Source organism: Musa acuminata, chromosome BXJ1-5, assembly GCF_036884655.1.
Source record: "Musa acuminata AAA Group cultivar baxijiao chromosome BXJ1-5, Cavendish_Baxijiao_AAA, whole genome shotgun sequence".
Lineage (NCBI taxonomy): Eukaryota > Viridiplantae > Streptophyta > Magnoliopsida > Zingiberales > Musaceae > Musa > Musa acuminata.
Window position 1 is genome coordinate 9,566,788 of NC_088331.1, and position 142,507 is coordinate 9,709,294.

General features: G+C 39.2%; 12 protein-coding genes, 2 long non-coding RNA genes and 1 pseudogene across 22 annotated transcripts; 4 read left to right on the top strand and 11 right to left on the bottom strand.

Moving 5' to 3' along the window:
• Positions 1-10,684: 10,684 nt before the first annotated feature.
• LOC135674971 (telomere-binding protein 1-like) lies at positions 10,685-13,113 on the bottom strand. Its single transcript, XM_065185235.1, has 3 exons — positions 12,913-13,113; positions 12,761-12,817; positions 10,685-11,073 (listed from the first exon to the last, which is right to left on the bottom strand). The coding sequence occupies exons 1-3, from the start codon at positions 13,015-13,017 to the stop codon at positions 10,876-10,878; spliced, it is 360 nt and encodes a 119-aa protein (XP_065041307.1). The 5' UTR covers positions 13,018-13,113; the 3' UTR covers positions 10,685-10,875.
• Positions 13,114-13,543: 430 nt separating this feature from the next.
• Positions 13,544-14,762, bottom strand: LOC135674972 (uncharacterized). Its single transcript, XR_010513782.1, has 3 exons — positions 14,429-14,762; positions 13,685-14,334; positions 13,544-13,601 (listed from the first exon to the last, which is right to left on the bottom strand). It is a non-coding gene; the product is annotated as an uncharacterized LOC135674972 (long non-coding RNA).
• A 12,573-nt stretch (positions 14,763-27,335) lies between these two features.
• On the bottom strand, positions 27,336-37,263 carry LOC135673689 (uncharacterized). 4 transcript variants are annotated; one of them, XM_065182892.1, is made up of 10 exons: positions 37,086-37,263; positions 35,536-35,697; positions 31,921-32,116; positions 31,389-31,429; positions 31,091-31,178; positions 30,352-30,996; positions 30,199-30,269; positions 29,564-29,854; positions 29,412-29,468; positions 27,336-27,724 (listed from the first exon to the last, which is right to left on the bottom strand). In XM_065182892.1, exons 2-10 carry the CDS (start codon positions 35,653-35,655, stop codon positions 27,527-27,529), a joined length of 1,707 nt encoding a protein of 568 aa, XP_065038964.1. In that variant the 5' UTR covers positions 35,656-35,697; positions 37,086-37,263; the 3' UTR covers positions 27,336-27,526. The 4 variants fall into 4 exon arrangements, with proteins under 4 accessions (XP_065038964.1, XP_065038963.1, XP_065038966.1 ...); XM_065182891.1 differs by having other exon boundaries at positions 30,175-30,269; XM_065182893.1 differs by lacking the exon at positions 27,336-27,724 and adding an exon at positions 27,740-27,873 and having other exon boundaries at positions 30,175-30,269.
• Positions 37,264-38,167: 904 nt separating this feature from the next.
• LOC135673690 (cell division control protein 48 homolog E-like) lies at positions 38,168-47,279 on the bottom strand (annotated as a pseudogene). The gene is made up of 9 exons (XR_010513418.1): positions 47,138-47,279; positions 46,846-46,992; positions 46,228-46,477; positions 45,245-45,963; positions 44,921-45,142; positions 44,504-44,575; positions 44,136-44,418; positions 43,691-44,050; positions 38,168-43,091 (listed from the first exon to the last, which is right to left on the bottom strand). The product of XR_010513418.1 is annotated as a cell division control protein 48 homolog E-like (transcript).
• Positions 47,280-47,618: 339 nt separating this feature from the next.
• LOC135673879 (putative ripening-related protein 4) lies at positions 47,619-48,356 on the bottom strand. Its single transcript, XM_065183279.1, has one exon. The coding sequence runs from the start codon at positions 48,354-48,356 to the stop codon at positions 47,799-47,801; it is 558 nt and encodes a 185-aa protein (XP_065039351.1). The 3' UTR covers positions 47,619-47,798.
• Positions 48,357-57,536: 9,180 nt separating this feature from the next.
• On the top strand, positions 57,537-59,451 carry LOC103984841 (UDP-glycosyltransferase 86A2). Its single transcript, XM_009402401.3, has 2 exons — positions 57,537-58,266; positions 58,338-59,451. Exons 1-2 carry the CDS (start codon positions 57,552-57,554, stop codon positions 59,273-59,275), a joined length of 1,653 nt encoding a protein of 550 aa, XP_009400676.2. The 5' UTR covers positions 57,537-57,551; the 3' UTR covers positions 59,276-59,451.
• Positions 58,733-60,504, bottom strand: LOC135673692 (uncharacterized). Its single transcript, XR_010513419.1, has 2 exons — positions 59,588-60,504; positions 58,733-59,249 (listed from the first exon to the last, which is right to left on the bottom strand). It is a non-coding gene; the product is annotated as an uncharacterized LOC135673692 (long non-coding RNA).
• A 1,308-nt stretch (positions 60,505-61,812) lies between these two features.
• LOC135673691 (NADH dehydrogenase [ubiquinone] 1 beta subcomplex subunit 8, mitochondrial-like) lies at positions 61,813-65,571 on the bottom strand. Its single transcript, XM_065182896.1, has 4 exons — positions 65,347-65,571; positions 65,169-65,255; positions 64,967-65,062; positions 61,813-62,081 (listed from the first exon to the last, which is right to left on the bottom strand). Exons 1-4 carry the CDS (start codon positions 65,482-65,484, stop codon positions 62,025-62,027), a joined length of 378 nt encoding a protein of 125 aa, XP_065038968.1. The 5' UTR covers positions 65,485-65,571; the 3' UTR covers positions 61,813-62,024.
• Positions 65,572-66,301: 730 nt separating this feature from the next.
• On the bottom strand, positions 66,302-70,638 carry LOC135673693 (delta(24)-sterol reductase-like). Its single transcript, XM_065182897.1, has 3 exons — positions 70,500-70,638; positions 67,265-68,512; positions 66,302-66,970 (listed from the first exon to the last, which is right to left on the bottom strand). The coding sequence occupies exons 2-3, from the start codon at positions 68,501-68,503 to the stop codon at positions 66,527-66,529; spliced, it is 1,683 nt and encodes a 560-aa protein (XP_065038969.1). The 5' UTR covers positions 68,504-68,512; positions 70,500-70,638; the 3' UTR covers positions 66,302-66,526.
• Positions 70,639-77,407: 6,769 nt separating this feature from the next.
• LOC103984844 (putative glucuronosyltransferase PGSIP8) lies at positions 77,408-79,611 on the top strand. The gene is made up of 4 exons (XM_065182898.1): positions 77,408-77,762; positions 78,199-78,457; positions 78,550-78,751; positions 78,828-79,611. The coding sequence occupies exons 1-4, from the start codon at positions 77,482-77,484 to the stop codon at positions 79,526-79,528; spliced, it is 1,443 nt and encodes a 480-aa protein (XP_065038970.1). The 5' UTR covers positions 77,408-77,481; the 3' UTR covers positions 79,529-79,611.
• A 141-nt stretch (positions 79,612-79,752) lies between these two features.
• Positions 79,753-82,555, bottom strand: LOC103985059 (uncharacterized). Its single transcript, XM_009402674.3, has 2 exons — positions 81,877-82,555; positions 79,753-81,380 (listed from the first exon to the last, which is right to left on the bottom strand). Exons 1-2 carry the CDS (start codon positions 82,528-82,530, stop codon positions 79,962-79,964), a joined length of 2,073 nt encoding a protein of 690 aa, XP_009400949.3. The 5' UTR covers positions 82,531-82,555; the 3' UTR covers positions 79,753-79,961.
• A 7,540-nt stretch (positions 82,556-90,095) lies between these two features.
• On the bottom strand, positions 90,096-92,382 carry LOC103984845 (zinc finger protein ZAT9-like). Its single transcript, XM_009402405.3, has one exon. It carries the CDS (start codon positions 92,117-92,119, stop codon positions 91,055-91,057), a length of 1,065 nt encoding a protein of 354 aa, XP_009400680.3. The 5' UTR covers positions 92,120-92,382; the 3' UTR covers positions 90,096-91,054.
• Positions 92,383-96,253: 3,871 nt separating this feature from the next.
• On the top strand, positions 96,254-126,615 carry LOC135673694 (structural maintenance of chromosomes protein 6B-like). Of its 2 annotated transcripts, none has more exons than XM_065182899.1 (28): positions 96,254-96,552; positions 96,636-96,741; positions 101,784-101,917; positions 104,753-104,808; positions 108,134-108,220; positions 108,482-108,802; positions 111,006-111,125; positions 112,337-112,471; positions 115,964-116,040; positions 116,153-116,228; positions 117,570-117,644; positions 117,722-117,826; positions 117,961-118,130; positions 118,245-118,347; positions 119,569-119,681; positions 119,857-120,061; positions 120,126-120,260; positions 120,365-120,479; positions 121,793-121,878; positions 121,953-122,048; positions 122,503-122,639; positions 122,723-122,825; positions 124,650-124,729; positions 125,044-125,122; positions 125,271-125,328; positions 125,645-125,742; positions 125,824-125,918; positions 126,201-126,615. In XM_065182899.1, exons 1-28 carry the CDS (start codon positions 96,396-96,398, stop codon positions 126,256-126,258), a joined length of 3,180 nt encoding a protein of 1,059 aa, XP_065038971.1. In that variant the 5' UTR covers positions 96,254-96,395; the 3' UTR covers positions 126,259-126,615. The 2 variants fall into 2 exon arrangements, with proteins under 2 accessions (XP_065038971.1, XP_065038972.1); XM_065182900.1 differs by lacking the exon at positions 96,254-96,552 and adding an exon at positions 100,346-100,422.
• A 581-nt stretch (positions 126,616-127,196) lies between these two features.
• On the top strand, positions 127,197-131,385 carry LOC103984848 (F-box protein At5g51380-like). Its single transcript, XM_009402407.3, has 4 exons — positions 127,197-128,513; positions 130,632-130,893; positions 130,979-131,128; positions 131,214-131,385. Exons 1-3 carry the CDS (start codon positions 127,366-127,368, stop codon positions 131,063-131,065), a joined length of 1,497 nt encoding a protein of 498 aa, XP_009400682.2. The 5' UTR covers positions 127,197-127,365; the 3' UTR covers positions 131,066-131,128; positions 131,214-131,385.
• A 3,713-nt stretch (positions 131,386-135,098) lies between these two features.
• LOC135673695 (GATA transcription factor 4-like) lies at positions 135,099-138,235 on the bottom strand. 4 transcript variants are annotated; one of them, XM_065182904.1, is made up of 3 exons: positions 137,262-138,235; positions 135,986-137,177; positions 135,099-135,894 (listed from the first exon to the last, which is right to left on the bottom strand). In XM_065182904.1, exons 2-3 carry the CDS (start codon positions 136,316-136,318, stop codon positions 135,229-135,231), a joined length of 999 nt encoding a protein of 332 aa, XP_065038976.1. In that variant the 5' UTR covers positions 136,319-137,177; positions 137,262-138,235; the 3' UTR covers positions 135,099-135,228. The 4 variants fall into 4 exon arrangements, with proteins under 4 accessions (XP_065038976.1, XP_065038975.1, XP_065038974.1 ...); XM_065182903.1 differs by having other exon boundaries at positions 135,986-137,195; XM_065182902.1 differs by having other exon boundaries at positions 135,986-136,789; positions 136,878-138,235.
• Between the last annotated feature and the right edge of the window lie 4,272 nt (positions 138,236-142,507).

Consider the following 142,507-nt stretch of genomic DNA (forward strand, 5'->3'; position numbering starts at 1 on the left):
AAATGGACAATTTTTATGTTCTTACACTTAAAAATGAATGCCATTACATCTATTTTCAGAATGTCCTTAAATTGACACAAAAATAAAAAATATCGATTCATTATTTCATTGTTGTTTCCCTCTATGATGAAAGTACGTACGAGGTAAATAGGTTATGCTACATTTGTCCTAATATATCAATAAATTATAAATAATTATTTTATTTAAATTAGGAATATAGTTATTTAGAAATATAATTATATAGAAATATAACTATATTCTAATTCTAAATACAACCTATATATAGGATTACAACTTCCATATTCTACCAACACTACTCAAAGGGCACTCGTTCGAGATTCTCGAAAAGGTTGTACTCTCAGGTGAAATCCAAAAACCTAAGGCTATATATCTCCCCAAACTTTGGTCTTCGGATCATATTTCATGTTTCTACATGGATGAAAAACTTCGAAAGGATGGAAACAAACATAGAGCTGATGGCAAAGAAGAAGAAGAAGAAGAAGAAGAAGAAGAAGGGGAGAAAGTTGATTGGTTGAATCTTCATGTTGATATGCAGGAACTCATCGCTGATCGACTCACCATTGACATCATCGACTATATCCGTTTTCGTTGTGTATGTAAGGCATGGCGCTCTACCAACCACTGTAGTCGCACATACCCTCCCCAACTCCCATGGCTCCTTTTGAGATATGACGATGACATCGATCGTCTCTTCTTCTACTCCTTATCAAGGGCAAAAGTCCACTCAATTCAACTTCCAGTAATCGATGGAGAAAAAATCAGCGGCTCATTTGACGGATGGTTAGTTCTTGAGAATAAACTTTCTTGCACCATATCAATCTTAAATCCTCTCACGGGTGTCCATATCCATCTTCCGATGCTCCCAAGATATCTCTGGAACAATAAGAATTGCCCATCGCTTTGGAGGATGGCAATATCTTCGAACCCATCGACGTCCTACAAAGGTTGCATCATCGTTGTTATCCCCACCCAGTTCAATTTTCTCCTAGCTATCAACGAGGACCATAAATGGACAAAGTTGGACAACATGAGCGACTATACAGATGTTATCTACTTCAAAGAAAGCTTTTATGTTATAGATAGATTTGCACGAGTTTCCATTTTTGACTCATGCCTCAGGAAAGTGACTGTCATTAGTACTCGAGGGAATTTGAGATACGGGGCTTGTCAATTGGCAAAGTTATCTGAAGAGCTTATAGTCTTTAAAACCAAATATGTTAAGAACTCTGCTAGTCAATTAGTTTTGAAAAGGATCTATATCTTGAAGATGAACTATCGACTTCTATCATTTGAGGAGGTAAAGAGCTTAGGCGAGCACATGCTTTTCATAGGCAATACTTCTCGCTCAATCTCATGCTCAACTACTCGATACCCTCTTGGAAAACATGACACTATCTATATGTATGCTCAGCCTACTTGGAGGTACATCGAAAGTAAACCTATTTACATTAAGTCGGGTGTATATAACTTAGAGGATGGCTCTTTGAAGCCCCTACCATTCGACATCGGTGATAAAAGATGTAATGGCTATTTACCTTTGTGGCACGTACCATATCTATCTTAATATATTTCTTTTGACTATTTTTTGTGTAAACATTATTTACTCGTAATGAAGGGATTTAATAAAGGTAATCATTTGTGTTTTTATATTAAAATATTGCATGTGTTGAACATAGCTTCATGAGATTGAAACCCTTCAGACTCGGAATCTAATTTCTCCATTGTTGGCATCCCAAGCATCGCCTTGCAAACCCCAAAAGCTGCTGCAGCTGCAGTTGCAGTAACACCGCATGTTGTAAGCTAAAGCCCAAAGAGCTATCGAACTACAATTGCATTAACACTGCATCTTGTCAGCATGATCCACCGATGGATTTGTTTGCGAGTCACAGCATGCTGTGGAGGACATGGTTGTTATAAGCACTATAAGAAACTTTATGGGATCGAGTCGTAGAAGGATGCCGGAACTCATGATCCCACCGATCAATTTGGGATGATACCTTCGAACTAAAAAAATACCAAAACTCTTGATCTCCGTGACCTATTTTGAGAATTATTTTTATTCGAGCTAATTATATGTTATATGTTATAGTTATACCTTTTTAGCATCTCGATTTTTAATTTAAAAAATTTATATTAGAATCTTTATACGTATAAAATTGAAACACTTAACTTCATTTATCATAGTGTTATTGATTTTATCGATGGTAATATGAAAACAATAAGCAAAAATATAATTTTAACGTCTCATGTATGTTTTTGGTAGTAGTGGATGATAGTATTGCTGGGGGCTATGACAATTTCATCGGTGTCAATACAAAATGTAGAGCGACTAAAGGGAGATGGTCTACTACGAGTTGGACATGACCTTCCTTTATTCGTCTTGTGATATGTTTGTCTACGATGTCAACTTCCTCATCACTTGCCATGTCCACTAGGTCACTTGTGTTGCCTGCCATTCTCTTGAAGTTGCCTTCGCATCTCTGGCACAAGTCCGTGATGGATCCACCTTCTATGGGCTTCCTATAATCCCGATCCTCTTGCCACCCCTTCGCATTTTTTTGGCCTTCTTGTTGTCTCGCTCTTGCCTCTCCATCTCTGAATCCATGACAATGTCTTGGGTGAAGAAGCCCTAGGATCCTTGGTGGACGACCACAAAGCGATAATGCACAGTAGTTATAGAGAGGGTGGAGGCTACCATACTAGGATAGAGTCAAATGGTGGGGTTGCAGAGTGAACGATGGTGCGTGGAAGCAACGGCCCACGTGGTTGGCCCGCAGTAAAAAATGACAACGACCCTATCACTACGGGTGGCCCTTGTGGTTGGCCTGCAACAAAAAATGACAACGACCCTACCACTACAGGTGGCCCTCGTGGCCACATTGTGGTTCAACATCAAGCTCTAAGAGCATGATGTGACAACAAAAAGAGGTGGGTGCGCTTCGGCGATTGGAGGCGTGCTCTGGAGTGTCTGTGAGGCTAATCACCATCACCGCGTCATGGGTCACCGAGCACAAAGCCTGAGTCACCAACGTAGTTATCGATTGACGCTGACATAGATACAAAGCGTCGGCATTTGCATCATCCTCTTCTTATCTCAACTCTCATCGTCAATCTCCCTCCTCATCCACAATAGTCACCCATGACCCCCCAACGACATCGTCATCTGTCACCACTAAAAAAAAATATATATAATTAAAATTATCTTTTTACTCATCATTTTTATGTTTCTGTCAATAAAATCGATCAAGTTAGGGGAAATATAGCTAGATGTTTCACTTTTATAATTATTAGGAATTTCAATATAAATTTTTTAAATCTAAATATCGAAATGCTAAAGAAGTCTAACTAATATATAATTAGCCGTTTCTATTTTTATGCACACAAAATCATATTATAATACTTAAGACAAATTCTACATATAAGAAACAAACCAAACTAAATAGACAATATAATTAGCCCTTTCTATTCTAATAAATGGATGTCTTTATACTCATTTACAATCATACTTGAAATATGATAAATTTGAATGTAAATAATTCTAGATTCATACAAAAATAAAAAAATAAATTAAAGATATTATTATCCTGTATGCGGAAATTTTTAAGGAAAATGGACAGTATTTACATCATTTTACAAACAATCGTACTCTCATTCTCGCGGTCATACCGATAATTTATAAATTTAAATTTAGATAAACCCTAGATTCACACTAAATAAAATAAAAACTATGGATTCACTATTTAAATAAAATTATTTGAAATGTGAGTTTGTGCAGTTTAGATTTTAATGTACTTAAATAACTATTGATTCACCATATGGATAGTTTTTCCACTATAGTAAGAGGCAACATGGATGTAATTTTGTGTTATCCTCACAAATGAATGTCGTTATATATGTTTTTAGAATCATGATAAAAGCATATCAAATTTGAATTTAAGTATCTCAAAATTTATATTAAAATGAAAATATTATCGATTCACTATTTAGATGTGTCCTTTTAAGGTGAAAGTATCAGTAAATACATAATATTTATATTGTTACATTCATTTTCAAATAAATAACTGAAGTATAGAATTTCTATCCAAGGTTCGCTATACCATATCGCATCGACGTTTCGACCAGGGCTCGATACGATACGGTACCGGTGTATCGGGCGGTACATCAGAGCGTACCAAGCGGTATGCCCTAGTGTACCGAATAATTTTTTATTTTTTTTCATGATGTAATATACTATAGCATTGTAGTGGTACTGGACGGTCCGCGTACCGGTAACCTGTCGGATCGGTACGTACCGCCCGATACAGGCACTACGCTTCGGTACGACAAATCTTGTTTCTATCATATTTGTTGTTTGTTTGCCAAGGCTTTTTTTCTTTATGCACACAAGTGTCTGATTGGAATATACTTCTTATAGAATAACTTGTTTCCTTCGTTACTTCATCATGAATGAGTATTCTAATTTATAGGAGGTATGTAAATCCAAAAAAACAAAGAAACAACTACCAATGTTAGGTATAATGCCACACACGTTCTAATATAATAGTAATACAACTATATTATAGTTATCCTAATATATAGTAAATCCTAAATAATTAAATAATTTAATTTTAGAATATAGTTATTTAGAAATATAACTATATAGAAATACAACTATATTCTAATTATGAATACAAAAAAAGATGCTTTTTAGTAGTTTCTTTAAAAGGAGGGCACTCTCACGTAAAATCTCATAACTTAGGGCTATATGTATCATTGGATTTGGGTCTTACAACCATGTTTTATGTTTTAACATGGGTGGAAAACTTTCGAAGGATGGAAGCAAACAAAGTGTTGAAAGCAAAGAAGAAGAAGAAGAAGAAGAAAAAGAAGAAAAAGAAGAAGAAAAAGGGGAGGCGGTTGATTGGTCAAATCTCCAAGTCGACATGCTTGAACTCATCGCTGATCGACTCACCATCGATATCTTTGACTACACTCGCTTTCGTGGCGTCTGTAAGAAATGGAACTCTAGCATCCCTCGTGATCGTGCGTACCCTCCCCAACTCCCATGGCTCCTTCTCAGACATGACGACGACATCAATCGTCTCTTCTTCTACTCCTTATCAAGTGCAAGAGTCCACTCAATTCAACTTCCAGCGATGAATGGCGAAAAAATCATTGGCTCATTTGACGGATGGCTAGTCCTCGAGAACAAATTTTGTTGGACCATGTCTATCTTAAATCCTCTCACGGGTGTTCATATCCATCTTCCGATGCTCCCAACGTATCTTAGGAACAATAGAGAACACCCATCCCTCTGGAAGATTGCAACATCTTCGAACTCATCAAAGTCGTACAATAATTGCATTATTATTGTTATCCCCATCCAGTTCAGTCCTCTCCTATCTATCCGTTTTGGCGAGGATGATAATTGGACCAAGTTGGATGACAAGAGCATCTACACAGATGTCATCTACTTCAAAGAAAGATTTTATGTTCTAGACAGATATGCCCGAGTCTCCATTTTTGACTCATACTTTAAGAAAGTGATTGTTATCGGTCCTCAAGGGGATTTGAGACATGGGCCTAATTGTTTTGCAGAGTTATCCGGAGAACTTGTAGTCTTTACAAGCAAATATATAAGGAGTTCTATCAATATATTTCAGTATGATCTAAAAAGGATCGATATCTCTAAGTTGAATCATCGACTTATGTTGTTAGAGGAGGCGAAGAGCTTAGGTGAGCACATACTTTTCATAGGTAATACTTGTCGCTCCATCTCGTGCACAACTACCCTATACCCTCGTGGAAAACATGACACTGTCTATATCTATCCTCAGTATGCTTGGAATGGATATATTAGATCGGGGGTATATGATTTAGAGGATGGCTCTTTGAAGCCCCTACCATTCGACATCAACGTCGAGACTTGTAATGGGCATTTACCCATGTGGCATGTACCACATCTATCTTAATCTTCTGAGTCTGTTAATGTGTATATCTTTTAAGAGTAGTAATAATGAAGGGATATTAAATCTTGAATGTGTTTGCAAGTCATCGAAGCCTCTCATGATATTGAAACCTTTTAGACTTGTAATAGAATTACTCCGTTGTTGGCATCGCCTTGCGAACCCCAAAAGCTGCTGCGTTGCAATTGCATTAACACTGCATGTTGTAAACAACAAAAACACCGAAAGCTAATGTACCACGATTGCATTAACATTGCATGTTGGCAGCAGGATCGGTCAATCGATTTGTTTGCGAGTCACAGCATGCTGTGGAGGACATGGTTATTGTAAGCACCAAAAGAAAACCGAAACCCTCGGTCTCCTCCACCAATTTTGAGGAGCATTTCTATTCCCATTGCACTCCGATCGATTGAAGAACATTACTTGTACAAAGTTGGCAATATGTATTATGTTGAAAGTGAAGGTAAATTTTCGGTAAGCAAGAAACAAAAAAGAGACAGCCACTTGTGTCTCTGCTATGTGAGACTATGTTTCTTCTGTGAGTTCATCGTCGCCGCCGCTACTGGAATTGTCATTGCTGCGGCTGAAGACTGGATTGCTTGAAATCAGCTGTGCTCTTGGCTTTCGCTCCCTTGGGTACGGATGAATGGCAGATAACTCCCTAATGCGTCGCATAACATATTGTGGTATGGGGAGTGTCACATGTTTCTTGTGTGGCCCAACCTAGAAAGATACTGTGTTAAGGATATCTCTAATGATATCAAAACCTCCACAAAACTGTAGCAAATTGATCACATTCTCGAACCAATTCAGAAAAATGATCTACTTCACCAGTAATTACGTTCATGAAAATTTTCCACCTGATTCAAATGCTTAACAATGACAGCATACATAATAGTGTCAGACGACATATAATTTATTAACACCGAAGCGCAAAATGATTATAAACAAATTGATGCCCAGAACGTAAAGAATAAATTTAAGAACTCGCAAGAAATTTTGCAATGCTTTGACGAATATAGACAGACAAGTTTCCATCAACAAATATCGGACACCTCCAAAGTGACGAGTCATTGGGGATAAAATGCAACTGGACAGTGTTACACTAGGAGATAAAATGCAACTGGGGTAAAAAATGACCCACGTGGTTGGCCCGCAGCAAAAAATGACAACGATCCTACCACTACGGGTGGCCCTCGTGGCCACATTGTGGTTTAACATCAAGCTCTAAGAGCATGATGTGACAACAAAAATAGGAAGTTGGGTGGCGCTCTAGCGATTCGAGGGATGCTCTGAAGTGTTTGTGAGGCTAATCACCATCATCGCGTCGTGGGTCACCGAGCACAAAACCTGAGTCACCAACGTAGTTATTGATTGACGCTGACATAGATACAAAGCGTTGGCATTTGCATCATCCTCTTCTTACCTCAACTCTCATCATCACTCTCTCTCCTCATCCACAACAGTCACTCGTGGCCTCCTAGCGACATCGTCATCCGTCACCACTAAAAACATATCTAAGACATTGAAAGTACCTTTTTACCTATCATTTTTATGTTTTTGTCAATAAAACTAACAAAGATAGGAGAAATAGAGCCGGATGTTTCACTTTTATAATTATAGGGATTGCAATATAAATTTTTTAAATCTAAAGATAGGAAAAGTCTAACTACATGGGAAGAATATATAATTAGCCATTTCTATTCTTATGCACACAAAACCATATTATTATACTTAAGACAAATTCTACATATAAGAAACAAACCAAACTAAATAGACAATATAATTAGCCCTTTCTATTCTAATAAATGGATGTCCTTATACTCATTTACAATCATACTTGAAATATGATAAATTTGAATGTAAATAATTTTAGATTCATACAAAAATAAATTAAAGATATTATTATCCTGTATGCGGAAATCTTTAAGGAAAATGGACAGTATTTGCATCATTTTACAAACAATTGTACGCTCATTTTCTAGGTCATGCCGATAATTTATAAATTTAAATTTAGATAAACCCTAGATTCACACTAAATAAAATAAAAACAATTGATTCACTATTTAAATAAAATTATTTGAAATGTGTGTTTGGGCAGTTTAGATTTTAATGTACTTCAATTGACACAAAAATAAAAGAACTATTGATTCACCATATGGATAGTTTTTTCACTATAGTAAGAGGCAACATGGATGAAATTTTGTGTTATCCTCACAAATGAATGTTGTTATATATGTTTTTAGAATCATGATAAAAGTATATCAAATTTGAATTGAAGTATCTCAAAATTTATATTAAAATGAAAATATTATCGATTCACTATTTAGATGTATCCTTTTAAGGTGAAGGTATCAGTAAATACATAATATTTATGTTGTTACATTCGTTTTCAGATAAATAATTAAAGTATCAGCAAAGGCTTTTTTCTTTCTTTCTTTTTTTCTTTATTATGCACACAAGTGTCTGATTGGAATATACTTCTTGTAGAATGACTTGTTTCCTTCGTTACTTCATCATGAATGAGTATTCTAATTTATAGGAGGTATGTAAATCCAAAAAAACAAAGAAACAACTACGAATGTTAGGAATAATGCCACACACGTTCTAATATAATAGTAATACAACTATATTATAGTTATCCTAATATATAGTAAATACTAAATAATTAAATAATTTAAATTTAGAATATAGTTATTTAGAAATATAACTATATAGAAATACAACTATATTCTAATTATGAATAAAAGATGCTTTTTAGTAGTTTCTGTTGATCTTGATAGGAAGAGGGGATAGAGATATCAAACAAACAGAGGAAGAGTAGGACAAGTTTCAATCTTCTATATTTTTCTCAAAAAACTACTTTACAATTTTAGAAATTCTCTCTATTTCATGACCCAACATATGAGGTTTATATAGTCCCCAAAAATACATTACATTAATTGTATTCAAGATGAATAATTCTCTTTCAAGAAACCTTTTTAAGAATCAATAACCAATTTGACTTATCCATCCATAAATTTTTAATATATTTTTTCTTCTTGATGTAATGAATCTCCCTCTTGATGCAATGAACATTTCTTCTGATGAAACGAATCTCTTTATGATACTTGAATAACTTTAATTCCAATAGTTTCTTTAAATGGGGGGTACTCTCATGTAAAATCTCATAACTTAGGGCTCTATATATCATTGGATTTGGTCTTACAACCATGTTTTATGTTTTAACATGGGTGGAAAACTTTCAAAGGATGGAAGCAAACAAAGTGTTGAAAGCAAAGAAGAAGAAGAAGAAGAAGAAGAAAAAGGGGAGGCGGTTGATTGGTCAAATCTCCAAGTCGACATGCTTGAACTCATCGCTGATCGACTCACCATCGATATCTTTGACTACACTCGCTTTCGTGGCGTCTGTAAGAAATGGAACTCTAGCATCCCTCGTGATCGTGCGTACCCTCCCCAACTCCCATGGCTCCTTCTCAGACATGACGACGACATCAATCGTCTCTTCTTCTTCTCCTTATCAAGTGCAAGAGTCCACTCAATTCAACTTCCAGTGACGAGTGGCGAAAAAATCATTGGCTCATTTGACGGATGGCTAATCCTCGAGAACAAATTTTGTTGGACCATGTCTATCTTAAATCCTCTCACGGGTGTTCATATCCATCTTCCGATGCTCCCAACATATCTCAGGAACAATAGTGACCACTCATCGCTATGGAAGATTGCAACATCTTCGAACTCATCAAAGTCGTACAATAATTGCATTATTATTATTATCCCCATCCAGTTCAGTACTCTCCTATCTATCCGTTTCGGCGAGGATGATAATTGGACCAAGTTGGATGACAAGAGCATCTACACAGATGTCATCTACTTCAAAGAAAGATTTTATGTTCTAGACAGATATGCCCGAGTCTCCATTTTTGACTCAAACCTTAAGAAAGTGATTGTTATCGGTCCTCAAGGGGATTTGAGACATGGGCCTCATTATTTTGCAGAGTTATCTGGAGAACTTGTAGTCTTTACAGGCAAATATTTAAGGAGTTCTATCAATATATTTCAGTATTCTCTAAAAAGGATCGATATCTCTAAGTTGAATCATCGACTTATGTTGTTAGAGGAGGCAAAGAGCTTAGGTGAGCACATACTTTTCATAGGTAATACTTGTCGCTCCATCTCGTGCACAACTACCCTATACCCTCGTGGAAAACATGACACTGTCTATATCTATCCTCAGTATACTTGGAATGGATATACTTGGAATGGATATATTAGATCGGGGGTATATGATTTAGAGGATGGCTCTTTGAAGCCCCTACCATTCGACATCAACGTCGACGAGACTTGTAATGGGCATTTACCCATGTGGCATGTACCACATCTATCTTAATTTTCTGAGTCTGTTAATGTGTATATCTTTTAAGAGTAGTAATAATGAAGGGATATTAAATCTTGAATGTGTTTGCAAGTCTTCGAAGCCTCTCATGATATTGAAACCTTTTAGACTCGTAATAGAATTACTCCGTTGTTGGCATCGCCTTGCGAACCCCAAAAGCTGCTGCGTTGCAATTGCATTAACACTGCATGTTGTAAACAACAAAAACACCGAAAGCTAATGTACCACGATTGCATTAACATTGCATGTTGGCAGCAGGATCGGTCAATCGATTCGTTTGCGAGTCACAGCATGCTGTGGAGGACATGGTTATTGTAAGCACTAAAAGAAAACCGAAACCCTCGGTCTCCTCCACCAATTTTGAGGAGCATTTCTATTCCCATTGCACTCCGATCGATTGAAGAACATTACTTGTACAAAGTTGGCAATATGTATTATGTTGAAAGTGAAGGTAAATTTTCGGTAAGCAAGAAACAAAAAAGAGACAGCCACTTGTGTCTCTGCTATGTGAGACTATGTTTCTTCTGTGAGTTCATCGTCGCCGCCGCTACTGGAATTGTCATTGCTGCAGCTGAAGACTGGATTGCTTGAAATCAGCTGTGCTCTTGGCTTTCGCTCCCTTGGGTACGGATGAATGGCAGATAACTCCCTAATGCGTCGCATAACATATTGTGGTATGGGGAGTGTCACATGTTTCTTGTGTGGCCCAACCTAGAAAGATACTGTGTTAAGGATATCTCTAATGATATCAAAACCTCCACAAAACTGTAGCAAATTGATCACATTCTCGAACCAATTCAGAATAATGATCTACTTCACCAGTAATTACGTTCATGAAAAATTTCCACCTGATTCAAATGCTTAACAATGACAGCATACATAATAGTGTCAGACGACATATAATTTATTAACACCAAAGCGCAAAATGATTATAAACAAATTGATGCCCAGAACGTAAAGAATAAATTTAAGAACTCGCAAGAAATTTTGCAATGCTTTGACGAATATAGACAGACAAGTTTCCATCAACAAATATCGGACACCTCCAAAGTGACGAGTCATTGGGGATAAAATGCAACTGGACAGTGTTACACTGACAAATGATTGAACAAAACATGAGCAAACAAGTGTCTGCATCAACACTTTTGGGGTTCGTATTATAGATCATGAATGTATGCCTTACATATATGCAATGACAAATAATTGTGAATTCAGGATCTATGCAAATAGGACCATCTCAGAAAGAAACTTATACACAGTATTGAAATATAGAGACAGATACAGATACTCAGCTGTAAGCATAATAAAGCTCAGGTTATCAATATAAGCTCAATGTTAAGATACAGGCCTTCTACTCGAACCACCAATAGGTGCTTAGTGCAAGAATATTATTCCTTCTACCTAAAGCAACTATAAAAGTGAAAATAATGCTTAGACAATAAACTGAATGAAGCAAGAAAGTTCGAGGAACATGTACAACAATCATCTTCCTCAAGAGTATAAATGAAAATAACAAACAGAATCTACCCATCTCTTTAGGATTGGCCACATGGGAGCAAGATGCGATTGTAAAAGAACAGCTTTCAATATGCATACACTGTTATGATTTTACAATTGCAATATACCAGGTTATAATTCTTATAGAGTGAGTGCCTCCAGAATTACACTTAACATGTTACAGTTGTTATGATCTAATAATATCTTTGTATGATACATTTAACATTTTTCTACTACATCTATCAAAGGTTTTTTTAATGAACTGTTCCAACTATTCTAACTGTTACTTGTACATAAATCATATCTTTTACATTTTAGTATCATAATTCTCTGTGAAAAGTTTAACATCTTAACATGAAAGTAAAAGTATTTTTTACAATATAATACTGTCATTTTTTTCTTAAATTCTGTTCTTTTTTTTATTTTTCCAAGTGTTTTACTTCTATGATAATTTATATCTTAAAATTTTCAAATTATTTTTTCATTGACCTGATACTGTCAATCTCAATCCCAACCATATTAATCCCTAGGTGATCTTTTATCCCAATCTTGCAGATTCTGAACTTGCATCAATGTACATAATCTAACTGCAAAACATGCTTTTAGCAAGCCATGCTATCATCCTCTCTCCAAGAACACAAGTACAATTAACTAATAGATGTTCATAATTACCCTTTTAGTACTTAATTCAGTTTACTAACTGCTTATTTATTTCCAACCAGATAGTTCACAGAGACCAAACAACTTTGATCCCTCGTCTATGTAAATCATAAGTCTCTATAGTTGCAGAAGACACGCAAAGAGAGAAGTTAAGCACCTCTTATAAGCAAGGAACATTTATGTCATAAAGCATAGTTTTAGATCTCTTCTCAGACATTGGAATAAAAAACACAACTCTTACCTGCTTTCTGTCATGTAACTGAGCAGCACTAGCTCTCAAAAGGTTTCTCCATTTATCCTGTAAAGTGAAGCAATTCTAAAATCAACAAAGATTTTCTTTTAATCAACAAAAACTTTTCATTAAGAAGAATTGATCATATGATTCATAAGGACCTTGAGATCCACAGATGTGCGGAAAGCAGATGTTGCGAATAAGAGCCTCTTGATATCAGTCCATCTGCCAACTCCATAATGGGAGACACCTTCAATGAGCTTCATCACTTCTGGAAGTGTCCAAAGTCTATGATGTTTCCTTCTAATCCCACTTTTCTCATTTCTAACTGTTCTGGTCCAGTCTTCTGATGCATTATTTCGTAACTCAAGACTTTGGAAACCTTAAAGCATATGTTGCTCTAGATTCATCGGCAGTTAAGGTTGATTTTATGGAAGGTTCTGATTAGTGGCCATAAAATAAAAAGCTAGAAATAACAAAGGTACTTGACAAACAAATGTTTTGATTTCTGAGACCCCAAATATATGACATTGCGTATCTTCCAGTGGATATATATATATGCAATTCAAAAAAGGTTGGGGTCTTGGGATCTTCAAATGCTACATGGTAATTAATATATATTGGATATAATGATTAGTAAATTTTGTGCTTACTAAAAGCTTCAGAAAATAACTGCAATGAAATGAAGCATACTGCAAACCATGAGAGTTCAAGAGAATCACTAGTAATGCAGGAAGACTCGGCAGAGAATTTACCACTTCATGGAAAGGATATCTCACCATAACTGCAGCATTTTTCCGACGCTGAACTCTGGAGGCATGCAGACCTCTTTGTTTCTGAATAACTAAACCTGCATCGGACTCTTTGGTCAAACCATTGTCCTACCAGTTTCTACCAATAAATGATCAACTGTTCTAGCACAAGAAATTTTACCTCTAGTTTCTCTGCAGCATCTGGATTTCAAATCTGATGTTTCTTCAATATATCTTCGAGTGGGTTTGCGTAATCTCTTATTTGTTATAACTGCACTGTCTTCATCTCCCAAATGAGTCTTGTGTGCCTCAGAAAAATTTCCCACTCGAACATCCCTACCACACTGCACTGGCTTCTCAGCACCTATTCCAACCACCAGTTTGGTGGTATCAAATATACTTCCGAATGGACTAGACACTTCTTCAAAAAGATATTTTTGGTATCCATATTGTTTCATCATCAATCTCATTTGGCATAGAGCTGCATTGCGAGGGACTGGAAAATTTGTTAATTTCAGTCAGGTTCTGAAATTGAAAAAGTATATGATGCTCCAGAGACTGCTTGCCCTCCACTGATGTATCCCATCCCAAAGAGCTTCTGAACACATCAGGAAGTTGATTGGTGTTTACATCATCGAACAAATATGCATCTCGATCAGGTGTAGCAGCATCATATGGAGAATTAAGAGCATTTGACAAGTCTGAGAATTCTCCAGCATCACTATGTATTCATTCCAATGCTTTTGGTTTGCAAATCTGATCTGAAATTTCTAATACATGATGTGTTCTGGGAAGCACATTTAACCTCAAGGCTTTCTGCACAGTCATTATCTGAATAAACAAAAAAAGATAAGGGGGAAAATTATAAGCAGCAGCCTAATTTAAGAGCTCCAATATAACAAGAAATGTACCAAAAGAGAGGTACCCCAAAAAAGTTCAGGACAGATGCTGCAGAAATTGCTTTGTCCATGAAGATTCCCTTCATTAACTCCCTGGAGCATGCTATCAACAAACTGCAAAAAACACACTACCATGTATCACAAAATTTAAAATGTACAAGTGCAAAGATTCCTGGAACAATTAAAGTAGAGCAAAACCCAAGATTGCAAACTAATACAAACAAAAGGTATTTGCACTTCATCTCCCACAATTCTTAATCTTTATTCAAGAAAATAGTCTCAAGTGTAAACATCTTGAGCTAGGATGAACACTGAACACTTCACCTCATGTTTCTGAATCAGTGCAGCATCAGAATAATTTTTTCCTGCAAGGAAATTGCATATAAGTACACTGTACACATACATCAATACACATATAACGGAACTAGAGAAGAGAATAAACAGCAGAAGGGACTTTATTCGAGTGTTTCATCCTTAAAGCATTGATAACTAAAACCGTGAAGTTGGAGGAGGCACAGATTCTTGTTGCAAATTGTCACTGTGCAATGAAGAGATTGCCGACATCATGTAAAAAAGAAACAAAATTAAAAGGAAAAGGCAATTTAGAGCAGAATATAAGATGAAAAGTTACTTGCATCTACGCAGCAACTCAAAGCTAAGAAACCACATATAAAAACCACATGAAGTCACATGATTACAGGAAAACATAATAATTTACAAACACACAAAAATATAGAACAAACTGAAAAAAAGACTACTATTTAATAAAAATTTTAGCAATCACAAAAAAAAATTCACTCCATCAAAACATAAACTAGGAGATAAATAAACTTTTAACACATCTAGCAATAATCATACCAAAATCTGCTTTTAACACATCAGCATTTCAGAATATATATATATATATATATATATATATATATATATATATATAGTTGGATACCTCTGTCAGGAATTTTCCTTGAAATCTTTGAAGAAGTAATCGAGTTTGCACAGAATCAACACCTAAATTTGACAGGGCACTTTCAGCCATTATATACGAGAGAGAAAAAAAGGATTCGAAATGTTTGTAAATATGGACAATTAATAATTGCATGGAAATATTTCGATTTGATCCAAAGATAATATTTTAAGGAAATTAAGCTTAAATCCATTAATTTCCCAACAAAGTGGCCATGGAAATTATGTGTTAAATGCAAGATCTATCATACCGTAACGTACCGGAGTTTCGACCCGGGCTCGGTACGGTATGGTACTGGTGTACCGGGTGGTACATCAGGGTGTACCAAGCGTGTACCGAGCGATACACCCTGGTGTACCGAGCGATACACCCTGGTGTACCGAGCGATACACCCTAGTGTATCGATAATTTTATATTATTTTATATTATAGCAGTGCTATAGTATAGTATTATAGTACTGTAACACTATAGCGATACCGAACGGTCCGCGTATCGATAATCTATCAGACCGGTACGTACCGCTCGATACGGGCGTTTCGCTTGGCAAACCTTGACTAAATGAGTTATCTAATGGGTCCTGATATTTATTGTTTTACTAAAAGTAAAAAACTAATATTATGTTAGAAAATCTAGTACAATATTCTCCTTCGATATTATAGCAGATTAACTTAAAAATAATCTGAGTCATTCTTTCCTCAAAAAAAAAAAGAAGAAGAGGATTTTGATATTATAAACCTGATTATTTTCCCTATAAACCTATGTAATTTTTTTTATATGAAAAAAATTACCTGATATTTCAAAGATAAAATGTTTCTTCAAGTAGTAAAGTCCATGATATTTTAAATATATATTTTTAAAAATAAACGATGAAGACAGGTCTAATCATATGATCTTACTATATTATGATGAGTCAAGATTTTTACCAGATAAACTGGTTAATATTTTTAAAAATTTATTAGCTGAAATTTTAGATTCTCAATCTTTACTACATTAAGACTAATATTTTGAGTGTTAAAATTTGTAATATAAGATTTGGAACTTTCATCTTGAGACAATGGAGCACATTAAATAACTATTAGATGAAGTTTTTGAAATGATGTTGCTGTTCTTAAAATTTTGATTTCTTCTCCTACTATTTTATTATTCTTCAAATTTTTTTATTTCCTCTTTATATTTTATTTCATGATAAAGCCAACTGAACATGATGGATGGATGAATTATGCCTTGTCCTTGTAATATTAAATGGGAAAAACCAACAACAGGTCAGTTCAAACTAAATTATACTATTGATCATAGTTATCAAGATGCTAAACAACAATTACTGTAAAGACAAGACTATTCAAAGCATTTTATTTGACTCTTGACAATAATTTTCAATGTGTCCATATCAAATTAGACTAAAATAATGATTGATAACATTAATAGACAATCACCTCCCCAATAGTTAATTTAAACATGCTTTTCACCTGTTGCCTAATATTAGCAAATTCACTCGATATCTAAAATAATGCATGCATTCTCATAAGAAAATCATATGATATCTACTACTAATATACTTTTGGTTATCTTTAATATCTCAATTCTTATATTTTAAAAAATTATATTGAGATATCTATATTTTAAGAAAGTGAAACATTAATATCTCTGAGTTAAAAAGATAATTTTATAGAATTAAAAATCAAGAAAGAAAAAGAAAGTTGGAACGACGAATTAAATGTTTCTAAATATAAAGATGTAAATTTTAAAAATATAATGATGGGATGTTAAAGATAATTAATTAAATAAAAAAATATGTAATTAATATTAGCAAATCGTACGGAAGATCGAGATATAAACTTCGTCACGGAAGACGCAAACCCTATTCTAGGAAATTACGTAAGTGCATGCACGCATCGCTTACTTTATGCTGTGCCAAATGCTGACATAGCTGTGGTATTATATATGGGTAGCTAAATATGACCAACATCCGTCTGCGTGTAGCGCTTCACCAATGTCATCGCCACCGCAACTCCATCTGCTTCAGACATCTCAAGCCTCTCCCCCGCCCGGGACAGTATCCGAGTCCATTTTGCCCCTCACCTTCTTCGACATACTATGGTTGCGAGGTGGAGCCGTGGAGCGAGTCTTCTTCTACCGTCTCCCCTACTCCACCTCCTATTTCTGCGCCTCCGTCATCCCCGACCTCAATTCCTCCCTCTCTCTCGCTCTGCAGCAGTTCTACCCTCTCGCCGGCAAGATCCGAAGGTCCCCCGGGCCCGATGACGACAAGTACTAGATCCGTTACGTCGCCGGCGACTCCGTGTCGTTCACTGTGGCCGAGTACGACGCCGACTTCGATGAGGTCTCCGGTGACCACGCACGTGATGTGGGCTCGCTGCTACCGTTGCTTCCCCGGCTATCGGGGTCCGACGACGACGGCGTGCCGGTGCTGGCCTTGCAGACGATCCTTTACGAGGTGTAGAGACATGGCCGGAGAGAATCAAGTCTATCGTGCCTCGACAACCATTAAGCGTGGCGGGATCACCCAGGTTTCGGGTGTACGATCTGGACTTTGGATGGGGAAGGCCGAAGAAGGTGGTGATAACCTCCATCATGAGGTCAGGAGCCATGTCTATGGCGGAGAGCAGAGAAGAAGAGGGTGGGGTGGAGATTGGTTTGGTGCTACCCAAGCATGAGATGGACCAGTTTGGGACTTGCTTCTCCGATGGCCTTGAGCAATTGCACTAAACCTTGTTCTAAATAGCAAATAAAGAACAGCATACAGAGTATAATGAGAGTTCTTGCCAGCCTTTTTTGCTGGGAAAAGAAAATTGCAGCTGAGAATAAATTAAAAGGCAAAATCGTGTAGGAATTAATATGAGTCTATGTTATGCTTGTTTGCATCAATGAATTTATCCTGCTTTAATAACAGATGAATTTTACTTTCTTTTTTGTTCTCTACTGACCGAACTTGATATTCTTTTTGGTTTTTTAAGTTAAATATTATATATTAAGATGAAAAATTCTATGCTCGACGAAGTAGCGCTTTGGTCAAATTGCAACTCTCGATCGAATCCAATGACATTCTTACATAAATTCAAACTTGCGACCTATCAACTATCAACTAATCGCTAAGTTGACTTAGAAGAAAAAGACAATGATACGATCATAAAAATAGAATCCTACAGGCGATGCTTGTGGCCACCATACTATTCCCAATACCTCTTTGATACGCAACTGACCAAGTCAAAGGTGTGCTGGACTAGTAGATATCTCATTGATTTTTTATTGGAGGATTCCATTCCCACTGATATTTCTAAGCTCTAGAACTTTGGACAGTGCCTATCATTTTGATTGGATGCTTGTTGATGAGCATGTCGACTTCTTGATCAATCTAAGCACTACAACTTTGTCGAGGAGACCGTATGTTTCAGCCAAAGTCACACCCGTCCATGAAGGGCGACGTGACAAAAAGGAAATTATTTGCCCAGAAGTCACCGATTCTTCCAGCTCCGATTGAAGATTTCAAGGTAGCTTTCAGAGAGATATGGAAACGCAATATTTCTTGATCCTCGCACCTCAAATTATGCATCGTTCCCAACTCATCCTACGATAATACTGGTGCATACCTGCAGGGACGTGGCCGAGGCAAGGATGAGGTTGCAGCGGCGCCCACAGTCAGTAGCAAAGCTTTGGACGGATTCTGAGATGATCCATCCATCGCAGGCCGGGAAGAGATGTCACACCAACCATATATAGATGGGGGGAAGCCAAACAAAGGTTAGAAAAACGTCGGGCTTCAATATCTGAAGAGTTTGACAGGTTGACTATGCCAACTCTTCGGAAGCCGTTCTCTCGGTCAGTGACTGAGACGGATGATAAGAAATCAACGACGCAAACACCTCTCTCAGTGCAGTGTGAGGCTTTGGTTGCCTTCGAAGACAATGATGCTCGTAGAAAAGGAAGATTCATTTAGTTTTCAGGACAGAAGGGTCGTTTGACTTGACAACACAAAGTATGCGAAGGAAAGTACTTACAATCGGTATTGTCATCTCAACCAAATAATTATTTAAACAACTTTGATTTTTTTTTGTTTGACGAATTCTTAAAAAAAATTATTCTTTTTAGATTATTTCAATAAATATTATTCGTTTAACAAGTTAAAAGGATCGATCGAAGAGCCGAATGATTGATCAAGACCTTTGTTAAGTAATTAGGCTATAATTAAGTTACAATTCGGCTAAAGAAGACCTTTAGTAGGTTAACAAAAGTGTAAGATAGTAGGCTATTTTGGACTCTTACTACTTTACATGTAACCTAGATGATGGTGCTACTTTGCATGTTTTAGGTGGCACTATTTCGATGATCGTACTAGTACTATTTGGAGCGATAATTGTACTGTCAATATCCATATTCTCAAATATTTTTGGTTTGATTTACTTTATGTTTTAAGTTGTTTAAGGCATTTTTATCATTACCTTACTGAGTTGGTGAGTTGAGGACAAAAACACTTAAAATGTTTTTGAGCTAAAATGAGAAGTTTATTTTATAAGAAGTCTTCTCTTAAGTTATAACGATTATAGTTTGTAAAGATATGAGTATTTAAAGTATATGGTTTAGTTTTAATCATTGAAACAAATCAAAGGTGTAAAGATAGTTGATCTTTACTCGTTGAAAATCAATGAGCTTAAGGAAAGAAGGATCGAGAGAGTAGATATTATTAGATTATGTGATCCTATTTAATTAGATAAGATATATATTTCAAATCGGATATCATCATGGTGTATTTATAAATCAAATAAAGGTATAATATCATGATCTTAATATATCATTATTTGATTTCAAGTTTGGTATTAAATTTTTTTTCTTGCATAACAGTAGCACCATTATAGTTTTATATTTAGCAATAGCAAATGGATAAAAATTTATATTTTTATACATAAATTAATATCATTACACTTATTTTCAAAATAATATTAAAAACATGTCAAATTTGAATAAAAATATTTTTAAAATTCGAAATTCACACAAAAATTAGAAAATTTATGGATGCATTACTTGAATGTTGTCGCCATGTTGTAGTGAAAATCTACGGTAAAATACATGATATTTATATTATTGCACTCATAATTTTATTTTTAGAATAATCCTAAAAATATGATAAATCTGAATATAAATATTTCTAAACTCACACAAAAGTAATAGAAAAATAAGGATTCACTATTTGAATGTTGTTGCCCCTAACGACAAAAATATTCTATGATGAAAGTCTAAGGTAAATGGATAATATTCAGGTCATTGCTCATAAATGAATTTTATTACATGCTTGTATGATCATAATGAAAAATATGGCAAATTTGAATGTGAATATCTCTAAATTCACACAAATATACTATTTGGATGGTGTTGTTAGTTGTTACTATATAGTAAAATTCTAAGGTAAAATGAGTAAATTTGTCCTTAACACTAATATATAAATGTTGTTATACTCATTAAGAATCATATTGAAAATATGACAAATTTGAATATAAATATTCCTAAATTCATTGAAAAAATTTATAAATTTAAGGATGTTTTTATCCTTGTTTGAAGAAAGATTTAAGGAAAATTGACAATATTTTTATCATTTCACAAACAAATGAGTGTCTTTACACTCATTTTCAAGATCATTTCGATAATTCAACTATGAAAGTGAGGTTAAATGAATAATTTTTATGTTCTTACACTTAAAAATGAATGACATTACATCTATTTTCAGAATGGTTTTGTAAATATATAAAATTTCAATTTTAATGTCCTTAAATTGACACAAAAAATAAAAATTATCCATTCATTATTCCAATGTTGTTTCCCTCTACGATGAAAGTGCGAGGTAAATAGACTATGCTACATTTGTCATAATATATCAATAAATTATAAATAATTATTTTATTTAAATTAGGAATATAGTTATTTAGAAATATAATTATATAGAAATATAACTATATTCTAATTCTAAATACAACCTATATACAGGATTACGACTTCCATATTCTACTAACACAACTCGAAGGGCATTCGGAGATTCTCGAAAAGGGTGTACTCTCAGGTGAAATCCAAAAACCTAAGGCTATATATCTCCCCAAACTTTGGTCTTAGGATCATATTTCATGTTTCTACATGGATGAAAAACTTCCAAAGGATGGAAGCAAACATAGCGCTGATGGCAAAGAAGAAGGAAAAAGAAGAAGAAGAAGAAGAAGAAGAAGGGGAGAGAGTTGATTGGTTGAATCTTCATGTTGATATGCAGGAACTCATCGCTGATCGACTCACCATTGACATCATCGACTATATCCGCTTTCGTTGTGTATGTAAGGCATGGCGCTCTACCAACCACTGTAGTCGCACATACCCTCCCCAACTCCCATGGCTCCTTTTGAGATATGACGATGACATCGATCGTCTCTTCTTCTACTCCTTATCAAGTGCAAAAGTCCACTCAATTAAACTTCCAGTAATCGATGGAGAAAAAATCAGCGGCTCATTTGACGGATGGTTAGTTCTTGAGAATAAACTTTCTTGCACCATATCTATCTTAAATCCTCTCACGGGTGTTCATATCCATCTTCCGATGCTCCCAAGATATCTTTGGAACAATAAAAATTGCCCATCGCTTTGGAGGATGGCAACATCTTCGAACTCATCGACGTCCTACAAAGGTTGCATCATCGTTGTTATCCCCACCCAGTTCAATTTTCTCCTAGCTATCAACGAGGACCATAAATGGACAAAGTTGGACAACATGAGCGACTATACTGATGTTATCTACTTCAAAGAAAGCTTTTATGTTATAGATAGATTTGCACGAGTTTCCATTTTTGACTCATGCCTCAGGAAAGTGACTGTCATTAGTACTCGAGGGAATTTGAGATACGGGGCTTGTCAATTGGCAAAGTTATCTGAAGAGCTTATAGTCTTTAAAACCAAATATGTTAAGAACTCTGCTAATCAATTAGTTTTGAAAAGGATCTATATCTTGAAGATGAACCATCGACTTCTATCATTTGAGGAGGTAAAGAGCTTAGGCGAGCACATGCTTTTCATAGGCAACACTTCTCGGTCGATCTCATGCTCAACTACTCGATACTCCCCTGGAAAACACGACACTATCTATATGCATGTTCAGCCTACTTGGAGGTATATCGAAAGTAAACCTATTTACATTAAGTCGGGTGTATATAACTTAGAGGATGGCTCTTTGAAGCCCCTACCATTCGACATCGGTGATAAAAGATGTAATGGCTATTTACCTTTGTGGCACGTACCATATCTATCTTAATATGTTTCTTTTGACTATTTTTTATGTAAACATTGTTTACTCGTAACGAAGTGATTTAATAAAGGTAATCATTTGTGTTTTTATATTAAAATATTGCATGTGATGAAAATAGCTTCATGAGATCGAAACCCAAAAGCTGCTGAAATCGCAGTAACACCGCATGTTGTAAGCTAAAGCCCAAAGAGCTATCGAACTACGATTGCATTAACACTGCATCTTGTCAGCATGATCCACCGATGGATTTGTTTGCGAGCCACAGTATGCTGTGGAGGACATGGTTGTTATAAGCACTAAAAGAAACTTTATGGGCTCGAGTTGTAGAAGGATGCCGGAACTCATGATCCCGCCGATCAATTTGGGATGATACCTTCGAACTAAAAAAATACCAAAACCCTTGATCTCGGTGACCTATTTTGAGAATTATTTTTATTCGAGCTAATTATATGTTATCTGTTGTAGTTATACCTTTTTAGCATCTCGATTTTTAGATTTAAAAAATTTATATTAGAATCTCTATACTTATAAAATTGAAACACTTAACTTCATTTATCATAGCGTTATTGATTTTATCGATGGTAATATGAAAACAATAAGCAAAAATATAATTTTAACGTCTCATGTATGTTTTTGGTGGTAGCGGATGATAGTATTGCTGGGGGCTATGACAATTTCATCGGTGTCGATACAAAATGTAGAGCGACTAAAGGGAGATGGTCTACTACGAGTTGGACATGACTTTCCTTTATTCGTCTTGTGATATGTTTGTCTACGATGTCAACTTCCTCATGACTTGCCATGTCCACTAGGTCACTTGTGTTGCCTGCCATTCCCTCGAAGTTGCCTTCGCATCTCTGGCACAAGTCCGTGATGGATCCACCTTCTATGGGCTTCCTATAATCCCGATCCTCTTGCCACCCCTTGGCATTTTTTTGGCCTTCTTGTTGTCTCGCTCTTGCCTCTCCATCTCTGAATCCATGACAATGTCTTGGGTGAAGGCTACCATACTAGGATAGAGTCAAATGGTGGGGTTGCAGAGTGAACGATGGTGCGTGGAAGCAACGACCCACGTGGTTGGCCTGCAGTAAAAAATGACAACGACCCTATCACTACGGGTGGCCCTTGTGGTTGGCCTGCAGCAAAAAATGACAACGACCCTACCACTACAGGTGGCCCTCATGGCCACATTGTGGTTCAACATCAAGCTCTAAGAGCATGATGTGACAACAAAAAGAGGTAGTTGGGTGCGCTCCGACGATTGGAGGCGTGCTCTGGAGTGTCTGTGAGGCTAATCACCATCACCGCGTCGTGGGTCACCGATCACAAAGCCTGAGTCACCAACGTAGTTATCGATTGACGCTGACATAGATACAAAGCGTCGCATTTGCATCATCTTCTTCTTATCTCAACTCTCATCATCAATCTCCCTCCTCATCCACAATAGTCACCCGTGACCCCCTAACGACGTCGTCATCTGTCACCACTATATATATATATATATATATATATATATATATATATATATATATATATATATATATATATATATATATATATATATATATAATTAAAATTATCTTTTTACTCATCAATTTTTATGTTTCTGTCAATAAAATCGATCAAGTTAGGGGAAATATAGCTAGATGTTTCACTTTTATAATTATTAGGAATTTCAATATAAATTTTTTAAATCTAAAGGTCGAAATGGTAAAGAAGTCTAACTAATATATAATTAGCCGTTTCTATTTTTATGCACACAATATCATATTATTATACTTAAGACAAATTCTACATATAAGAAACAAACCAAACTAAATAGACAATATAATTAGCCCTTTCTATTCTAATAAATGGATGTCTTTATACTCATTTACAATCATACTTGAAATATGATAAATTTGAATGTAAATAATTCTAGATTCATACAAAAATAAAAAATAAATTAAAGATATTATTATCTTGTATGCGGAAATTTTTAAGGAAAATGGACAGTATTTACATCATTTTACAAACAATCGTACTCTCATTCTCGCGGTCATACCGATAATTTATAAATTTAAATTTAGATAAACCCTAGATTCACACTAAATAAAATAAAAACTATGGATTCACTATTTAAATAAAATTATTTGAAATGTGAGTTTGTGCAGTTTAGATTTTAATGTACTTAAATAACTATCGATTCACCATATGGATAGTTTTTCCACTATAGTAAGAGGCAACATGGATGGAATTTTGTGTTATCCTCACAAATGAATGTCGTTATATATGTTTTTAGAATCATGATAAAAGCATATCAAATTTGAATTTACGTATCTCAAAATTTATATTAAAATGAAAATATTATCGATTCACTATTTAGGTGTATCCTTTTTAAGGTGAAGGTATCAGTAAATACATAATATTTATGTTGTTACATTCGTTTTCAGATAAATAATTAAAGTATCAGCAAAGGCTTTTTTCTTTATTATGCACACAAGTGTCTGATTGGAATATACTTCTTGTAGAATGACTTGTTTCCTTCGTTACTTCATCATGAATGAGTATTCTAATTTATAGGAGGTATGTAAATCCAAAAAAACAAAGAAACAACTACGAATGTTAGGAATAATGCCACACACGTTCTAATATAATAGTAATACAACTATATTATAGTTATCCTAATATATAGTAAATACTAAATAATTAAATAATTTAAATTTAAAATATAACTATATAGAAATACAACTATATTCTAATTATGAATAAAAGATGCTTTTTAGTAGTTTGAGTTGATCTTGATAGGAAGAGGGGATAGAGATATCAAACGGAGGAAGAGTAGGACAAGTTTCAATCTTCTATATTTTTCTCAAAAAAATACTTTACATTTTTAGAAATTCTCTTTATTTCATGACCCAACATATGAGGTTTATATAGTCCCCAAAAATATATTACATTAATTGTATTCAAAATGAATAATTGTCTTTCAAGAAACCTTTTTAAGAACCAATAACCAATTTGACTTATCCTTCCATAAACTTTTAATCTATTTTTTTCTTCTTAATATAATGAATCTTCCTCTTGATGCAATGAACATTTCTTTTGATGAACAAGTTTAATTCCAACAGTTTCTTTAAAAGGGAGGCACTCTAACATAAAATCTCATAACTTAGGGCTCTATATATCATTGGATTTGGGTCTTACAACCATGTTTTATGTTTTAACATGGGTGGAAAACTTTCGAAGGATGAAAGCAAACAAAGTGTTGAAAGCAAAGAAGAAGAAGAAGAAGAAGAAGAAGAAGGGGAGGCGATTGATTGGTCAAATCTCCAAGTCAACATGCTTGAACTCATCGCTGATCGACTCACCGTCGATATCTTTGACTACACTCGCTTTCGTAACGTCTGTAAGAAATGGAACTCTAGCATCCCTCGTGATCGTGCGTATCCTCCCCAACTCCCATGGCTCCTTCTCAGACAAGACGACGATATCAATCGTCTCTTCTTCTTCTCCTTATCAAGTGCAAGAGTCCACTCAATTCAACTTCCAGTGACGAGTGGCGAAAAAATCATTGGCTCATTTGACGGATGGCTAGTCCTCGATAACAAATTTTGTTGGGCCATGTCTATCTTAAATCCTCTCACGGGTGTTCATATCCATCTTCCGATGCTCCCAAGATATCTTTGGAACAATAAAAATTGCCAATCACTTTGGAGGATCGCAACATCTTCGAACTCATCGACGTCCTACAAAGGTTGCATCATCGTTGTTATCCCCACCCAGTTCAATCCTCTCCTATCTATCCGTTTCGGCGAGGATGATAATTGGACCATGTTGGATGACAAGAGCATCTACACAGATGTCATCTACTTCAAAGAAAGATTTTATGTTCTAGACAGATATGCCCGAGTCTCCATTTTTGACTCATACCTTAAGAAAGTGATTGTTATCGGTCCTCAAGGGGATTTGAGACATGGGCCTCATTATTTTGCAGAGTTATCTGGAGAACTTGTAGTCTTTACAGGCAAATATTTAAGGAGTTCTATCAATATATATCAGTATTATCTAAAAAGGATTCATATCTCTAAGTTGAATCATCGACTTATGTTGTTAGAGGAGGCGAAGAGCTTAGGTGAGCACATACTTTTCATAGGTAATACTTGTCGCTCCATCTCGTGCACAACTACCCTATACCCTCGTGGAAAACATGACACTGTCTATATCTATCCTCGGTATACTTTGAATGAATATATTATATCGGGGGTATATGATTTAGAGGATGGCTCTTTGAAGCCCCTACCATTCGACATCAACGTCGACGAGACTTGTAATGGGCATTTACCCATGTGGCATGTACCACATCTATCTTAATCTTCTGAGTCTGTTAATGTGTATATCTTTTAAGAGTAGTAATAATGAAGGGATATTAAATCTTGAATGTGTTTGCAAGTCTTCGAAGCCTCTCATGATATTGAAACCTTTTAGACTCGTAATAGAATTACTCCGTTGTTGGCATCGCCTTGCGAACCCCAAAAGCTGCTGCGTTGCAATTGCATTAACACTGCATGTTGTAAACAACAAAAACACCGAAAGCTAATGTACCACGATTGCATTAACATTGCATGTTGGCAGCAGGATCGGTCAATCGATTCGTTTGCGAGTCACAGCATGCTGTGGAGGACATGGTTATTGTAAGCACTAAAAGAAAACCGAAACCCTCGGTCTCCTCCACCAATTTTGAGGAGCATTTCTATTCCCATTGCACTCCGATCGATTGAAGAACATTACTTGTACAAAGTTGGCAATATGTATTATGTTGAAAGTGAAGGTAAATTTTCGGTAAGCAAGAAACAAAAAAGAGACAGCCACTTGTGTCTCTGCTATGTGAGACTATGTTTCTTCTGTGAGTTCATCGTCGCCGCCGCTACTGGAATTGTCATTGCTGCGGCTGAAGACTGGATTGCTTGAAATCAGCTGTGCTCTTGGCTTTCGCTCCCTTGGGTACGGATGAATGGCAGATAACTCCCTAATGCGTCGCATAACATATTGTGGTATGGGGAGTGTCACATGTTTCTTGTGTGGCCCAACCTAGAAAGATACTGTGTTAAGGATATCTCTAATGATATCAAAACCTCCACAAAACTGTAGCAAATTGATCACATTCTCGAACCAATTCAGAATAATGATCTACTTCACCAGTAATTACGTTCATGAAAATTTTCCACCTGATTCAAATGCTTAACAATGACAGCATACATAATAGTGTCAGACGACATATAATTTATTAACACCAAAGCACAAAATGATTATAAACAAATTGATGCCCAGAACGTAAAGAATAAATTTAAGAACTCGCAAGAAATTTTGCAATGCTTTGACGAATATAGACAAACAAGTTTCCATCAACAAATATCGGACACCTCCAAAGTGACTAGTCATTGGGGATAAAATGCAACTGGACAGTGTAACACTGACAAATGATTGAACAAAACATGAGCAAACAAGTGTCTGCATCAACACTTTTGGGGTTCGTATTATAGATCATGAATGTATCCCTTACATATATGCAATGACAAATAATTGTGAATTCAGGATCTATGCAAATAGGACCATCTCAGAAAGAAACTTATACACAGTATTGAAATATAGAGACAGATACAGATACTCAGCTGTAAGCATAATAAAGCTCAGGTTATCAATATAAGCTCAATGTTAAGATACAGGCCTTCTACTCGAACCACCAATAGGTGCTTAGTGCAAGAATATTATTCCTTCTACCTAAAGCAACTATAAAAGTGAAAATAATGCTTAGACAATAAACTGAATGAAGCAAGAAAGTTCGAGGAACATGTACAACAATCATCTTCCTCAAGAGTATAAATGAAAATAACAAACAGAATCTACCCATCTCTTTAGGATTGGCCACATGGGAGCAAGATGCGATTGTAAAAGAACAGCTTTCAATATGCATACACTGTTATGATTTTACAATTGCAATATACCAGGTTATAATTCTTATAGAGTGAGTGCCTCCAGAATTACACTTAACATGTTACAGTTGTTATGATCTAATAATATCTTTGTATGATACATTTAACATTTTTCTACTACATCTATCAAAGGTTTTTTTAATGAACTGTTCCAACTATTCTAACTGTTACTTGTACATAAATCATATCTTTTACATTTTAGTATCATAATTCTCTGTGAAAAGTTTAACATCTTAACATGAAAGTAAAAGTATTTTTTACAATATAATACTGTCATTTTTTTCTTAAATTCTGTTCTTTTTTTTATTTTTCCAAGTGTTTTACTTCTATGATAATTTATATCTTAAAATTTTCAAATTATTTTTTCATTGACCTGATACTGTCAATCTCAATCCCAACCATATTAATCCCTAGGTGATCTTTTATCCCAATCTTGCAGACTCTGAACTTGCATCAATGTACATAATCTAACTGCAAAACATGCTTTTAGCAAGCCATGCTATCATCCTCTCTCCAAGAACACAAGTACAATTAACTAATAGATGTTCATAATTACCCTTTTAGTACTTAATTCAGTTTACTAACTGCTTATTTATTTCCAACCAGATAGTTCACAGAGACCAAACAACTTTGATCCCTCGTCTATGTAAATCATAAGTCTCTATAGTTGCAGAAGACACGCAAAGAGAGAAGTTAAGCACCTCTTATAAGCAAGGAACATTTATGTCATAAAGCATAGTTTTAGATCTCTTCTCAGACATTGGAATAAAAAACACAACTCTTACCTGCTTTCTGTCATGTAACTGAGCAGCACTAGCTCTCAAAAGGTTTCTCCATTTATCCTGTAAAGTGAAGCAATTCTAAAATCAACAAAGATTTTCTTTTAATCAACAAAAACTTTTCATTAAGAAGAATTGATCATATGATTCATAAGGACCTTGAGATCCACAGACGTGCGGAAAGCAGATGTTGCGAATAAGAGCCTCTTGATATCAGTCCATCTGCCAACTCCATAATGGGAGACACCTTCAATGAGCTTCATCACTTCTGGAAGTGTCCAAAGTCTATGATGTTTCCTTCTAATCCCACTTTTCTCATTTCTAACTGTTCTGGTCCAGTCTTCTGATGCATTATTTCGTAACTCAGACTTTGGAAACCTTAAAGCATATGTTGCTCTAGATTCATCGGCAGTTAAGAATTCATCCTTGCTTATTATAGTCTCATTTCCCTGGATGGAAGGTTCTGATTAGTGGCCATAAAATAAAAAGCTACAAATAACAAAGGTACGTGACAAACAAATGTTTTGATTTCTGAGACCCCAAATATATGACATTGCATATCTTCCAGTGCATATATATGCAATTCAAAAAAGGTTGGGGTCTTGGGATCTTCAAATGCTACATGGTAATATACATTGAATATAATGATTAGTAAATTTTGTGCTTAACTAAAAGCTTCAGAAAATAACTGCAATGAAATGAAGCATACTGCAAACCATGAGTTCAAGAGAATCACTAGTAATGCAGGAAGACTCGGCAGAGAATTTACCACTTCATGGAAAGGATATCTCACCATAACTGCAGCATTTTTCCGACGCTGAACTCTGGAGGCATGCAGACCTCTTTGTTTCTGAATAACTAAACCTGCATCGGACTCTTGGTCAAACCATTGTCCTACCAGTTTCTACCAATAAATGATCAACTGTTCTAGCACAAGAAATTTTACCTCTAGTTTCTCTGCAGCATCTGGATTTCAAATCTGATGTTTCTTCAATATATCTTCGAGTAGGTTTGCGTAATCTCTTATTTGTTATAACTGCACTGTCTTCATCTCCCAAATGAGTCTTGTGTGCCTCAGAAAAATTTCCCACTCGAACATCCCTACCACACTGCACTGGCTTCTCAGCACCTATTCCAACCACCAGTTTGGTGGTATCAAATATACTTCCGAATGGACTAGACACTTCTTCAAAAAGATTTTTTGGAATCCATATTGTTTCATCATCAATCTCATTTGGCATAGAGCTGCATTGCGAGGGACTGGAAAATTTGTTAATTTCAGTCAGGTTCTGCAATTCAAAGAGTATATGATGCTCCAGAGACTGCTTGTCCTCCACTGATGTATCCCATCCCAATGTGCTTCTGAACACATCAGGAAGTTGATCGGTGCTTACATCATCGAACAAAAATGCATCTCGATCAGGTGTAGCAGCATCATATGGAGAATTAAGAGCATTTGACAAGTCTGAGAATTCTCCAGCATCACTATGTATTCCAATGCTTTTGGTTTGCAAATCTGATCTGAAATTTCTAATACATGATGTGTTCTGGGAAGCACATTTAACCTCAAGGCTTTCTGCACAGTCATTATCTGAATAAACAAAAAAAGATAAGGGGGGAAATTATAAGCAGCAGCCTAATTTAAGAGCTCCAATATAACAAGAAATGTACCAAAAGAGAGGTACCCCAAAAAAGTTCAGGACAGATGCTGCAGAAATTGCTTTGTCCATGAAGATTCCCTTCATTAACTCCCTGGAGCATGCTATCAACAAACTGCAAAAAACACACTACCATGTATCACAAAATTTAAAATGTACAAGTGCAAAGATTCCTGGAACAATTAAAGTAGAGCAAAACCCAAGATTGCAAACTAATACAAACAAAAGGTATTTGCACTTCATCTCCCACAATTCTTAATCTTTATTCAAGAAAATAGTCTCAAGTGTAAACATCTTGAGCTAGGATGAACACTGAACACTTCACCTCATGTTTCTGAATCAGTGCAGCATCAGAATAAATTTTTCCTGCAAGGAAATTGCATATAAGTACGTACACATACATCAATACACATATAACGAAACTAGAGAAGAGAATAAACAGCAGAAGGGACTTTATTCGAGTGTTTCATCCTTAAAGCATTGATAATTAAAACCGTGAAGTTGGAGGAGGCACAGATTCTTGTTGCAAATTGTCACTGTGCAATGAAGAGATTGCCGACATCATGTAAAAAAGAAACAAAATTAAAAGGCAAAGGCAATTTAGAGCAGAATATAAGATGAAAAGTTACTTGCATCTACGCAGCAACTCAAAGCTAAGAAACCACATATAAAAACCACATGAAGTCACATGATTACAGGAAAACATAATAATTTACAAACACACACACAAATATAGAACAAACTGAAAAAAAGACTACTATTTAATAAAAATTTTAGCAATCACAAAAAAAAATCACTCCATCAAAACATAAAATAGGAGATAAATAAACTTTTAACACATCTAGCAATAATCATACCAAAATCTGCTTTACAATCTGTGTAATCAACTGCAAATGTAAAATCTTCGATAGCTAGGCACTCTTTAGAATGCTCTGAGCCCATAAGCATGATATTGTTGCTTAAATCTTTTTCAATTTGTGGCTCCAAAAGTAAATGCTCAACCTCCATTGCTTCATCTTCTGAGGCAGGAAAAAGTACACCATGAATTTCATCCTGTAATAGATTCAAGATGGAAAAAATAATTACAACCTGGTTGATTACAAGTTCAGAATTTAAGAAGGACAAAAGATCATACTAAACCTAGTATCAACATATCATTCTTAGCTGTGCTTTCATAAAAATACACGAGAAAATTCTCTAATTTCGAGTAAATGCTAGATATAGATATTGTTGGGATTGGTAAGCACTTGGATTCGTGGAGCCAGTGTCCCAGTGGGATAAGGAATTCCTGTACAAGAAAGAGTTCTCGTGAAGGAAGGGAACCCTACTAATTAGGGTTTGGTTCTTTTATAAATATATCATGTATCTCTATGTTTTAGTTTAAAGGGGGAGTGGGGAGTAGGATACGAATACTTTTAGAATTCTTAGATTTTTCTAGGGCATCTAGAGAGGGTACTCTAGAGTTTCTAGAGAGGACAAGAGAAAAAATATAAATTCTTCAAGGGTTTATGTGAGAGGGTCTGCAAAGAAATATATGCTTGAGTGGAGAAAGACTAAGGTCTTGTAATTGATTTCACATGGTGGATGTAAGCGGGAATTGTTGAACCACGTTAAATCTTGCGCTTGCCTTCTGGTATCTTCTTGATTGTTGATCTATACAATTTGGTTTGGTTTTCAGAATTCTCCACTCCCTCCCCAACAAGTGGTTTTAGAGCCAAAAAGATCCGGTGGTCAGAGATTCAATAAAGATGAACGACAAAGATTGAAAGGGGCATGGAGCAAAAGTATATTCTCTTCACAAGGCACAAAAGTAAACAAAATACTCACCAAGAGAGAGATGGTTGGGATTGACAAGTATTTTATGATTCCCAAAGCCAGTATCCCAATGAGATAAGGAATCCTAGTACAAGAAGGCGTTCCCGTGAAAAAAGAAAACCATTTACTTAGGGTTTGGTTCTTCTATAAATATCTCATGTATCTTTAGGTTTTAGCGGGAGAAGAGCAAGATGTGAGGAATACTTTTAGTACTCTTAGGTTTATCTAGGATATCTAAAGATAGTACTCTCTAGAGTTTTCAGATAAGAGAAAATGTGCAAATTCTTCGAGGTTTTATGCAAGAGGGTCTACAAGGAAATTTGTGCTTGAGCATGGGTAACTCAAGGTTTTGTAATTGATCTCACATGGTGAATAATTTAGTTTTTCTCCATGGATGTAGACAGGAGTTACCAAACCATATTCAATCTTACATCAACTTTCTGGTATATTCTTGATTGTTGATCTCTACAATTTCTTTTAGTTTTTGGAATTCTCCTCTCCCCAACAAATATAAGATTCCAAAATCAATAAGCGCTATCAAGTGTTGGGCTTTTTTGAGAAATAATAAGAGATATCATTCACATGACTACTATTAAATCTCTAGATTTGAAGTTTATTAGCAAAACATATAGCAGTAAAGGCAAGTGTAAGACCAGGTGCAAGGAAGTGGTCATAGAAAGAATCATACACACAAACTCCCAGGATTCCAATTTAGCAATGAGTGTCACCCCGAGTTCTACAGTGGGCAAGCCAACTAGCAATCACAGATACAAGTTCCTATGATCCCAATATAGGAAATGAGATTCAAATCAAGTTCTAAGGGGGGCAAGGCAACTTGAATAAACCAGTCCAGCTACGAAAGGGTTAACAACTATAATTTTATTATTTAGAAATTCTCACAATAATATATAGTGCAGTAATCAAAATATTCCTAGTTGACTCCCAACCAAGACGTCAGCTATTTCTGAAAGCAAGAGAACATTGAAACAAGCAAACAGAATAAATCAAACAAGTGGAAACTTATTGACATAATAATTTTTTTCGGGAGTTCAATTAGGTGTGTATTGGAGATGTCAATTTTCAAGTTGGTCTCAAGTATATGAACTCAATTGGGTAAATTAGAAGTTGCAATTTCAGCCCAGATCTGAAATGCATCAGGTCTTATTTGTTTAACTTTGAGAGGGATGACAGTGAAATCAGAACATAATTTTCCAAAGGTGAGTCTACTCGAGACTGGAACAAAATCATTAAACTCCCCAAACCCAATGTGCCTGATCCTTGCCCTCCCTATCTCACATAAAAAAGCCATCCTAGTAGAATTATATAAACTACTTTTCCTTTTATATTACTATTATAAACAATATATATATACTAAATATATTTCCACATTTGGGCAGGCAAAAAATTAATACTATCAATTTTTGTATGGATCGGAGATGACATCATGTTCATTAACCCAGGTTGGAATCCACAAAGATGGGATGGGATTTACAAGTGGTGAGGCTGGGGCGGTTTTTCACTCAACCTGGCTTGCACCAGCCCTCTGAAATGATTTTTAAAAAAGCAAGCTCAAACTAAGAACTAAAGCACCTTCCTTAGGACAACCAGTCAGTTTTTCACTCAACCTGGCCTGCACCAGCCCTCTGTAATGATTAAAAATAGCAAGCTCAAACTAAGAACTAAAGCACCTACCTTAGGACAACCAGTCAGTTTTTCAGTCAACCTGGCCTGCAACAGCCCTCCACAAGCTCAAACTAAGAAGTAAAGCACCTAGCTTAGGGCAACTAGTCATGCAGAATAGCAATACACCATTTGCCTCTTAGGAAAATGCAAGATATTATTTGTTCACATTGACTCCTTGGTTTTTGCTAATTGTTACACAACAAAAATATTATGCATACAATTCACATTTTTGCATTCGCCATTTCATTCTAAGACTAGATGAATTTTGGAATTATAGTCAATGCCAAAGGTTCCCACTTTACAGCTTAGTTGCCATTGGTGATTCATACACAATCATAGTCATCTCTCAATCCAACCAAGTGTCCCAAAGAGATTTAAGCAAGGTATGCAATTTCGTACCGTACTGGAGTTTCGACGTTCGCTCGATACGGTACGAAACTGTATACCGAGCGGTAAACCGTTCGGTAAATATATATATATATATATAAAGGCGACGTCGCCTTTTCCTTCTCCCACGCGGGGCGACATCGTCGAGGCGACGCGACGTCGCCTCGTATATATATATATATATATATATATATATAATATTTTTATAAAAGACGACGTCGCATCGCCTCGTATATATATATATATATATATATATATATATATATTTTTTTTTTTTTTTTTTTTTTCGTTCCGCTCGGTAACGGGCGGTCTGTGTATCGGTAAGCTGACGAACCGGTATGTACCACCCGTATCGAGTGGTATTATTCGAAATTGCATACATTGGATTTAAGTATACAAACCTTTAACAAAAAGGTTAATAGATCTCCATCTATGCATTTAAAAATCTTGACAAAATATACGAGAAGAATGTCAGATGAGACCTAAGATTAAGATTTAAAATCACAGAAACAATAAGACAAGAGGGAGACAATAAGTAGATAGAAGAAATGAAACATTCCTTATTGGTTTCAAGGACACTTACAAACCTGAACAGGCTTACAAGTGAAGTTATTTTGGCACATGCTTGGCTTCACCCACCCATTTTCTATGGCACATTTCACCATGCCATCCTTGCAATCATCATGCACAACTTCCACAATTTCCATAAATATGGAAGTGCAATTAGTAGTTCCACCAATCCTAATAAACTGCAAAATTAAAAAGAGAAATCACTCTAACAGCTAAACTTTTCATCATAACTACCACATGTAGAAATAGGTAATTTTGCTTATACAACACTCAGAATCATTGTAATGTTTTTAGGACACATATCCCATAAGCAAACATGTCCACATGTAAACCTCGGGAGCTAGTGGCGGCAATGGGTCTAGATTTGGTCAAGTAAACAGACTAAATCAGTTTGAGAGCTAAAATCACAGCAATAAGCTTAAAAGCCTGGATAGATCAAATGTCTTCATGGGTATAATGAGGAGAACATCCCCGTTTAGTCTATCATGACTCAATTTTGATATTCTCATCTATGTCTTAATTCCAACTGAATGAAGTATAAACACCCCTAGTTTAGTTTCATATCGAAAGTGGGAGAAACATGAGTTGGTATATAAGTACTGCATGAGTGTACCATCATTAACACAGACAGATTAAGCATTTTGGATCACATAGTTATAAGACCAAGACAATGTGTCAATTATCCCATTCAATCAAATCATGGCAATTGGTATAAGGAAAGCCTAATATTAGATATGGTGGGTATCGTGATGAGTTTAAGTAGGAAAGGACCGACTAAAGGCACATCATAGTTTAGTAGGAAAGGACCAACTAAAGACACATCATGGACTGTAATACACAAAGTTCAGTTTCACATTAGAAGCAAGAGAAAAGTTGAATCGGTCTTCAAAGGTTGGATAGATGTACTAAATATTTTCTGAGCCACTGGTTCATACTTGTCATGTTAATGCATCAGTTATCTAGATAAATTAAAAAATTAAAATAACTAAGAGAAATTTTGTCATATTAATGCATCAGTTATATGGATGGATGAATTAGAAGAATTACGATAACCAAGAATAAATTTGTAAGTAGTAAAGACATTCCATGATAGCTTCCTGTTGAGCTTGACAGAGCAGTAGCTTATCACACAAAATACGCGAACTGAGTAAATTAATCAAAGATAGACTACTCCAATACCCAGTCACAACAGAGGACTAGTGGACACACCTACATGAGACGACCATATGCACCAGAATTCAACATATTCCACCTTCTAAGCTACCACCCTCTAAGAGCCTAATCAGTATTAGTTCCACTTATATTCCAATAACATATCTGATGAAGAACATCCCCGTTTCTGGAAACGAAAAGAGGTAAGCATTAAAGAATCATCACGACATATTTCATTCTTTCATGTAGAATATCTGAACCACTATTTCCTCCAAATCAATGATCAAACACATTCGACCACGAAAAAGAACGAGCATTACAAAAGCATGACATCCAACCCCACAACATTCTCAAAGAAAAGAACAAAACATGAGCAGGACAAAAATGGAAGAAAGAGGAACCAAGGCCGGCTCACCTCGAGGTACTTGCGATGGAAGCGGAGGACCGACGAGGGAACCGAGCGAAGCGACGGAGGCGAGAGGGAGAGGACGAAGACGCAGAAGGAGCACGCTCGGCGTTCGCCTTTGCTCTGCTCTGCGCTGCGTTTGCTTTGCTTTGCTTAGCTTCGGCAACGGACTCGAGGGGGCTGGGGGAAAGGCGGATTGGAATTATGGGACTGGGGTCCGAGAGGCACAAAGGAAGCATGGTGGCACGTGGACGGCAATCCCTTTTCGGGGGGCCCACGTGGGGTAGACGGTAGTGATACGCTGGCGACGACGGTCGCCGGTTCGATGTCACGTGCGACAGGGGGCGTGAGGCGGCGGTTTTTCTTGAGGGGGGAAAATATTTGCTAATTTTTTTAATGTTTATTTGCCTAATTATCATAACTAAACTATCATCCATTCGACTAAGTTTTGATACATCGAGGCATTAGTTGGTTTGATGAATCAATCGATCGAACAAATTATATAAAACACATAATAACATATTATATCATGTTCTCTCTTTTTCCTCACCTGCTATCTTCTCTCTTGTTTTTCTTCTTTTTATCCCTTTTGTTCTACTTCTGCTCCTCCATGTTTCTCTTCTAACCTGTTTATATCTATTGTCGATTCTTTGGGGTTTTCGTTTGACATCGATGCCATCTTCCTCACATCGAACTATGTGATTGAGAAAGCAAAAGACTGTAAGGATATTTTAATTTTTAATATTCGTCAAGCATATTCTTTTCCGATTAAACGTGATTTCAAAGGTATGTTAATCAGTCTTTTTAATATCTCGAAAATTTTACCCATTGTTTAACCCCATAAATTCTTACACTTCATAAAAGATCAGACCTATCTCGGAACCGATTCATAATTTTCTTCTGGCCAATCCGATCCAGTTCTAGTAGTTATGCTTGCTAATACTCCTAGATTTGATCAATTTAATATGATTTAACCAAACAGGACAGGTATTTGTATAAAAATTCAAATTTATCATCATTTGTAAATGATATGCATCTGTGGCGACCCACCTGCAAGTACAGCTGTGCGAAATCAACCGATTGGCCTCCATTTAAGCAACCTGGGTTTTCAGATACATACCTGTAAGTGACATTCCTAACCAGCTATCTTAGCAAACACCCGAAACAATAGCAACAACCTTGAGACACACAAGTACATCTTGCATTGAAGAATGCAGGAAACCTGTCGCTTTCTAGTATTTTATTTACGTGTGACTGGACTTTAATATCCAGTCAAAAAGGTTTAGCTTGATATATGAAAGCGATAATTTGGAACAGAGCTGAAAAGATTTACCTTGGACATGGTAACTGATAAGGGTAAATATGGCAATCAGTCTAAGGACAGTGTTAGCTGTTCCAAATGACGTCACGCACCTCGGAATTGATCATAACGCTGACCGAGACACATTAATATCCTGCAAAAGTCAAGTCCAACACGCTACGCCATCGCTACTGTCAGGAGTACCAGCCTGCCCCTGCAAGGGGTACATCAAGCAATGGAAGCAGAATACTCCCCTATAAATACCCTCTCATTCGTTTGAAAGGAAGGGGGGGACACCTAAGAGACACACGCCACACTTGTATGGAGGCATCTCTTCCTCCAAAACTCTCTCCACATCGCTAACTTGGCCGTCGGAAAGGTCGGGCCGAGGGCACTCGGCCCGACCTTTGTGCAGGTACCAGAGGGGGCGGACTCTTCCAGGCGCTGCGGCGAACCTTCTTGCCGACCCGACATCCGGACCCCCGAACCGAGCCGCGTCGGCCCCGAGGCCACGGCTTAAATAGATGCCTCCCGCCTCGGCCCCATGTGCGGCCAGCCCGCGTCGACCCCACGGGCGCGACCAACCCGCGCGCCTTAGCTCCTCGGCCCCACGCGCCTCGACCCCTCGGTCCCACGCGCGCGGCCAACCCGCCTCAGTTTCTCGGCTGACAGCGCAGCTTGCTGCCTCGGCCCCATGTGCGGCCAGCCCGCGTCAGCTCCTCGGCTGACGGCGCAACCCGCCCGTGTCGGCCCCACGGGCGCGACCAGCCCGCGCGCCTCGGCTCCTCGGCCCCACGCGCACGGCCAGCCCACGCGCCTCGACCCCTCGGTCCCACGCGCGCGGCCAACCTGCCTCAGTTGCTCGGTTGACAGCGCAGCTTGCTGCCTCAGCCCCAAGCGCGGCCAGCCCGCGTCAGCTCCTCGGCTGACGGCGCAACCCGCCCGCGTCGGCCCCACGGGCGCGACTAGCCCTCGCGCCTCGGCTCCTCGGCCCCACGCGCGCGACCAGCCCACGCGCCTCGACCCCTCGGTCCCACGCGCGCGGCCAACCCGCCTCAGTTGCTCGGTTGACAACGCAGCTTGCTGCCTTGGCCCCATGCGCGGCCAGCCCGCATTAGTTCCTCGGCAACGTGTTGCCCGAGACCACCTCTGATCGGCTTGCCCGACAAAGTTGTGCCCCTCGGTTGCGTGTCAATCGAGACACGCCCACGCGGCCTACCTGCCTATGTCATGCTCCTCAGCTCATAGCCCGAGTCGCTCCAGTTCGACCACCGACTTGCGACTCGTCGGCTTGGCTCATAGCCCGAGTCGCTCCAGTTCGACCTCCGACTTGCGACTCGCCGGCTCGGCCCATTACCCGAGACACGCCTATGCAGCCTGCCCACTTGGTCGTGCTCCTCGCCCGCACGTTGTCCGAGACCACGACCTCTACTCGGCTTCCCGATTGAGATGTGCTCATCGGTCGCACTTTGCCCATGACCCAAGACACCCGCGCGGCCTGCCCGCCTGCGTCGTGCTCCTTGGCGCATAGCCCGAGTCGCTCCAATTCGACCACCGACTTGCGACTCAGCGGCCCAAACCATAGCCCGAGTCGTTCCAGTTCGACCACCGACTTGCGACTCGCCGGCCCAAACCATAGCTCGAGTCGCTCCAGTTCGACCACCGACTTGCGACTCGCCGGCCCAAACCATAGCCCGAGTCGCTCCAGTTCGACCACCGACTTGCGACTCGCCGGCCCAGACCATAGCCCGAGTCGCTCCAGTTCGATCTCCGACTTGCGACTCGCCGGCTCAGACCATAGCCCGAGTCGCTCCAGTTCGATCTTCGACTTGCGACTCGTCGGCCCAACCTGCCCACCTGCCTTATGCTCCTCGGCTCCGTAATACCCGAGACCACGCCTGTGCGGCCTGCCCGCCTGCGTCGTGCTCCTCGGCCCCCGACTCCCGAGACAGACTTGCGCGGCCTGCCCGCCTGCGTCGTGCTACTCGACCGCATGGCCCTCGCGACCACGCCTGCGCGGTCAGCCCGCCTACGTCATGCTACTCAGCCGCATGGCCCTCGCGACCACGCCTACGTGGCTAGCCCGCCTGCGTCGTGCTACTTGTGCTCATCGGTCGCACGTTGCCCATGACCCAAGACACCCGCGCGGCCTGCCCGCCTGCGTCGTGCTACTCGGCTGCATGGCCCTCGCGAACACGCCTGCGCGGTCTGCCCGCCTGCGTCATGCTCCTAGGCTCTTCGGCTTTAAGCCACCCAGGACACACCTGTGCGGTCTGCCCGCCTGCGTCGTGCTCCTCGGCTCTTCGGCTTTACGCCACCCAGGATACACCTGCGCGGCTAGCCCGCCTGCGTCGTGCTCCTCGACCCCTCGACTCCATTCTCCCCGAAATTGCGTCCGCACGACCAGCCCACCTGAAGACAGAAGCCATGCATCGGACTCCCCTTGGGTGACAACCGACGCATAGCTCCTTTCGGGGGGGAATATGATAAGGGTAAATATGGCAATCAATCTCAGGACAGTGTCAGCTGCTCCAAATGACGTCACGCACCTCGGAATTGATCAGAACGCTGACCGAGGCACATTAATATCCTGCAAAAGCCAAGTCCAACACGCTACGCCATCGCTACTGTCAGGAGTACCAGCCTGCCCCCTGCAAGGGGCACATCAAGCACAGGAAGCAGAATACTCCCCTATAAATACCCTCTCATTCGTTTGAAGGGAAGGGGGGGACACCTAAGAGACACACGCCACACTTGTATGGAGGCATCTCTTCCTCCAAAACCCTCTCCACATCGCTAACTCAACCCGACCTTTGTGCAGGTACCAGAGGGGGCGGACTCTTCTAGGCGCTGCGGCGGACCTTCCTGCCGACCCGACATCCGGACCCCGGAACCGAGCCGCGTCGGCCCCGAGGCCACGGCTTAAATAGATGTCTCCCGCATCATTTTTATGATAAGGGTAAATATGGCAATCGGTCTCAGGACAGTGTCAGCTGCTCCAAATGACGTCACGCACCTCGAAATTGATCAGAACGCTGACCGAGGCACATTAATATCCTACAAAAGCCAAGTCCAAAATGTTACGCCATCGCTACTGTCAGGAGTACCAGCCTGCCCCCTGCAAGGGGCACATCAAGCACAGGAAGCAGAATACTCCCCTATAAATACCCTCTCATTCGTTTGAAGGGAAGGAGGGGACACCTAAGAGACACACGCCACACTTGTATGGAGGCATCTCTTCCTCCAAAACCCTCTCCACATCGCTAACTTGGCCGTCGGAGAGGTCGGGCCGAGCGCCTCGGCCCGACCTTTGTGCAGGTACCAGAGGGGGCGGACTCTTCCAGGCGCTGCGACGGACCTTCTTGCCGACCCGACATTCGGACCCCCGAACCGAGCCGCGTCGGCCCCGAGGCCACGGCTTAAATAGATGCCTCCCGCATCATTTTGACGCTAGAAGGAGGGCCCGGAATGACGGTACGTTAGCCTTCTCTTTGGTTGCTCCACTGCAGCCGACCTACACCAGCAGTAGCGACTTCTGAGGCCGGTATCGGCTCCTCGACCCCACGCGCGCGGCCAACCCGCCTTAGTTGCTCGGCTGACAGCGCAGCTTGCTGCCTCGACCCCATGCACGACCAGCCCACCTGAAGACAGAAGCCATGCATCGGACTCCCCTTGCGTGACAACCGACGCATAGCTCCTTTCGGGAGGGAATATGATAAGGGTAAATATGGCAATCAATCTCAAGACAGTGTCAGCTGCTCCAAATGACGTCACGCACCTCGGAATTGATCAGAACGCTGACCGAGGCACATTAATATCCTGCAAAAGCCAAGTCCAACACGCTACGCCATCGCTACTGTCAGGAGTACCAGCCTGCCCCCTGCAAGGGGCACATCAAGCACAGGAAGCAGAATACTCCCCTATAAATACCCTCTCATTCGTTTGAAGGGAAGGGGGGGACACCTAAGAGACACGCCACACTTGTATGGAGGCATCTCTTCCTCCAAAACCCTCTCCACATCGCTAACTTGGCCGTCGGAGAGGTCGGGCCGAGCGCCTCGGCCCAACCTTTGTGCAGGTACCAGAGGGGGCGGACTCTTCCAAGCGCTGCGACGGACCTTCCTGCCGACCCGACATCCGGACCCCCGAACCGAGCCGCGTCGGCCCCGAGGCCACGGCTTAAATAGATGCCTCCCGCATCATTTTGGCGCTAGAAGGAGGGCCCGGAATGACGGTACGTTAGCCTTCTCTTTGGTTGCTCCACTGCAGCCGACCTGCATCAGCAGCAGCGACTTCTAGGGCTGGTATCGGCTCCTCGGCCCCACGCGCGCGGCCAACCCGCCTCAGTTGCTCGGTTGACAGCACAGCTTGCTGCCTCGGCCCCATGCTCGACCAGCCTGCGTCAACTCCTCGGCTGACGGCGCAACCCGCCCGCGTCGGCCCCACGCGCGAGGCCAGCCTTCACCATCAAATTCGTTTCTTGAGTCCCGAATGAGATCTAGTAAACATGAAAGATCTCCATAGTGCCACAGTGTGATGTCTGCTGCAAGGTCTGTGCAATAGCCTGGTACTTCCGGATGTCTGCAACACTGACACCGACGAGCAAACTTCATTGATTCTTCAAAATGAGCAGCTTTGATCTCTGATACTTCATCAGCCTCATCTTCCTCCATTGCGTCTGGATTCTCACTTTTCCGTCTTTCTCTTTCTATATCCTACATAATAAGATAACAAAGAGGTCAATTTCAGTCTAGTAGAAATGGAAATTTTGTACCATCAGCAATTAATGCTACTATAACCAAAATACACTTGGGAGGCAGAAGCTCTTGACCTTGTCAAAAGGTCTGGAAGCAGGCTTTCATGTTCTATCTCCAGTTTTTGAGCAAGGGTTAAGTATATAAAACAGCACAACAATCCACCAACTAATTATCATGTTTCAATCCGCAGACTAATGCTGATGGAAATTAGGCATAACAGATTTAAAATAAGTTGTGATCTCCTTATGTAACATAATATACACAACTCATATTTTGACCAAGCATAAAACACACAATTAAAAATGTATATATATTGCTTAACCAAAAAAGAACTAAGATTAAAATGATGCTGTTTCTCACATGCTTTGCCAAGTGAATGTACACTATCAAGTTGATGTGCAACATATCAGATTCCGGAGCACATAACAGAAGAAAGCTACTGCTGCAGCTGTCATTTTTAATATACAATATCAGAAATATCTATCACACACAAATAATTATATTCCATGGTCAAAACAGAAAGGAAATGACAAATACAAAAAAAAAAAAAAGCCTACCTTTTCAATGTTTTCTCTAATGGCAAAATTGCATGCATGTTGGCAAATATCTGTAATATCTGCACCACTAAATCCTTGAGTGTACTTGGCAAGAGCCCTCAAGTTAACATCTTTAGACACAGAAGACTTCCTCAAGCAAGCTTTAAATATTTGGTATCGAGAGGCCTTATCTGGTAAAGGTATATAAATCAATTGGTCAAGATGGCCTGGCTTAAGCAAAACAGGATCTATAATGTCAGGCATTTTAGTTGCCCCAATAATGAACACTGTTTTCTTGCCATTCATGCCATCCATCTGTGTCAGTAGCTGATTAAGAACCCTATCAGCAGCACCTCCTGCATCGCCAACAGTGCTGCCTCTCTGCAGTGGCAGTGAAAAAATTATGATCAAGAATAGAAAATACAAGTGAATGACACAAGTTAGACAGAAACAATGGATAGATAACCTGGGTTGCAGTGGAGTCAAGCTCATCAGAAAAGAGAACACAGGGCACAGATTGACGAAGCCTTGTCAAAGATTTCACACACATTTGCTTCACTCTCACCAAACCACATAGTCAATAATTCAGGACCTTTGACACTGATGAAATTCACTTGGCATTCATTAGCAATGGCCGTAGCTAACAAGGTCTTTCCACGACCGGGCGGTCCATAAAACAATACTCCCTTGAAGGGGGACATCCCAAACTTTTCAAACTTCTCAGGATGCTCAACCAGATATTGCACAGTCTGTAAGAAAAAGGAGAAGAGTTAGACAAGCAACACCATCAGGCATTTTGCAAAGGCAAAAACCATAACTTATTCACCAAACTACCTCTTGCAGCTCCCTCTTAACATTGTCCAACCCACCAATATCATACCAGGTAACATTTGGCACTTCAACAACCTGATAAAGAAACCATCACATTTCAAGTTAAAATATCTCAAGGACAAACAGATATTCCAGCCCTAATTGCATAAGCCTGTCATGACATAGAGCATGTAGGGCTCTTTTTGGGCTTTGGATACCAGGCCAAATCACACATCTTTATGTACCAATTTGAATGTTTGAATGCGTAGAAGTTAATTGAAAATTTCAACTACAATAAGAATTTCTAAGTGTCAAGGTTTCTCATCCTCAACCCTTCAAACAACCAGCAGCTTAAAAGATATCAACCCTAGAATTAACATACTCAAAGAACAAGAAAAAATATAGTCTTTAAGACTTAAAACAACTAAAAAGTGGCCTTACAGTTTCACGGAGTGCAGATGGATTACTTGATCCAAGAGCAGTCTTAAAATGTTCGTTTGTAACAGCCATTGAGTTGAGAATCTCAGCATCAATCGATTCATCCTCTAAATATATTATGCCCATCTTCTCACGTCTACACTGGAGAGCTGCCTCAGTGCATAAAGTGGCAAGGTCAGCTCCAACATACCCACGAGTGTCCTTAGCTATCCCTTCTAAATCAACCTGCATTACATGAAATACTGTCATCAATGAAAAATTAAGATAAAATGTATTATTATTCAAAAGAATAATGGTCAAAAGAAATAATAAGAAATGGTCAATTACATCTTCAGCTAACTTCATGTTCTTAGTATGGATTCAAAGAACCTCCAAGCGACCTACTTCATCTGGAACTCCAATGTCAATTTCTCAAACAAACCTACCAAATATTCTAAGAGCTGGATCAATACTGTTTTAGCCCATTCATCAGCGTCAGCAATTGAGACACTATACGTCTCTCAACTTATCCATTAGTCTTTTCTCTCTTAGGAGCAATGGAATCGATCTCATCGATAGAAATAATTGATGGTGCATTTTTCTCTGCTTCTTCAAAAGCCTTCTCAAATTGTTCTCATGTTCACCAGCTAGCTTTGCCATGATCTTTGGACCATTAATGCAGAAGAAAAAGGCTCCCATCTCATTTGCAACCACCCTAGCTATCAGCATCTTCCCAGAACCAGGCGGTCCATAAAACAAAATACCTTTCGGTGGCTTGACACCAATTGACTTGAACAATTGAGGGTGTCTAAGAGGTAGCTCTACTAGCTCTCTTATTTGAGCCATTAGTTTCCTAGCTCCTCCAACATCATCATAACCCACCTCATCAAGTCTGTCCTCATACTCCCTTTTTACAGGTTCCCCCTCACAGAAAATCTGTGTCAGCAGCAACAATACAATACTCTGCAGGATCGGTTTCCTTAACTTTAAATTCAATACTCCTCATACCTCCTCAGACAAGGAAAAGATCCCCTTTTCTAACAGGGCGTATGCCTCCAGAAAATATGCTGCAAATAAACAAGTCAATAAGTTAGCTAAAGCAACCACAAATCATGAAAACAGATTATAACCCATTAATAGGGATCGGACAAACTTCACTCCAAGAAACTTCTTTAAGTTGCCAACGACACTCAGGTGGTTCCAATGAATTGCAATTCTAAAACAACCTACAAATTTGCAGTGAAAATATTGTAAAAAAATTAATGTTTAACTACAACATAATGTGGCTGTGATGTGTAATTTATCAAATAATAGAAGGAAAAAAAACTCACACTTCAAATATGCATCAAAGAGGTTTTCTGTAACTCCTTAGATTGTGTCATCAATAGGAAGAATACGAACACACTTCACACACTTACATATTGGCACTGATGGACTGAGATAATATTTCCCAGCCTCACTCTGAGATTCAGTCTAACAACCTTATTCATCTTGATCTTTGGTTCATCACATGTATCATCAGCTAGAGCAATGCAAATTGTATCCCTCCTCTTTTTTCCCTATAGAAAAACATTGAAAAGACTGTCTTAGATTAAAAGCCTAAATTTTCAATTGAACACAACCTAAGTCTAAGATCTCCAAAGAATTCTGGAAATCCCCATTTCCCTCAAGAAAATAAATGAATAACAAATGAAAAAAAGAAAATGAATCCACGAATGAATTTTAGTGATTGCAATTGAAGCTCATATAATTAAGAGCCGGAAATTATAACTAACAAAACAAATTGCCAAAACCAGATGCAACCATAATCAAACATTGCCTATTCGAACCCTAATCTTTTTCAAGGCCGTCAGCCGGGTTGAGTTACAATCATATCCCTTCACAGTAACTCTATCTTAGCAACCACACAAATCCTATATCTATTGAGTAGGACAGCAAGACTACGATACGAAATATCACCACGAAATAGCTGCAACTTCTGCATCCTCTCAAGATTCTTCGATACCACCGAATTATCACCATTGATCGCCTCGCCTACGATCAAACGAATGGGCGACTTCTTCTTCTCCAGGATCGCCGTGTTATTCTTACCCTTGCTGCATCAATTTCCACCCTAAGAAATCCAATCGAAACCCTCGAGAAACGGATGACAGCCTCTCATTCATGCAAAACACCTTCGAGAAATCCAATCGACTACGCCAAGAAATACACGCGGAAAACAAAAAGAAACAATGAACTTACGCATCGGAAGCAGAAGACCCGCCTGGGTTCGCCATTAAGATCGAGGTCCAAGAACGAACGAGATGATAAATGGGAAAGAAGGCGAGATAACGAGGCGGGAGAAGGGAGGCCAATTTTTTAGACGCCGAAGCGGAAGAGCGACGAACCGCTCAGTGAAGAATGATCTGCTTTCTCAAGCGGTTGAGATCCGCCGTTCAACCATGCATCCTGAGCCGTCGGACGCGGACATGGGCGAGGTTTCGCGCATCTTCAAGCAGAAGAGCAGATCGGGTGCAAAAGGGCCCCAAGTCGGGTCGGAGAACGAAGCGCGGATTCTGGCTAGCTCTGGAAACTTCTAGACCGGGAGATGGGTAATTTGATGATAATAATAATAATAACCCATTAATTATGATTAAAATATAATAATAAAACCATTTATAAAAAATATTGAGACTGGAAAACCACTGACTGGGTAAGGAAGGAAATGATGCTTTGGCTTCGATCTTGATTTGTGATCAAAGTTGATCAAACTCGATTTGATAGAGTCGATATAACATAAATATGATATGAAAATTTACGATCCTTAAGTTAGAAAGCAAGTCAAATAAAAGATAAAAATGGAATTGCACACAAGTTTCTTCCGTGTATTCGTCGAGCATTTCGTAGCTGCATGCTCTTCTCTTCATGCATCTGACCAAGTAATATTGTAATCCCCTCTCTGCAGCTCCGGTATGCCCAACGCGTCCCACACCGCCGGAGATGCATTGACAACGTTGTTGGGACACGGTGGTGTGTAGTTCTGCTCGGCTTCGCAGCCTTCGACGGAGCTGCACTCGTCGACGACCTTCGCCAGCAAGGACCGCCCGTTGGCGCTGATTCGAATGCTCCTGTTGCACCGGCTGCCGCCGTCGAACCATCCGGTGGACAAGGCAACGGCCATCTCGGTGTCGTTATGGTACTGACCGTCGCACGCCCCTGGGCCTCCGCCGTCGCCGTTGATTGCGAAACTGACGATCATCATCTGGGCCGGCGTAGAGCTGGTCACCGGCGGCGAGCACTGGTACTGGGGGTACATCTCGCCATCTTTGCAGCATTCTGAGTAGTTATCGGTGTTGCAGCTGTGGGACTTACCACGGAGGTAGCCACTGGCGGTGCATGGAGGCTCGGTGAGCGAGTAGCGAAAGCAGCTGCCGGCGCAAACATTTAAGGTTATGGCCAAGGAAGCTAGAGAAATCGCCATGCTCAAGTGTATACAGTTTGGAGCTATATATAGAGAAATACACCTCAATGGCTAGGGAACATAGAGAGTGAGAGAGAGAGAGAGAGTGGTCGCACACAAAGATGCGATAGAGGGAAACCAACTCAACCATCGGTCGCGTAACCTTTGGTTGCATTCAATGAATCCAAATTAAAGAGATTATTTCCGTGCGTTGTTAATTTGTGATTGGTTTCCTTTTCCCTCATAAACATGGCACAGACATTGACTTTGGTCAATGCCTTTGTCGTTGATTTGGTCAATATATTTGACATTGACTTTGATCAATGCTTTCTGGAAGCTAATTATATATTATCCCTTCTAGTTAATTATCTTTAGTATTTTAGTTTTCATACTTAAAAAAATATACTGACATCTATGTTCATTTAGACATCAGTTTTATCGATGAAAATATGAAATAAAAAATATATATAATTTTAATGTTCAATGGTGTCGACGTCAATACAATTGCTTGATCGCCTCTAATAATGATAAGATCCGCTCTTAGCGTGACACCACCCACCTCCATGAAAAGTGCGTCATCAACCTCATCATTACCCACCCTGTTGTCACGGACAAAGTTCTAAACATGATGTTTGATGTAGTACTTATGTATGTCTGTGTCTTTCTGTTTGTTCATTCTTTACACAGCATGTAGAGGAACGGTCGAAGGCTTAAAATCTCATTTTAGTTGGGTTTGGTGGCCTTCTTAGGCTTGTAAATAAAAGTCATGTCATGTAGACACTTGTAAGAGATATTCGATCTGTAATGGATCATCTTGATCCTTTATTGTGTAACCGTTCAAAGAAGCTTGTATGTAACATCCTCCATTTTTTAAATTTTAATAAATGCATGTTTGTAAATATGATGATTATTTAATAATTTTTTAATTAAATAATATTATATTAAAAGTTTATGGCTAGGGACCTAAGAGTGAATATTAAAATTTTGATATGATTTATGAAAGATTCGGATTTAAATTAAATAAAAAAATGATGAACATATGTCATTACCTAACCTAAAGTTGGTGTCGCTTATGTTTGCTAATACCTAGCCCTTTTCATATATGCATGACACCTTACAACACTTGTACTAGCCAAACCCAAGTAATTAAAGTAATTAGAAGAAGAAGAAGAGGAAGAGGAAGCTTTGCTTGAGGTTTTGCATCAACTCCCCATATTTGGGAATCAAACTCTTCTAAGATAAGTATTCTAATCCCATCCCATAGTAATCCTAATTTCTGTTTTCATTTTAATTCTATATAATTCGAAAGATTTCAGTTTAGCACCAAATCTTTCTTTCGTTTTGATACAAAGTCATGAATCTATAATTTTTCGGTAATCTAACCTCTATGCATTGTTTCAAACCTAACTTTTAGCACTGGACTCTGATTTAGGTAAAGTCTAATTCATTTGAAAGTAAACTTAAAGATCTTTATTTTGATACTAAGATCGAATAATTTAGAGTTTAGATGCCTACTCAGACTTATGTTTTAATTAACTATATAGATTCTATAAAATATGGAATGTAATTTCTGACCTCTTGTTGCTTAATTGTTTATAACTTCCTATTGGGAACTCAGATTTATGTAAAATATGATTTATTAAAAACTAGACTCAAATATCTTTCTATGTATATCTAATTTAAAATTTTTGGAATACAAATGCAAGCTGAAAATATCTATTTTTCTCGACCCTATGGATTCAGTAAAACAGAGCTGATATTTTTAGATATTTCACTACGAAATTATTTGTACCTCCCTATTGTAAACTTCAATTCTAGCAAAACTTAATTTATCTAAAAATAAATTAACACATATTTCGAATGACACCTATTTTATATAAATTAGAGCATAATTGGTTATCTAAATAATTTATGAAATATATCTATTAAATTATGTCGAGCTTTGATCGATTTTGCCTCATCTTCTTTCTTCTTTTTGGAAATCAATTTAAGTAAAAACCCTTACTTAAATTAAGCTTTACATTATTGCCTTGAATTCTTGTATACTTTTGTCCTTCAATTATTTGTATACTTGTATTTATTATATAAAGTTCAAGTTTGTATTGCAATGTTTCGTATAGTCATATGTATTCCGTTGTTTCCGCATGTGTTTCCGATATGTCCCAATTTTATTGTTCACTATCCTTTTGTACTTTGGTATTTGTAGGATAAATATGAACATTTGGCAGAAATGGTAAAGGGAGTTATGCTTGGAGCCCGTGATGTTATGTCGGCCCCCTATGACTTCACTCAGACATGGGTGGATGGAGCTCTCAAATGTGGGAGACTTATGTTTGGTGGTCATTTAGAAATGGATGGACTATATTATGTTATGATCCCACTTTACCTTCTATTATGTGTTTGACATGATATCCAAGACTTTGGTTGTGTTTCTATATATATGCTTTAGATAAGAATGAAATAAATGCAACATCATGTGACATTTGAGCTTTTATTCATGTTTTGTTCTTTGATATGTTTCCAAAATATTTATATGTCTTTGTTATACCTTGAAATATACCATATGTTATGGATATACTCCTTATGCCAATGATATGCTCCAGTTATCTTTTCTCAATTATATGAACAAAACATGCTTCTAACGAAACGACATCGTAATTCTGCATTCAAACAGAATATGCCTCTGTTTTCATCTTGTATCTCTGTCTTATATTTTTGATACCTTATTTGTTTGAAAATCGTCCTCTTTGTTATAGATATGTTAATCACTTACTGAGCTTTATATGCTTATCCCGTTGCTAGATAAAATTTTCAGGATAGCTTATCACTCACTAAAATGTGTAAATTGGATTGAGGTAGAGGAAAGCTAGAAAATTTTGGGGCAAATATTTCGTATTTGATAGGTTGAAGTTGTATATATTCCTTTTGTGTGTAATGAAATATCAATGACAAATCTAGATCGATGTATCTTGTAAATATTTGGAAAGTACCTCTCATGTCGGGATTTTTGGGAATGTTAAGCTTAAGATGTGTAATGATATAAACTTATGATATATTTTAGTCATGTGATTGTATAGATTGCCACACTTTTGGATTTATGATGTGGTTATGGTTTAGTTAAGTTGGCTTTTGATTTTGTGAATCATTAAGTGATACGATGGTATGTTTATAAACTGCACGGGTTTTATGAATTATGGATTATATAAGTAAATTTTGACCCTGGGTGTTTTCTTAGTGACCTCAAATATGTGATTGGATCCTAAATTGTTTGTGGAATTATAATATAATAAATTTAGGGGGGCATGATATTGTAAAGTCTGTTTATAATTTGCATTGTCTATGAAGTATTTCCTGGAATGTTTGCTTGTGGATCCCGAGTGATGCGCTTTCTCTAACCCATTTTCTCTTTTGTAGGTCCTAAGGGACCATGGGAGGTTTCGATGAGGCTGACCATTACGGACGGACACGCAAGGGTGTCGCACGACTTAGGTAAAAGCAACTAAGTCCGCGACAGATGGTATTAGAGCGGGATAAGCATTCATAGAAACACTTGGCATGCAAATGTAGGGGACCAAGCGGGGCTGCGTTGATGGCAGTCAGCACACGCGTGACCGTTTGGGGGAAAACAAGCATGGAGATGTAGGGAAAAGGAGTCGCTCGGAGGAGCGGGCATTTGAGATTGACATTCAGAGGAATGGCCAACCCTTCGCACAAGAGGCACCACGAGAACAAGCAAGCTTGGAAGAATCTGGAACACACAAATGTTAGGATAGCTGAGTCTGAGCTACAGCTCGACGTTGACAACTATACTTGATGATGCTCAAGGCAAGTGAAGTGCTTGGTAAAGGATGAGACCATGCAATGTGGAATGAGTTGCTCAGCGACCGAAAGAGTTGTGCAAAACTCATAGAGGTGAGGTGAATTGCTAACTCAAAGAATTCGGTACTCATACATGAGCTTGTATGCAAATGATGGAATGTTCGCGGCCATCCCAAGGCGACCGAAACTCGGCGCCATGGAGCATTGAAACTTTCTCTTCGGCATGTGAAGGATACGTTCGTAGGAGGCTGAAGTGTGTAGCGAGTTCAACATGTTGCTAGGCCTTGAGTGGTGCAGTGGGGGTTGTATTGACGTGGAGTCACAATCTAGCAACTGTGTTTATAGGAGGCAAAATAATGCATAATTTGTTCAACAAATCGGAGTAGTCCAAGGGGATGGTGGTCTCTGAAACGAACAGAGATGTTGCTCTAGCGGGATAGATATCCAAGAGGGATAAGTCCTTGCTCTCCAGAAGGAGAATCATGTGTAATAGACCGTATATGTTAAGGAGGAGTACCTCAAAAATAACAACTTCACGAAGCTCAATGGACCAAGCGAGCGGCGAGGAGTCATTGCATGATCTCGCTTGAGAGAATGCATTGGTGGATGCATTGCGAGATCAAGTGGGGAAGCAACTCAAAGCAACACAAATGAAGGCACACTTGGAGTCGATATGGAGATGGGACTTAAGGGAGAGTTGACCCGTTGAATGGTAGGCGCGAGAGCCACCATCAACTCAATGTAAAAAAACGAGGAGCGGAGAAACTTGGGTATAACTTGGCGAGGTGCCCATACTGCATAAAGGGAGCCAACATAGAAGATAGAATATGAAGCAGAGGCAGAGTGCTTTCCTTGGGTAGAGGCCAAGGACATGAACTTTTGTAGAGGCAAGAGCAGGATCATGTTGTTCTATGGGTCCTTCATTCTGACGGAGCGGACTCATCTTGCATGGTGCCAAAGACGAAGGGAGCTTCTGGGCACATGCACCTTATCTCGGAGAAGCATTTGATGGAGGAATTAAGGCGGATCAACTTGCGGAGGCGAAGTTGGGTTCAAAAGGCCCTGACATAGGGCAAGAGGACGCAGAGGCGGGTACTCTTGAAGAATATACCACAGTGTTGTCATTCAAGTTGCCACGAAAGAAGCGGTGCGCAGTGGAGATTGTGCTAGTAGGGGCAGAGGCCCAAGATCCAGACAATAGTGCACCATTTCAAGCGAAGTCGGTGGAATTCGGGGGCTATTAGGTGACAGACTATCCTAGGACAGTGCTTCATCTATGTGTGACCCAAGAGCGGGTGGATAAAAGTCGATTGCCAAAGGAGCGAACAAAATTGAAGGTGGAAGAGACCCTATGATGTATTGGCAGAGGCCACACATGGAGGGATTACAATTCCAGTTCAATCTCATTAGAATCAGAATGCAATAAAGATGTCACTAGGAGGCGACATGGTGCAGCGAATCATAGTGGAACAGTTCGTGGCAATGTGATACACATGACAAGTCCCGTGAGGGATTATATCATACGGAGATATGATCGGGAGCTACTGGAAGCTCCACTTTGGTGAACAACATAACGGCAAGAAGAGCTATGGATTCAAAGAGTGAAGGTCGTGGTACCGCAGAGGCGGGTCTTCCATGCGTGCATTGAATTTTACATCGAATGAAAGCCTTGGTCATCAGCATATGGGGGTTGTGTTCCACCAAGAAAAAAGTCCAAATGCAAGTACCAGAGTCTCATGGGAGGGACTTGATCATGCAGAGGTATAATCGAAGCAGCTAGAGAGTTTGACTGCTTCAGAGTCCATATTCGTTTAAGGGAGCCCGACAAATCAAAAGACAAGGTCGAGTAAGCGAACGTTGCTACCAAGGAAGCTAAGGAGAACAGAATTGGTACAAATCCTATAACGTGATGGTAGAGGCCATGCATGAGAGTTGCAGTATATTTTTCCATCGACCAAAGGGAGCTGCTTGGAGAATACAAAGGTGTTGAAGCAGGGGGTTGAAAGGGGCGAGGAAGCGACGACGAGTCCAGAGAGACTTAGCTACCTAAAATCAAGCATTAGTTAGAATGGAGGTGGACTCGGAGGAGTGCCATAGAGACATATCTACTGATCATGAAGAAAAGGGATGCAGATGCGAGGCGACGGATAGTAGGGCCATAGGCATGGCAGCGCCATGGTACCGTAGAGGTAGGACTTCCGTGAAAGTCATTAATCCTTTGCTCTCATGGAGGGAGAGTACATGGTCGTGAAAGGGACCAAGGAGGTGAGGATGCAGAGGCAAACTCCAAGTACCGAGACAAGGCTGAAGGGCAGAGGCCAAGGAACTTCATAAGACCGGTGTCAACGAGCTTCTCATCAAGATAGCCTAAAGTGAAGGACTTCGGGTCATGCAAGAGCACATGACCAAGGAACGAAGCAGATAGTATGTGATGTTGTACCTTTGCTACTCAATGGAGTAGGCGGTCGGGTTGATGGAGAAGACGGTACAATCCCAGAGGCGACCAAATCTATTAGAGAATTACTCCAAGTTGTGGTGAAAACTTCATGAAGTTCGATGACATTGAGAAGGTGAATCACAGTAGCTAACTCAATGCAAGGAGTGCAAACATTTCGAGTGCTTTAGAAGTGTGAGCGAAGAGCAAGCGAAGATCAGTAACTAGCTCGATGCATGGAGTACAACTCTTGAGGAGGTGGGCGAAGTCAAGTAACCATTGTCTTCTCAACTCTTAAGAGAATGGGCGAAACCGAGTACCCCAATGCTCTTATCTATCCAGTAGATGAGCTATGTACAGATTCAAAGATCCTTCAAAGATATTAGAAGACAATAGTTGTCAAATCCTCACCAATGATGATCAGTGCTACTGAGAGTAGATTATCCACTTTATTTCCCAACAGAATGTCAATCAAAAACGGAAGTGATGCGAATCTACTTGAAAGTGTCAACTAAGTGAAAGAAGAGTCAATAAGCAACTTTTGTGGAGGAATGACCCAAAACTTTAGAAGTTTACGAGGCGATGCTCGTTAAAGCTCCAACAAGCATCCACCGAGTTCAAGCAGCATAAGGCATTTAAGAGACTGGCGCATATTAAAGATGGTCTTTTCCTTTATCTGGAGGATTCGTAAGAACCAACAATGATCAACAAAACTCAGCCAACCCCACACTAGAGAGTCATTAGTGAGTTGAAGCAGCATGGCGGATCAAAGGTTCGACTACTTAAAAACAACAACAGAGAGCAGGTAGGAGCCAAGAGGTGCATTGCAGCTGGAGCAGAAGATTGAAAACTCAACAAAGGTGAGGTGTTGCAGTGTCAGCAAAGGCTTCGACGAGAACGTCGAAGGAATAAGTGGGGGAGAATGTCACGGACAAAGTTTCATGATGTTTGATTCAGTACTTATGTATGTCCATGTCTTTTTGTTTGTTCATGCTTTGCACAACATGTAGAGGAACGGTCGAAGGCTCAACAGCCCTATTTTTAGTTGGGTTTGGTGTCCTTCTTAGGCTTGTAAATAAAAGTCATGTTATGTAGACACTTACGAGAGATATTCGATTTATAGCTGACAATTTTAACCCTTTGTTGTGCAATCATTCAGAGCTTATAAAGTCTATTTATAATTTGTATTGTCGATGAAGTATTTCCTGGAATGTTTACTTGTGGATCCCGAGTGAAACGATTTCTCTAACCCGTTTTCTCTTTTATAGGTCTTAAGGGACCATGGGAGGTTTCGGGGAGACTAACATTTACGAACGGACACACAATGATACCACACGACTTAAGCAAAACCAGCTAAGTTTATGATACTGCATCACTCTACATTTATATTAATATTGATACAGTTACCGAGCAACAACTATGTTAACATTAAGATAAATAGTGGTGGTCGTCACAACGTCTAGAAGATGGTCAACCTCAACCTAAAGCTATAATTGTCGAAGCTCCTATTGGTCCCCTTGTTGCTTGCATCTGCATCGACCATGATGCAGATGTCGCTCAACATAAAGGACGTGGGTTGAATTCATCCCACAAAAATAAATTGAATTAAGTTTGATCTAAATATATTATGAAATTTATAAAAATAAATTGAATTCGTTCCACGAAATTTTTTTTTGCTTGGTTGGTACACGTTACTAATTAGTGATATGTGATCAAAATCTTGCTATTAGCAATTTAGGCTTTTAAAATGTAAGCTAACACCTTCTAAATTTGCAGGTTTGGATCATCAAGAAACCAATTACTCATGTGTAAATATTTATTTTTATTATTCAAGATTGTTTATTTTAATTTTTTTGTATTCGAATTCGTTTCGGATAATAGCGCAAATTATAAAACCAATTAAATTCAATGATACCAATTATTTTGTCATCTCCTTTCCCGCAATAATATTTTACATAGATTATATATTTTGCCTGATTGAAATATAATTAATAATTAAGACCTTACGATTAAGGATCCAAGTCTTTATAATCTAAACTAGTTTATGCTTTTTAATCTTGTAGGAGAGGGATTTGGATCCTCAATCTAAAAAAGTGAATATTGTATATTATTACCAGACTAATCTTCTTTTTATGTAACCTATACTTATTTTAGGCGTAAATATGTATTTTTTATTCAACCAAAATTCTATTTGAAACATATATTTTTTTTTCTATTTGAACTCGTTGTTCAGATTATTATCTAAACTTAAGCTTGTTAGATTAGGAGTCAAATCCTATATAGACCAATGTTTGATCATTCTCTTTTACTCGTGAATATTTTCATAGTAATCATAAATTTTTTATGCATAATATATAATGCAATGTTATAGTTAAAAAAAAAACTATTAGGTGATTTAACACATTATAGATGTTGTTTATGACATTAAATGAAAAGCACAAAATATAAAATATAAAATAATATCTTCATCTAGAATTTACCGGCTCAATAAACAAGAAATGTGTACTCTGTTGGAGCAAAATATAATTGGAAAATTCAGAAAACTTGATGCAATCAAAGTCCCTAAGAACAACATGACATGTGTGTTTTCTCACAGCATTAATTTTCCTCTAGCAAAATCCGATGAATTCCAAACGTCCATTTCCAACACTGACACCCTTTCCTTGTGTGGCGATCTTCGCCCGCCATCTATGGCTTGCGATCCAAAAGTCAATCGCTGTGATTGTTGGACCGTGCGTGAGAACATCATCAGGAGAATGGAAAGAACATGGTCGCTCGTTTTGACTTTGACTTCTTTTCGTTTGAATCGTGAAGCATTTCTCCTCCTTATATATATATATATATATATATATATATATATATAAAATTGTTTTTTCCTTTAAACAAGGAAACGATTCTCCCATTAATATTGCTATAATTTGATTCTTGTTTAAGTATATATTCGATCGAACTCGATTCGGATTATGACTCCCGCCGTGTTTGAATGGCGACCTCTCGAATCATCTATTGTGGAGGACTTCTTCCACGTGGACGGGAATAGCTGGTCTTACAAATTTGCGTCGAATGAGGAGGAGTTGCCTCATCGTCTCTTCTTTCCTCTGTGCTCATCCCCCGCTTTGTCTGTCTCCCCATTGCAAAAGATAACGAAAATGACTAGCTCCGGCAGCGCCACCGGGCCCCACGCCCTCTTCGTGACCGCTCCCTACCAAGGTCACTTCGCCCCGGCCGTCGACCTCGCCATCAAGCTGGCCGCCAGGGGCTTCGTCGTCACGTTCGCCTGCACAGAGGCCTTCCAACACCAGCGCACCGCCTCCGGTGCCTCCTCCGCGGACCACCGCGACGTCTTCGCCGGCGCACGCTCCAGGGGCCTCGACATCCGCTACGAGCTCGTCAGCGACGGCCTGCCGGTGTCCTTCGACCGCCATTCGCACCCCGAGCAGTTCTACTCCGCCCTCCTCCACCTCCTCCCCTCCCACGTCGACGAGCTGATCCGGAAGCTCCTCCTCTCTGAGGCCCCCGTCGACTTCATCCTCACCGACACCTTCTTCTCGTGGGCGTCCACCCTGGCCAAGAACCATGGCCTGCCGTGCGTCTCCTTCTGGACCAAGCCGGCGCTCGTCTTCACCCTCTACTACCACATGGACCTCCTCATCGCCAACGGCCACTTCGCTTCTCCCGGTAAGGAACGATCGCCATGGCGTTTGTTTGTCTCGTTATTGACCGTTACGTTGTTCGTGGTGTGCGTTTAGAGAATCGCAAGGACACCATCACCTACATACCGGGCATTCCGGCGATCGAGACGACCGACCTCGCGTCGTACCTTCGGGAGACGGACACCACCACGCCCTTACAGCAGATGATCGCCAGGTCATTCGAGGAGGTCAAGAGGTGCGACATCGTGCTGGCCAACACCGTGCAGGAGCTCGAAGAGGAGACCATCGCCGTGCTGCAGCAGGAGCAGCCGTTCTACGCCGTCGGGCCGGTCTTTCCCGACGGCTTCACCGGGGGCACCGTCATGACCTCCCTCTGGCCCGAGTCGGATTGTTCGTCGTGGCTCGACTCCATGCCGCCGAGCTCCGTGCTCTACGTCTCGTTCGGAAGCATCGCCTCTGTCAGCAAGAAAGATTTTGAGGAGATCGCCTACGGGGTCTTGAACAGTAAGGCCAACTTCGTATGGGTGCTTCGACCGGGGAGCTCGAGCTCCGGCGCCGCCAACCCACTTCCTCAAGGGTTCTTGGAGGCGAGCCGCGAGCGGGGGATGGTGGTGCCGTGGTGCCGCCAGCGAGAGGTTCTGCAGCACCCTGCGGTCGGCGCCTTCTTGACGCACTGCGGGTGGAACTCGGTGGCGGAGAGCATGTGGTGCGGCGTGCCGATGCTGTGCTTCCCGCTGTTCTCGGACCAGCCGCCCAACCGGAAGCTGGTGGTTGAGAATCTGGGAATAGGGATGGATCTCGGGGAAATCGGTGAGGTTAGCAGAGGCAAAGTGTCGAGCAGAATCGACGACCTGATGGGAGGGGAAGGCGGTGCAGAACTGAGGAGGAAGATGAAAGAGGTGAAGAAGGCCGTGCAGGGTGCGGTGGCTCCGCATGGTTCGTCGCAAAAGAACTTGGATCAATTCACCGCCGATCTACTCGGACTTCTCTCACAAAAGAAGGCATCAGCTGTCACAGAGACGAAGAGGAGTTAGGCATACATAGCCAAGTTTTTAGAGCGTAATTTAGAATAACATGTACCCCTTACAGGTACTTTAAATTACAGCTATTTTCTCCAGTAAATGTGATGTATTATTATTCAGCTCACAAAAAATTGCAACTCAATGTAACTTTATGGTCATAATTTTAAGATTATGATAAATAAGTGGCATCATTTGTGTCCAACCTTTAATCTAAATTAATTCATTAATTTCGTTTGATCTAAATTATTGATCAAAATATTTTGATTGAAATTGATAATAATATACTTAATTTTACAGTTTGAGAAATATGACCACTTTACTCACTCTCATATCTTGCGGCATCGAAAGCAACACGAATTACGCAGTAGAACAGAGAAGACACTTCAAACACAGTAGCTGTTTCAGAACCTCAAGAAGATCGCAAAGGATACATGGGTGGCGGAGACGATGGCCGAGTGGTTCAAGGGCACTGGAACTCCTTGGAGACTTTCTTGCCACAGTAGTTGAGGAGCAGGCTGAGGTCGACGAGGACGTTGAGGTTGATGCCGAGGACCTTGGCCTTGAGTGTGGTGCAGAGGCACACCGCCGCCTCGAGGTCGACGAGGCCGTCGATGAGAGTGCAGCACTCGCACGGCTGCTCGGGGAACTTGCCGACGCCGACGGTGATGAGGCCGTTGAGCACGTTGGCGCAGGCGACCAGTTTGAGGGTGTCGACGGGGCACTTGCCGTAGGAAGGCTTCGGGGTGGGCTAGGGTGGCTTGGGGGTCGGGGTGGGGCAGGTGCCGCAGGCACTGGTGCGGGAGAAGAAGAGGAGGTTGAGGGCAAGCAAGAGGCCGAGTGATGCTTAGGCTTTGGACAAAATGAGAAGCATACGGATCATCCGCAGCATACAAAAACAGGGTTGCGAGCTCTACCTAAACCAGCTAGAGAGTGGCTCATCACATTAGCAGATCTACAGAGGTGAGAGACTTCCACCACTCTAAGTCTGTCAAAAAGGTGGAAAATATCGCAAAAAAAAGGACAAAGCGTCTGTCTTGATCCGTAAATGTGTTAATTGGAGGAGTTCAGCAGCCTCGAGTCCTTCCCACAATGCCAACACCTCAGCCATCAGACGGCTTTCTGCCTCGCACGGGCCACCACCGAGCCAAAGGGGTGTGTTCGCCGAGTCCTGAACGGAGAATCCAGTACCGGAACGGTGGTCAATAATAATGAATGAGCCATCAAAAGTTAGACAGTAACACAAACTTACCTGTAGGACTCCTGCCCCATCCCCTCCAGTCTCTACATAGCCCTCGGTACCTGGGAGCTGCATGTGGGGTTCGTCGCACAGTTGTTGCAGAGAAAGATGACGAGGGAAGCCACGTGAACGATGAGTCCGGTGGGCAAAGAGTTTTAGCTGGCATCACATGTCGGCTTGTGTCGTACCTACTCCACGGGATGAATCCGGTGGGCAAAGAGCTTTAGCTGGAATCACATGCGGCTTGTTTCCTTCCTGCTCTGCGTGATGCAGCACGCATCGCGATAACTTGTTCTCATCTGTTTATTTCCTGGCAATCTCATCGCTATAACTTGTTCTCATCTTTTGATTGTGGTCTCTTATGTACTGTTGCTATGAAATAAAGGCTACTGTGTCTCCTGTAAACTTACCATGGAGATCCAGAATTATCGAAGAAGAAGAAGGAGCCCACTGGGTGTGAAGAGCAGAAGAAAATAACTGTTGTTCAGACGAAGCAATTCCCTGCACAAGAACGAAACTCCAGTTATTAAGATGGGTTACGTGAGCCATGTGATACCACCGCAGCTTCTCAAGCACGAAACCAAGTTGTCCTTCCTCAGGCAATGCCCTGCATCGTCATGCGTGGTGACAATTAAGTACGTCAATGCCGATATGGTTGACTGCGCTGCTTGTGGGGTGTTTGATGAATTGTCAACCCTGCAGATGAGACCATGTGGTGAAACGGCTTCGTAGTATGTGCGCAGTTGAAGAAGCTGTGGATGGAATGGACAACGGTATTGTAAATAGTTAGAAAATCCTTTCTTAGCCACACTGGTCTATCAATCACTATTGTAATCGTTACCATCATGATCGTGATCATATTTCTTGTAATATTCAATTGTGAATGGGATGACCGTCCGTCGTGAGGCGCGGCGTACCGAACAGGTTTCCTGGTCAAACAGCGCGCAGCGGCCATATTTGCCTGCCTTTTCCAGAGTTGAAATCACCTGCTCGGCTGACCATCTCAACACTCAAAAACAGCATCCTTGATTTTTCTAAAGGAAAATTGGGTATCAAATACTTTTTATTGTCAGTGTATAACTAACTAATACAACATTTTATGGATCAAACACAATCCCAACTCTCCCCCACTGGATGCTAAAGAGGACGTAAAAGCTACCACTCTGCAAGTAGACCAATTTGTGGGTTCACATAATGAGAGTTCATCAACGGGAAAGGACATATCGCATAAAAAGCAGTGTTTTCCAAAGAGCAATTCCACTGCAAGTGCAATCATGGTGCCGATTCCCACAAGACAAATTCTACGGCCACAGAGAAAAGGTAACTACTGTTCTTCAACATAATTAAGAAAATAGCACGCATATGCATCCATGTCGAGAAGAGAGCATAAAAAAGAAGCATTCAGAATGCGTATATATTATTCCAGTTGCAGGATCACCAAATAAAGTCAAGGAACCGATGTAAAGAAGCATCAGCAGATTGCCCGGTTGCTCTTGAGGCTGTCACAAGACCTCGAACAATGTCTTATGGTTCCCCACCAAGCTCCACCCGCAGATTGTCATATGGATAAACTTTGGGTGCCTATGAATAGCAGCAAAATAACATTAGGAAGACACCACAAGTTAAATAAAGAATCCACTTTGGCTATTGTTAATAAGCTCCTCATTTACAAATCAGCTTACTCTTGTAGCCAAATGAATGTTGTCCTCAAGTCATAAATGCATGATTTGCACTAAACTAAAATGTCAAGAAAGAAAATGAAATATAAACAATGTGCTCATGAGGAACAAGGCTGTAACACCAGATGCTTATCAGACGTAATAATCTGATAAAAGGTTAGTCAGGACAAAATACAAATCTTCACTTAATACATTAGAATCCAGTGCAATAAACTAAAATGTCAAGAAAGAAAATGAAATATAAACAAAGTGCTTCTGAGGAACAATGCTGTAACACCAGATGCTTATCAGATGTAATAATTTACTAAAAGGTTAGCCAGGACAAAATACAAATCTTCACTAAATACATTAGAATCCAGTGCAATATACCCAAAAGTATTTCCAAACCAAATTAAAGGTGTTTAGTTTTCAGAATTTTAAACTCAACCAAGCGGAACTACGGAAAAGGCTGAACCAAAACCAACAGGAAATTATTCTGCTCAGTTTGGTTTCACAATTACTGTTTCCTAGAATACATATGAACACAAGCATAACATGCCAGTTTGGTTGATTTTCTTGGTTTCATCAACTCCTGCACAACCCTACCCAGAACCTTGCTCCAAGAAAATCTGATTATCAATGAAAAAATAACATATATATCGTCTGGGCACAAAATCATTAATTTTGATACCTACTAAAGTTGCAGTCGCACAACATGGTGCCCAATTTGCAAGTATCCATGCTACAGATCCTGTATAGGAAATGAAAGTTAGCTTTGACTATGCCGTAAAAGATGTACTTGGAATTGTCTACTGCTCCTATTGAGCACTGCTGATCCAATCTTAATGAAAAACGACATTATCAATTGCATCATTTGGGAGATTTGGGTACACAGACATATGGTTCTTCTGGTGTACTTGTTTGGTCATTGTAATATTAATTCATTAATAACCAGTGATATAAATGTCAGAGCCTCTTCTTGTTATCTTCAAAGGGAATGAAGAGAGTTGCTAGTCACTAAAATAATTGAACCCTCATCATACATGCATGATCAATTCATCAAGTGAGTTACTTAAGTCAAGGCAATCCTTGGTACCATGTAATGGTTGGACCTTTGTGCGTTGGTGACCAGGGTAAGTCGCACACATTAACTGATCCCAAACCTCGCTGACGGTAGCCTAGTACACTGGACTGTCCTTTCTCACTCCTATTTAGTCATGTCACGATCACAAGCAAGATGGAATTACCATTACTAATAATTGATTGTAATACTATATAGCTCCGATACTATACAGCTCTGTAAACAAAGAGTTGAGTCACTTCTATCAGGACACACCATATACCATTACATTAACAATAATACTGTAATAATGGTGGCACCAAGTAAACAAGGAAAGGATGTTTCTAGCCACTAACACCTGTGGAGACCATATTTGCAATTTATTTAAGTGTATGAATTATCAGTACATACATGTACAATATGTATTAAGGGGACAAGAACATATGAAACTTAAGTGAATATACGCATAAGGTTCACAACCCAATTATAAGCAAGCTTGGGTACAAAACTTGGGCGGGCCCTAAACCAAAAAAATATTAACCCGACTAGATCTTTGGTCATACTCAGGTTAAAGCCTAAGCAACCCAACCAGCCTTTTCCAATCTAACACAGCTATATTGGGAAGAACATGACCATACTTTAGCTTTCGATGTCGAAGAACTCCAATCCCCAAATGTTCTTTTTCTTCTATGGCCTCAAAAGCATTTGATCATCTTTTGCTGCAACTCACGGAATAGCCTGCTCTGAACTTAGGTCAATGGAACTAGGACAACAATAAGGTCAACTCACGGATTCAACCACGGTTAGAGTTGTCAGGATAGTCCTCTGTTTACATCTAACCTGCTCCACCTTTCCCAGATTGCAGCCCTACATTCAATAAGCAGTCTAGAACAAGACATGATATAATGAAAATATAATCATCTATAAACTACTCTATAAACCAACTACAGAAATATAATGATCAACTCATCAACCATCTATAGTCTAGGCATTTAAGGGTGCAGATTCCACCTATGTAGTAAAGCACCACCCAAGCAGCTGTCTCGTACAAAAAACACTCCAACTCCTTGATAAGACTGATACACGAAAAGGAATTACAAGGACAACAACAAAACCTCAGTTTGGCCCTGATGTTGTTTCTATGTGGCATGGTCTGTATGGTACTTTTTTTCCTGTTTGTGAAGATTCAAGCTGAGCCCTCCGCACAAAACCAACTTCAGGTTTTGTGTTTTTACCAAACTTCAAGATGTACTTTCACATTATTGTTAAAACTCAAATTGTACATGAAAAGTTCTAGATACGTGGTTCTTTATTTATTTTTTATCCCTTTGGTCATCTTAGTCCTCCAAACCTTCTTCAAGATTATATGACACGGAGAAGGATAACTGTGGACAGGGACGCTATGCTGCTCATGGAATCTTGAGATGCATGAGGGTAGCAACAATTATCTATTCTTTCAATTCAACAGATACTAGTAGTCTTCTAATGCTTTTATAAGGTTCCACACAATAATAATGTTTGCTTTTAATTCCAAGTCTTCCTAATATAAGTAGGAGTCGTCCTGAAACTCCGGAAGACACAAAGGGATCCCCAAGTTTCCCAATGAACATCAATAAGACTAGTATAATGCCATCGATAGGGTTAAAATTTGACTCTGATGCTCGAGAAAATCTAATTGATGTAAATAATCAATACTCGAAACTGGATGTAGATGCACACTGGAATCCAAGGAAAGCCAAAGGACTCACATAGGGTATCTTGGACGCTTTGTCGTTCCAGACAGCAAGCAAACCGAGCGATGCGAAGAAGCTGAGCCCTCCGCACAGCCATGCCAACGCTTCGTACTAATTAAAGTGTCACAGAATGGCATACACATCCATTTCGCAATAAATCAAGAATCAAATCAACAACAAGAAACAAAAACCCTAATTGTTAGGAGGATGAGCGCACCTTTCCTACGGTGGGGGCGATCCGATCTATACAGGGTTCCGGGAAAGGGGTACCGTTGTCCCAAAGCAGATCGTGGTCAGCCGGCAGCTATCAAGCCAAGATCGAGAATTTGATGGGGAACAAGAGAGAAAAGAGAGAAGGGAAAGGGAAACAAAAAGGATCGGGGGCGAAATTTTACAGGCTTGTCGGGGACGATGTGTTTGCCGAGGGGGAAGCCCATGCCGGAGCGCGACCGGAGGGCGGAGGCGGCGGATCGGGCTGCCACGCCGTTGCCGCCCATGATGCGAGACGCGACGCCGCTCAGTCTCCCGGCCATTTCTCCCTCGCGAGCTTCTCTCCTTGCTAACGACTGGGATTTCGTTTCGATCGCAGAGGCTTGCAAACCATGGGTGTCTCGCGACGGTATTCATACTCGGGTGCCGCAGGTAGGGCTTTACCGGATCCGTTGCACACGTAACACGAACCGATAAAAGACCACGGGGTTTTCTCGACGTGGATCCGGATCTGTAATTTCGGGTCGGGTACCGGACATTTGCCAGCTTAACGGGTCTAGTTATTTTAGCGGGTCCCTTGGCACAGCAAGTGCGACATCGCCGGTATTTAATGGAAGGGAGTACACATAATAGTGTATTATTTTTTTCATATCCAAATTTATTCGACTTCCTTAAAGTAATACTTTTACGATAATTCAAGACAAATTGAAGTAGAAAAAATAGATAATCAAATCGAATGTGAATTTGGATAGAGTTAAATTAATCGATATGCTTACTCATTGATAAATAATAATAACATCTTTGTCTACCTTATTCTTTTTATTTTCACGATTCGATGGGAGGAAATTTAGTCTCAATCTGAGTCGAAAAATCGATATCTTGGTGAAAAAAATTAATATATCCAGTCTTAACTTTATATTTAGAAAAAATATTTTTAATATTTGAAATTTTCTCTTCCTCAAGGAAAAATCTACTTCAAATTTAAAAAAAAAATAATTTCTCTAAAACTTTTGGTATGATTTCTCTAATCAAGTGAATTAAGAAACAAGAGAAACTGGTTAGTGAGAATAAGAGTAGAAAAGCAATTAGATTTTATCACCATGTCTTCATCACAGGTGACCTCTCAACCACGCAAAGTCATGTAGAAAGCACATTATAAACAGCAAGCAAAATCATTGGAAGAAGAGAGACTCTGAAGACAGTACAGACGAACGTGGCCATAACCTAAGAGTTCACCTCAAGTTCAACTCGAAGAAACAGTAGAGCAGCAAACAACCAAGCACTTCAGTGGTCACACACACATGGAAAGTTCAGAGAGAAACATCGGGTCGTACTAACTCTTAACACCTCCAAGTTAGAGTCAGGCTAAGCTTCTTCAGCATATGCCGGTTCAAGGATCTCGGACTCGGCATCCTGCACCTCCTTCTCTGTCTTCTTTCCTTTCTTGGACTTGTAGTACACACTCATAAAAGTCCCAACTGCACCATACTTCTGACGGCAGTGCTCATAGTGTGACCCATCGAACATCCGCCAAAAGTTCTTCTCGGTGAGCTCAGATACGGCATACTGAGGCTGGAAACTATGGTTCTGGATCAGCCACTCTTCAAGATTGCGGACTGCTTCGGCACCATTGAACTCCTCACCCCTAAACACAGGACCCGGGGCATAGTACACACCGATGTCTGTGAACATTTGGGCATAGCTCGTGTCCCCCTGGCGGTGATGATGCTCGAAGCCTGGCTCTGGGTACACCATCGTTTTCACGGGAAGCTTAAACAATCGATGGGGACATAGCCATATTGGATAAACCTGCATAACATCAAAAGAAAGCCAATTTAAGTTGTCTGTATGTACTATGTAGCATGCATCAACAAAAAGAAGCTTGAATTTTTTGTTTTCTATACATAAACCAGTTTCTTAGGATTAAAGATTGAATAGCATGATGTGGAATTCCTTGAACACCTGATCTAGGAGTAACATTTAATATGTGTTTGGGTTCAATCTATTAGCAAGACTAAAAATTTATACTATTTATCAATCATTGGCATTAGTTCTGAGACTAAACAAAATCATATCAATGGTTGCTGAGTCACCAATAGGTACCTCCATTTCATGATGACAATACTCGAGAGCCTCCCCAACTTTGTAGAGAGGAACCAAGAGATCCTGGATCACATGCATCTCATGGTAATAGTTTCTGATTGATTCACCCTGTGTGGCCTTAAGCAAAGAAACCTTTGGTGGCATCATCCAGCCCAAAAGCCATCTGAACCACCATTGATCTCCGAATGGCAGAATCAACTTGCCTTCCCAATACAAGCATCTTGTGTGCCTATGGTAATACTCTCGGGTGGGAATGTACTCCACAAACTCGCCCCTCTTGAGTGCCGTCTGTGCATGCTGATAAAACCAAGGTTTAAACCACCACCCTACATTGTTGATGACATTCCCCTTCTTCTTTGCTTCTTCCTTGGAGGCATACCTACCAGTCATGTGCACAGCCTCGGTTGGAGTGTAGATCATTCCCTCGACAAAATCTGGTACTTTTGATGGATCCCCATCTCTGGGTGCAAAAGAATCAGCGTAAGCCTGTGCAAGTTCCTTCAGGGTTCCCCTGTGCGGGCTATAGGTAAGCCTCATATATTCCTTAATGGGAATTAGTTTTATCTCTGCAGAAACTAGGAGACCAAGAGTTCCTTGAGACCAAGGAATCCCATAGAAAAGGTCAGAGTACTCGTTGTCCTTTGTACACCTCACAACTCGGCCATCAGCAAGAACAACTTCCATGGCAACAACTGTGTCAGAAAAGAGCCCATAAATGTGTGAGCTCCCCTCGATTCCATAACCATTAATAAGTCCACCTACAGTGAGATCATCAAGTTCGGCAACTACCGCAAGTGCAAGGTTCATAGGAACTGTATATCTAGTTATCTGACCCATATTAACAAGAGGCTCCACCTTAGCAACCATTCGCTCTTTATCAACCTCAATAATGTTTCTAAATGCCGAGAGATCAACTTCAAAATGTCGTACACGTTTATAATCAACATTGCGCATGCCAACAGCAATATACGGTTTCCTGGCCGTGCACACAAGACCATCTTTCTTGGGATCTCTCTGCTTGAGGCGATTCACAACTTTCTTAACATTCTCCTCGTGTTCCTTCTGGCGACGCTTTTCTGATTTCATAGCAGATTTCACATCACCTAGAAATAATTTGAAGTAGATAAAGCAAGAAACTGGAAGCACAACAAAAATGACAACAATCCATCGGAACTGGACCAGATAGTCCACCAAAACTTTCTTCCTTTTGGGTCGCAAAGGTGCTTGTAGATCAGACATGCTTCGAACCTGAATTTTGACAAGACAAAATGGTGAGCAAACCGTTTGATATTCTGTCACATTTGAGATTGAACTGCAAATTACAGACAAGCAAGAATTCATAAAGTAAACTAAAAAAATTGCATTCAGAATAACCAGTGAAAGGAAAGAAAGGGACTGTCATGCAGCTGAAAAGTCCAACTTGGCTCTTCTCCTTATCACAAAGTTTGTCTTCTTGATATTTCCTTTAGGATAAACATTGTCTAGTAAACTCAAAGCAAGGAAAGTCCTAACAACCAACATAACACAAGAGTCTGAAAGTGCCCTTTCAATAAAAATCCCAAAACTGTATCATGAGCAAGAAAACTATTTGATTATCTATACATTAATAAGTTTTAGATAGTGGGTCATGGAAAGTCCTTTACTGCTTCATGTATCATAACTCAAAATAATGTAGAAGCTTCGGAATTTAAGGAGACTAAACCTGCAAACTTCAGACCCTTTCTACGGCCCATAATGGTTGGAGTTAAAAACACCAGACCACCCAACTTTTCATACACCAGTAAACATTAACCGAACTTTCCACAATTGTAATTGATATACACACAAGTAAAAGGATGATACATGTATACGGTAAAGAAGACTCATTAACCTAATCCATATCTTTGTAGGGTGTGACTGTTGAGAATATAGATCAGGAAATATGAGCACAACAATGTGAAATCATGCATCGGTTCGAAGAAGCCACCAGGTGTACTGGATAACTCAAATAAGCAATCTCATTCAACCAAAGGAAATAAAACCCACAGTGATTACTTGGAAAATATCCACTTAAAAAGCTGGCATCAAACGTTCTGCTTTCTCATTGATAGATGGGCATAATGGTAACTACGAGTGATAAGCTTGCCACTGACCATGCAAGAGGTTCTTAGATGCCTGCCCGTTTAATCTACAAATTGCTCCAAAAGAAAAAAAGGGAGCAAGAACCAATTGTTCATGAACGGTGGAGGTTCATATCAGAATGAACATAGAAGACCCTGGGGAAACATACAAAATAAGAGAACATCTAATCATCATCACATTTTGCTAGTGTGTGCTAGAGTTTTTGCAAGTGTTGTGGTCGATCAAAAGTAACACAAGTCTTTAACAACCACATCTAGATGGACTTTTTCCTACTCACAGGTTAAAAGACATGAACTGGATCAAAGTGAACAAGACCCAGCAACATCACGCAGCGGACAAAGATTTCCAACAAGTGCCACCTAGAAAATAAAGAGGAAAAAAACAAAACCACTTGAATAGCTGCCACACTTGATGTCTCTAGCAATTGAACGTTGTACTATAAGTTAAAAAACAGTGTTTTTGATCTATAGATCTGAGGGATGACCACTGATCTCGCAAGGGAAACTAAGATCTTGACAAAACCACTTAAATCCCTCCGTCAGCTACCTTACTTAGTTGGTAAGACCTTGACAGTTTATCGCAAAGTACTTACTCGAATCTCACAATCATCACTTCCCCTTTGCAAAATAATAATAATGATGATGAGCTACCCAAATTTTCACCTTTTTTTGGAGGAAAAAATAAACAAACTACTACAACATTAGCATGAATTGGTAGACTAGCAACTATATTTACTGAACTATGCACAGAAGGGGGTAAACAACAAGTATCTATGGAAAAAGAAATGCTTGCCAAATCAAGGACGTTCAAAGAAATAAATGATTCCGGATTCAGTTACTCAAACAAAAAAGAAAAACAGAAAAGGGCAGAACTTTTTTCTTTTGCACAGAAGAAGAAACTAATTAAGTAAATCGATAAACTTTGACAGATGAAACAAAGTTGAAATTTTGATCATAGCGTGAGACACTACGAAGCACGAAACCAAGATTCTACTCTTGCCAGCGACAATTACGCCACAGGAAAGTAGTAACAGAAAGATCCACACACACACAAAGAAGCAAACAAAAAGGCAAGCTTTTTCGCAAGGTTTCTTCAAGAGGAGGAGCAGGGGGACCTGATGGACGACGGACGAGAAGGGAGCGAGGTACGGCCGCCGAGGCCTCTGTGGAAGTAGGGATGGGGCCGGCCGACGCTTTTGGAGATGAGGTTAATATAACGAGAAAAGAAGCTCATACGTTGCGCTCTGCAGGCTTTTTAACGATCAAATTTCAAATAGCGGATGATATCCTCAATGATATGTCTTTCGATTTTTATATTATTTAAAAATTATATTAATTTTTTTATATTTTTATAAATATTTAATCTCAGTTGTAACGAGTAAAATATCTAATGGTAAACCGAAGTAAGATAAAATATACCCAATAATAAATCTTACAATATTTCTATCGGTAAAATCGACGATGCAAGGATAAATAAAATTAAATATTTTATTTTTATAAATATAAATATTTTAATATAATTTTAAAAGTATATAAACTGATATACTAAATATAACTAATTATAAGGGAAATCTATAATTAGTCTGATCAATATGATCCTATGGTTAGAATATTCCATGTCTGTTGAGACATTTTATTTATTATTATTATTATTCATATTTTTAGAGAATAAAATAATGTTTTTTTATAAGTTGAAATTTTTTTTTATAAGGGGTTATTCCCTCCTTAATGACACTTTGGGCTATGTTTTTTTTTGTTCTATTAAATAATAAATAATTTTAAAAATTATAATTAACTTAAGTCTAAGTATTTAAATTATTAATATCAATATTAATTTAATATTGATCTTGACGAGAGACTCGAATAAAAAAAATTACTCTTGCAAAGATGACTTGAATAGATTTATAAATACTAGATAAATCTACTATTGTTGACTTGAATTTAAACATTTTATATTAGTGGATTGAGATTCACCATATATATATATATATATATAAGTTATTCATTTTAAGTGGAGTATATATTTTTGCCTGTGATTTGGGCAAGAGCATTAAATGCTGAAAATACATATATTAATAGGGTGTTATTAGAAGATCATGAGTTTGAGAGAGAGAAGTTGTTCCGATCCATATGAAAACAGATTTCATTGATAAGATTTGTCATCATTTTTGTTGTTTACTTAAATCCAGATCTAAAAAGGCAGGATATTCTCTAAAATTATTATCGATCAAAAGTATTAATAGTTTCCCAAACATATTATATATATATATATATATATATATATATATATATATATTAATATAATCGACATCTGGGTAGCATATATATTTTTTTATTAATAGAATCGACATTCTTATATATATATATATAAGAATGGAAGACATCTGGGTAGCATGAGATTATTTTTATTTATTCTCACTCCTAAACCTTTACTGATAGTGATTGTAATTTAATCTAACATTTCTATCTGTCAATCATAAGCACCTTGATCATGCTTCATACCCTGTATATAAAGATACTGTTTTGGTTAAGAGAGTTAATTACCTATTAACTCTTATAATTAGTTGTTATCTTTAATACTTTGGTTCATATATTTTTAAAAATTATATTGAGAACTTTATATTTATCAAAATGAAAGATTTAATCTCGTTTCTTCTTATATCGTCGGATTAAAAATACTATACATAGTTAATGATAAATTAAAATGAAATAAAGTCTAAGCATACGACCAATGATAAATCATGTGATGTTATCATCAATGATAAACGAGAATAAATATTTCACGACTTTTAAATGCATATGAATGTAGATTTTAAATATAACTAATTATAAAAATAATTTATAAATTTATATAAAATTAAATAGTAAAATAAGTATAGATCTGCTTTTACTTAGATCTTCTATAGTATTATAATACAACCACTCCAAAGCAGGATCTATCTTTATGGTGAGTGCAGAGGTAGGTATCATCTCTCTATCTCCTACTGTACTCCATATTATTTATCCCACAGCATGTGGAGGAGGAGGAGCTAAAAAAGAAAAAGGTTTGCACCATTAGTGGAGTTGAAATATGATAATGTTAGACTAGTAGACCTTCTACTGAATAATGTGTACTCCAATGTGGCTCAGCTGAATCAAACCTCAGCAAAGATACTCACACGGCAGCTTGGCATGAATAGGTCGTGAACTGATATGCCAGGAGAGAGAGAGAGAGAGAGAGAGAGGGGAGCATGCGCGGTGGAGAGGTGCTGTCCGGCAGATGTTGTCGGATCTGACGATGGGTTTTGAAACTCGAGTTAGAGGATGCCATGTGAACTCTCTGCCTTCAAACGAGGACAGTACTCCTCGGCATTCTTTCAGATCTCTTTCTCGAGCCGATCACGTCGTCGGAATCAATCGCAGCGCCATTTCCGGCCTTGAGAACGAAGACCCGTGACCGGCTTTGGATCTTCCATCCATCTGGTTATGTAGTTCCTGCAGATGCTTGCGGGTTTAAGAGCTTGTTTTAGTGTGCCGAGGAATAAATCTATGGATTCAAATGGGGATCGGTCAAACTAGATCTGAAACACTTGCACTCTTTTACTCCGTTGTTCCCTCTGCTGCCTCACCTCTCTGTGTCGCTTCGATGATTACTATATGTCCTGAAACATCATCCCCATGTGTTGAATCCTCCTCGGTCCTAAGTTCATGCTGCATGTGAGATTATATTGATTTTTAGCACACGATCTCTCCACTGCATTTGAGGAGACAGTGACTACAGTGTTTGAATCAGATCAGATTAAATCTTGTTGAAATCACAAGTTGTAAAAAGCATTCACTCTAGGAGGAATTGGCAGATCAAACTACTGAATTGTCTTTTCTTTGGATGATGCACACATTGTTTTCTCTCTCTCTCTCTCTTTCTCTAGGAAAAGCATACTTAAAAAGCATTCAACAACAAAGGAATGGTGGGTGGGTTCTTTCTACGTATTTAGCATTACTGATCATCAATCTAACGATGATAAAAAATCCATGAGTTCGGATTTTGCTTTTTCTCCTCTTTTTCTAATATTCGAGAAGGAATATTATCAGTTCTATATTTGCATTGTATATAAAGAAGATCTCCGATAAGGGATCTATGTAGCCGATACTAAAATAGTTAGGATTTACAAATTTATCAGAACATAGAATTTGTCGTAAGGAGGAAACTGAGACAACTCCGCCAAAGTATTTCCATTCGAGACTACGTGAAGCAATTTTCTACATTAATACTGGACATATAAGAGATGTCTGAGAATGATAAACTATTCAGCTTCCTCGATAGTTTGAAATCATGGGCTCAACAAGAACTGCATCGAAGAAATATTACCAATGTGATCGGGGCAATTACGGTCGTAGAAAGATTCACCGACTTTGTTTCCTTAAGGACTTTTCTTTGTATCGTTTATATAATACTCCAATTCATTTATACAAAAAAAAAAAAAATCATGATCAAAGATAAATATGATATTTAGCTCAATCATACCCGACTCATGAACTCAATCATCAAACAACCTTCCCCTTCCAAGGTGATGCCATTGACGGTCCGGTGAGCCCAAAAGCCACGCCCAAGTCCTGCAAAGACCCCCACGGCTCATTCTCGAATCTATCCACACAAGCATCGAGTGGGAGGAATGCAACTATGAACGGTTCGAGAAGTCACCTATCAACCCTTACGTCAAAGAAACGTGACCACTGACCAAATTAGATCGAGCACCTCAAGAACATGCGTTACAACCGAGTCAGAAGGGATTCATGAAACTTGGTAGGTCATATGACATCGAACACCATAAGAGAGAGTCTTACGTTAGGATGAAGTCAACCATGGCATGTACTTTGTACCAATATAAAAGGCATAGTGGATGTGTCCATTCCAACCTGTTTGTACTGCAGCGTGCACACAACCACCAACCTCGTTAGACTTCGCACAGGGTTTCGATTGCTTTACGTCAAGACGTGATTAGTTCTCTGGCGACGTTTGACGCCTTCAAGCTTGCTGGCTCTCATGGCCGCGACTGCCTGGCGAAGACCATGTCAAGACGCACCCTAGTGGACATGGCAAGTACGAAGAAGGAACGAGAGGAGAGGAAGGAAAGTGTTTGTTGGCTTTCAAATGAGAAAAATAATATATATATATATATATATATATATATATATATAGTAGAAAAAAATGAGAAGCATTTTCAATTTACAGTACTTTGAATTCATCTTAATCAAAAGGATAAAATATTCAAATTTTAAATAAAAAAATCAAAGCCCAACAAATCACCTCATCCTTATCTATTCATCAAAAAAATCAATTACTCATCTATTTATTTTAATCTAAATCATTATCTAACTCTAACTATTTGAATTAATTTTATGATATCTCTTTAATAAAAATAGTTATAATTTAAAATTATCTTTGAAAAAAATAAAAAAAAATATTTCTCTAAAGCTTTTGTAAAAATATTGGTAAGCTAATATTCAATGTTGTTTTTCCTTCATCAACAAGTTTACGAATGAAGTAATATCAAACTTTGATGTGTTTGGTACTTGCCATTACAATGATAGAAGATACAATTCTTAGTCATTACAATGATAGACTTGTTGTTACAATAAATTTTAGTTAGTTCATCTTCTTTTATCATAAATTTGTTGAGATACTTTACTATTCTATTTTACGTTTTTAGTCATTACAAAGAAACGATTATTAGTCATTAGACTTATTGTCACAATAAATTTTAATTGGTTCATCTTCTTTTATCATAAATTTGTTGAGATACTTTAGTTCTCAAGTAATACTTTACTACTGTATTTTACTAAGGAGTATAGCTTATAGTTTTATGTGAATATCTATATTCTTATAAAAAATTCTTTGGAAGTGAATTCACCCCCTCTATCACTACATAGAGTTTTAATAAAATAACTATTTTACTTTTCATTATATGCTATGAAAATTTTGAAAACACATAAGGCTTCAGTTTTATCTTTCAAAAAATATACCCATATCTTCCTTATCCAATTATCTGTAAATAACAAAAATATTTACTTTCACTTTGTGCGACAACTTCTATAAGCCCGTAAATATATGTATATGTAAGTTTCAATTATTTTTTTGCTCTCCAATAATAAAAGGAATTTTTATATTTTTATAAAAAAATATAAGATTCATATATAGTATCTTTATTCTTAATTTTAGATAAATCAACTATCATATTCTTTTGATTTAATAGTTTTAGTCCATCTTAATTCAGATGATCATATTTTTTATGCTATAATGTTAATTCATTAATAACAGTAATAGTAAATGCAATAAATTAAAAAATAATAAAGGAAATATATTTTTTTTGTCATCCTTACTATCAAACTTTAGTTTTCTTATCATAAATTAAATATTTTCATCATAAAAAATAGTGTAATATCATTTTCTTGTCAATTGTCTTATACTAATGAGATTTTATTTTAAACTAGAAATAAACATCATATTATCAATATTTTTTTATCAGATTTAGTATTCACAATAATCGTTCATTTCCTTTCCATCTAAATCTTATTGATATTTTATATTTGTACTATAGATCTGATTAAATCATTAGGCCTTTAAAATAAATTTTTGTTCCTTGTTATATCATATCATTAGTGCTCGACTATGCAAAAACTAAATAGATCTAAAATATTCTTCATGTCATAAAATAGATCTAAAATGTTACTCTTATTTGCTTTATGATAATTTATTTGATTTTTGTTTCAACAATCTTTTCCAAGATGACCATATTTTTTATAATGAGAGTAAAGAGAAATATTTAGATTTTTATTTTTATATGAATAATCTTTTTTTAATATATCTATTTTTAAAAAATATTAACAAATTTTATTGTTACCTTCATTAGAGTTCTTCTAACTCTCAATTAATCGATCTCATCCCCTATCTTGAATATCAAATAGTCCATGGCTTCTACCATTCTAACCTTTTTTTTTTTATCTTTCTTTTGATCTATCTTTATTTGAAGAGAATATTCTAAAATTTGATCCGAAGATCTATCTATTTTTTGTTTATGAACTAAAAGTGAATACATTACTTCATTAATAAACAATATACTTTTATCTTTAACTTTTTCTATAACAATAAAAATCATATCAAATTTTAATAATAAACTCTATAATATTTTTTATAATTTTTTTGATCTTTTATGTTTTCATCATAGAACCTGATTCATAATAGAAAAGACTTTTAAGAAAAACATAATGATAGATTTAGAATCTTTCATCATAAGAGTTTCAAATTAACGTCTAAGAATTCGAAGCTTTGAGGTTCTTTCATCATAAGAGTTTCAAATTAACCTCTAAACATAGTTTAAATATATTTTTTAACTTTTTTTTTTATGTTGATATCGACACAATTTAGAAAAATATGAACTTATCTATTGCTTGTTGTAGCATTTTAGAGAGTTTTTATATCTGTTTACATATTCTCATTTATTTGATTTTTTTTATTTTTAATAATATTAGAATCCTATATATTATACTCAACAAAATTATTTCTTATCAGATTTTATAATCTTATGAAATAAATAGAGTTCTCACCTTCACAGTTCAAAATGAATAATTTTCACATTTAAAGATAAGAAGAATTTAATTAAAAATACTTACTATAATGTCTATCATTTTTTGGATTATAATTTTTAATTAACATACTATTAAATATCTAATTCCTTAGATTTATCGAAGAGTACATATTTATATTACTTAGAAAGATAAAGTATAAATTTTAAAATAAAAATAAATCAATGATCCTTATTTATAATAAAAAAATCAATTACTCATTTATTTATTTTAATCTAAATCCTTATCCATATTTTATTTTATTGTGTCTAATCAAATTATTTGAATTAATTTTATCAGTGTTTACATCCGATAGAACTCGTCAAAGAGAAGTGTTTACATCCAGCAGAACTTGTCAAAGGGAAGGATAAGATATCTCAATATGTCCCCTTCTGCTTATTTATAAGCATGCTTAATGGTGCTTTCATGCCCACACCCTCCTTCCTTTCTTCTGCGGAGAGGTGGTGCTGGTTCTGTTTGGAGTAGGGACGTTGGATGTGGGGAGAGATGGGGAAGAGGCGGGAGGCGCTGCTGCGGGTGGTGGCGGTGGCGGTCTTCGTGCTGCTGGCGACTGCGGCGGCGAGAGCGGAGGAGGAGGGCCGCGGTGGGGGGCGGCGCCACGCCTACGCGGCGATGATGTACATGGGGACGCCGAGGGACTATGAGTTCTTCGTGGCGACGCGAGTGATGATGCGGTCGCTAGGGAGGCTCCGCGTCGACGCCGACCTCGTCGTCATTGCCTCCGCCGACGTCCCCGTTCGTTGGGTTCGAACCCTGTAAGAGTCTATGCCTCCTCCTCCTCTCTCTCTCTCTCTCTCTCTCTCTCTCTCTCTCGCTCTCAATCGTGGATCAAACGGTGGAGGTGGAAATAAATGATTATCGAACGGCGAGCATAAGAGTATCGATCGGATATTTTCGAGCTTCGTTTTCGGGCTGGCTTTTTTACTTGGTTAGCACGAAGGCGTTTGACTTCCGGTTCGTTCACCTTGTGGAAGAACGCGTCGTTGTTTCTGATTCTTTATATTACCCCTACATCTTCTCGAAATTAACGAAATTACCAGACCGTGGAAATCGTCATGCCATCCTCTCATCTTATTCATCACCAATAGAAGCACATTAAAAGAAGTCAACGTATCCAATCTTGCATTAACTTGCTTGGGTCATTGATCTGACTCTATAGATTTGTGCATGTTCGGCGTGAATAAACAACAGTAAGGAGGAGGACGCGGTGAAGGTGGTGACCGTGGAGAACCTGAAGAACCCGTACGAGAAGCAAGGCAACTTCAACACCAGATTCAAGCTGACGCTGAACAAGCTCTACGCATGGAGCTTGGTGTCGTACGACCGGGTCGTCATGCTCGACGCCGACAACCTCTTCCTCCAATCCACCGACGAGCTCTTCCAGTGCGGCAACTTCTGTGCCGCCTTCATCAACCCCTGCATCTTCCACACCGGCCTCTTTGTCCTCCAGGCACGATCCTTGCACTGATCCAGCTACTAACTCTTGCAGATCTTCCAAGCTCAGCTCTCTCAGTAACTCATTCATTCTTGCATGGATTGCAGCCTTCCACGGCAGTCTTCAAGGACATGCTTCACGAGCTACAGATCGGACGTGAGAACCATGATGGCGCAGACCAGGGGTTCTTGGTCAGCTACTTCTCGGACTTGCTCGATCGGCCGATGTTCCACCCGCCCGCCAACCACACGAAGCTCCACGGAACCTATCGACTCCCGCTGGGATACCAGATGGATGCCTCCTACTACTGTGAGTTCGATCGGTCACCCTTCTATATGAAATCGTTCTCTTCTTGAACGATCGGATCTGCCTGTTCTTATCATAGATTTGAAGCTTCGGTGGAGTGTGCCATGCGGACCCAACAGCGTCATCACCTTCCCCAGTATGCCATGGTTGAAACCTTGGTACTGGTGGTCTTGGCCTGTTCTGCCACTGGGTCTCCAATGGCACGAGCAACGACGAACCAGTCTCGGGTACGATGCGGAGACGCCGGCAATGCTGATTCAGGCCGTGATGTACCTCGGAATCATAGCGGTCACACGAATGGCGCGTCCCAACTTGCTGAAGCTGTGTCACAACCGGCGATCGGAGAAGAGCTTCATCCCCTTCCCCTTCCTGCACGCCATGGTGAAGGCGACGGCGGTGTGTTCCATCGTCGTAGCGTACGTCGTCCCATTCTTCCTCGTTCCCCGGACGGCGCACCCGCTTCTTGGCTGGCCGCTCTACCTGCTCGGAGCAGCCGCGCTTTGTTCCATTGCGATCAGCGTCTTCCTGCTTCCGCCTCTTCCGGTCCTCACACTGCTGCTGGGCGTAGTTGGCTCCCTGTTTGTGATGGCATTTCCTTGGTATTCAGATGGCATCACCAGAGCTCTGGCTTTGTTCGGCTATGCCTTCTGCTGTGCTCCATTTCTGTGGGCATCACTGACGAGAACAGTGATCTCGTTGCAGAGTCTTCTGGAACGGGAGGCCGTCTTCCTTAGATTGGGAGAATCCATGCCGCTGTCCGAGTCCAATAAGCTGTATTAAGTATTAAGCTGCAGCAGAGAGAGACTCGATACTGTAAAGATTTGAGTGGATTATCTTATTCATTTTATGATCTCATTCTTTTATATACCTCTATCAGTTGTCTAATCTCCCAGTAAAACTTGAAATGGAACTTTTTCCTATACAAATCTCATGAAACAAGGCAGTCGACAATAATTTGCTTAGATGAAATCAGCAAAAAGAACAGAGCGGGCTAAATGCACAAGTGAACTGAAATAAGAGATTTCACCATAACATATTGGAGGAAGAGATGACAGCCATGATCAAAGAACCATGATCCTGCTTCTGTTGAACCTTCAGGTCTCTACATATGGTGAGGAGGAGGAGGAGGAGGAGGAGAAGCTAAGGTACAATTTTAATGTGTCAAACAGACAATAATAGTCGGATAATTGAGAAGACTTGAATGCCACATTGATCAAGCTGCAAGGTATTCATTCTCAGCGCTGGACTCAACTTTGACATCAATTTTTGGCAGAAGAGGCTTATCATCAAGAGATACTCCGGATTCGGAAACAGCAATCAAGTCTTCAGAATCGGCAAAAGCAGAATTATGTTCTGTACCTGCAGTGCCCATGCTGGTGGCCTCCTCAAACCTAGACGAGGAACATTTATATTCAGGTTGTTCCGAGGCCTGCTCAGTTTGAGATTCCAGAGCTGTATTATCAGCTGTTTTACCTTGTTCGGCTTGATCACCTTGCTGAAGTCCATAACCTTCCATTTGAACAGCACCTAGCTCATACACCGCATGCTGCAGCAACTCATGACACTTGAGGCCATAAAACAATGGCTGTGGAGCTTGAGGTGGATAAGCTGATGGCTGGTTGGGAGGAATGTAGAGGCTAATTTGCCCATAGACAGAGTGTTGACCTTGGAACCTCTTGATCCGAGAAATATGTTTCTTACCAGACAGATGACACTTGAACACCGCTAGCGTATCACACATTACGTTGCAGAGTGTGCAGACCCTGGGCTGTTCCTTGGGGTGCATCAGAGGCCGGCTTCGGACTGGTTCAGGTCTTCTCAACCGCCTTCCATCATGTCCAAACCTCATCGTCTTCCACTTTTCGCCATACCTCTTGTCATACCTGTCAAAAGCATCCATTCTTGATCTCCTTGTTCGTCCCTCGATAGATGATGCCATGATTTCTTGTTCATCAAACATCAGTGCCTCACCTCTGGCTTCCTCCTCCTTTGAAGACTCAGATTTCCCTGATAAAACAAGGACATTATCTGATCCGGCATTCGCTACTTCGATTGCTTGATGAAAGACATTTTTTGCTTCACCCAAAAGGGGATACTTGTTCTCTTCCATCTTTTGAAGGTCTATTTCTGGCTTCGAAGCAACCTTTGCCTCTAATTCTGCCATGACTTTCTGCTGAGCTTCGATCTCTTGAATTCTTTGCACTGTCTTCTTATGTCGCTTTCCATTCTTGTGCTGTTCTAAGTTTTGAAAACTATTGCAGTCCACCCTACAAATATCGCACCAAGCAAGCAGGAGGAGAGGTTGCCATGGTAACATTTGTGTTGTCTCTGTGGCCAGTGCTGTTACCTTTAATGGTGTCTGCCCTGATGCTATCCCTGGCTCTGCAACTGATGATGATTCCATAATTGGTGCAGGTGCAGAATCAAGCAGTTGTCTTTCAGGAACAGACCGATAGTATCGCCTACCACCACCATTACCGACTCGACCTCGACCTCTACCGCGGAAGGAACGGACACTATTGTCATACTTGGAAGGGTGATAACTGGAATTGCCTCTGACAGCACCACCAATAAAAGGCTCGCAACCTCTTCTACCTCCACCTTTGTATGAAGATGTGCCGCCATCAGCGACCTGCAAAAGAGCTCCAAAATAATTTGGAGTATTGCAAATCTAAGAAAGTATGACTTATTCTGCAAGATTAACTTTCCTACACACAAAACCAAATCTAAGAAGAACACAAGCAACAAGTTAATGGAAGGAGATAGGAGACAAGTAAGGAGTTGCATGGCAACAATATCCTAGTACAACTCAAATAATTCAAAACTATGCATTATGAGCTCGATAAAAGAATTTAGATTTTATTGTAATAAACACATGGAAGGAAAGTAAGGCCGACAGATTTTATTGACAACATAGCAACACAGGGAAGAACTCATTTTTCCGACAGACACAAATGTAGACAAAAGTAATAGCTAGAAGATGGAAGATCTATCAACTCAATTGGGAATTTGGTGTGCAACGAAGGACCTTATTGGTGAAGAGGCAGAGACAAAGAGTTTCTACTCTCGATCAAAGCGTGAAATTGGACAAGAACAAAGAAGATAAAATAAGATGAAATAGTGCATACCCCTGGACGCACCCAGACTTCCCTGTGGTAGCCGCTCGGCTGGTGGTGTCGAGGCCGACGTTGGCGACGATGTTGCGCCATCGACAGCTGTGGCCCGCCCTTGGGATGCCACCGCCGCTCCTGCTTCCCGGCCATTGCACGCTCCGCAGCCTCCATGGTCCCGGCGAACTGCGTGAGCTGCGAAAATGCGGTCACGGCCGCGGCCGCCGAGGGGTTGGGCTCCGGGGCCTCGTGGTACCCCGAGGACGACGGCCCCGCCGGCTGTTCGTGCAGCGGCGGGTTCGCATGGGCAGCCTGGTCGTGGTTGTGCTGGGAGGGGTCATGGGACGGTGCTGCTGCCGCTGCGACGGTGGAGGCAAGGTCGGGATGGGCCAGCGCCGGCAGGGAAGGCGGGAGGTAGGCGGTGGCAGAGGAGTAGTCGTGGGGGTAATAATGGGAGTTGTAGTGGTGGTGGTGGTAGGCTGCGGCGGCGGCGGCGGAGGAGGGGTCGTAGTCGTAGTGGTAAGTGTAGTAAGCTTCGTGCGCGTGGGACTGCGGGTCGTAGGTGGACTGGGGTAGTTGTTGAAGGTGGTGGTAATCTTGGTACACCAATTGTTCGTGGCATTGCGGCTGTTGCTCCTGCTGCTGGGCTTCGGCGACGGCGGAGAACACCATGGCCGAGGACGCCGTGAATGGAGCAAAAGACGTTATCAAGTCACCGATGAATAATAATAACAATAAAAACAGGAGTCCGATCTTTTACCATTCAGAACCCCATTAAAAATTTAATATAAAATTTATTTTTATTATTTACGATCATACTGATTTTAATTTTATTTTATTTTTTTCTCGCAACCCTAATAATTAGGCTCATCCTACCATGCTCATTGTGATCGATCTAACCTCAACCTATGCTTTATATCGATCATTACTCTCTAGTCTACCCTCCAATCTAAAAATTTGAATATAAAAATATTTTATCTTAATCACCGATTATTTAGCTCTTTATAAGCAGCGCTTATTTAGGCGTCTTGAGGAAGCCTAAATAAGATCACATGGATGGAGTACAACATGGTCCAGGACGCGACACCACACTTGTGATTGCGCGTGAGCATTTTGCGTAGAAGGGACGGCGTGCGGGTAAAGATCCCAACTCATCGCCTCGGGGGGCGTGGGATTCCCACGTCAGCCTCACCTTTGTCCGTTTCTTTCTTTTCGTGCTGAGGACCGCTGGCACAGAAAGAGTAGCGAATCCGATGATCAGGACCGTTTATTCCATGGACGCTTTGATGGGACGGGTGTAAGCACACTGTTCCTTTCTTCTCGGATCTGCACCGTCCGATCCATGATATGTGGGTTTACCAGCGGCCAACAACGGACCCGATTAGATGAATCATTTCATCTGTCCGATTCCCTGTTACTGCTACTGAAGAATTGAATCATGCAACACCAGCTATTATCTCTTGAAGTGATCAGTTGCTCAGGACCATTTCTTATGGAATCAAACCAAGAACATGAAAAGGAATTCTCTGCTTTAGAAAAGTAGTGATTGAATCTACTTTTCATCTGAAGTCAAGACTCTGGAATGAAAGTTCTGTGCTTTCTTATCAGAAACCTCGGTTGATGTGAGCTGCGAAAGGAATAGCAGGGAAAAGTGTGTCATGGCTATACTCAGGTGAAGATGGAGCCATGCATGTCATGTGGGTGGCCAAACTTTTTCTTAGATAGATAGTAATTGCAAGTCACTTTTCATCTCAGTATTTTTCTGATTTCGAATACCATTTACTTGATTTAAGATTCCAAAGTCACTTTAGCTGTCATCTAGAAGATCTAAATGCCAAATTATGTTGATGTTCAATGATTTTACACAACAGAGACAACTTAGAAGATAAGATTTTTTCAATCAAGGAAATTTCTCTATTTTGTTGAGAAAAAATTTTTATTGAAAAATTCTCTATTTTGTTGAGGAAAATCCTTTGAAACATTTTTATTTCTTCAATAAATTTTTTTTACTTTTTTAATAATTATTCTTATCTTTTATTATTTTCATTATGATAATATTTATCTAATCTTTTTATTTTGTTGAGAAAAATCTTCTATGAAAATTATTTCTTCTAATTTGTATAAATAGGAGAGGGAATATGTTAATATATTAAAGCATTTTTATTTCTTCAATAAAGAATATAAACATAGTGTAAGCTAACTTCCTTGATAATTGTTTCAAGATAACAATATTGAAGTCACCAGCAATAGAAGTAATGTAATCTTAAGATGCACATGAAATGAGTTAGTATACTGCAGAGAGCCATCTACATGAAATCTAGGCATCAACTAAGCACCGCAAACACAAATTTGACTTGTTGTCTTTGACAGGAAAGAGATAAGAGGTTCGGTTTCAAAACCAGCATCAAAAGATCATACCTTACAACAAGATATTGCATTTTCCATGACAGTGAGTTTACAGTGAAGATCTGCACTCACTTAGTGCTGAGCACAGGAACAATTGAGTAAAATGGATTTCCATGATGCATTGGTTGCAGAGAATGCTTGGTTGACTTTTGATTGCCATGATGTCCATGGGGTAAACATGCCAGGTAAGTTTGCTGGACTTTTGACTGATCTAATAAGGTCCATCTTCTCTGCCGTCACAGAACACCATAGCTACTGCCATAATCAGAGTTTGGCAGTGATTTCAGGTTCCTAAAACCTACTTGTCTATCCATACAATTCGCTGCATGACCTGTTGCATCATAGAAGTAATTCTCAAAGAAACAGTGATCATCCCACCCATTGGTTCAGGTTTTCACATGTTGTCTTGTATAAACTTGCTCCTGAAGGCATCCCAATGAATTCCTGTAACCTGGCTGTAGTGGCCATCAGTAATGTATTGCTCAAATCGATCAACCCCATTGTTTCAAATGGAATCTTCCTTCATGACCAAACCATTTAAAAATGGCAATTCCAGGTTCAGCTGAACATGTGTAGCACCATTTCTTGCCTGAATCATCTGAGTGTATGCTCCAAGTGTGTGTGTGCCACTGTTGGGGGCATCAGTGCCATAATACCTCCCAGTCACTGAGCATCTAAAACCATGTCAGGGAACCCTGATTCCAATTGGAAACACAGCATGCATGTGGTACTGTCCTCAGCCACATTTGCCACTACTAAGTTAGCAGATTGTTGCAAATAAGAAACATTGTTGTTCTTCCAATGCGTTGTCTTGTTGTTCTTCCACTACCAAGTTGTTCTTCCAATTTCTGGACCACAATAATACCACCAGCAGCCAAAACATCGTCTTGATGATATTGTTGTTCCTCCAATGCATTGATCTTTTTCTGATTCAGCAATTGCTGTTGCATCAAAATCATTGATTTGATTTAATACCACTGCCCAGTGGTAGCATCAACCTTCCTACCTGCATATGGATTCTCCCTATATCGAGTCATTCACATCCGCAAACAGCTCACAAGTCGGCCTATGATAGTGAGCATTTGTTCCTCGAAAGAACCAAAATATGAACACACCAGCAATCGAGTTTTCTGCAGAAATCTACGTCTCCTACTTCTTGTATAACCCAACTTCTTTGCTGGTCGAGAAGTCCATATTCGATCCAAACCCGTCCAAATCAAACTGATACCACCATCTCTTTTTGCTCGTTACAGCCCCGGAAGCAAATGAATCAGTCGATAGCATTGATGGTTTTCATCTGTTGCGGCAAATCCGGAATCCCCTATCCTCGTCTCTCGTAGCAACACCGACATCTCAATGGCTACATTTCAGTGACGAAGGTGCCGACGAAGCCCTCATCGGTTTGATCCCCTCCCCAACAGAAAAGGAAACGTCGCTTCAACATTCCCTCAGATGTTTCCATCTCCACAACACCTTCGCAAATTCGACAGCGAAACACCACCAAATCAAGCTTATATATATATATGTATATATATATATATGTATGTATATGTATATATATAAATATATACATATACATATATATATATATATATATATATATATATATATATATATATATATATATATATATATCAATCGATTGGTGGTATAGAAAGATATAAAAATAGATTTATTTTTTTAAAAAAATTAGATTATGATTTTTTAAATAAAAATAAAATTTTAGTAAAAAAATTTAAATTAAGAAAGAATAATGATCCATTTTTTTTGGAATTAGAGGAATAGCTTTATAGTACATTATAGATAGGCCTTTCATTGATATCAAATTATCTAAAAATAATAATTGTTATATCATTTGTTAAATAATTTAAACGATAAGATTCAAATGAGTTAAGTAATTGATCAATGGGTATACCTAGTTTTATCACAAAAAACATAATGAGACTCTATGGGCAATGAATCAGGATCCTCGAACCTATGTATTTATATATCATTTTGATATGTTTGTTAGACTCAATCCTAAAATTGATCTCACAACATAGTATATTAATACACCGTATATTATTAGTGTATCAATGTGATGATGATTATAGTTTGATCATCATGAACAACACGTGTCCGAGGTATATCTTGAGATAAATACAATTATGACATATATTGGTGTAGAGTACGAGAAATATCAAAACTTTTATTTTCCTCACTAATCTACTTCTTCGTATATCATCGTACTATTACTTTGAGAAGAACGACTAATTATCATATCAAGCTTTATTCTCTAAAACTTGGATAGTATACATAAAATACTTTTGAGTCAATGCCTCACCTTCAAATTATATAAATAGGATCATCAACTCACTAGCATCGTCATCACTATCTATCAAGGCAATGTTATCAACGTCATTGTCATATATTTGGATTGAGCAGGTTATTTACAAATTATACTTGGATTGGCAATGTTATCAATGTCATTGTTATTTACAAACCTTTGATTTTAAAATTGGTCCGACCATTAGAAAGGGTAAGATATGAATTGTATGCCAACAATGATCAAAATTAGATCGATTAATATTGGTGGGTAATGAGTGGATTTTTACCGTTGCCAAGTGGTACAAGCCCGATAAGACAATATAAAGCTTCTTAGTAGATATCATTTAGTACTAGATGGTCTATGTACCGATCTCCTATCGTATGTAGCAAGTGATATATATATATATATATATATATATATATATATATATATATATATATATATATATATATATATATATATATATATATATATATATATATATATATATATATATATGGTTTCAAGCAAAATGCTAGAATAATAGTGATCTAAAGAGGTTTTGCATTTGGTTAAAATTCTTTATTGAGAAGTATATTGCTATCTTTTATTATTTTCACGAAAACTATGGCTTTTACTTGATTGAAAGGAGGAGATAAAATTTTGGAAACAAAAAGCAAATTTAGATATTAGAAGGGAAGATACAATAATGAGAATGAAATATAGCATAAAACTATATACTGCATCTTCTCTTATACATTCCACATTCAATGGCACCAACTAACTATTGACCTTTAACCTAATGACAAATATTTGTCATGTTGATGCCCTTCCAGTTTGTCATGGGCATAAAACATTACTCGATCAAGAGTAGGAGAGAATACAGAACATGAAATGTCAAAACATCAATCCTAATACTTTGAGGTGGATGAGCTATTGATCTTCCAAAAACCGAAAGAATCCACCACAGATGAAAATTTTCTTGACCATCTGTAATATGGAAACAATATAGCACAATTCCTAAAGGTTCAGAAGAAAGAGGAAATACCATCTTCTTTATGCATGATTCACTTGGTAGTAGTGACACACAATAAACAATGCATGTGCCTCTGAATTGAGCTCCAACACAACCTTTAGATATGCTTGTGGGTAGAACAGTATCATCATTGTGGCAGCTGTGGTTTGTGCAAGTTCAGCAATCACAGTCCATTGATGGACAGTACTGCCACAAATGTAAAAGATTGCCTTCTCTTTTGAGTTCCAATTTTTAGGAAACCTTCACTTCACTCTGCACACAGAAAACATCATCATGATAGCAGCTACTTAAAGCACTGCAACTTGTCCTGGCTTCCACTGAAAACTAATCAACTATGTTCAATCTGTAGATGCTTAGTGGATGATACCTGACCTTTATACTCCTATTCAAACACTAATTGTTCTTTGATATTTGAAACATCTTTTGACAGGTTGGCTAAGAACCTAATTCCATCAAAATGTAGATTTATAGCCCCTTCCATTGCCAGGGATCAACTTCAGGTTGTCATTGTGAGGACTGCAATATAAGATATCTGAGATATATTGTTTGTTTAGATGTCAAATCTGTAACTAGAGCTAGTGCTACATGTAATATATATATTTAATATTCTGAAAATAATGTTAGTGTTTGATAGCTAAAAGTCTTTGCCTTGGGTGGTTACTTAGACCTACTTGGGCACATGGAATGCAAGTCAAGGAGGCATCAGCTTGAGCAACATGAAGATTGTGGGTTCCCCACCTAAAGGTGTTATGGATTCTTTTGGACTATCCACAGAACAGTTGCCATCAGATAAATTATTTTGTCAGATAGGATTCCTTCCCATATATGCATTATGGCACTCCATAAACAGGACAATTCCAATAAATTTAACAAGAAGCTATTCTGAATAGCCAACTAAATGCTTTGATTGATTCTTGTCAGATCATGAAAATTTAGCATTTATGTTTCCCAAAATTTTCTTTCTATCACAGGCATTGCCAAACTCCAAGTGATGTGGGGCTAACTTCAAAGGTTTCCTTACAAAAATGTAGTAGGTTATGAACTGCAACATGAGAGAGAATGAGTGGGTGTATGTGTTTGTGAGAGGGAAAGTACTTGGATATTGACCTCTTCGACATTTGGGTCTTGAAAACGATGATCAAAATGAAGCTTCCCTGTGGTTCCCCAAAGGAAATGCCATGTCAGTGATGCTTCCACACAACAAGTTCTACCTTCACCACTAAGATCTATGTGTTTTGGTCCAATGCACTTGACCTACTCGATAATGATTGAGGAGGTATTCTCTTTGGTTGCTGATGAAGATTGATTCCATGATCCCTTATTGAATTCGACATTAAGGCACTTATGTTGTTTTGCATTCACTTTGTCAAACACTTAGTGGAGAAGCTTAAGGACACATCCTGTGTTCTGAGAAGTAATAGAGGGTTCAAGGGGCATAAAGGTACCCTAAGCTTGCTACTTAGCAAAGATATATTCTAAATCAATCCATCACCAAATCCAAGCATATCATTCAATCTCTTCTTCCACACTCCAGCCTTGTTTCCGTATTGTGCTTCTGTAGTTGAGATTCCTTGTGCAAATGAGATGGCAAGAAGGAAAAGAAAGCTTGGCAACTAGTCACAGTGAGTAGCTATTGAGTTGTTCCTTTGGTCACTCCAATGTGCACTTCAAACCTGTGTGTGAAGAGTGGAAAGCTCCCGTCCTCACACCCAATGCTCCCTCTCTGTTTTGTGCCCTTCTATCTAAGCCGACAACCACCAACTCATGGAGCACAAGACTGCCCCGCCCTCTCTCTCTCTCTCTCTCTCTCTCTCTCTCTATCGTGATATATGTTATTATTCTTTGCTCCCTACTTTATTCCTCCCCCCCTGCCACCCTCAAAACACATTGCCAATTTCCCATTCACCCAGTGAATTGTGGTAGAAGCATCCGCAGCAGACAACGCATTTTGATGCTTATGTTGCAAGAATCGAAAACAATGCCATGAGTTACTACTGACAACACTAGAAGGCCTACCCACCGTGTGATGACGACTTCTCCCAGCGTATACTATACAATCTAGTTTAGTTCACTTTGCAGCTGAAGTCTCCAGTAATCTACTGGGCTGCTCATATGACCAATCACTAACATTAATCAAAGTCTTTGGTATCTTCACATCTTGATTTGGATAAACAGGAGAGTTCAACCATCGCTGTATCATCAAACAAAAGTGAGAATATGCAGCAAGAAAGAAGAGCAGGATGAGCAAGGTGGCGAGAGAACAGTTGGATGGTCAAAGGGGAAGTGCATAAAAGGCTTTTGTTATAAAGTAGAGGGAGGGAGGGAAGATATGGGAATCTGCTTTGCATTCCATCACAGGATTCTGACCCGCCTCCCACCGGCCCTCCACCCTCACGCATCTTTCTCCGCCGCTAATGCTGCTGTTTCTGCTCGTCGCAACAGTTGAACAACCGGTTCGAACCCGTCCATTTGAGCCGGAGCAGTTGGTTCGCTTCCGCATACGGATAGTTCGAGAACCGTTCCAGATTACTTCTGAACCGGCTGGAAAATAAGTAGACCAAATCGGACCGGGCGCGATGTGGAGGTGCTTCGTAACTGAAACAGCGAGGGTCTCTCTCCACAGGTGTCGCATGTTCTACACGCGACTCGCTCCGAGCCAAGCACAGAACGAGAGACCCGCAGAACCGTCCATCACAGCCGTCCAACGTGCATCGGACGTGCCTCCGTGAAGACCACGCTTTGGCCCACCGTTCCGCATCTTGACCGTGCGCTCCGACGCCGCGGTTTCGTTGTGGAAGAGTAATTAGCCGGAGGAGGATAGATGACTCCAATGCGAGGCCAATTAATACTCGCCCACCACCGCAAGCGTACGCAATCCCGGTTCACCAACAGCACGGCCTCGGTTGGACCAATCCAACAGTAACAGCGAGGGCGGATGGAGAAGGTGAACGTGGAAATGCTGAGGCGCCGTGTACCAGAGGAGTATCAGTGAAGAAGCGAAGCAAAGGTTGAAGAAAAGACCAAGTATCAGAGGGAACAGATCGGATGAAGAAGAACGATAGCAGCTGCCAGCTGCTCTGCTCTTCTCTCACTGGCTAATTTAATTCACTTTGTATAGAAGATGAGAAGAAGAAGAAGAATTGATTCTAATTTTATTGAAGCAGTTGCTGAAAGCCATTGATGTCACCTACTGTTCATCAGCTGTTACAGTAAGCAACAGCTGCAACTTGAACACCACAAGAAACCTGTGAACTTATGTCAGCAGAAGCAAAGAGGAGCAGAATCATACAAACAAAATCATCAAGACACCAGCTTTATCCGATATCAGTGCGGAAGGAAAAGGATTTGATGCTGCATAATTTACTTCAAAGGGGCTACCTTTTTTGTGCTTCTTTGTCTCTGAGAGTCTTACCTCTGCTTTGGAGTTTGGACTTGGGTATCGCATGCTCCGGTGTTAGAAGGCCTGCTCAGATTGCATGCTTTCGACGTGCCGGCTGTGTGGGTACAGATTGCGTGCTTTCGACGGCCGACAGCTCGGCGTCGTCTTCCTCTGGCGCTGGCAAGTTGAGATCGATAAGACCGAAGTTGCCTCCGTGCTTGGTGGCAGCGGGGACAGGGGACGTGCTCGGCGGAGAGCATGGCGGCGGAGGGGCTGCCAACCGCGAGTTGCCGGCGACGGTCGTGGCGGAGGACGTCAAGTGCGACCGCTTGTGGCTGCCAAGAGCTTGGCCGGAGCTGAAGACCCTGAAGCACAAGGGGCACTCGTGGACCTTGGCATCGGCATTGGCGTCGACGGAGTCGGCTTCGCTGTTGATCCGGGGCTCGGTGACCGGGCGGCAGCCGTTGGTCCTCTTGTGGCTTGCTCGGTGGCCGCCGAGAGCTTGGTACGACCGGAACACCTTCTTACACGCGCTGCACTGGTATCGACTTCGCCCCTTCCTTGGCGGGGGCCGCGGTCGGGCGGCGGGCCGGCGGGTGTCCTCGTCATCGGAGCCGTCCAACGGGCGATCCTCCACCGTAGCGGCCCAGGAGTCGCGGGAGAGCATCATGAGGCAGAGGGCGATGTCCTCCTCAGGGGTCGCGTCCGAGACGGAGCTCATCGGCTCCCCCTCCGGCTGATCCAGCGGAGGGGCGGTGGCCCTGCAGGGGCGCTTCGTCGGGAGGCGCTGGCCGCGGGGGGACTCGGTCTCGCTCTCCCCGTCCTGCACGACGTCGCAGGAGCCGGCTGCCTCCACAGCCGCGAAGGTGGAAGAGGAGAACTCGGGATCCACGAGCCGGAAGCTCTTCCGGGGATTCATGCGGAGGCCGTAACAGAGTCCCACCTCCTTCTCCATCTCCACCACCACCACCTCCTCCTCCTCAACTGCACGCTCCGCCGCACGTTGGGCGGAGGAGGTGGAGTCCGAAGAGTAGCCGTGTGAGCGCGGCCTAGCCAGAGGGGCGGCGGCGATGAAGTGCGAGCGCATGTGCCCCCCGAGAGCGCGGCCGTTGGAGAAGCGGCGGAAGCAGAGATTGCAGGTGTGCCTGTCCATCGAATCAACTACTAAACGGCAAAGGTTTTCTTGCGCACTCACTCGATCATTCTTCTTAACAAGTAAGAGAAGGAAGGACGGGAAGTGGGAGCTAAAAATGAGTAGGTGACAAGCATTGCTCGACCAAAAGGAGTCACGCCCCACCACGAGAACAAGAACAGCCGCAGAGAGAGAGAGATAGAGAGAGAGGAAACCGAGAAGGGTGTTTGGTAAAAGGGAACTCGAATCATAAATGGCATGTATCTTTCGGCTTGGAGGTCAATGGGAGAAACCAATTGAAGTAATTCTGGAGATGCATCTCTGTAATCAATCTTTTAGCTTCTATAGCAGGTATTTTCTTAAGAAAACATTCCCAGTCCATCTCCTCCTGTCATCCTAATAATTCTTAGCATCATAAGGTTGATTTAACGGAATCAAACATACAATAAAAACATAATACAATACGATTCGATATACATATATATACACACACGTGTCAGGGGTACGTGCGAAACGCAACTACCTTGACCTGAGCTGTTGCACAATTAATCGTGGTTGTGCCGTTTATATCGGCCCACGAATCCATGGCTAATCTGTTGACAGGACCACCCTAACCGGCACACACTTTGAAGTGCTCCTTATGCTTTGAGATTGAGAAATTGGCCTTGTGCTTTGAGATTGAGAAATGTCTTCTCTTCTTCCGAAATATTAATTAATAAGAGCATTTCCTACATCATTTTATTTGTTTTCTTTCTTTGTGCCAAACTAAGAAATGTGTACCACGTTGTCCAACATGCAAATTAGTTGAATATTCAATTAATTAATTAATTAACTTATATGAGAGCTATTATTGATTTTGGTACATTAGTCTACGTGATGTGAATCCGAAGTTACCGTATCTGAAGTGGGTGGGTTTATATTACCGTATCCAAATTCAAATAATAATACCAGAAGAAGAGAACAAAATAGCAAATGCATATAATTCTCATTTTTTTTAGTTGGGTGGGTTTGTATTATCGATTCAATAAAAAGGAAGGCATGCAAGGAGCAGAAGTTGGACCGAAACAGGACGCCACCCATGACTATACCTCCCTGGCAGCCAACGTGTTTCCCAAGGAATGCGTGGCCCCCACTTGTGTTCTGGAAAGAACTCGCCTCGTGAGTTTGAAGATTACGCGATTAGTGGGTAGGATGACTTGGCGCTGATGTGAACCGTGTTGTTATTTTTCGTCAATAAAAATTTTCTCTTTTCTTTTAACTCCCATCAAACTTCCATACAAATAGTATAAATAAATAAATAAATAAATAAATAAATATATATATATATATATATATATATTATGCTATAGTTAATGTTAAAAAAATAAGATTACAATGGAATATACGAATCAGTGTATTTATGGTTGAATCGATGAATCAAAAAATATATATCATTAAATTTTAATTTTAACCACCATCTTCCTCCTTTTTTTGTTCCTTCTCAGTCTATTATTTTTTTTCTATTTTATTAATATGTAAATATATAATAAATGATAAGTGGCGAAAATAGAATTATGTATTGTTGTATTAGTATATATTGGACATCATAAGTATTTCATAATTGTTAAATATAACACATGAATCATAAATAAATAACAATAAAATAATAACTATCAACTATTTGGGATATCTTTTATTATGATCGAGACATATAAAAAATTAAAATCGATTAAGATTGTGTTTATAAGATCATTATGTCAATAGCCTCACATAAATCTTTCACTTTTCTCATCCATGGATGTGTTAAATTAATTAATAGTAAATAAAATCATGTTGATATGCGCTAACACTTATCATGTCGATACTAAATTGTAGAAAGGTTTCTCGACACAGTTCTCTACATATACTGTAGTTTTTTTAATCTTTTATTAGCAATTTATGATGATTGATATAATAAGTATTGTTTACTGTTGTGAATCATCGGACCGAAGTTTCTCGTGGAATTGATAGTGCTGTTGTGCGTTTAGAAGGCACAAAAATGAGGAATTCGACGTGAAAGTGATCGATTCCAAAACCAAGAGAAATGGGAGAATGCATGCATGGCAGCGTAGGAATCGAACTATTAGGTTTATGAGCGAAGACTCCGAGGGTTGAATTCTAGCCACAGAAGTCAGCGCAGCCTACCTTGTTCTCTTCTTTGTCGCAAGACAGTCAATCCAAGTTCATGCATGCGACAGTCACCGAGAGCGAAGGTCAAACATGCACACCGGAAAAAAGGACCAGCTGTCGATCACAAAGCTATATATTTGAGGATGGATACAAAATTGGTTCTGTTGATGCTCATTACATTTTAGCAATATCAACAACCTTTAGAAGGAGTATTTACGAGTTAATTTTCTTCGATATTATAAAGAAAAATAAGCACTTATATCCCTTAACGATTTGTAAGGATTGAGAGTTTTCATAGTGAACAATTTCAGTACGTCTATATCAAGATAATGACTCATCAGAAGTCGCAACTCGGTTCATGTACGGCAAGTGACAAACCTATGAATGGAAGATCTAAAAGTTGCAGCTGAACTTGTGTATATGTAGAGCTAAAGGTTGACCAGTAGTTGGGGGTTAAAAGGAGGATTCTACACTTGTTGTCCTTCAGCTTGGAGGCAAATGGAATCCTCTTCCTCTTTTGTTTTCTCCGCCATGTCCACTCCTCCACCTGCTCTTCTTCCTCTCTCTCTCTCTCACGCAACACACACACGCTCATATCACGGTGAAGAATTCTTTTACCGGTGGTAACTCCACGGGAGTGCAAGTTTTCGTCGAATCTCATCTTCCTCCGACTTAGCTGCTGACTTTACTGAAGCCGATCGATAGCAATGCGAAGACCATGAGGCGATCAACGCGTTGTGGATGGGTCACTAACGATGCGTGTTGGATTAGAAGTGGAGTTGCTATTCTGGCCTTCTCCACCGCGTTCATGCCGGGCACGCTTGCATGCTTCTACCGGAAGCTTGCAAGAACGTTTTCTTTGTTGCTTGCGTGCAGTGTGTGTCTACTTCAAGTTTCATTGAATCGTTGCATCGGCAACTTTAAGCTATATTTCTCCAATTAATTATAGTTTTAGTGTGTTGGGATTTTGGAGAACTCTACATAATATTATGACAACGATGACAGCCAATTGGATTCAACATTGATAGAAAAATAGATAAGTATGTTATTAATTAAGTTCCTATATAATTTTCTTAAGTTTATTGTATTTATTTCTAAATCATTGAGATAATATTTTATCACTGATAATAGATAATAATAATAAGTAAATAAAAAAATTCTCCAATGATAATAAAACTATGGAAGCGGTTCATTCCTTTTACATGGGTTATTAATATTCTATTAAGGTTTTTATCAGTTGAGATAATATTTCATAGCCGTTGTATGGTGCATGATTTTTCTTTTTTAATTAGGAGTACAAGCATATATACTTTTAAAAATAACATATTTATCACTTAAAAACTCAATACAACATATATATCATTTAAATATTCCATATATATATATATATATATATATATATATATATATATATATATATCACTCTTATTAGCATTCATTCAATAAAAAAAACTATAGTTAGAAAATCCAAAATATCCTTTGATAATTTCATCAAAATTTCAAACATAAAAGGACAATATTATAATTACCAATGTATATAAGAATCTACACAATATTTTTGAATACATTAACATCATTATAAATGTCATTTATGTAACATTTAGTGTTTTATAAGTATATATATATATATACAGTTTTTATATATAATTTTTCCTTAGTTTCGATAACAATCATCCCGAAAACTCAAAGAAACTATTTTTAACTATAATTAATCTTAACTAATTTATGATAAAATATAAAGTAGAAAAAAATATAATTGATATTCTTATCAAGATAATAGTTTTAAAATATGTTTATGTTAGTTAGAGTTTAAACAATTATAAGTATAAGAAGAAACATATATATGCACATTTTTGCCTTTTATTATTATTTTCCTTTTGGGCGATTAAAAGAAATCGTCTTGACGCCGTTCGCTCGACCCCCCAACGGTCCTGACGGAGGGCCCAGGGCAAACCGGTCAAATCGCGAGCCCCATCTTTTCTAAAGCCTTCAAAAACCCATGGTTTCGCCTTACTCCAGCTTTGGCGCTCTTCCCCCTCTCTTCCCTCTTTCCATCCTTCCCTCGTCGCTTCGTCTCTCGTTGCCTTCCTTCTCCTGCATCGTTTTCCTGTCTCGGTCCGTCGAGAGGGTTTCTAGGACAGCAACCCCCATGGGCGATTCTAGGGTCTTCGCGGAGCCGCGAGGGAACCCCGCGAGATCCGGAGCTGGGGTCGTCTCCAGAATCCGCCTCGAGAACTTCATGTGCCACAGCAGCCTCGAGATCGAGTTTGGTGATTGGGTCAACTTCATCACCGGCCAGAACGGGAGTATGCCGGATCACACCCACCTCGATCACTGGTTTCTGGATCTTTGTTTTTCGTTCGTGCTGAACTAGGGTTTTGTTCTGTAGGTGGAAAGAGTGCGATACTGACCGCCCTATGTATTGCGTTTGGGTCCCGAGCGAGGGGCACGCAGAGGGCGTCTAGTTTGAAGGATTTCATAAAGACGGGTTGCAGGTATATTTGATTTCCTTTTTCCTGTCCTTTTAATTCGTCATTGACGAAAAGCCCGCTTTTTTTTTTTCTTTTTCTTGTGTCACTGGCAAAATTCATTTTCTGGATATTGTTTATTTGTTTGTTGATTGTCTTGTTTGGTTCTGTTTGAGTGCGGTGTATGTGTTACGAATGGCATTTGATTAGTAATGTACACATTTATGGGATCCCGCTACTTGACTCAGGGAAATGTTATTATCTTACTGCGCTTAGTGGTTTGAAGACTAGCTGGGTTGTTTTTGGACACAACTGATAGTGGTAAAGAAGGTTTGTAGATTAAGAATTCTTTTAGTATTTTACTTCATAAAAAAATCTAATATTGTGTGAATGAGCCTGATACTGGAAAATGTCATATTTGTGGCTGCAGATGATTTAATTGGAACATAATGATTATTATAGAATAAAAACTATTGTGTAATGTAAAAAACATTGTCTTGGTTACGAGGTGATATAACCATAATATAATTTGTTGGCTTTGTCACGTTGTCACGGATAAATTTATATATAGGGTGTTTGATTTAATGTTTGTGTTTGTCTGTCTTTTGGTTTTGTTCATGCTTTTCATAGCATGTTGAGGGCTTACAGTAAGCTTGACAGTTTCATTTTGGTTAGTTTTTGTGATTGTTTTAGTTTAGTAAACGCAAATTGTGTGTGGTAATCGTGCAGAGGCAAAACTGCCTAAAAACAAGATATGTAGATAGCCTTGGCATGAGGCAAGAGGATGCGGCGACAATACTCTTGAATAATATGTCGTAGTGTTGCCATTTGAGTTGCCACAAAAGAAGCTGTGCACAACAGAGATTGTGCTAGGGGTAGGGGCCCATGATCTAGACAATGACACATCAATTTCAGTGAAGTCGGTAGACTTCGAGAGATGTTGGGCAACAGACTATCCTTGAGCTGCGTTTTGTCCATGTGTAACCTAAAAGTGGGCGGACGAAGGTTGATTACCAAAGAAGATAGCACAATCGAAGGTGGTGGAGGTCTTGTGATGTGTAGGTGAAGGCTACAGACGGAGAGATCGCAGTCCAAGTTCATCCCACAAAGATTAGAATGGAATAAAGATGTCACTAGGAGGCGACATGATGTAGCGGATCGTGATGGAACAATTCGAGGCAATGCGGCACATACGGGAGAAGTCATGTGAGAGATTCGATTATACAGAGGTATGATCGAGAGCCATTGGGAGCTTCACTTCAGTGAGCAACACGACAACAAGAAGGGTTATGGATTCAATGAGTGTATACCATCGTACTCGCTGAGGTAAGTCTTTCATACATGTATCGAATTTTGCATCAGATAAAAGCTTTGATCGTCAGCTTATGAGGGTTGTGTACCATTGAGGGGGATTCCAAGTGCAAGTATCGACGAGTCTCATGTGGGGGGCTTGATCATACATAGGTATGATCGAAGCGAATGGAGAGTTGGATTGCTCCAAAACTCATATTCACTTGAGGGAGCTTGACAAGTCTGAGGACAAATCCAAACGAACGAACATTCCTTCCAAGGATGCAAAGGAGAACAAAATCGACACGAGCTCTACAACATGATGGCGGAGGCCATACGTGAGAGTTGTATATGTTGTTCCATCAACCAGGGGGGATTGCTTGGAGAAAACAGAGACATTGAAACAAGTGGTCGAAAGGGGCGAGGAAGTGATGACGAGTCAAGAAGGACTTAACTACTCGAAGCCAAGCGTCAATTAGAATGAATGTGGACTTAGAGGAGTGCCACATTGTCATAGAGGTGAATCTATCGATCGTGAAGAAAGAGATGTATATACGAGGTGACGAATAGTAGGGCCATGGGCACAGTAGCGCCATGGTACTGTAGAAGCAAGACTTTTTTGGAGTTATTGATCCTTTGCTCTTATAGAGGGAGAGTGTATGGTTGTGAAAGGGGGTCAAGGAGATGGAAAATGCTAAGGCAAACTCTATATATCGAGCTAAGACAAAAGGATAGAGGTTAGGAAACTTCATAAAACCGGTGTTGATGGATTTCTCATCAAGATTGTCGAAAGTGGGGAACTTCGGGTTGATGCAGGAGTGTTCGACCAAGGAACGAAGTAGGCAGTATGCGGTGCTATACCTTTTCTATTCAGAGGAGCAGACAATGAAAATGATGGAGAAGATGGTACAATCAGAGAGGTGGCCAAAACTATCGGAGACTTGCTCTAAGTCATGTAAATTTTTTCTCTTTTTAGGTAAAACTTTTTGCATTCTAGAAGTTCGATGACAATGAGGAGGAAAATTGCATTAGCTAACTCAATGCAAGAAGTGCAAATACTTTGGGTGCTTTAAAAGTGTGAGCAAAGAGCAAGCGAAGGATAATAACCAGCTTAATGCATGAAGTACAATCCTTGAGGAGGCGGATGAAATCAAATAACCTTTGACTTCGTAACTCTTAAGAGAATGAGCAAAACCAAGTATCCTAGTTCTCTTATTTATCCAGCAAATGATCTCTACACATATTCAAAGATCCTTCAAAAAGACTTAGTGGAAGACTACAACTATTATATCTTCACTAATGGTGATTGGTTCTATTGAGAGTAGATTGCTTGTTTTATTTCCCAATCAAATACCATAAAAAATAGAAGTTATGCGAACTTCCTTGGAGGCAATAATTAAGCAAAAGAGGAATCAATGAACAAATTTTACGGAGGAAAGACCTTATAAACTTTCAAGTCTGCAAAGCGATGCTCGTTAAAGTTTTAATAGGCATCCAACCAGTTCAAACAACGTGAGACGTTTGAGAGATTAACGCATAATAAATAATGTCTTTTTCTTCATATGAGGGATCTGCAAGAACTAGCAAAAATCAACACAGCTTGACCGACCCCACACCAGAGTCAGAGTCATTGGCGAATTGAAGCAACATTAGTGGATCAAAGTTTGACGGTACACTAGTTGCTCTCTAGCGATGTAGAGCAACTGGAAGTCGTGGGAGGTGTGTTGTAGCTAAAGCATAAAATTGAAGATTCAGTAAAGATGAGGAGATGTCTGTAAAGACTTCAAATGAATAAGTGGAGGAGAATGTCATGGAGAAATCTGTACACAATGTATTTGATATAATGTTTGTGTATGTTCGTATCTTTCAGTTTTGTTCATGCTTTTCATGGCATGTAGAGGGCTTGTAATAGGATTGACAGCTCCATTTTGGTTGGCTTTTGTGGCCGTTTTAGTCTTGTAACCAGAGGTTGTGTGCAACCACCGCACAAAGGAAAATCTACCCCAAAATAGGCCATCCAGGTAGTCATTTTGGGGGTTTTCTAGCTCTGTAGAGTGGTGCGGAGTGTCAGCCAATACAATACTCTAGAGTTACTCGGATGACATATGACTAAATGGGCTTTTGGGGTATTGTCTAGGGCTAGTTTGCTGTATTGTTTCACAACAATGTCATATGGGGACTTTTAGTCGTGGCGAACCATCTTGAACCCTTTGTCATGCGATCGTTCAGAGCTTGCAAAGTCTATATTTGTAATTTGCGTTGCCTATCAAGTGTTTGTTGAAATGTCTACTTGTGGGATCTCGAGTTAAACACTTCCTGTAACCCGTCTTCTCTTTTGCAGGTCCTTATGGGACCATAAGAGGTTTCAGAGGGGTCGATCCTTTATGGATGGACACACAAGGGTGTCGCACAACTTAGGTAAAACTAACTAAGTTTGTGATAATGTGGTATCTGTCATTATGGTGCCTCACCATGACTTATGTTATTTTTTTTATTGAAGCTTCTTTTCATCTTAAGTTTGGAGTAATCCTATGTAGTTGATGTAAAAGGTATTGTTGTTTATTTTCTCGAATGAATGACTTCCATTAACATGGAAACATACGACTCATTCTTGAGTAGCTATTTGTTTATTGACCAGAACTGTGGGTTAACATTATCATCCATTTACGAATGACTTTTTATGTTGTTGATGCTAGTAGGCAAACTATAATGTTATAATCCAACTTTAGTTCTAACTAGTTCTCTTATCGCATTTTGTGCCTTTTGGTAATACACAAGGATGCAACTCTTCTTCATTTCTAAGCAATTTTTTGTGTGTTCAACTTTTAACAGCAAAAGTTTTGTTCTGATAACCAATTTCCACCTACACCATTCACCCTGTGCTCCGGACCACTTATTCGTCTTTAATCTAAATGTTTATTGAGTAAGCTCTTCCTTGGAAGAGAACTTATTTGTTTACGTAACTCTTCCTTTTATTCTGGATGGTCAATTTTGAGAAGCTAAGGTTGCACATCGGTGATGTCTGACTGAGTTTAAATAAAGTAAACAAACATCCAAAAAAGCAAACTGTGATGAAGCATGAAATAAAGATAGAAGCCACAACTGGTTCCCAGGCACACTCATGCTCATGCAATTTGAATTTTTTGAGGAAACTTGCACTTAAATATAGTTTCAGAAAGCTTTGATATCAATTGAGATCTGTTTTGAATTGCCCATGGTATCTGAAGCCACAAGATAGATTGTGAAACCTGAAAATATAATAGAGTCCACGAAACCATCTTAAGTCTAATTCTCAAACTGAGGCTTTGGTGAGATTGATGTATGAGTGTGAGGCTTAGAGTAGGAAATTAATATGAAATTTCTGATTGTGTGGATGGGTCATATAGTTGCACTTGTAAAGTTGGAAGGATTTCAGCTTAGCACGTCATAAATTAGTTCTTTAAAATAAAACAACTTTTAACTAATTCATCTGTGCTTTTTCCTCTTTTCCATCACCATAGAAGCAAATATGAAGTCAAGGTTATATCCTTACTGTTTATGTTTCTCTCTTTGTAGGTGCTTGTGCTATGTTCACAAAATGAGTAGTATCAATTTTCTTAGGTCAACTAATAGTGAATTATATGGTGCTCTTGTCAATTTTGGTGTTTAGTGTAGAAAAGGTATCCAATTTTGTTGAGTTATTAGGTTCTTAAACAGGAAGCTCACATTAATTTGGTATTTCATCAGCGGGGCTAGGCATTGGAACTTGCTCTAAAACATGATGGCTTTTCTTCTTGCAGTTATGCTACTGTTCTTGTTCAAATAAAGAATCACGGGGAGGATGCTTTCAAGCATGAATCTTATGGTGACCTCATCATGATAGAACGCAGGATAACAGAGTCATCAAGTTTGATTATTTTAAAGGACCATCAAGGTTAAATATATTCTCCTCCCCCTTTTATTTTTTTGTTGATAGATAATATCATAGTTTTTATTATTAAAAAGTAACCGGTATATTATCCTTTTATTTTCTCCTTTGAATATTATTTTAACTTAAGAAACAAATGGATTATCCTTCATTAGAAGGTGATCTTTCTTAATGATTAATTTTATCTGGGGATTAAACCCGATTATATTGTATAATGATAGGAAACATTGTGATGGAAGAATCATTATATAACCGTAACCGTTATAGAAAAAGAAATCATATGTTTAGTTGTTAGACTTAAGAAATTGTCAACTTTGTTGGATTTAATCTTATAGTAGTGTTTTTATAAGTTTTAGGTGCATTTTACCAAGGTCCCAAAATGTTTGACGTGCTAAGTGCTCGCTCGAGTAAGGCACTCCCAAATATTAAAACTTAAAAATTATATTATGATTGATAAATAATTAGATATGATTACAAAAATAAAGATGGTGCTACAAACTAATTGACCTTTATATGGTAATAGTGTAATATAGAGTCCCAACTCTTTGGTAGCGAGTTAATTGATCACAAACTCCCAAGTTCTAACTTCTAACAGATTAACAATGCGCCACCTCAATATGGTGCAACAAGTTAATCGATAAAAGTATCACCTATAAAATGAGAAAGAGAGGATTGAGAAGATGGAGAAGTAATCGACGGTTGTGGAGGAAGGTGGAAACTAGCGACAGATGAAGCTGGAGAGGGCGGTAGACGAAGCTACAATGGCGAATGGATGAAGTTGCAATGGTAGATGAAGTTGCTGAAGGTGGTGGACAGAGCGTATGAAGGTGGCAGACGAGGTTGCCGACTGCGGTGGGCAAAGTGGATGGAGCTACAGTGGTGGATGAAGTGTATGAAGGTGGTGGATGAGCGTTAGGGTTTCACTTCTGGTTTCTTTCATTGGGTCGGGCACATGCACGGGAGGGGGAGTGGGGTGTGGTGGGGAGTGGGTTTGATTGAAACCCACTTACTCAACCAGTCAAACCCAGACTTGAAGTCGACTCGATTTGGCTTGTGCGTTCGCCTAAGGCGTCCAATGCTTAGGCTCAGCCATGCGCTAGAGTGATGCTTCATTGAAACACCTTGCCCTGAGGTGTTGCAAGGCGCTCAGGTTTTGCCTCACCCGAGCGTCTAGGTAAGCGCCCGAGTGCTTTTTGAAAACATTGCCTCATAGGAGGATGAACAAGCAAATATTGAAGGAGTTATAATCTAGAAAGTAAAAGAAATAACATCGAGCTTTTTAAGAATAGCTTGCCAAAAGGGTATCCAATGTTTAAGAGGCATTAGTTTCATCATTGAAAACAGAATTTGGATTGTATGTCATTTTGGCTATATTGGATTTTCTGGGTCATTTAAAGTAATCTGAAAATGTCAAACAATGGTGACATTAATGGCAAAAATAGAAAGATTTTTGAAATTGTTAGAAGCAAGGTTTTTAATTTCAAATGATATCACCCGGTACGGGCAGTACGTACCGATCCGCCAGCAGACCGGTACGTGGATTGCTTGCTACCGGGCGGTACCGTCGATTGGGGCTGTTTTTGCCCCATTACCACCTGAAATCGGTCGGTGACGGTCGATTTCGACCATCGCCACCCACTACCGGGCGGTATTAGCCAAGGGAGAAGGAAGAAGAGGGAGAAGAAAAGGGAGAACCTGGAGATCCGATGTCGCTCTCCCTCGACGATCCCGATCTGTCGCCGCCCTCCCTCGTCGGACACCGTAGATGAGATGTCACCTCCTCCTTGTCTAAGGCGATAAGGCCTCGACGTCTTGTCGTGGGGAGAAGAAACCTCGGTGATGTCACCAAGGCTTCACGGGGAGACCAAGGCGTCGTCGGCGACTTCGCCTAATCCGCACGGGGAGAAGAAGCCTCGGCATGGGGAGAAGTATCCTCGGTGACGTTGTCGAGGCTTCGAGGTTTTCTTCTCCCCACGCGGGGAGAAGAAACGATGCGATGTCGTCCCTTTTCCTATTTTTTAACTTTATTATTATTATTATATATATATATATATATACCAAGCGGTATGTCAGAACGTACCACTCAGTATACTCGTATCGCACTGTATCGAGTTGAACTCGATACTTCAGTACGGTACGAAATTATGAACCTTGGTTAGAATTCACAGAACAAAAGAAAGATTTTTGAAAATGTTAGAAGCCTACGGAACAAAATTGACTTAAGCTAAAAGTGCTCTAGTCAATGAATTGCAATTTATTACTAAAGAACAGTATTCAAGCTTTGTGTCACTGGATATAGTTATTCGAGATCTGTAGCTTTATACTTAAAAGATACTCTCTCTAGCATGAATGCTGTATTTCCTATTGCTTTTTCTACAAACAAATATATGATTACATGTGCTAGATCACATATTTCACCTGCTTACAAGAGTTAATTTTCTACGTGGTCAACACTGATTTTAGAGTGAATGGGTCAAGTTTAGAGTTGCTTCTGAAATATGTAACAACTTTACTGGTAATGTATTTATCCATAGTGCCATTGGAATTTGCATGCAGGATTTTTGCTGATTATATTAAGTTAATTTAATCTGAAAAGAAAAGCAGTTCAACTACATAAAAAATATGTAGAAGTTTTTCTTCTGAGAAGAATCTCTATGGATTATTGATTGAGCATTTTCATTTATATAGGAAGTGATGGGAATCAAATTAAACTTTGAATTCTTTTCTATTACAATATTTTATATTATTTTTCTATGGTAAATCACACATTAAATACTGAGTTTAGTCATTTAATAAGTGTTTGGTGTTGTTCATCTATATTAGTTTTATGTTTTTGAATAGGGAAGAAGGTCTCTAATCGGAAAGATGAGCTACGTGAGCTAGTGGAGCACTTCAATGTGAGTATTAAACTTTCATTCCATCATTATGCTACATCTTAGCAACTATTTCATGCACATGCTTTGCAATTGAATATAAGAACAATCCTCCACATTCTTTATTTTCGGTTCCTGTTCCTTTCTGGAACCTCATGTCTCAAGAAGTTCATACTGTGCCAATAGTTGGATATGAGAAGCATCAGCTAAGTTGTTTTGTAAAAACACTCATCATCAATTCTATTAATGCTAGTTTTTCTTAGCGTGAACATAGAAACTGTACTGACTCTTATTGCTCAGTAGTGGCTTGTTTGTGGGCTTTCTGTAGTTGTGTTCATTTTATTTGCAGCGGATATCTATGATAGCGAAATTCTAAAGCTACTCAGGATTTACATGGACTGCCATGGTGGCACTTTGGCTATTTGGTTAGTTTGGGCACTAAGCCATGCTATTTAGCAAGGTTTTGAATACCGTTGGTAGTACGATGTATCAACTGGTATATACCAGTCCCACTAAGGACCGATATTAGACCGTGTGGGTGGGTATTGGTCTGGTATTTCTTTATTATCTTTTGGCCGGCACTGAGCAATACAGGTCAGTGTACTCACTACATGGTACACTGGTATCATACTGGTCTAATAGATTACCTAAATGGGTATGGCACTGAGATGTAAAACCATGCTATTTAGTTCACATTTTGTCAGTCTTTAAAAGGGAAAAAGTATTGTATTGATCTGCTAATGCGCCCAGACAGATCTTAGATAAGTTACATTAGATCTGACAAACTGCACCTTCATTTCCTTCTGGATAGTATATTGTAAACTTTCCTGCAGAAACAGTTTTAGATTTCTATGTTATTGTTGTTTGCCCTGATTCTAATTCGTATGTTTAGAATCAATTTACAATCTGTTCACACTCTTCTATATTTTTTCTTGAAACAATGATACTGTCACATGCAAAAAAAAAAAAAGTGGGTAATGGTTCAGAATCTACTTTGTTGCTGTAAATTTGTGTCTGTTTAACGCTTGACAAGCTGTGAGCTCAGAATAAAGACAAATGAGGAGACAGAGGATCTCCTTAATGGAGTCCTGGGAAGGACATGTTTTGCCATTAATACGAATCAAATATGACATTGTATGTGTTTTATTATCTTGGACACCTAATTGTTACCAAACCCCAACCTCAGCATCAGTTGATACTTGAATGGCTGTTCAACCTTATCATAGGCCCTTGAAATATCCAAAAAACAATCAAATAATCAGAAGCGATTAAACACCTGGAATGAAAGTCTTGTGTGTCATCTATAGTATCAGACTATCAGGAACTAGAGTTTTTAGTCTATTTGCAGGAGCTCTCATAATTAGTTTCAATGCTTCGTTATATATGTATAGGTTGATGTAGTTTTAGGGATTTTTTTGTCTCAGGAACTAACGAATGAATTATTTAACTTTCAAATATGTCTTGTTGGTTCATAATGCTATGAGAAGAGTTAATTATATTCTTTGAATTATCTTCCGAAAGGTCTGGGAAAATCTCATAGTCATTTTATCTTGGCTTGGAGTGTTGGATGGATGTATATGCAGAAAAGTAGAGAAAGATTTCTTCTTTTCATAAGTTCTCTTCTTTGGCTTGCTTTAACATTGAAAAAAATTGTATTTTTTTATCACCCTCATTGAGCAAAATCTTGATATCGTACACTTCTCCACATAGTAACTTAGTGCATGTGCAGGTGGAGCTCTGCATCCAATTATTCATTGTTGCACTAGAATTTTATCGAGTATTTTCTCATATAGTTTGCGTGATGAGTCGTTGCAACAAAATTCAATGCTATTTTTCGGTACTTAATAGCATAACTAGGTAATGGTCTAAAATTTTACTGGTGTTACCCATACGCTAATGGTCTAACATTTTGCTGGTGTTACCTGGAAGTGGTTATAGACTTGGACACATTAAATCTTTGTAACAAGATGTGAGCTAAACTGTAGTATTAATATATCTTAGGCAGTTTGTTTAAGTTGTTGTTCCATATATTTGTGGAAGATGGCCACCAGTCTCCTACATGTGATGATGCTTATGCTAACTTAAGCTAAGCAACACTCCAGCAGTATAAAAAGGAAAGAAATATCATATGCTCTAAGAAACAGGTTGCTTTTTAGTTTTTACTCTATTGATGTGGAACATATGCTTTCATATAATTTGCGAAAAGGAAATAAGCATAATTATCTATTACTTGGCATGAAGTATTCTGTGTTCTTCATGAATTTCAGTGTGTTGTGTGTTTTATTTACTTGTACACTACAGTGAAAATCAATGTAAAATGTTTGATTCCTAAAACATTTTTGGATTCCATGTGATCAGGGATTTTTTAGGCTGGAGGGATGCCAATGTTAACAGATGCACAATAGGTTGATCTAATCACGTATCTGCTTATATGAATGTGAATTGATGACCAATTTTACTTACCTTGATCAAATCTGATTAAGCCACGTTTGTGCTGCTTCTGTTTGGTTGGAAAATCAAAACTTTTTGGTTAGTAGTCCCATATTGGTATTAAAAGTTTATATTGACTGTACGTTGTCTGAAATCGAGAAACCAAAATTAGTGGTTTTCAAATTTATTGCATGAGAGAGATTTTGATGGTGACCAAAATAATTGGTAGAACTCGTGTTGGTTAAGTAATCCATGTTCCATGAAACATTAATGATTTAGCTTGAAAAGAATAGAAAGCACGACTTGGTCTGAATGACTCATTGTTTGATACAATTTTGTAGCATGCAGACTTTCTTTTTTTATTGTAATAGTTAGGAGAAAGAAAGATTTTAAATACTGGATACTGACCTTGTATTGGTCTTTGACTCTTTGTACTTCCATATAGACATATATTGGTTAGGAGAAAAGGGATTAAATCCTGGATATTGGTTATGTATCTGTCCCCTCTTGATCTGTTGTGGAATGTTGGTATAACATAGTATACTTCAGTATATCACTAGAAAAACCATCAAATATCACTTGAAGCATCAATATACTTTGATATGGCATGCTATATTGCATGATGGGTTGCAATATATGGTTGGTAGACCTGGTAGTTGGCACACTGCAATATATGAATTCATGATTAAAAACATATAACCCTGTTTCTTCTTTCCTTTAGTTGCTGTTCAGACTATTGCTATGCAGGTTAACCAGGAAAATCTTATCCTGTAATCTTGCTGATGATCTTTCAGTCAAGCCATTCCATGGTTGTATGCTTTGATTGCTTGTTTTGAAAATCTCATTTGTATAATATGGGTAATAATTTGTTCATGAAGGCTTATATTTACTCTTAGGTGACATATTATAATTCTTGCAGATTGATGTGGAAAATCCATGTGTCATAATGAGCCAAGACAAAAGCAGAGAGTTTTTACATTCTGGGAGTGATAAAGACAAATTTAAGGTGAATATTGAATTTAACTTTGGTGAATAATATTGTATTTAATTTTAGTGAATATTTGTGCCTCGACTGTTAGTTCCATGAGTTCGTTTGAAGTTTTTCTTTTAAGTTTATGTTTATTTTAAGAATGTAAAAGTATATATTGCTTTAGATTTAAGGAAGAAATAAACTGCAATGTTGTGATAGTTTTCGTGATGATTCTGTTCCACTAGCTATTTTAATTTCTTTTTTCAAGTGTTCTATAAACATATACTTTTTGCACAGTTCTTTTTCAAAGCTACACTTCTTCAACAAGTCAGTGAGCTTCTACAGAATATCAGGACTGAGCTGTCTGCTGCAAATGAGATTGTTGATGAACTAGAGTCATCAATAAGGCCCATTATCAGGGAACTCGATGAGTTGCGTAACAAGATCAAGGCTATGGAGCATGTAGAAGAAATTGCTCAAGAAGTGCAACATTTGAAAAAAAAGCTGGCATGGTCATGGGTATATGATGTTGACAGGGAAATCCAGGAGCAAAATGTCAAACTTGAAGTGCTTAAAGAACGTATTCCCACTTGTCAAACAAGAATTGACAAATATACGGTAAGCTATATACTGACTGTAATGTTTTCCTTCAGCCTTGTGTTATTTGACTTATCAGGCATCATACTAGTGTGTTGATCTATTGACTTACTTTATCTAACACCTGATATATCCTTCACCTTTTTGGTTAGCTTATAGTGTCATACAGAATTCTTCACACAGGACAACATCAGACAAAAGTAATCCTGTTAGTTTTTTCTTAAAGCGTATTACCTTATTGTTCTTGCAGGCAGAATTTTGTCATGTTTGATAGCCTTCTTTTTCTGCCATTTAATAAACTTGAACTAAGATGTGATTTCTGTGTTTGGGAATGATATTAAATTTCTCATTTTGGTTGACTTGAAAGGAGACCAAAAGCTGTTAGGGACCTCTTTTTTTAGATGCTACACTATTTCATATGTAATCTCCAAGTTATATTTTCAATTGTTGTATGATTTAAGGTAGTTTACATCAAATGAGGTTGTGCTAAACACATATTCTGGCTGATCTTTCCAAGGCTAGGGCCGTCTGACATCTATGGCCCAAAATTAAGATGTTGTTGTTTGGGTCTAGTGAGACCGTGGCTTAATTGGCTCCATTTAGGTTTCTAATCATGCCCAATGTGCACTATAACAAAATAAAGCCATTGTAAGCCTCTTTGGGCATCACTTAATATATATATTTTTTGTGTTATTCCTGTCAAGGATTAAAATATCATACCGTACCGAAGTTTCGATATTCTCTCGGTATGGTACGGTACTATATACTGCTCGGTATACCGTTCGATATTCTCTCGCTTCGGCGACGTCGCCTTTGTTCTCCCAAGAGGGGCGACGTTGCCTCTCTCTCTCTATATATAAATATAATCTTTTATTTCTATATCTATTTATTTATGTATTTATATATAAAAGTTAAAAAAAATGTGTGACGTCGCCTCTATATATATATATATATATATATAATATTTTATTTATATATCTATTTATATATATATATATATATTTATATAAATTTTTTTAAAAAAATGTGTGACGTCTCTCTTCTCCCAGGCTCGGTGACGTCGTCGAGAGAATGTATTTTTTTATTGTTGAAACAGCCAGAAATAAATAAATAAATAAATAAATAAATAAATAAATAAATAAATAAATAAATAAATAAATATATATATATATATATATATATATATATATATATATATATATATATATATATATATATATATATATATATATATATACCACCCGGTAGCGAGCGGTCCGTGTACCAGTTTACTGTCGGACTGGTATGTACTGCCCATACCGGGCGGTATCATTTGAAAATGTATACCTTGATTCTTGCAATAAGAACTTTGGTGTTCTTCTAAATTTGCTTGTGGGAGGTTGCTTCTCTTGTGAAGCTAGAGAAGCACTAGTTAAATGGTGTAATCTTGCTGCGTTTATTTAACACTAAAGGGCAATTTTCACTTAGTCTGGATTATTACTTGAACCTTGGACTTGTTTTTTTTTTAATTTTTGAACTTTGTGGTTGATTTAGGTGTTTCAAAGGGGTTAATTTTCTAGTTGCATTTGATTTGATAAGACCTGAATCTACAAGCTCACACACTTATTTTGGTTGGTTTGGCTGTGGTGTGCTAGTTATTACAGGTATGTGCTTTAGCTTTATCAGCAGCAAAAGAACTAGAGTGGCCTTTCTCCCAAAGAAGTGGCCAAGTGCAAGGAAAGTTAGGGAACGGTAAACAAGTAGCAAAGAATGATGAAAAAAAAAAAGAAGGATATGAATTTGGAGGAATTCTTATCACCAAGGAAAAGAGGAAGAAAGGAGAATTATCACCTGTCTTTTTTTCTTTCAGTTGATTATTGCATTCATAACCATAGTTGTGGAAGAGCATGAGTCTGCTGTAGCTGTTAATATCTAAAATTAGTCGAATATTTCTAAAGTAGGATGAGTAAAAAAATACATTTCTTGCATTTTTAATTTATGTCATTGTGAGCCAACTTGTTTTGGCTATTTCAACAATAATTTTATAGTTCTATTTCTGGCTTATTTTTCTATCTTGTGATTGTTTATATTGCAGGTACTTTTCACTCAAGGTGTTTAAGCTGATAAATATTTATGTTTGTTGAAATGTATCATGTTTTTTTTTTGCAAAATATTATGTGCTCACTTAATTTTATTTTATCTGGAAGATTTCATTGACATTGTTTTTCCTGGTTATCCTTGTTAGGCTCTTGTGGATGAGTTGAAGGGATTACTTGCTTCTAAGAAAGCTGAAATAGCACACTTAATGGAGAAGACTTCAGAAGCAAGAAAATTGAAAGATGAACTGCAGCACTGCCTTTCGGCTGTATGCAATTATTTTTTATTGATCATTGGTCTATTGTTGGTTAAACAGTTGTAGATGCTGTATCAAGTTTTTTCTCTCCTTTAGTTGGTTTCTTTTGGTTGACTTGGAAATTGATGGGTTAATTTTATAAGGTTCTTGACCTTGCTGTTATCTCATTGGTATGATTACTGAGTATTTAGCGATAAAAGACTGCAACAATGGTAATGAGACTTTGACCCAAACTATTTGGGGTTGCACATTTTCCATCTCTTGTGTTGGACTGAGAGATCTTCTGTTTCTAATCTGGATGCTGTACCTTTTCTGATACATGATATGTTGTAACTGCTGATCTATATAAATTTCTTTTGTTACACTTCAGGATAGCATTCTAATTGATTTGCCATGGACCATTTTTTTTTGAATTATAAGTTGCTCATTAAATTTGTTTAATGCACTTGGCTATGATAATCTTTCTCATTTTTTATTTCTTTTTTATGCTGGTTTTGGGTAAGTTGTCATGACATTAACCTGCAGTTCCAAATTTCTTTGTAATTGTTACATACTTCTTAGCTAAGATGATGTGCTTTGGGTAAGCTATTGCTCTTTTTATATAGGGAAGCTAATAAAGTCTTTTAGCCTCCTATACTAGGAAGACTAAACTGAATCATTCCTGGAGGATGATGTGCTTGCTTTACTTCTAAAGGAACCATTTAGTTGGACCACAAACATGCACTCTTTTTTCAACATAAAGGAAAATAGGAAATAATATATTTTCTTTTTAATTCTTCTCAACTTCTCATGTATACAAAAGAAAATCATATGAATTTCATTAAAATAAGGTTTTGAATCTTTGTTTGGTGCCAGTATCAGTAATCTACCATGCTAGTACAGTACCAGTGGACCATGCAGTATACTGATCCATACCAATCCGGTACCAACATACAAAATAATAAAACACACCGATTGGTACCAAACTGCATAGTCTGTCTGATACTGGCCGGTGTGCACTGTACTGATCGGTATATGAAACCCTGCATCAAACATCATGTGCTTGCTTCTTCTTGTACTAGTTTTTGTTCATACCTTATATCACATGATAGCTTTTCTTGGTGGTGCATTCATCTGTTTGTTTGCAATCTTGGCAAAGTTGAGCTTTACCAATCATGATACCTTAGATCTGCTCTGATGCCACAATCTTGGTAAAATATATTATAACCTGTTTAATTTTGTAGGCTACGAAAGACAAGCTTGAGCTTGAAGGGGAGTATTCTCGAGAAAATAACATGGTTAGGAAACTGACTCATCGTGTAAAGTTGCTTGAGCAGCAAATTCATGATATTAAGGAGCAATATAAAAGAAATACACAGGTTTGCATATCTGTATTTCTTATACATTGCTCATACTTTTTGTGATCAAATGAATACATCCACTTTAAATTATCATAAAATTTCATATGTGATGTACTTCGAGGGTAGAACTTCATACTCATGCTTTATGTGTCCAAAAGCTTTTAGTGTACATTTTATGCTGAAACATGGGCGGCATTAATATACTGAGATATCATGTAACTGAAAGTAAGTACCACTGATGCATTATAAAGTAACTAAAAGTAATATATGTCACATAAGTCAGATAGTTCAGTTCTTAAATTTAGATATTTTAACTATTTTATTCTTGTGAAATTGTACATAATATATCAAATAACTTCATTTTTATTTTTTTATTTGTATTTAAATCTCTAGTCATTGCTAATTTTTTATTAATTTGTGCATTGTTTAAAGTTGTATACATAATTATGTGTATACCAGTGTAAACATGTCATTATAAGTAGACTGTAGATATAAAATTCGGTGCACGCCCCCATATGCTGATGACCAAGGTTTTCATCCAATGCAAAATTCGGTGCACGCCCGGAAGACCCGCCTCTGCGGTACCATGGCCTTCACTCCTTGAATCTATAGCCCTTCTTGCCGTCGTGTTGTTCACCAAAGCGGAGCTCCCGGTAGCTCCCGATCATACCTCCATATGATCTCATCCCTCACGGGACAATGTCGTGTGCGTCGCATTGCCACAAACTGTTCCACCACGATCCGCTGCACCATGTCGCCTCCTGGTGACATCTCCATTGCATTCTGATCCTTGTGGAATAAACTCGAATTGTGAACCCTCCATGTGTGGCCTCTGCCAATACATCGCAGGGTCTCCTCCACCTTCGAATTTGTTCGCTCCTTTGGCAATCGACCTTCATCCACCCACTCTTGGGTCACACCTAGATGAAGCACCGCTCTAGGACAGTCCGTCGCCTAGTAGCTCCCGAAGTCCACCGACTTCCCTATAGTTTGTGCACCATTGTCTGGATCCTGGGCCTCTGCCCCTAACAGCACAATCTCCGCTGCGTACTGCTTCCTTCATGGCAACTTGAATGGCAACACTGTGGCATATTCTTCAAGAGTACCCGCCTCTGCGTCCTCTTGCCCCGTGCTAAGGCCTTCTGAACCCAACTTCGCCTCCGCAAATTGAGTCGCCTTAGTTCCTCCATCAAATGCTCCTCCGAGATAAGGTGCATGTGCCGCGAAGCTCCCTTCGTCTTTGGCACCATGCAAGATGAGTCCGCTCCGTCAGAAAGAAGGACCCATGGAACAACATGATCCTACTCTTGCCTCTGCAAGAGTTCATGTCCTTGACCTCTGTCTAAGGAAAGCACTGTGCCTCTGCTCCATGTTCCAACTTCTATGCTGGCTCCCTTCATGCGGCTTGGGTACTTCGCCAAGTTACACCCAAGTTGTTCCGCTCCTCGTTTTTGCATTGAGTCGATGGTGGCCCTCGCGCCCACCATTCCACGGGTCAGCCCTCCCTTGAGTCCGATCTCCACATCGACTCCAAGTGTACCTTCATAAGTTGCTTTAGGTCGCTCCCCCACTTGATCTCGCAATGCATCCACCAATGCATTCTCTCGAGCGAGATCATGCGACAACTCCTCGCCGCTTGCTCAGTCCATCGAGCTTCGTGAAGTTGTTGTTTGTGAGGTACTCCTCCTCAACATGTGAAGTCCGTCTCACATGATTCTCCCCCTGGAGTGTCGAGACTTATCCCTCCTAGATAACTGTCCCGTTGGAGCAATATCTCTCTTCGTTTCGGAGACCACCATCCCCTTGGACTACTCCGATCTGCTGAACAAACTGTGCATTGTTCTGCCTCTTGCAAACGCACTTGCTAGATTGTGCCTCCACGTCAATACAGCCACCGCCACCCCTCAAGGCCTAGCAACATGCTGAACTCGTTGCACACTTCAGCCTCTTCCGGACGTATCCTTTGCATGCCGAAGAGAAAGTTTCAATGCTCCATGGCGCCGAGTCTCGGCCGCCTTGGGATGGCCACGAACATTCCATCGTCCGCATACAAGCCTATGCATGAGTACCAAATTCTTCGAGTTAGCAATTCCCCTCACCTCTGTGAGCTTTGCACAACTCATTCGGTCGCTGAGCAACTCATTCCACTTTGCATGGTCTCATCCTTTGCCAAGCGCGTTGCTTGCCTTGAGCACCATCAAGTCAAGTTGCCAACGTTGAGCCGTAGCTCAAACTCAGCCATCCCAACCTTTGTGCGCTCCGCATTCTTCCAAGCTTGCATGTTCTCGTGATGCCTTTTGCGCGAAGGGTTGGTCATTCCTCTGAATGCCAATGTTAGATGCCCGCTCCTCTAAGCGACTCTTTTCCCTACATCTCCATGCCCATTTTCCCTCAAACGGTCGCGCGTGCTGACTGCCCTCAACGCAGCCCCGCTAGGTCCCCCACATTTGCATGTCAAGTGTTTCTATGAGTGCTTGTCCTGCTCTGATACCATAATGTCACGACCTTAGCTGGTTTTGCCTAAGGCGTGCGGCACCCTCGCGCGTCCGTCCGCAAAGGTCAGCCTCCCCGAAGCCTCCCATTGTCCCTTAGGACCAACAAAAGAGAGAACGGGTTAAAGAGAACGCCTCAATCGGGATCCACAAGCAAACATGTCCGAAAAACACTTCATAGACAATGCAAATTACAAACAGACTTTACAAGCTCTGAATAGTTGCACAACAAAGGGTAAAATGGTCCATTACAGACCGAAAAGCTCTCGCACGTGTCCACATGACACAACCTTTATTTACAAGCCTAAAGAGGCCACCAACCCAACTAACATGGGACTATTTAGCCTTCGGCCGCCCCTCTACCTGCTGTACAATGCATGAACATGCCAAAAGACAACGGACAGACATAAGCATTACATCCAACATCTTGTTTAGAAGTTTGTCCGTTACAGTAAGGTATTGAAGCTTTTCATATATATATTTTTTGTTAATATTGCAAATCAGACCTGGATCTGCTTATGACTAATAACCAAGTATACAAGGTGTTTCTAGCCGCTGAAACTGAAAAATTGTCCTTGCTGTAATGATTCAAGGGCCAAAAATGGATGAAATCTAGGTCATCTATCATCTATGTTAAACCCTTCGATTATACATTCAATGAAATCAATCAGTACTGGGGCAAGGACACCATTTTAACAACAAATTAATTTATCATAAGCTTCATTGATTGATGAAAGCATCTGCATAAACAAGGATATTTTGGAGCCTGGTGAGATACTTGTTATGATGTTCTAAATTTGCTGATTGTCGAAGGGATTCATATCATGGGCAGTTTCATCCATGTATTTTTTTTGCTTTGTTAATAGCTGAAATCATATATTATGTGCATGATTTTGTTAGCTGAAAGTAGGCCAACTTTAATTCTTTGACAATCTTTGCATGTATATATCATTTCTTTTGGAAACATGGAGCTAGCATGAATATGGCATCAGTAACTTTGTGTGATTTTCAATCTAAGGCTGAGGTGTCCAAGATTGAAGAACAAATGAAGAAACTCCAAAATGAGGTTGATATAGCTCATACAAATTTTACAAGGTTATTAATTTTGATGTTTCCTATTTGGTGTTTGGACTTGTAATTGTGGTTAAGAATTCTGTTCTTTTAGGTTGTTGTTCTTTACACTTAATTTTTCTGTAGTTGGTTTCAGGTTGCAGGAGGAAGAATTATCTATGTCAGAGAAGTTATCAGTTGCTAGAAATGCTACGAATGAGATGTCTAAAGAGGTAGACTGTCGCAATAAAGATTCCATGTTCCTTTGGTTCATACATATTGGTTCTGGGAGGTGTCTCCTTGGACACTAAACTGCATAATCTGCCTACCTAATTATATATACAACAAAAACTTTCCCCCAGTAAAAGATGGATAGAGGACTCATGGCCTGAAGAAACAGGGGAGGGAGCAGGGACGAAGTTTTTTGGTTTGAGTGTGTACGTGAATGAGCAAACTAATGCGAGGGAAGGTAGTGAGAACTGAGTTGGCAACGGTATAGGCAAAAGTTGTTGGGCTTTCATTTTAGAGATCCTGTAGTTCCTGTGTTTTGCAAAGACATCAGTATATATTGAGAATTGGGTACCCCATCCTCATCTACGTGTAGGGAGTTTGACAAATATCATGGGTACCTGCTAGCTTCATAAGATATTATGGCACTTCATGGTGCTTGACAAATATTCATATAAAATCAGGTTAAAGATGCTTTATGTATTATGCTGGTTGCCACAAAAGGGAAAAAAAAATGCAATTTGGGTGCTCACCCATCTTCTGGAAGCAAGTATCTCTTCCCTTTTCTTAGGAGCAAATTACATGAATGTTAGAAGTTTGGCTTAATGTGAGGGTCTATTGAGCATCATTATGGAGTTGATAACTTACATTTTTGTGGTCTGATCGATCATAATATTATTAGTAGTGGATATTTTTTGCTTTTATTTTTTGTTTATCTTCTAACAGTCTGAGTTCTTACAGCATTAGGTAAGTTAATGTAGTACATAATGCGACTTAAGTTACATCTCTTACACATTCTCTTTTCTCTTGGTATCTTGACACTTTAATATGCACTCATAATATCTATTACTATATGCAGCATATGAGAAACCCATGTTTATAACAATGATGGAATTTGAAAGTTGTTTCAACTTTCAACAACCTATTGAATTTGTATGGTACCTGAGATGCTGGGAGGTGTACAAAGTTGTAATCCTTGGTATTTTTGACTAGGATCATAAAAGAAATAAAATGAGTTGTATACTGACTGGTACTCATCAACATTTAGCTACCAGTGCTTGGTTGGACCAGTAAATACTGCTTGGTGCTTACAAATTTGACTGGTATTTTAAACCAATAATGGAACATCCGTTTAGTGAAGGTAGAAGTCCAATAAAAGGGAAATGTTTCATTCTTAAATTATAAAGCTCAAGCAGTTATAGAAGTTCATGTCAAAATGGCGGTTGCATCTCTTTCTTGTCGCCTCTGTGTGTCTTGGGTTTTTAAGGTTCTTCATTAGTTTGTACTTTGTTGTATTTTTTTGGTCCGTGCATTGGCTATCTAAAAATTTTAGCTGATGTTTGCAGATTGATGAAAATGAGAGAAAATATCGTGAGTTACATTCACAGATACGCCAGCTTCAGCAGCGCCAAACAAACAGAGTACAATTTATTTAACTGTGTTATACTGGTTGGCTAACAGATGCATCTTTTACTTGGTATTCATTTATTGTTTTCAGGTAACAGCTTTTGGTGGAGAAAAGGTGCTTAGGCTTTTAAAATCTATTGATAGACATCATGACAAATTCAAAAGTCCCCCTATTGGTCCAATTGGAGCTCATGTCGTACGTGGAGTCCACCAATTGATTCTTTGTTCTTTTCAAGCTTAACTATTACATAGTGATATATGGCTAACATTCTCATGTGATTTCAATATAAATACTTTGCCAGCAATTGAAATTGTAATTTCATGACACAGACATTGGTTAATGGTGACATATGGGCCTTAGCAGTTGACTGTGCTATCGGGAAGTTATTAGACGCTTTTATAGTCACCAACCATAAGGATTCACTTCTTTTACGAGCTTGTTCTAGAGAAGCAAACTACCATGACCTTCAGATCATCATCTATGACTTTTCAAGACCATGGTAATTATTTTTTCCTTTTGTTAGGTTATATATATATATATATATATATATATGACCCTCCTGCAGCATGTAAGAGTAAAAAGGAGTCTTTTCATGTTTACTTATCATATGCAGGCTAAAAATTCCAAACAACTCACTTCCTGTGACAAATCATCCGACTACTTTATCTGTTTTACACACCGAGAATCCTACTGTATTCAACGTGTTGGTAGATATGGTTAGTATATTTTTGGAACTTTGATAAATTGTTGTTATTCTTCTGTAACCTTAGATGCCATGGTTCTACCATGTGAAGAGTGCCTTAACTGCTTTATTATATTTTTTTCATATAACTAATTTATGTGTTATTATTTTTGTATTAGATGTTTTATTATGTTTTCCTAGGTAACCTAGAACCATATTTCAAAAGCTAGTTTCATCTCAAAAACTTTTATGAGAGTATTCTTTTAGTGAGAAGCAAGCATGATAGGATGGTTGGCCCCAACTTGTTTAGAAAGGTAGTTTTTATTTTGAAGGAACTGCTGTTGTTGATAGTGGTTTGTGTAAAAGAACAGCTATGGATTGTTGTGGTTCTACTTCATTCAAACTGCTATCCTGGGCAGTGATTTTTGTGAGATATAATCCTGGGCAGTGATTTCTGTGTTAACCATAAAAGGCTGCCTAAAGAATTATTTTTATGGTGAGGTTAATCTCAGATATATATATTTGAGAAGAAGTCTTTTTAAAGAAACAAAAGTCTACATTTCGGTTGTCAAGTGATTTATTATATTCAAGTTTTTTATGCTAATGCCATTCTAATTTATATTAGATGTTACTTGGGTAGAAACAAACAATACTTTAGTGCTTGTGGGTATGCATTGCATGTTCTAAGCTCAGTTATTTATGAGATGAAAAGTGAATGATGGATTTGAACACAATTTCTGTGATATGGCCCCAAAGGTAATATTAGTATACTATTAACAGAGAGGAAGGTTTCTAGATTCATTCCATACATCAAAATCGTTCATTTTGTGGAGGATGCAACCATAATTACACTGTTTGTTTTGAATTTTGTGTTTATGATCTGAAAGAAGATGATGTTTTCACTTTTGTCTGTTCCTGATTGAAACCAATCGTTTCTCCATAGTCCATACTATTCATAGATTTAGTTGTGTTCATATCATAGGTATTTGACTACAAATGCATAGTAAATACTACTATACAACAGGTTCTAATGATTAAAAAATGTAATTCCTAAAGTTATGTGTGAATACTTGCTTACTGGATTGCTCAACTCATAATTGATCGAGGATCTGATCATTATGCTCTTTGTCAGTGCTTTTCATCTTCTTGTACGCTTGCACATGTTTGCCCGACTCTTGTTCAGGAATAGTCATTTATGGTTCCTATTGTATGTACTGAGAAGATGTCCTATGGTCAATTTTCTTCCCTGGTGCAGGGTAGTGCTGAAAGGCAAGTTCTTGTTCAAGACTATGAAGTTGGCAAATCTGTTGCATTTGACCAGCGAATCCCAAATCTGAAGGAAGTATACACTTCCGATGGATATAAGATGTAAGCTTTCATTGTTGTGGCACATTTTTGTTTCTTTCCAATTTTCCTTTTCCTGCAGTTTTTAATGCTATTAATGTGAGTTAGAAAAATGAATCATCACACATTGTCTCTCATTGTATTTTCCAAACATTAGTGTAGATTGCTATGACTGACGATCATTTTTCTGGTGAGACAGGTTTTCCAGAGGTTCTGTGCAGACTACCCTCCCTCCGTCTAGAAGAGGTAGGACTGGTCGTCTATGCAGTGCAGTCGATGACCAAATATACTCTATTCAAAATGAAGCCTCTAAGGTCAAAGGACATGTTCAAGAATGCAAAGGCAGGAAAAGGGTTTCTGAGGAAGAGCTTCATGATATGGAAGGCCAATTACATAGTGCTAAGGTATTAATTCTTTTCTGATCTGATAGGTAGTGCTGTCTCTAATGCATTTCATTTGTTCCCACAGAAGCGACGAGTAAGTGAAGAAAGAATTTTGACATCTAAGCAAATTGCATTGCAAGGCATGAAGGATGCTTATGCTGCTGAGCAAAATGCTGCTGCCTCTGAAACAAATGTTGAGGAACTTCTTAAAGAAATTTCAGTATGTTGCGAGTTTCACTTTCAACTAATGGTTTGTTTTGTAACTGAATTTTCTGCTTGGAATTCATTGTATCTTGCCTGCTGTTTTTTTTTTTCTTTTTTTAGCAAACAAAAGTTGAGATACAGGGGAAGGAATTGATACAAGAGAAAATCAGGGTTAAGATGACTGCTGCAGAAGAAAAAGCCAATGATCTCAAAATTTCGTTCAAGGACTTGTCCGGTATGAGGGAAAAACTGTTCATCTTTGATGTCCTTTGATTATTTGCTCCAAATAAAGGGGCACTAACATGCAAATTAAGGCCCAAATCAACACATTGGTTTTTCTTAGCCTAAATTTGATATGAAGGAAACAGAACCAACATTTGAAGATGTTAAAAAAAACAAAACAATAGCTTTATGTAACAAAGTTGTCCTTGATTTATAATGATATATGAGGCAAAGACTTCACTGGTAATTTTCAGTACTACTCAGTGTTTCTTATGCTTGGAAATCAAAATTCTTTGCGTTATAGTTACAATGTATGTTTATTAGTCCGTGAAAAAAGTTTAGTGATCACATTACATAACACCACATGTCTTTCCATGTACCATCTGTTTATATTCTTTCTGATAGTTGCTGTAGGTCTCTCAATGAGCATGGATTATTTCTGTTCATGCTGTACCACACCAGAAGAGTTGCATTTCATTCTAGCAACATCCTGACATGATAAATAACTTGCTCGTACAAGTAGTCTATGTGCTGCATATTATATGCACAATGTCTTGCCAATGCACATATTTGTGATCATGCACCTATTTTGCTAATGTGTCTTGGCATGTGTTAGCATGAATGTTTCAGTGTTTTTTCTTATGATCTAATCAAGGAATTGGATCTCAGATAGTAACCCTGCACCAGTCCTCTCTTAAATTGGCATGGTAAATTGTATATCATTGAAACCTATGAAATATTTGTTGAAATGCCGGTATGCCTCTATTGGGTTCAATATCTTGTGTACTTATATGTGGTAGGATCAGAAGGGTTTGGCTGGTATTCTTGTTGTACGACTATGTTCTTGTCCATCAAACAACTTAATTTGCAATAGGCCTTTGTATTTTTCTGCCTTTCTTGGGAGAGACTTTCATATCATTCATTTCCTTTAACATGGTTAGAATTATTTCTATACCATCACATTAATCATACTTTCATAACTTGAACATATTCTTACAGTAAGTTATAATAGCTCATATATGGAATCTTTTCTTGACCAGCCATGGCAAATCAGATCATTACTTGGGATAGAAATAGCTCATTTATGGAGATTTGTCTTAAAAATAGTTCAAAGAATTTTTTCTGGTTTAATATCTTTGTGAAGATCTAATAATCATTCTTGATTTTCTTGTACCTTACATCTTGTTTCATAAATGAACACATACCTGTTATGAATGTATTGCATGTTGGTGATTTATTTACCTCTATTCCTCTTTTTTATGAGCATGGGTTGCAATAAACAATCATATTAAAGTTCTATTTCAAAATATGTTGAATGTAATTCAGATTCGGCAAGAGAAGATATTGATGCCATTGAAAAAGCAGAGCGAGAATTATTGTCTACTGAAGAAAAGTTACAGTCAGCAGAAGCAGTATGTTTCCCTTTTGCTTGACTCACATCAAACACAAAACTGTAAATTCTTAGTTAGCTGATGTTTCTTCTCAGGAGAAAGTTCATTATGAAGGGGTCATGCATAATAAAGTACTACATGATATCAAGGAAGCAGAGGCAGAATGTGAAAAACTCCAAGAGAAACGGCAGGTTATTAGCTTCATCAAGTTGATAGCCGCTTAAATGTTTAATGATGGATTCTATTTTACTTGAACTTTATTAAGTTTGATTAGATAACTCTATGACAAAAAAAAAAGTGAAAAAAATAAGGTTGGATCAATTTTTTATAGAATGAATAAAATATTGTTACCCTTGGTAGTATGCTCTTATGATCCTTCTTACTTGGGTTAGAGTCTCATAACAGTATTTAATCTATAATTTTGAATAATTTGATGTTTTGTACATCAAATATTGTCTTTTGCCTCCTTTAAAAATTTGACATTTAAAGATGTCTTGATGGACACTAATCGCAGATTGTATTTTAGAAGACTAATGGATGACAAATAACTGCTACCACTTAAATTGGTCTTTCTCTTGTTTGTTCTTTGTCAAACAAATTTTTCATGTGAAATGTTCATGAAATACATTATTTGTGAATCACCAGGAAAATTTTAGGAAGGCATCCATCATTTGTCCTGAGTGTGAAATGGAAGCTTTGGGAGGCTTTGCTGGGTCTACTCCTGAGCAACTAAGTGCCCAGTTAAGCAGATTGAAACAAAGGCTTCAGCATGAGAGCCAAAGGTCTCATATGATGTACTTTCTTTCAATATAAATATTTTTGATACCTTAAAGAGGGGTAATAGTTCAGTTAGTTTCTCTTGCAGATACACTGAATCCATTGATGATCTTAGAGCATTGTATGATAAAAAGGAGCGTAAAATTTTGACAAAACGACAAACCTATGCCGCACTCCGTGAGAAGCTAAATGTACACTCCATTTTATGTAGCAGGAATTTGTGCTGGGATCTTCTGTTTTCTTATGTAGCTCTTTTGTTGTGCATGTTATTGTTAATCATAAGCTTTTGTCCTTTTTCTGGAGAAATGCATTCGAATATAGCAATCTGTTTGGTATTCATCAAGGAAAAGTGTTGCGGGAAAAAAAAGGTAGGGTCACGATAGAAATTTGAAAAGAAAATGAGAGATCATTGTCTGTGCCCCTGGATTGTTTAAGCAGAAAGAAATAACTTTTTCTCTCTAGTTTTGTTCACTTTTAGTGGCTCCTAATTCTCCTAAATTTTCTATCCATAAATATCAAATTCTTTTTATTCTTATGTTTCTGTTTTCTCTACTTTTCTCATCCTAAATGGTCTAAAGGTCTTCATGTTTTATTGTATGCCTTTGCAAATATTTCATTTTTCCTTAAGTGTTGATTAGATTGTACGATATGGAGGTGATCCTGGCAAAAATCATCACATGGATTGATATTCAAGCATGCAGATCTAAGAAGCACAGACACATGCATTTGGAGGACATGCCCATGTCTGACATGTGTCAGACACACGTTAGAAACTCGCATGTGGTGTTTTGCTTATGTGGCCCTCACATGAGGGCCATATGCTTCTTTAGAAATGAAATCTAGAGATCGTTGCAAAGAAACATATATCAATTCTATCTGAAGATTGTTAAATATTATTTGATGATTTTTATTTTTTCAACCTGTACAATGATATTCATTTGTTCACTCAATTATTTATAAAATTTAAGTATAAATACTATAAAACTCATGTTAATCGAATATTATATCTACATATATATTAAAAATCATGTGTCCTCACCGGATCTATGTCCTAATTTTTTTAAAAACAACAAATCACTGTGTCTGTGTCGTGTTGTGTCAGTGTCCCGTGTCGTGTTTTGCTACTCATGTATTCGTTAGGAACTTTGTTCTTGAGATAACTGCTGATTGGCTATATTGCTATGCACTGGCTTTTCAGTTTATGTTTGATTTGCTAGTATCTTATCAACCAAGCAATGCCTATCCATCACCTTGCTTTAGCTTGACTATCAATGAAGTGTTCCATAATGGCCATGTTATGAGTTAAATTTTCACTCAGTGACTAAATTTTTCTTTGGATTATATCCTTGTTAGTCGAAGAAAGTTATGGAACCTATTATTTGTTGCCTTGCTAGTTTGCCAGGTTAATATACATACATATGATACATAAACAGTTCTGGCTGATATGCCTTTAGATACCTTTAGTTATCTAAAGGCATTGGATATTTTCAGTTTTGGTTTACTCGGTTAATGATGCCTTTACATGCATTAATACCTTAAGTTATCTAAAGGCATTGGATATTTTCAGTTTTGGTTTACTTGGTTAATGATGCCTTTACATGCATTAAATATTGCATGGCTGATGTCTTTCTAGCAAGCATCTATTTAAGTAGGAATGTCATCTTGCTCTATTCCCTCCAATGCCCCTTTTTGGTGGGGAGAAAGGCATTTGGTGTTTCTGGCTATTTTAGTAAGATATATGATGCCTTTACATAAATTAAATATTGTGTGGCCGATGTCTTTCTGGCAAGCATCTAGATAAGTAGGAACGTCGTCTTGCTTTAATGGCTTATTAAGACTTGCCCCTCCCTCCAATGCCCCATTTTGGTGGGGAGAGCTATTAGGTTTTTTTGGCTAATTTATTAAGTGTTCTTTGAGAAGCATTTAGATAATGCATATCAAACAACACTAATAGTGCTATACTCTTTGCCTTTTGTGTTTTGCGTTCCACTAACTGCAGTGATATTTTGTCGTAGGCATGCCAAAAGGCACTTGATCTGCGGTGGTGCAAATTTCAAAGGAATGCAACGCTCTTAAAGCGGCAATTGACCTGGCAGTATGTGCAATTTGCTTATTGTCCTATTTGTTGGTTTAAGTTGAAGAAATTATGCTTAGAAACTATATATAAATATTCCTGAACTTTATTTCAGGGTTGTGTATTAAATAACTACTACAAAATTTTTCATGGTACCTATGCATAGATTTTTTTTAAAAAAATTGATGTAAAATGTTTATATTTTAATAGTAAATGCATAATTATGGACCTGTACAATTGTATATATGCTAATTTGCCTATGTTCAATAAAGTGGTTTCTTTATGAGACTGCGTTCTGTAATGATGTCAGTGACAAATGTTACTTGGCTGTCCAGGTTTAATGGACATTTGAGGAAGAAGGGCATTAGTGGGCACATTAAGGTGGATTATGAACAAAAGGTCCTGTCAGTGGAGGTAACTTTGTTACTTGTGTTTGCCATATACAGGTTTCATATGTATTAGCCATATTCTTGCTTTGTGATGTCTTATGTTGAGTTAAAATCATTTTTGTAAAGTTCCCTTATCTTCAAGTATAATGAAATACAACTGATACTGTTTGTAGGTAAAGATGCCTCAAGATGCATCTGGCACAACAGTTCGTGATATTAGGGGGCTTTCAGGTCTTGTGCTGCTTCCTTACTATTGTGCAAGTGCAACATGCACTGTTTCTGACAAAATAGTTCCAGAATTTCTTATTAGTTGAAGTTTCTGTGTTCTCCCCTTTGCTGTCCTTTTGGGCATTTTGGTGCTTTCTCTGATTACATTTGCGTGTCTTTGTAAACAAAAGATATATTGATCTGGTGCAATGGTTATATATATTTCTATTATTTTTATTCTTTTTCCTGGTTTGTCGGGCAATGTATCTCTCAATTTCCCTCGTTTGCTTGCCTCATGGTTATGAAACCTATCATTTTCTGATACACATGGTATTCGTAGGTGGGGAACGGTCCTTTTCTACTCTCTGCTTCGCATTAGCTCTTCATGAAATGACAGAAGCACCTTTTCGTGCCATGGATGAGTTTGATGTGTTCATGGTGAGTGATCAGCTTAGTTCTTCCCATTTATTTCAATGTTGTCTGTGATCATTAGCGTACATTTACTCTTGTGTTTTCCAGGATGCTGTGAGCCGGAAGATGAGCTTGGAAACTCTTGTGGACTTTGCAGTGACTCAAGGCTCTCAGTGGATATTCATCACTCCGCATGACATCAGGTAAGAGCCACGTTTATGATTCGAAAACATAAAACTATGGGCCAATCCTGCAAATTTTGTGGTGTCATAGTCTCACAGACTGGCACATACACATATGGGTTGTTTCCTTTTTTTTTTTTTTGAGATGAGCTAACCCCCCCCCCCCCCCCCAGTGAATTTTCCGGTGATGGGCTATTCCATTCATAGTCATCGGGCGATGGGCCAGCCTAGTGAATTTTGAACTTGTTCAACCCAGAGGTGGTAGTATCTGTTCATGGACTAATATCTAGTTTTCCCGTTCAGCATGGTGAAGCCTGGAGAAAGGGTCCGGAAGCAGCAGATTGCAGCACCTCGTGGTTGATTTGTCTTTGCGCCCGTGGTATAAATTATCCAATTCTTATAGAGGGGAAAAACAAATCTCTAATTTGGTTGTCATATTTTGCACAACACTCCACCCTTTGCAAAGGCACTCGGCCGTAGCAGGAGCTCCACGAAAAAGAATCCTCGAGTACCATCGTGAGCTAGAACTTATGTACAGGAATCTCTTGTATTATGGACAGGAGTCCATTAAAAAGGTCAACAGGTACCAACTATATTATGTACAGGAATCTCTTATTCAAATCCTTTTTGTAATGGGGATGTATTATGTATGATTGCTATACGAAGCATCATTAATACTCACGCTGGAAGTGTCGTTTTGCTGCGTGAGTTTTTGTCAGATTTCTCGCAGTAGCTGTGAAATGTTGAATATTAGTCTTCTTGCTGGCTAATGCCGTTTTCTTGCTAATTAATGATTTTGTTTGATCCTGTTACACTCTTGCTTTGTTTTTGGGTCATGTGAGACTTGGCGTTCTGGAAGCATTATTGATAGAAAATATATTGTCAGTTTATTATCATCTGATATGTAATCGAGTCTTTGGTGGGAGGAAGAGGTTTGCCTCCCTATTATTATCATCTGTAATAATAGGGAGGCAAACCCTATTATTTCTCACTTTGATGTCATGCGCAGATCATATCAACGCTTAAGTCAAGCGGAACCCATATGATGCCGCAATTTTGGGATCATATCCCAATTCAAACTCCCAAATCACGTCATTTGAAGCGTTAAACATTTGGCGTGTTTTTATGTTTGTTAATAAGAAAGCTTTCAAAAAGAAACTGCGCCTACGTGCCGACTAAAGTCACGACACAGTTCATGAGAGCCGGTCGTTACCACGTAGACATCCACGTGTGCTTTTATCTTTCACTTCAGAATCAAGAGGGAGGGAACAAAAAACTTTGAATCGAAGAGCGGCGAAACCCAAAACTAAACAGTCGCACGCGCTCGCTTGCACGGAGATGAAGAGGTAGAAAAAAAGAGAGAGATTAGAAGGGAAGCGTCTCGCGGGGGGATGCATCGGCGAAGCACTACGCCCTCTCCTAGTTCCATTCCCACTGCCGTCGCTCGATTCCATTGCCGGAATCCTAGATGCACCACCACCGTCTGAGGAGATGGCCCAACCTCTGGTTCGCCGTCAAACCCCTCAAACATGTAGCCCTCAAGATGCCGCCCGGTGACCAAACCCTAACCCCAGAAGATCCCCCGTCGCAGCCTCGACCCGGTGGAGCCAGCGCAGACCTCACCACCCTGCTTTCCGACGAGCTCATCCTCCGTATCCTCGCTGCCGTCCCCGACGCCCATCGCCTACCCGCCTCCCTCGTCTGCAAGCGATGGCTCCGCCTCGTCGGGCGCCTCTGCCATTCCCTGACCATACCCGACTGGTCCTTCCTCGACCGCCGCCGCCTGCGCCTCCGCTACCCCTGCCTCACTGATCTCGACCTCGTCCCCGCTTCCTTCGCTTCCCCTTCCTCTCCCGCTGCCGGTGGCAGCGTCCTGCTTACCCGTGGCCCCGTCTCGGTCGCCGTCGACACCCACGCCGACTCTCCCGTTGGTGAATGCCACTTCCTCGAGCCGTATGTCATCGATCGCGGCCTCGAGATCATCGGACGCGACTGTCCTGGCCTTCGAAAGCTCTCCCTCGTATCCACCGCTTCGGAGGCCGGCCTCATGGCGATCGCCGGAGGATGTGACACTCTGCAGGAGCTGGAGCTCCACCGTTGTTCCGATCTCGCCCTTCGCCCCATCTCTGGCTTCGAGAACCTCCAGATCCTGCGGCTGGTGGGATACGTCGAGGGGCTCTACCGTGGGCCTGGCGTCACGGACTTTGGGCTCACAATACTGGCCCATGGTTGCAAGCGGCTGGTGAAGCTGGAGCTCAGTGGGTGCGAGGGTGGCTATGATGGAGTATCTGCCATAGGGCGGTGTTGCATGATGCTCGAGGAATTGACGATCTCCGACCACCGGATGGACGCTGGGTGGATAGCTGCGTTGTCCTTCTGCAGGAACCTTAAGACACTGAGATTGCAAAGCTGCAGGAGAATAGACGTTGAGCCGGGGCCATTGGACCATTTGGGGACGTGTCCGACCATTGAGACGCTACAGATGCGGCGGTGCCAGCTGCGGGATAAGAGAAGCTTACAAGCATTATATATGGTGTGCGAGGCCGTTAGGGATGTTGTGTTTGAGAATTGCTGGGGAATGGACGATGACAAGTTCTCTCTTTTGAGCATTTGCAGGTAACAATATTTCTCTAACGACCTTTGCATTAATCTTCAATTTATTTAATCGTATGGTTGTAATTGCTGCCATTTATTCTTTCTACACCAATCTGCTGATGAATTTTCAAGGCAGCTTGGTCTTTGATCCTTCACGACTCAAAGTTCACAGACATATCTTGTTAAAATTCTTAGCTAACATTGAAGTTCTAGTAACTAGTTAATGCCATTTCATTTAGGAGCATTAGAGTTGCAATATCTCAAGAGGATTGGTTCTTTGGATGATGATGATACCTTATTTCCAGTTACACGCGACAACCTTGGTCAAGGCATGTTTGGGAGTTCTGTACTTGTATTTTGTGCTTTTCACTGAAAGCCTAGGGGGATCATGTACAAATTTATTGGAAAGAGTGTTGGCATATTTTACATGATCTTTCTATGTAAAATATGTGAAATAGTTTATTGATATATTGGAGTCTTGTGTCTTCAAGCTTTCCTGGGTCATGCTTTCTTTTTTATTCTCAGAAAACTACTTACTGGAGTAGCTTTTCATGCAGATTGCTGTTTCCATTTGTGTAGACTCAGAATAAGTCTCTCTTTATCAAGTTTCTTCTATTTCTTGTTGAATGATTCGATCGAGCACAGTGAATAACTAACCTCTGCTTCTATCATCAGGCGTCAAGCATCTGATTCATATAATTAGTTAGTCACATCTTTGTATTTCCTTGAAGTCTGTTCAGGTTTTTTTACCAATAGACATCATAGAATTGGTTCAGCAATGTTGAGACTGAGTTGTGTTATGCAGGACCACCAATATGCTTCGTGAGTGTGCTAAGGTACTAGGGTAGGAGTGGGAACTTTTTGTACATTATTAAAAGAGTTCATGGGTGGGTCGTTCATCATGTACTTGGAATATACTGACATTTGAAAGTATGTTATATTTCGCATGCATCATCTAGGAAAAGACTGTAAATTGGAGGCGGCAAATTGCAATTGGACCTTCATGCAGCCTCTTTCGTTGGGTGCGGTTGAACCATGCTGGCCAAGAAGAAACTGAAAACAGATGATGGGTCGTTTGCAACTGAATAAAAAATCTACAACTTAGCCCATGTAAGAGAACCAAGTTGCTGCTGCATGCCGGTAGCTTTATGTACCTTTGGTTGAGTTGCACCATCCTACCTCTCTGGCCTGCTATTATTGCTCAATACCACCCTCTTCTAACCACAACCTCACTGCTGCACAGAGGCTCTTCATCTGCTTGTCCTGACCACAATTGGATGACCATTCCTTTTCCACCATCCATCATTGTTCTCTGTTTCTGTCCTCTGATACCTTGGAGCACAACATTCTGCAGTCATTGCCTTGTTACTGCCTGGAGCACCATCATTAAGTTCCCTCATCATAATCTTCTTTCCTTGTCACAGATGCTTGTTGGCACTGTCTCACTGTCCTACCTACTAAATATCGCATAGCATTAGCAGACACTGAGGTGGTTATTTAGGCTTGTTTCAGTTTCCGGGTTATAGCAGCTGCACTTGCTTGTCTTTTTATCTTCTCTTTTAGATTTAAGATTCATTTTAGGTCTGTAATTGGTTCTGAGGATATTGATTCTGATGGCAAGCATGTAAATTTCCCCCATAGGATTACCTGCCTTCTCATGGGAAATTATTTTGCTGTCCTATATATTCGGAGTACATAGTCTTACTAGTTGGTATGATGGAGTTGCTAACTGATGTGACAAAAAAAAAAATGTATTGTTGTTTTGTTGGTAATAATATGGCAGGATAGTATTTTTTGCATTCAAGTCATTCTTTGGAATGCTTTAATGCTTTGGAATGTTAGGATGAAAAGGAGAGTTTTAATTTGTTTAACATAACTTTATTTTGGATACTGTCTTTCTTCAAACAGGTCTTGCAAATTATAAGGTATTTGTATAAGCTAAACATCTTTGTGTTTATTATTCTTGGTGATGCTTTTATGATGAATTCTTGCCTTGGGTATCTCTTTGACTCGATATTCAGCAACTTTAATTTCACTGATTGGTTTGATTGGGGTTCAAGTTCTGACACTCTTATGGTTTTGTAAAAGTATTTTTAATGTTTTGAAGTCTCTTTTTTCTGCTTTTTGATCTCTGTGCAGGAGGGTGAAGTTTCTCTCATTAGAAGGGTGCTCACTTTTAACAACCGAAGGTTTTGAATCAGTAGTTCTGTCCTGGCCAGATTTGCAGGGACTTATAGTCGTCTCATGCAATAATATAAAGGACGATGAAGTATCTCCTGCTCTATCAAGCCTTTTCTCGGTTCTCAAAGAGTTGAAGTGGCGACCTGATACCAAATCTGTCCTTGCTGTGACTCTTGCAGGGACAGACCTAAGGAAGAAGGGTGGAAGATTTTTCAAACGGGTATGAATCTTGGTTACTGCTATGTTTCAAATTTGGTGCCTCTGCTCTCACAAAACAGACAAATTGAACTTAGTGTTCTTTGCAGCGAATTCTGCAGGGTCGTCGACGGCTAAAAGAAGTGGAAGAAGGAATTATGGAAGAGTCGAGAAGAGAAGCTATGGTTAACTACTGATTAGCACAAGTAGTGTTGTACATTGGTGTGCATGAGACATGAGGGGCACTGCTCTTTCGGCTGGTAAGGAACGATTATAAAGCGCTGTTACATCTGTGCTTTTGAATGCATGTCTTCTGGTTAACATTCTTTTTTTCCCTGCGTGCAGTTGCAGTTCATGTGTAGGCAGCTCAAGACTTATAACCGTCCGCAATATTCTTAATTCTGGTTGAATGATGATCTCATAGGTTTACTAGACTTTGTCAGAAGAAGCAAATCAAGATGTGTGACTATGTGACATCAAAATTTTAATATATGGGTGAACTACTCTCCCTCCTACACATGTTTGGTTTAATTGCTCAGAGTCGATTCCAAGTGCCGAGCAATCTTAGGTGTTCTTACATGTGCATTACTTAAAAGCTATGTCAAGTTATAATAGGGTTAATTATAGATAATTTTTATAATAAATTATCTTTAGCATCTTGATTATTATAATTTTAAAAAATATATTAAGATTTTTATGTTTATGAAAGTGAAATATTTAATTTAATTTTTTTTAACTTAATATATTGGTATTTTTACCGATAAGATCGATGATGATGAAAAGAAACGTGATTAAATATTTTTTGAAAGTATAAGGATTGAAATATTAAGAATAATTAATTATAGAAGATAATATATAATTAGTTTATCATAATATTTACTTAATAAAGAATATGATATTATTTATTTATTATTTATATCTTGAATCTGATATTTTTATTTTTTGTTCACAAAATAAGGATAAATATTTCATTAGTAATATGAGAGGCTAAATCACAAGCTACAATTACGATACCAAATCATTAACAAACGATCGAAGTGTTAATAAAGACGTCGCGATGTCTTAACGTCATGAAGGGATTTTCATGAAAATAGTTATATATATATATATATATATATATATATATATATATATATATATATATATATATATATATATATATAATGGAAACTTTTTTAACATTCTGGCGCGCTTGTTTTGTGGACCATATGAACGCTCGAAATGAAACACTTGGCTCAAACGAGGAGAAATCCACGGAATCGGGGTGGTCAGCAACGCCAGAAGCCGCAGGGAGGAGCAGCCGGCGATCTCCGTTCGCCTTCTCCTTTCCTTCCGCTGAACTAGAAATGGATGTTGCGTACATCTGTAAGCGATTTTGTTTATATCGGTCTTCTTGCATCCCATCGAGAAGTGTTGGTTTCTATCTGAAATCGTGGAATGTCAGGTGGAGGAGCGGGTTGGGCGCAATGCGGATCGGCCATTGTCTTCTCTCCAGATCTCATATTGGCTCCATTACAACCGTGACAGAAGGTAATCGTCATATTTCTCTCCGTAATTTAGGGTTCCTGTTGATGTTATGCAGCTCTTCTTGGGTTTTCGCAAACCCTAGCCGATTCATTTCACTTCAGAACATGATAATTGGTAGTTGGTATATTTATCAGAACTGCAAAATTCTTTGCATCTTGGATGAACCCTGCGCTCGTTACTCGCCTATTTTCCCCCTTTTTGCCGATGGTGGTTGTTCTTAGCACCACAATCACTACGTTTGAAGATATCTTGTGCTTGTCTGCAACTTTGCTTCTTCCATATTTCGTTGTGCATTTCAGATGTTGCTTCATTCTTTTTATAAAAATCTAATGACCCAAAGCGATCGAGTGTCGTTTCATATTGCTCGGGCAGACTCTCTCTTGTTTTTGAATACCTAAACATATTTTTTGTTTGATGACCTTGTAATATGAATGATCATAGGGTAGGTTTAATGGTCTGATACACGAGAAACAATAAGTATATTTATCACATGTTTATGCATCTCGGTAATAGCATCCTTTTCGGAGGATAGAGCCTCAAAATTGCCTGGTTAAAGTCAGAATTGTGGTATTTATCATATCTAAAAGTTGAGCTTGTTTTACTGGTGTTATAACAAGGTATCAAGCTAGCACAAATTGGACTGTCTCGACAGTAATTTCACTTTAACTCATGATGATTTAAAATCATTAAAAGTGAAACTCCAATTTATGGGCTAATTATATATTATTCTATCTAGTTAATTATCTCAAATATCTTAATCTCTATACTTTAAAAAGTTATACTAATATCTTTATAATTACGAAAGTGAAATATCTAAGTCTATTTATCCTATTGTCGATTTTACCAACTGAAACAAAAGATAAAATGATAATTTTAATATTCGAGTCGGTGATGACGGACGACAGTACAGTTGGGGGTCGTGGATGGTTATTGTGAATGAGGAGAGCTACGGTAAGAGGTGAGGGCCGTTCTGTATATGTATCAACGTCAACGTAGTTATCAAGTGGTCCTTCATCGCTCTGCATTTACGTCGACGCAAACATAGATGCAAAGTGGCGTAGCTTGGCAAATGTGTTGGTGCCAATGTAGATGCGCCAAAAGGGTCACTCGGCATCTGCATCGACGAATCTTTCGTCGCTCGATAATTGTGTCAGTGCCGATGCAGAGCGGTCCTCATCTCTCATCGTCGCTCTTCTCATCCATAACATCCACTTGTGTCTCCCAGCATCGCAAACTGGAATGTTAAAATTATTTTTTTATCTTTTATTTTCATGTTTTCATTAGTAAAATAAATGACGTTAGGATAAATGAACCATATGATTCGTTTTCATAATTATAGAGATGCTAATGTAATTTTTTAAGATGTAGAGATCGAAATGTTAAAGTTAACTAACTAAATAGGATAATTTATAATTAACCCCGGGTTCATAGTAGAGAACATGAAGAAGGCTAAAGAGCAATAGTTTAGGCTCTAAAAAAATATTAGTCTAAAATCAAAATGAAATTGGCAGCATGACATGTATAGATAAACACTTTTAGCAGCATGACCTTTAAAAAGGGTTGCCTCTTATTTTAGATGTGGAGTTTACTTTTGGTCAGTCTGATGGATCAAATATAGTGACATTGGACATGACAATTGAAGACACCAGAATGGATTAGGTAGAATTAGAGGAAGATATAGAGGAATGAAGGTATCGTAGAAGTTATTATTTCTGTGTAGGACCAAATGAAGTTTCTCCTTGTTTTGTAGAAGAGAACTGGGTACTGTCTCAAGTACAAGATGGTTTCCTTGAAATGGAAATTTTGACAGGTTTTTTTCTTCAATGATGAAAGGAATTGACACTTGCGAGGGCACGACAACTTTGGGTGTTCCCTGATATATTAGTACAAGAGGAATATTTATCCATCAGTGGCTGTCCTCTGATGTTTACTATAATAGGAATCTTTACCTTAAAGAAATCTAAGATCCAGTAATTATATTTTTCATAGCCTGCTTTCTTTTGGGGTGGGTGAGTTTGTATCTAATGTGGTTATTGATCATCAATGAAAGTGTATTGGCATATCCAGCAAAGAATAGAACTGGTTGCCTCCATATGATGTGGCCAATATAATGGTGGAAAAAATCATCCCCCACAACTATTTAGCTTAACTTTGTGATATAAATTCTACACAAATTTCTCATTTGTCTTTCAGAGAAGCGAAATCTGCAGCTGTGTGCAGAAAACAGCAGGAAAACTGTGTTTTCATCCCATTTGTGTTTTGCTCAGTGAAGATCGAGTGTGATATAGCACATAAATGAGAATTTAGGAGTACTTTGACTGGGGAACATAGGAGTAGGTGGATAGCATGAAAACTGGACAGTGTTCTAAACTTTTAACAATTGAGAAGATTTCGGTTTTGATTGCAGAATCGATAATGGTTTCAGTTTCAGAACCGACGATTTCTGTTTCGGAATCGACTGTTTCGATTCTGGTTGAAACTGTTCAGGATCGAGTCCGATACGATTTAGAAATGGCAAATCGTCGTCGGGGCGCCATGTCAAGATGTATAGTTCTTTCCCGTTTTATTTACGTTTTTTTTTTTTTTACTATCCTTGCTGTTTCTTCTTTGAACGTACTTTCACATATTCTTCCGCAGAATTCCACCATTGGTTGTTTTATCCCACCCAGAATGGTAGATTAAAGTAGGAAAAGATATCCATAAAAGAAAGGAGATTGCTAAGATCTCAACCGTCCGATTTGTGGAGAGTTCAAGGAAGAATTAGAAACAAACGAGAGTTGTCCTTGAGAGGTGGAAGGGACTGTCGGCCTGCGACGGTAGCGTCGGTTGCAGCTTAGCAAGCCCCGTAGTCGCCTAACAGCAGCTCCGGCTGAGCGGAAGAGGAGGGGTGGTTCTCCTGGTGATGGCGACGGAGCAGCAGCTCCTTCTGGCGGCGGAGCTCCATCACCTTGCGGTGGGAGTTGGAGTGCTGCGTGAGAACAAAGGTGGGGCTTGCCGCCGGGCGGTATTCCGCCACGAGCCTCCCGGACTTGTACCTCACCCCGCATGCGTTGCACAGCGTCTTGGGCCCCAGCGGCCCCGTCCGCCACTGCGGCGTCTTCTCCGACGCGCAGTGCGTGCATCGCCGCGCCGCCCCGCCTTCCATCCCCGCGCTTCTTCCTCCTCCGCTAACGCCCTTCTTTCCTCTGTTGCTCCTATTGATGTTGTCGCCACCGTTCCCCTTTGGCTTGGGCATCGAGAACTCGGAGGAGGACGAAGAAGACGAAGACGAAGGCGAGTTCTGAGCTGGTGGCTGTAATGGCGCCACCATTGAGGACCAAGCTTCGGCCGCTACCGCACCAGTAGCGGCGCTCGAGCGCTTGCTCCGAGCTCCAGGGCCGTTGGCCGACTGCTCCACCCGAGGCGTTATTATGCCCGCGCCGGTCTCGTAAGGCACGTCGGAGAAGGAATCCTCCACAAACTTGGACAGCCACTCCAGCTCTGCTGCGTCCTCGCAGTGCTGCACAATAGTAAATAAAGCTTTAAGTACCCCTTCTTTACCTAAAGGAAGCGTGTCGAAGTCTTATTCCGAGCTCTCGTGGAGTACTCACTGGAATGTAAAGGTCGGAGGAGGCCTGCTGAGATCGGAAAACAGAGAACGTCTCCTCTGATAGCGTACTGCCCCCGGTGGTCAACGACGGCTCCACCGTCGTGGTAGCGTAGAAAAGGGTGTCGGTGGCAACAGGAGGGAAGAGATCATGATGGGAGAAGTCGAGGAGGTCATCGACGCAGAGACCGGCGTCGGCGGTGGGCGGAACTGGACCGTAGAGGTAAGCAGGCGAAGTGGGAGTAGCGCTGGTGCTGGGAAGTGGTGAAACAGCCGCTGAGCTTATAGAATAGCAAGCTCCAATTCCCATCATTGCCATCTCCCACTCCGGAGCCATCAGAAGGCAAAGAGAGTCGTACCGAAGGACTATGGTACTCCGAGCTCCTAGTCTTGTTCTGTTCCCAGTGAGGGTGGGTGGAGAGAGAGTGAGCGAGCGAGAGCTAGAGGAAGGAGAAGAAATGGAGGTGGGAATTGAGGTCAAGACGGCATTCACAAATTTGCAACATTGCTACAAATAATGGAGGTGGCCATGATGAGACCAATAATGATAATAATATCAATGCCGTTGTGGAAGTAACGAGGCGCTCGGACTGAGAGGGGGTGGGGAAGGGGGGAGAGCGCATTGAAAGAGGTTGTGGCTTCATGCACTACGTGCATCCCTCACCCTCATCTACCTCCCCTCTCCTCTCTCCAAGTCTTCTGTTACTTTTTCAACCCCCTCGTATTTATCCCTCTCCCATGTGAGTTTGGCATATTAGCTTGACGTGAATGATCTCCATCGTTGACTGTTTTGTCATCGACATTTTAACTGCCGATAAAACTAACTCCACCTGGTTAGACCATGGACTCGATTTGCGTGTGGATGTGAGGGAACAGGGAGTTTCTAGTTACGTTACCTTCTCTTTCTGTGGGCACTGTGCAGTTACCGTGGCCGTGCGCCTCCGGCATTCGGCTACCGCTGCACCTGCACACGAGGATTCACTGCGTCCCATTGGACAGCCGCAGGCGCTGCGCATTGGACAACGAGGTGCCGGACCTCTCGAGGCGTCGTGCCCCAACTATACACCGGGCAGAATACCTGTATGCTATTCGTCATGTGCCGTGGTTGATGAGGACGCAGGTGGCGATTACCGCGGTGAGGCGAGCGGTCACTAAGACATGCAGTGTCGGACGCCGTGTGGACCACCGGCGCACCTCTGAGTCCCCCCTTGTAACTGTTATCATCATGTTGACGTAGGTAAATAATAGAAAAGAAGACAAAAAGGCCAAGGGAAACATACCGACGCCGAGACAACTGGATACAGCTGTGAAATCTCTGACGAGACCCCCACCCATCATGCGGCTGGAGTCTCCCCCCGGCGACCAAACACAGTGTTGCACTCACCCTCAAGCTCACGAGCGGAGGCGTCGGGCGCCAGCTGTACGCGCGCTACCCATGCGGCCCAAGGACCGGGTACTTTTCTTGTTTCTTCATGTGGATCCTGAGCCGTCGGATCCAGCGTGGCCCGCTGGATGTTGTCGTAGTTGTTTACCGGGTCCTGATGAGGAAGGCGCCGTGGCTGCCGTATAGAAAGTCGGAGACGAGGGCATCGAATCACGTGAGGGCGATGAGGATCCCGATGCGAGGGGGGAATCCCGCACCCACCCACCACCGCCACATCGCACGTGCTCGCTCGTGGTCTCCGATGACGCATGCACGTGAACGGACGCCAGCCCAATTCTTTCCCACTCTTCTCGTCTTAATTGTGGTCATTAGCGCTGTGTTTACATGAATCGTTCCCACAGCTCCGCTTAATCCGCGATCGGGCGGGGACGGCGACGCGTTTCGGTGGGAGTGGGGGGTGCTCCGCGGATGAGGGCACTCGCGAGCGTGGGTGTCGGTGGAAAGCCTTTGCAACTCCCCTAGTGGGTCCCTCGCGCCCCACTACCACATTTCTCCCACCACCGGCACGTGGCTCTCGTCAGTTTTTTCTACCTTATTTTCTCTTTTTTTTTTTTTTTTTGCATGAGTCTCATCTGCATTAGCAATGGCCAACTAAAACACAAGGATAGAGAAGGCAGGCTCTCTCGCGGACAAGCAAACATTAGATTTTGATGTGCTTGCACCGCAAATCCATCAGAAACGGTTCCACCAGATATTGACTAAATATTGATGACTAGTAGTAGGTCGCCAACAATAATTTTCTCCCTAATCGAAGAAAACTAATAGCTATCGAGACTGACTTTAGTGTTCATTTTTAGACGTCTACCTTTTTCACCAAATTATGGCTTATGGCTGGACGCAAGGTAGAGAGGTCAAGCAATGAGAACAAAAAGACTACAAAAAAAAAAAAAAAGATAAAAGAGGCTAGTTTCTAGACGCAGGTGACCACATTCTGAGGTCGCTAGTCTTACCATTGTGCACGCACAATTCCAAGCAATGCTTGTGTGCATTTGGTACTACTACCCATCAAAGTCATACCACCGTTATTTAACTTCAATCGAAGCCAGATAGTAATGGGGAAAAGAATTTAAGGCTTAGCTGCCTTTTGACTGAAATCAAACACCACTTTCGATGCCTCGGACATCCTACAATTAATCTCCCTCTCTCTTTGGCCATCCTGCTATCTCCATCCATTATGACCCGATTGGTTAATAAGCTTTGTACGTCAATAGCTGTTCACGGATCATCACATCCAAGTAATGCATCCCCTTTGACCAACATGGCTACAGCAGACATCATACGTACAGCACATTATGCTACGTTTACTCAGTAAAATATATGAGAAAGGGTCAAAGAAAGATCAGAAAATTCCATTCTTCAAGATAACTTTCTAGCACTCTTAACAAAGAAAAACACTAACGCTCTTTGCATCTGCTCCTTCCAGATCAATTAACCTTCGACAGAATCAATAGAATTCTTAACTGTTTTCATGTATTTTTGTTATTTTACTGTGGTATGCATGCTTCGCGCACGAGATCATAACAAACTAGATTTACAGGTAAAGCTCAGATGGATTCAAAGGATGAAACAGGCAACTCACTCTATTCAGGGTGCTAAAGTTGGTACCAGTGTCTAGTTTCATCCGAGAGCAGCAGCAGCAAAACAGATGTGCCCCCTGAACTAACTGTGGTTACACACAAACATATTGCTTATTATAACAAATAGACATTGAATATGTTCAAGCATTTTGGTTTTTTTATACTAGGCGACTCATTTGATAACCGATCAAACAAATGACCCTAACAAGGGCATCTGCAAACATGTTACTTCCGTAACTCGAATTTGATCAAGTCTTATTAAAGGAGCAACCTTAGCATTGTGTCAAGGATTGCCCTTAGAAAACTATGTTATATTTTAGAAAAGATTGCAGCCACAATAGTAGATCAGATTATAAAACAAGTGCCTAACTCATTCCACCTTAGCCTCATGAATGCAGCTTTCCGAAGGTGCAAAAAAAAGGGGTAGAATTCATACTTTAAGTGGGACAGATAGGAAGAACTGATGTTGATAACTAAAAGTTTGATCTTTAGTCCTATCTCCTATTTGCAATGCTTAGTTTTCAATTATTCTTCAACTAGCTTAACTACATCATGGCTCCTTTTGCCAGGTGCTGGATCTTCAGTAGTAAATAAAATACTGAAACCTCTATTTACGTTTCAGGTTTCCACCAGTTTGTCCTTTAATTTTCCTACGAAACCTATGCCTAAGTAGAAGAATTTACAAGCTAAGGCAGATCAATAAAAAGTGGACTATCAATATCATCATGGAAGAGAAAGCCCAACAGAAAATTAATATTTAATATAAAATGAGAAACCATGCATTAAGCAATTATCAAAAATATCCTTTGTTCCGTAAAGGCTGAAGAATTTAACGACAAATTGATGCTTTGTGAATAATTGCAGAAATAAAGTACAGATAGGAACAAAGTAATTTCTGCTTACATGATAGGCAGTGCAGTTCTACAAATTCGGCCACCTCCATTAGTAAGTAAAGAGACTTCAATGATGGTCGGCCTTCAAGTATCACCTTCGAACAGAAAGACCCATCTCTGGATCGACAATAAAAGTGGACCAAGTCATTAAGAAAGAAGAATATTCAAGTTATACCCCACAAGAAAGATGAAGAATACCAAAGCAGTCCTATTAACAGAAGGATGAAGCAGCAATTCATAAAGGTATCATTGCAAAAGAAAGCATATTGCAGAAAAAAAGTATGGACCAACCTCTAGAAATAGCAAAAGGATGAAGCAAAATGCTTCACGTACCATCATTGTGATCTGGAAAAAGGACAATTTCATTATCCTCTAAACTGTCCTAGTTGATGAAATCGAAACAAACTTATTAACATTTCCAAATGATGAGGAGATACAACGCCATTCTTCAATACATGTATTGCACGAAAACCTGAGTCTAGCTATCTTATTGTTGTCTTAGGCAAAAATATATTTACTGATACATTTAAGGTATAGTCAATTTAAGCAGTCACTCATATCGTTTCAAATGCAGTTTTAGGATTGCTATAGGCACAGGCACAGTTTTAGTCAAATTTCTTAGAAAGCTTTCTGGTGTGGAAAGTAGATAAGCTGCATATAGTCCTAGATTCTGTATTTATTAAATCTTTAATAGAAACCATGAATAGGCACAAGAATGATCCTGATTCTACCATCAGTTTTAAACTAAAGCTTTTATAAGCATCACATATATCCAGTGGGCCTAACCATTTCAAAATTAAAAAAACCCAGCTATCCAGGATAAGAGTAATGGTCATAATAAACATCTAAGTGACAAGGGCCACTATAAGTCCATAATACAAAATTGCACATGATGACATTACTTTCTTTAAATAACTCCAGCAAGCTTAAGTTGCCGCCAAACATCAACCACAGTCATGTTTTCAACTAGCTATCCAATTCATGAAGGTAAGTCTTTCTGTACCAAGGCTTAAGAACAACAAGTAGCTAAATTTCAACCACACATCACCACACCAAGTCATATCAGTCACTAACTTCTCGTCTGCCTTACAATTGATTCAACTTCATTATTATAGAAGTCAGATATCATTACTCAAACCACAAGGAATAAGCAACAAACTGCATGATTTAAAATCATCCAAATTTGAACATATGCAATCTCTCTAATGATTTCGATCTTGTGATCCAACCTTCTTTTTCTAAATCTTAATGGTCATTCTTCATTTAGTTTCTCTGTCCTTTTAAATGAGTGGTCCAAATTGTTTCAGTCATTGTAGAAAATCTGATTGGTCCATTCCCTTTCCTTCTTTAGTTTTGGTGCCTTAATTAAAGTATCAAGTTTTCTTTTCCAAACAAATTTAAAATAAGGATGCATGTCAGAATGCAAGAGAATCATCAAGTTCTTCTTACAATAAAAGCTGCTCTCTATTTCCCTGAAGCAATGGTGTTTCGGGCGAGCATCACTAGGAACAAATAACAATGATAAATTTTACGCCATAACATCCTTTCGAGGCTGTGTGCTACTATAATGGCTGATGAAAACAGAATTATCTTTGAAAACAATGACAATTTTCCCTTGGTCTGTCCTCCATATAAAATATAAATCTTTGAGAATTTTAAGACACAATTATCAACTTGATGAAAACACGAAGCACATCATTTTACTTTATGTGATCATAATTAAAAGTCTCTACTCATTAAACTTGTATTAGCAGAGGATCTTATTGAAATAATTAATCAATTACTAACGAACTGCAACTAATGAAACATACTAGTGGCCACATGTATTCAGAGTAGATAAGCTATCACTATCATAGATCTATTTTGCGATTACAAAGAAACAAAGTGAATATATTAAGAGCATAGTGACACTGAAGAAATATGATGTTGGCAAGAGACAGGAAACTGTGAACTGAAACTGCTCCCCTGTGGATTCTTCAATGTGACACTCAAGAAAGAACATAATCAGACATTGAGAAAGGCTCTAAACGTTGTTGATTATGCATCACTGATAAAAAACCACTTAATAAGGGGATGCCAACGGATTCTCTATAAGCTCCAATAACAGCCATCTACGAAAAGAACTCCACTTCCCTAATTTTAGCAAAATTGATTGCTAGTAACAACTGAACTAAAAAAAATCCAACTAAAATAAACACTAAGAGCCTTATACGTCTCTTGTTATAGGTTACATATTTCACTTTATAAATCTTTTAAAGCTTCAGAACTCTTTGATCTTGTTAGCCATGCATAAGCTGTTAACAGTCAGAGAGACAAAAGACAGGTAAATTGTCCTATGACTTGGCCAAAAATTTAACATTCAACCACAGTATAACTTCGCCTAATAGGCCCACAACTATTAGAGAATGATCGAAGAAAATGCAACACATTTTAGACCACTACACCTGAAGTTTCCCTTCTCCAACTCCTGTAGGACTAAAATTTGTACATAGATAACAAACTTATATATCTCATTCCAAAAGTTTTGCTCTATGAAACAGCCATTGGTTAAAAATATTTTTACCAAACTTCCTCTCTACAATAACAAATGTAAAATATGTCTGGCACCACAA

Bases quoted from the DNA above. Each gene is read 5' to 3' on its own strand.
- LOC135673691 (XM_065182896.1), bottom strand. From the start codon at position 65,484: ATGGCCGGGAGACTGAGCGGCGTCGCGTCTCGCATCATGGGCGGCAAC. The intron at 65,256-65,346 runs GTAAAATTTCGC...TTGGCTTGATAG, and splicing joins ACATCGTCCCCGACAAGCCT to CTGCCGGCTGACCACGATCT. The intron at 62,082-64,966 runs GTGAGTCCTTTG...TGCTATTCATAG, and splicing joins AAGCGTCCAAGATACCCTAT to GCACCCAAAGTTTATCCATA.
- LOC135674971 (XM_065185235.1), bottom strand. From the start codon at position 13,017: ATGAAGCTCATTGAAGGTGTCTCCCATTATGGAGTTGGCAGATGGACT. The intron at 12,818-12,912 runs GTCCTTATGAAT...TTCACTTTACAG, and splicing joins GCACATCTGTGGATCTCAAG to GATAAATGGAGAAACCTTTT. The intron at 11,074-12,760 runs GTAAGAGTTGTG...GTATCTTTCTAG, and splicing joins AGTTACATGACAGAAAGCAG to GTTGGGCCACACAAGAAACA.
- LOC135673689 (XM_065182891.1), bottom strand. From the start codon at position 35,655: ATGGAAATTGTGGAAGTTGTGCATGATGATTGCAAGGATGGCATGGTG. The intron at 31,179-31,388 runs GTGAAGTGTTCA...TGTTTTTTGCAG, and splicing joins CACTGATTCAGAAACATGAG to TTTGTTGATAGCATGCTCCA. The intron at 30,270-30,351 runs GTAAAATTTCTT...AGTCCGATGCAG, and splicing joins ATGCTGCAGAGAAACTAGAG to GTTTAGTTATTCAGAAACAA.
- LOC103985059 (XM_009402674.3), bottom strand. From the start codon at position 82,530: ATGGTGTTCTCCGCCGTCGCCGAAGCCCAGCAGCAGGAGCAACAGCCG. The intron at 81,381-81,876 runs GTATGCACTATT...GCTCTTTTGCAG, and splicing joins AAGTCTGGGTGCGTCCAGGG to GTCGCTGATGGCGGCACATC.
- LOC135673693 (XM_065182897.1), bottom strand. From the start codon at position 68,503: ATGTCTGATCTACAAGCACCTTTGCGACCCAAAAGGAAGAAAGTTTTG. The intron at 66,971-67,264 runs GTACCTATTGGT...GATGTTATGCAG, and splicing joins ATTGTCATCATGAAATGGAG to GTTTATCCAATATGGCTATG.
- LOC103984841 (XM_009402401.3), top strand. From the start codon at position 57,552: ATGACTCCCGCCGTGTTTGAATGGCGACCTCTCGAATCATCTATTGTG. The intron at 58,267-58,337 runs GTAAGGAACGAT...GTGTGCGTTTAG, and splicing joins CGGCCACTTCGCTTCTCCCG to AGAATCGCAAGGACACCATC.
- LOC103984845 (XM_009402405.3), bottom strand. From the start codon at position 92,119: ATGGACAGGCACACCTGCAATCTCTGCTTCCGCCGCTTCTCCAACGGC.
- LOC135673879 (XM_065183279.1), bottom strand. From the start codon at position 48,356: ATGGCGATTTCTCTAGCTTCCTTGGCCATAACCTTAAATGTTTGCGCC.
- LOC135673695 (XM_065182904.1), bottom strand. From the start codon at position 136,318: ATGGCTCCGGAGTGGGAGATGGCAATGATGGGAATTGGAGCTTGCTAT. The intron at 135,895-135,985 runs GTGAGTACTCCA...ACTATTGTGCAG, and splicing joins CCTCCGACCTTTACATTCCA to CACTGCGAGGACGCAGCAGA.
- LOC103984848 (XM_009402407.3), top strand. From the start codon at position 127,366: ATGCACCACCACCGTCTGAGGAGATGGCCCAACCTCTGGTTCGCCGTC. The intron at 128,514-130,631 runs GTAACAATATTT...ATCTCTGTGCAG, and splicing joins TCTCTTTTGAGCATTTGCAG to GAGGGTGAAGTTTCTCTCAT. The intron at 130,894-130,978 runs GTATGAATCTTG...TGTTCTTTGCAG, and splicing joins GTGGAAGATTTTTCAAACGG to CGAATTCTGCAGGGTCGTCG.
- LOC135673694 (XM_065182899.1), top strand. From the start codon at position 96,396: ATGGGCGATTCTAGGGTCTTCGCGGAGCCGCGAGGGAACCCCGCGAGA. The intron at 121,879-121,952 runs GTATGTTTCCCT...GTTTCTTCTCAG, and splicing joins AGTTACAGTCAGCAGAAGCA to GAGAAAGTTCATTATGAAGG. The intron at 125,123-125,270 runs GTAACTTTGTTA...TACTGTTTGTAG, and splicing joins AAAAGGTCCTGTCAGTGGAG to GTAAAGATGCCTCAAGATGC.
- LOC103984844 (XM_065182898.1), top strand. From the start codon at position 77,482: ATGTGGGGAGAGATGGGGAAGAGGCGGGAGGCGCTGCTGCGGGTGGTG. The intron at 77,763-78,198 runs GTAAGAGTCTAT...AATAAACAACAG, and splicing joins GTTCGTTGGGTTCGAACCCT to TAAGGAGGAGGACGCGGTGA. The intron at 78,752-78,827 runs GTGAGTTCGATC...TTCTTATCATAG, and splicing joins GATGGATGCCTCCTACTACT to ATTTGAAGCTTCGGTGGAGT.